The sequence below is a fragment of the Haliotis rubra genome, unplaced genomic scaffold, assembly GCF_003918875.1.
Source record: "Haliotis rubra isolate DU_JTF1 unplaced genomic scaffold, ASM391887v1 Scf114, whole genome shotgun sequence".
Taxonomy (NCBI): Eukaryota; Metazoa; Mollusca; class Gastropoda; order Lepetellida; family Haliotidae; genus Haliotis; species Haliotis rubra.
The window spans coordinates 263,878-387,319 of record NW_025765048.1 but is presented as its reverse complement, the minus strand read 5'-3'; the positions used below and the strand labels follow the sequence as shown (position 1 = coordinate 387,319).

General features: G+C 39.0%; 4 protein-coding genes across 9 annotated transcripts in view; 2 read left to right on the top strand and 2 right to left on the bottom strand.

The window, feature by feature from the left end:
• Positions 1-24,291: 24,291 nt before the first annotated feature.
• Positions 24,292-25,352, bottom strand: LOC124253149 (basic salivary proline-rich protein 2-like). Its single transcript, XM_046686871.1, has 2 exons — positions 24,759-25,352; positions 24,292-24,609 (listed from the first exon to the last, which is right to left on the bottom strand). The coding sequence occupies exons 1-2, from the start codon at positions 25,350-25,352 to the stop codon at positions 24,292-24,294; spliced, it is 912 nt and encodes a 303-aa protein (XP_046542827.1).
• A 5,569-nt stretch (positions 25,353-30,921) lies between these two features.
• On the top strand, positions 30,922-38,162 carry LOC124252806 (alpha-(1,3)-fucosyltransferase C-like). 2 transcript variants are annotated; one of them, XM_046686482.1, is made up of 3 exons: positions 30,922-31,009; positions 33,714-34,904; positions 36,318-38,162. In XM_046686482.1, the coding sequence occupies exons 2-3, from the start codon at positions 33,786-33,788 to the stop codon at positions 36,372-36,374; spliced, it is 1,176 nt and encodes a 391-aa protein (XP_046542438.1). In that variant the 5' UTR covers positions 30,922-31,009; positions 33,714-33,785; the 3' UTR covers positions 36,375-38,162. The 2 variants fall into 2 exon arrangements, with proteins under 2 accessions (XP_046542438.1, XP_046542445.1); XM_046686489.1 differs by having other exon boundaries at positions 30,925-31,009; positions 33,717-34,904.
• Positions 38,163-56,968: 18,806 nt separating this feature from the next.
• Positions 56,969-115,466, top strand: LOC124252779 (SH3 domain-binding protein 2-like). Of its 5 annotated transcripts, XM_046686456.1 has the most exons (16): positions 56,969-57,300; positions 73,352-73,429; positions 73,776-73,865; positions 78,262-78,355; positions 78,724-78,732; positions 96,823-96,940; positions 97,058-97,241; positions 97,719-97,805; positions 99,247-99,317; positions 99,938-99,961; positions 104,579-104,601; positions 105,106-105,169; positions 106,084-106,175; positions 107,219-107,279; positions 109,138-109,194; positions 111,490-115,466. In XM_046686456.1, the coding sequence occupies exons 2-16, from the start codon at positions 73,390-73,392 to the stop codon at positions 111,643-111,645; spliced, it is 1,170 nt and encodes a 389-aa protein (XP_046542412.1). In that variant the 5' UTR covers positions 56,969-57,300; positions 73,352-73,389; the 3' UTR covers positions 111,646-115,466. The 5 variants fall into 5 exon arrangements, with proteins under 5 accessions (XP_046542412.1, XP_046542403.1, XP_046542396.1 ...); XM_046686447.1 differs by lacking the exon at positions 78,724-78,732 and having other exon boundaries at positions 78,262-78,364; positions 99,247-99,314; positions 99,935-99,961; XM_046686440.1 differs by lacking the exon at positions 78,724-78,732 and having other exon boundaries at positions 78,262-78,364.
• Positions 115,467-123,168: 7,702 nt separating this feature from the next.
• LOC124253139 overlaps positions 123,169-123,442 on the bottom strand; it is a 1,649-nt gene continuing 1,375 nt past the window's right edge. The window contains exon 2 of the mRNA XM_046686860.1: positions 123,169-123,442. This exon is cut by the window's right edge and continues 888 nt beyond it. Coding sequence (XP_046542816.1) covers positions 123,169-123,442 — 274 coding nt within the window.

Genomic DNA, 123,442 nt, shown 5'->3' with positions numbered 1-123,442 from the left:
GAGGAATTGGACCGTAGCCTTTAGCGTGCACCTGAAGTCTTTAACAACTGTGCTACCCCTATGCCCGCACCTGAGAGTAATTGAATGAAAAATGACGAATTCATCAGAAAATACAGGTATAATGGACCCGGGAATATATGGTTCAGTGTGAGCTTAATCCACATCGTTGTACATGTGGATCTTCTCTTACCGGAAGCTTTGAATACTAATGGTGGTTGGTCGTGGTTTCGTTAATTACTTATCTGCTATGGCGAATTCCTTGAAGGGACCATACCTTCGAACAATAGTGTGCCTGGTCCTGGCTCTCTGCCATATAGCTGCCAAATTAGTGACCGTGATGAGTTCAATTCATATAATCAATTATGAAACTATGAGGTTCAGAAACCAGACTGTGTCTTTAATGGTAACGAGTGACACAGTGTACATATATGTCTCCCAGCCCACGACACCACCAATCCATGAATCAATACGTTTGCTTGATCAATTGCATTCAAATATTCTGTAATCTCAAACCGCACGAAACAATCACACATACAGCACGTTTCTATGAGAAAACATTGCCCTGTTTCCAAACCATCCAACGTTTAATGGACAGCTTTTCATATAATTTTCTAATTTCAATGGTTGCTAACAAAAGTCACGTAAACCAAATGTTAAATTCCATCGCTGTTGTTTATAGGGAGAGCGATATCCCAGGATATTAATTGTTTCGTTTCGGTTGTCAACATTTTTTATTTTATATGGTCGCTATGTAAACACTCCTGGCAGTAGAGTCGATACCTGCAAGAGTTTTAAATTATATATGGGCTATTGGCTAAGAATTATAATGTTTAAGAGGTTACAATACTACATTAACGTGACATTGGACTGAACACCAAGGCATCGAGATCAGTGTTGATAATGCATGTTCTTTTATATACTTAACCCGGGCGGTGGGGTAGCCTAGTGGTTAAAGCGTTGGCTCCTCACGCCGAAGACCCTGGTTCGATTCCCCACATGGGTACAGTTTGTGAAGCCCATTTCTGATGTCCCCCGCCGTGATATTGCTGGAATATTGCTAAAAGCGGCGTAAAACCCAAACTCACTCACTTATATACTTAACCAACGCCACTCTGGGCTGGGGTATAGTGTAAGTGAATGTCACCCCCAAACGGAGAGTCTTGTATTAGCGAGAGAGGTAGATAAATGGAAGATCACCATATTGACATAGATTAGCAATATAAAGATTGGGTAATGTACCTGCAATATATTGCCTGGAACCTAGAGACCTAGAGACAAACTATAGTGGTCGGCGCAATGCTTCACCAACACGTCATCGAAACACTTGGAATTGCTATCAGGTCCTCACGTACAATAGCTGATGGTTTGTGAATATTGTTACCTGTCGAGGTTGACACAATATCTTATTCCGACATCTGTAAAATAACCGGGTGTGAAACCAGCAAGAAACATACGACATAATATATATTATGTATTCTACAATTAACTAAGATTACAAGTTACAGCAAAGGAATACAATGGCACGTGGCGCTATATCGATTTGGCAATACTCGCACAGAGAGTTGAAGTAACTAGTGAACGTCTGTATCCGTATTTACGAGGGGCGTTCAAAAAGTTTTAAGCCCCACCTAGATAATTATACAAATGCTACATATTGTTTGTCAAACTCAAACTCAAACTGTTTCAGCTTGATCCCCATTGTGCTTGACATTTTATCATGGTCCAAACTAGATACTGAATGGTCACACAAGTATCAGCTCTCAATACATTGTAAACAGTGCCAGCTTGAATATCTGGACACAATGTTTTGAAGATTAAATGGGGGTGTCCTTAAAAAAACAGCCCCCATCTAAATATAAATCAAGCAATCCAAATATTTGAATGTTGATTTTGAGGGGTAGCCATCCAATACTACACTGAACATATTTCATATATTATCTGACTGACTGACTGAGTTTAGTTTTACGCCGCTTTTAGCAATATTCCAGCAATATCACGGCGGGGGACACCAGAAATGGGCTTAACACATTGTGCCCATGTGGGGAATCGAACCCGGGTCTTCGGCGTGAGGAGCCAACGCTTTAACCACTAGGCTACCCCACCGCCCCCATATATTAGAAATATTATACCCCAATGTGTTGTGATGACTAATATCTCGTTAACCACATTACCCAATATTTCAAGTCAAAACATTGATTACACAACAGTTTCGTTTCCTGCTGACTGGGTTTCGTCCTATTGCGCAACATTGAACAATAACCAGTCCAGAATTTTGAGACCAATTAATTCAAATGGATTCATAAATATTAATCAGTATTATTTGATACATCTAAGCATTTGTATATTGCAACACTACGCTCTTTTTTAATCCTTACAAACACGTCGTGCAACGTGCTCTGTCGTACAGCGTGCTCTAACAGACGGAAATTTAGAAGTTATGGACATCTCAAAACGAGGCTCTGCCGCTAGAAAAGTTTGGAGCTGGGGTACGGACTTGATATTATATCAATAACATTGTGCGTTACAAAACTACACTGAATAAGCGCAAAGAACACATGACAGGTGTAACCAGTTAGCCAGACGAATTGTGTATCATTTTACGACACTCATCAAACAGGGACAGTCTGTGACGTCTTAGTTAAGGTCATGCTGTCTAAACCTCACCATAAAATATAGAAATACGATGTAACTGAAGTTTAAAATTAAAATCAACCTGTAAATACCATTTTCTTATGAAACAAGGAATTGGAATTCAGTGTAACCATAGTTGTTTCTGGTGTCTCTTTTCACTTTCACACGAGAAAATTCGGATTGGCTGAAAAGTAGGTCATTGTCTGATTAGGTTAATGAGACTCATGTTTCGGTTTGAAATGGTGGATATGGCTTTGCTTACGGTCCCTTCTAAATATGATCGCCCCTCGTATACACATACCACTGCCAGCCTTTAACGCGCATCCTTAGAGTCCTTATATCCATAAAAAAGGGGCGGTGGCGTAGGCTAGTGGTTAAACCATCCGCTCATCACGCTGAAGACCCGGGTTCAATTCCGCACAGGCATACAATATGTGAAGCCCATACTGGTGTCCCCCGCTGGGATATTGCTGGAATATTGCTAAAAGCGGCGTGAAACCATACTCACTCATCACTGACTGACTCTTACAGCTCCAGCTCACACCAGGTTCAGCACCTGTTCAGCAGCCGGAGGAAGACCAACAGAACAACTGTGTCAGGGACTGGGAAAGGGCCGCTTCCTGATATTGATACACTGCAGTCCTTGAAAGATGTGTGTCGCAATGCCGTCTTTTTTATACCTGCACTTGCTGAGGAGGAAACTAAAGGTTCTGAAGAAGATGGAGGACACAAAAGTACCAGACACAAGTGCAGCTTTATCTGTATGGGCATGATCTGAGCTACTGCGATTGTGTCATCTTCAAACATAAGGACATGGCAATAGTCCGTGTGTCCAGGGATGAAATTTCTGTTCAACAACCATAGCAAAGTGTGACACGTTTTTCTTCAAGCACATTTTGTTGAAAACTGTTTCAAGGAAACTTGAAAAATAAACCTAGTTTGTCCAACGCTGTTGTAGAATTTTAAAATCAGTGAAACATATTCTGACAAGCTTAAAACTGCTATAAAATGGATAATTATGTTTAAGTTGAGTGTGCAAACGATTCATTGTATAAAATACATGTAGTATAAATAAAGTGAAAGTCGGTTAAATAAATGTGTACATAGGGAACTCAAAAACAGCTGATCGAAAGGTTTTCGAACTCCGTCTTATTATGACGTCATAAGATTGTTAGCGATACAGCTTCTCGGAGGAGAGTTTGGCGGTTACCGTGGCAGCGGGTAATATTGTTTCCAGTTGTCACCCTCCTGGGAGGGGTGACACGGAACGTTGTAAAAGCGTCATTGACCAATGAAATTAAAGTATTTTACATGAAGGTAAGAAAAAATTTCATATCAGAGTTACATTTCATTAAAATGATGGAGGTTTTTTTTAAATTTCACATTATCTTATACAGGGATATTTTCACATTATCTTATACAGGGATATTTTCACATTACCTCAACAGGGGTATTTTCACATTACCTCATACAGGGATATTTTCACATTATCTTATACAGGGATATTTTCACATTACCTTCTACAGGGATATTTTCTGTATCAATGAAAAGTTTTCAGAATTTTTTATGGTCCATACATGTACCCTACATCAGAAAATAAGAACTTTTTAAACAGTATTTTGATTTTGACTATGTTTATGTACTTTTGAGCTTAATAAAATATGTTAACTTGACCAAAGTAGAAAAAAATACTGATTTATGTAACATCGTGTTATTAGAAAATGTTATTATTTTCAAAATACTCAAGAAATAACTTTTATATTAGAATATTTGTTATATTCTACATGTCTGTCTTCAGTAGTTCATAACAGCATCAGTAAATAACATCAATTCATTTCATCAATGCATTTGACAAATGCATTGGTTTTATGTTTCAAAGCTGCATTGTTTTCTCTGTACACAAAATAAATACTATTTCAAATAGAAAAAAAATACTTAAAGTTGCAATAAAATCCAGTGTTTTTTATTGTTATTAATATAAACATTTGAAAGCCAAATGCTCATATCAATATGTTTGACTTGTATCTCATTTGTAATGCACACAATGAAATCTGACTAGTTATCATTGGGCTTTTTTTTTATTGACTGGTTTCCAGGACAGAAATAGATAACTTGAAAGTAGCAAATTGCATTTGCATCCATCTTACCCATGTAAACTTATACAAAGTATGTATTTTTATCATAACTACAGCACATTTGGATGGAGGTTTGACAGATGTTACGATTTAGAAATTACTGAGATGACAGGTTTGTGAGTCGACTTTAAACCAGCAAAATAAAACACAGACGAGTCTATAATATTCAATTGTATATTGAATAAACAAGCTTACAATGAATGACAGTACAGATTTCTAATACAATACTATGTAAAATATTGGGTCACAAATGTAGTGGCCATAACATTTCCGAGTCACGTGCTGGGATTCGAACCACGGACCTTCTAATCCGAAGTCGGACGCCTTGTCCACATGACCAAAGAGGTTAACCCCGACAGCAAGCTGACAAGGTAAGGATGTCATCTATGGGATGACTCCACGCCCTGCTACACAAATCTAAAACATTAACTCACCAAAGTACTGATATTCCCAGTAAAAAAAACAGATGTACTGATTGAAGATTGTTGACAGCTGTTAAAAGTACAATGTAGACCAGGCCTCTTGAAACGTCGATGTTAGCAGACAGATGAGCGTAAATCCAGCGTAGTTTCCCAATACATCTCAACATCCATCATAAAGCTGGCCCCCCGATGTGAACGTGTCAGCTTGCGCTGCTCACCCTTACTGTCAGGAGGTTAATAATAATAGATTGTGTCACAGTCCCTGAACTAATAATGATCATCAGAGCCGCTGCCGTAACCCATATACATGTACACCCACAGGGCTTGAAGCTCAATTTGTAACCACCTTGGGGAGTAGTCCCTACGTTCAGGTGCTAAGTTCTTGTGCTGTTTGTGTTTTCTTCTCGTTCTTGTTTTCTGCTCATTCGCCTATTTTCATTGACATCTTTGTTTAATTAAATTCTTAAGTTGACCTTACATGCCCGGACTCCGGCTGGCTCATGCAACCAAAAAATCAAACATAATTAAAACACAATTATCACTTATTCATGACATATAATATACATTGCTGGTTATGAAAAAACATATAAACAAAATTGTAAGCGTACAATCGCAAATCAAAAGTGCAATATTGTGTACTTGGGTTTACTTCCCAAGAAACGAAGCAGCCGGGATACCGAACCCAGTCAGAGCGGGTGGGTGTGCACTCAAGTGTAACGGCTGATTCATTTGCAGATGCCCTCACGGCTTATTGTGTGTGTATATATAGAGATGTTGGGTTTTGTAAATACATGCTCATTTTTTGTGTATAACATTTTGCAATCAGCAGACATCATAACATGTCATGTGTTCAAGTATCACCCCTGCCTGTCTGTGTAATTACATAATGTGACAGAGACCGAACGGGCCATAAATCAATGCATTTTGTTTATGGTGTATAGCCTGATTGGTGTTAAGTTTAAATTGCATGTGGTCAGTGATAGCAGCTGTGTATTGAATATTGTCATTAGCAGACAGGCAGGCAGACACACAGGTGTCAATAAAACAAGACATTGAGTTTTGTCTGTGAAAACGACATATCTACATGTATATCACAGTTAGAAATTCTGTCAACGCTGAATAATGATATTGCTTTTAAGTATCGAACTGAGAAGTGACTCGGTAAGAAGAACGTGTGGTGAAATAGACAAATGAAATTGTATAAACAGTTAATTTACTGTCATAACATATAAAAAGCTCGCGCCTGTGAGATATCAACATTAGAAAAATAGCTCACACCAAAGCCTTCACCGAGTATTCACCGGACAACCCGCTTCCAAGTTGCTCGAACCTATTTCACTGCGCACATGCTATGAGCGCAGCCCAGTTGTTGAAACCCGTTTTCCCCAGAAAAGTCTGGGGAAATTTAGTGAAACGTTTGAACTCCGATTTCGCGCGGTTTTTTTCATCGCATTATTTTTCAACTTTATAAGTTGAATTTGCATTTTTGACGATTTGTTTCGGTAAGTCCATACCGAAAGGTATCAGAATCTGCAAAGTTGTGTTTTACGTTGGATGTGACCTTTAACATTATCCGAGGAATATCTTATACCAAAGGTCTTCAAGATATAAAGCAAGCCTTTGTTAAAGAAACACCTGAAATATCCTTCGCCTCCGACTATTATGTGTACGACAGTGGAAATCTAACAGATTTCATCGACAAGTTCATTACTTTTATCAGACAGGACCTTTGTGCCAGATATGGCGACTACGGAGTCTACTGTAAGACAGGTTCAAAGACTAACACCTGTAAGACGACGACAAAACCCGTTCCACATCCATAAGAAATCTATGGTAAAAGCAGAGTCGATTGTACAATTGTCACTATATCATGAACATATATTTGTTTCAGCAGTATTACAGCTGTACGATGTTTGTCAACGATGCTAAAATGGTACCAGGCCACCTACATTCACTCACTATTGGGCTTACCCCGGGGTTACCACTATGTTTATGAATTCGTAAAGTGACGCAAGCCAACAGTGCGATACAGTGTTGATACATCGCATCATTTTTCTAGTAAATACTTTGTTTCCGTGTAATGAGCGACGCCTTAAACCTTTTTTTTGTGTTACCGTCGATGTATGTTATTTATTTCATTGCATCTCCTACTATGGATATTGTGTTCATTAATTTTCTATACCTTCTAAGTTATAAAATGTATTAAAAACTGTTTACTACATCAACAGGAAGCATCAAGCCGTTTTCAGAGCGGGTGACTACGTTTCAATACATTTCCCGCTCGATTACGATGACATGTGCCAACCAAGTCAGCGAGCCTGACCACCCGATCCCGTTAGTCGCCTCTCATGACAAGCATGGGTTGCTGAAGACCAATTCTAACCCGGATCTTCACGGGGTCTGATATTGATTATACGTGTTTCAGTTAAGTCTAATGCCATTTGGAACCGTATTTCACAAGTTTAGAGTGAAATTAATGTCCGAAGGGACCCAGTTCTCATACGTTTACCACTTGGTGAAATACACAACGAGCCATGAGATCGTTTTGTCAACTATGCAAGCATAACAAAGAGCGACAACGCCACCTTATCGCATGGCAACGTTTGGAATAACACCGTCAAAGATCGACCGTGCCAGAAATTTTTGGGTTTTTTACAAGTCAAAATATGTCTTGTCCCGGTATACCATCGTCCCTTCAAAACCTGTTAAAAAGGTGCAGCAGTTATAGATGTACGACAACGCGACCTGTTCTTTATGTCGTGTTGTACGTATTGGGTGTTGATGCTAGTCTGTCTTTACAAATGACCTGGATCGTTTTGTCAACTCCAATGATTCTAAAACAATAAAATCACCAGTGGCAATATGGTGAATATTTTCTGAAAATAAAACAAATCTTTGATAATTTATTGTAAAATTATTTTATGTATATTTATTGTATTTGTCGCCCTCGTTTAGATATGAGTCTGCATGAGAGTTTCCTAGTCACAGATCGGAATCTGTGAGTCATATACGGACTCACTGTTCTGAACGATGTTGTCTGACATCACCTAGTACAATAAGCCCGCCTTCTAGTACGTTCACATAAACAATTTGTTGGGGCTACATGTTGTTGACATTCATTTTAACATACAGGTAGACAACATTTTTAACACAGTGGACACACATTTTGGCTGACTCTAAATATCGTGTTGCCCCATAATCCGTACGTGAGCGAAACACGGTAACAATATAAACCTTTAAGAGAAACCATGAAATATGTCTTCAAGGCCTGACTAGGGCACAATAAAACTCTGGTAGCGTTCCAAATTATACTCAGTGCGGCATGAACTAGGTTGCCCAAACCCCTGGAATTATAAAGTAATATGAGACATTTATAACCTGTATTAAAAACATTATATTCACGGCCGTCTCTCTATCAAATAGCTTGACAGCGGGAAGCTGAACAATTTTTGACAGTCTGACAGGCTCAGTGCCCGGATGCTTCAACTAGGGGCGGATAACTGTGTCAACGGCGGGAAGCCGACGAGGTCACGAAGGTCACAGAGTTCACGGTTATCACAAATGTAGTACAAGAATTTTAACGAAAGTTCAAAAGCGAAGTTAAGATGCTGAAAATCTGGTGATGGAGTACATTTTTACGGATATTTAGTCATTTCGATAAATTATGAGCCATAATTGCTTCAACAGCGATCTAAGCCATCTTGAAGGAGCATGACATTGCTTGCTTATCCGATTTTGCTTGAATTAGACACATCAGGAATTTACATTACATTTAAAAGAACTTGAAATACTGTAAACAAAGCTCATGGTATCCAGAATAACTGCATCCGTATTTGTTTTGTGTCAATATTTGAAATACACTCATGTTGTTTGGAATGAGATATTTATACAGCGAAATATAGCATAAACAATGAAAAAGAGAGAGAGATAGCCAATATTGGGATATCAAAACAATGCAAGAATAAACCAAGAAAGTAAGGAGAAATAAGTTAATATTCGGAAAATGGAGTTATTACATATACATGTAATCAGTGTACAGAGTGTCCTGTTTCTTCGTGAGTAGCTCGTAAGTATCAGTTCCTGCTTGTATACTTCCGCATACATAAAAAACCCAATTATTTGATTTTTTTCTAACCATAACGCACAAACCTGTTTCGGCGTTATCTTCGTTTCTTGCTGGAATTGTTACAATAATAAATATACCTGACATACGATAGTCAGTGTGTACAAACTCCTGAATGGAATAGTCCCTCTGCTTGTTCTGTTTAGTCAATAGTGAGCTTCTGTCACTATCAGGTATCATTAATAATGAGTTGTAACTGAAATATCTCATCAATATGTTTACAAGCTTTGTATCTGTGAATATCTGACAGACGCGTGTACGATACGCGATTGTATGTACACACTATGAATGAATGAATCTTATTTTAGATAGACATATTATGTACTCACCCAAGTGGGTGGGTGTTTAATTGTTGGTTTTTATACAATAAATTCTTAATTCAATTTCTTATCTTATGTATAATTTATACTTTTTCAAAGATTCGTATGTAGATATATGCTGATGTTAATTGTATGCAAAAATGTTTCACACACAACGGTTTATTTCCTTAGCTTTGGATTCATTCATATTTTCTTTAAACAAAATAACTTCTAAGAGAAAGTGGAAGTCCTGTTGACAGGCTGGATGCAGTCTACTTAGCTGCAAATAAACACGATCAAATGAAGACGAAGATTGTGAAGAAGAAAAAGAAGCAGAAAATAACATAATAGTGTTTCTTCGTAGAGAGGCATTCACAAAATAAAATGTTATCTATAAATGTTTTAGTATTTAACATCATATTGTATTGTAAGTGTATTTCAATAGAATCTAGACTGCTGGTCCATAGCTCTTATGGCATTACATGTAATATTGATCTTTGTGTTGAATAAAGTCTTTTATCTTTTGAAATGGTTAGTTTTTAGACAAATTGTGATATCTTGTTACTGTTTTACTGTCCTTTGTGACGGATATTTCTTATAGTTAAACCAAGTTTTTCTCGTTACTATATGGCTGAAATATCGCCGATGTGACGTTACATTTTAACTCACTCACTCATGATGTAAGAGTCATTTGCCTTCCTTTTCTAATAATCTATCCTTTTCATTGTTGATTATCATCATTATGGAAATTATATTTAAAAAACATATTTACAAATTGTGGACAATTTTTTTAAAATGCCGCCGCTATAACAGTGATCGTCACCAATATTAGACTTATATATTGCCAATGACATGTGTAGCTGAAGGGGGCGTTGTCGGCACGGGTACTACAGATGTGTACCCCATGTACGTTTATGTATACAGAAATGTACCCTAGCCAAAATCAGAATACAGAAACGTACCCTTGGACAATTCCATTCTGCATTGTGGAGTTTCCTTGATCGGAACTGTCAACCTGTTGTATTAGATGCATTTGATATCGTTATATAAGAGCATACACAGTAACGAATAGTTCACGGTGCACAACGTACACCACTCGCAATCAGCTGAACGGGAACAACTACATACGGTTTCGGTTTTGGGTTGCGGAATATGGACTCGTCCGTCGTTTAGGGTACCGGGTACGTTTTTACAAGTTTGTCTTTGCTTAGGGTACATGTCTATATACAGAAACGTACCTGGGGTACATATCTGTAGTACCTGTGCCGACAACGACCCCTTCAGCATAAGTGTTTAGGTCAGTAAAAATACTTCTAAGTGTATTCCAATACATCACTGGGGAATCAAGTAACCTGTGGTCTCCTAATGTCAGTACCAGAATGGGATGAGTATGGGCTGATGGAGAAGGGGTGCACGACATGGTGGGGTTCTTATTGCATGTGTGAGGTTGCGAGTGAGCGAGAGACTCACATTTACATATGCTATGATAATACAGGCCTCAATCTATTTGACACCAACGACCGTTCACGTGTCACTATAATTTAAAGCATTAAAATGCAATCATTATAATCAACCACTGTCATGAAGAAATCGTATATGTGACCACAAAATTGGCGCAATTCTTTGCGGGATATATGCGAAAATGTCAACATCAGTGAATGGTATTTCTGTTCCCGACCCAAGCCCATACTGAATCAATTATCGTAGAATTACATTCAGCGGTTTTCGGGGGTGAGGGAGTGCAGGCGATCGAGGCACTGTTTCACTGCGATGCTATCGCGACCAACCACTCTTACTAGTCGTTGGGACTGACATTTTACACGCATATATTTCTGTGATTTATACCCATGGTGAAGCGAGAAGACAAAAACTATTTCATCTCACAGAAAAACACAACAAAAACCTAGCCATCTCTATTTCATTTGGAATGCGTCTTAGGCGAGAAGGCCTTTGGGTTGAAAATATCAGTTTTCAAACCCAACCGCTCACCGAGCACAACACGCTTGTATTTTGAACCAGTTCGTGAAGATCTTTCGGGAGATTGTAATATGGATGACTTTAAAGTGTGCCGCATATTTATTGGGCGTATTTTGTTAGCGCCGTGGTCAAGTATAGCCATTAGTTTGAAACAAAATCGGCTAAATGTGTCTGGTAATTTGTGAACAGAGCCTCAAGACTAATTTATTAACCGGAATGGGAGGATTAAACTAATCTACCTGTATTATATTTACAATATAAATGTCCAAATGCTGTCAGCTACCGTGTTATGACTCCTGTTGGGACAGTCTCTGGGTCACACGGGCCACAGTATGAACGCTCACAGTCTGCGATATTCAGACATTTTGGTTAGTACTGTGGAAACTATTTACACTGGTTGTTCGGGGAGGGTATAGAATACTAGGAGATCATCGTAACCCACAGTTCAGTTACGAAATAACTGTTGCATAAATAGCTTACGAAACATACGAACGTATTAACCTGACAACTACAAGTATATTTGTCACAGATTGCAAACACGAGAACACTGGATGTATTAAACTGTCAAAATGTGAACAAAATTTACACAAATGTTTAAACTCCTTTTATACAACCCGAGATGAACGTCAATAAAACTATTGTGACTTAACACTCCTGCATATCACTATGTATACACGTCATCAATCAACTTACAACCTGTATATGCCGTGTATAATGACTCTTGTATAATACCTCTTACATATATTTAGGTGAGTTTCATGTTTTATATCATTATATTTTCTTGGAGCTCTATATTCAACTAGTTTGTAGCATCCTTTGAGAGTGTTCCGTGTACTAGAGTTCGAGTTTCACAATTTTGACAATGTTCTCTTTGTGGATTTCCATTTCCATGGCATCAAACATAACTGTTTTCCATCCGTTGGGTCCTGGGTGATCAGATTACTGTGTAAGAGTTGCATGGACACTGGTTGGCGACTGCAGTATTGTCATTGTATTGCAATAATTATGTTTATTATTTAATATTTAATATTTGTGAAATTAAGCAAACGTTTGAAACAGGAATTAATCCGTCTAATAATACACCACCGCCAATAAAATGGTCTGTATCATTACAAAAACAATATCACTTTGACCTAAGCATATTCATTTCTTGGACAACAGTGAGAATTTTATAAACAATTCTATGTAATCGTAATTTCAGTCCAAAGTCTTTGGAGTTTTTATATTTATTTGGTGTGATTTATTAACTAGATTCCGCCATTTACCTCATATACTAGTATTCTGTTACCGTTTCAACCCGTCAGTTAAATATAATACAAATATATGTATCCAACCAGCATCTGCCATGCGAGGAGAGCTCATGACCTGTGATAATTCTACTGAAGACGGGGACGGGGGTACTAACGGGGTTTAACTGTAATAAATAAAAGCGGCAAAATCCTCTCCATATTCATAAGAAATCTGTGCTAAAAGTAGAGTTGAGAATAAAATTCCTGTTGCCGTACATAACTTACATCAGCCTCCGTGTACAAAAGAGTGCCGCCTACATCTGCCGGGGACATGGGTCCGTGTTTTAGGGACCCAATAATAACGACACAAATGCAACATGCTTAGTTTCGGCGACTACTGCGCCAGTATACCTCTTCCGTCATTGTTGAAACGGAACGATATATTGAGAGGCACATCAAGGTAGAAGCAATGTATCGTGCATATGTAGAGTGTCCATATATTTTTTTCATAAAATCTAAAATAAGTAACAATATGATCCCGTTAAAAAGATGCCAAAACTAAAGTATGTACGTTTCTACTTTGAATGTTATTGTTTCTCGTCATAAATAATAGTTCATGTTTATGCATTTAACCAGTTCATTACACACGCATATATTCATGTTTTGAGCTTTACTTAATATATAATTGCTATTTTAGTTTGTGCTTATTCAAGCTCGCGGCGACGATTAAACTTGTCCATGCATGGAGTTGTTTTATTTTCCTGAAATATTAAAAAGTTACCTGGAAAAATAACGTCATATCATGCTATTAACATATTGCGACAAATGCATATCTACAATCTAGACAATTGGGACTATTTATCATTTGCACTGAATCAAGAAATGACGATGGAGAATGGTTGCAAGTTGCATATCGCGGTCACTGAGTCCGCTCTACGAATACTCATGTAGCGTCGTGTTAGCGCAAAGCAGGCTGTAAAAAACGAATCTATTCATAATCACACACCACACGTATAAGAGTTGATACATTCTAACATATCCTTTTGAAACTATTTACCTATTTTTTTATTTCCAGGTCATAATGTGAAGATGTAATCGAAACTAATAAAAACGTTCGCGATGAAACTTGAATATATCAAACTAAGATATTAAACTTTATGTCCCTTTATGAAAGTTCCGTGAGGCCCTTATCGCAAAGGAACATAAGCGAATTTACATGGCATTTAAAATGAATGTGCCCATTGAGAAAAGACTTAGTAAGCCTGTATTAAAAACTAGGTCGGTGTGGAAAATATATTAGGCACCAGCACGGAGGCAATATAGGAACTGAGGAAACAAAAGAACTCCTGTGTGGGTTAATACAACTATTGAAGCCAGTGTTTTCCAACGTCCTATACATTTCATTATTTCACTTGACATTTAGTGAAAGTGGCCATATCTTTAGTAAAATGAGACTTACTTTAAAGTTCAAACACAGTGTGAATGTCGTGCTTCATAGTGTTATCATTCACTTAGACGTTGACCCGCACATGCACGAATTTGACTCTACATTGGAAATTCAGAACGCCAGTGTAAGGAATACAATGACATTAATAAACATAACCTGGACATAATGCATAACTCAAAAGCAGCGGGTGGTGTTGTGGTTAGGTGGTCCACAACCTGGACACAGGTTGGATGTACGGGATGGTTTAGTATTCCTGTTTGATATGTACTTGTGTTCAGTACATGTGTATTTATACACATATTTACACTTACTACAATACACGTCTCTTTCAATCTCTTATATTGGCTGCTAGACGCCATTCCATCCTGACAATGCCACAAGCAGTTCTGTGACGGTGTAATACTGTGGTCAGCCTCATACACAAAATTGAATCATTTTTATGACCCCGCCATATATGGCTGGGGCATATAGGGTTACCCTCGGTGTCCGTCCGTCCGTCCGTACGAAACAGGGAATGTATTCTATCCACTTCTCCACCATAACCGCTCTGTGGAATTCAATGAACTTATACATGGGCTTTCTTGGGACTCTAATGGTGTGCATCTCATATTTTGTTTTTTTATTTTATTGGTTTTTTTGTAAGTTTAGAGACATTTGAACTTAGGTACATTTTGCTGAATTTCTCTATGATGATAGTGTAATAGGGGATGAAGTCTATCCACTTCTCCACAAAAACTGCTCAAACAGAATTGAATGAACTTCTACATGTCTTTTGTAGGGACTCTAAAGGTGTGCATTTCATAATTTTGTATGCAATTTCTTAATTTTGTCACTTTTACAGATGTTTGAACTTAGTTGAATTTTGTTCTATTCAGCCAGTGTTCGTTCCATCCAACAGGGGGTGTACGTTATCCACTTCTCCTCAAAAACTACTTTATGGAATTCATTTAGATTACACATGTGCTTTATAGGGACTCTAAAGGCGTGCATCTCATATTTTGATTTTGTATTTTATTTATTTTTCCAATTTTAATGCCGTTTGAACTTAGATAAATTTTGTTGAATTTCTCTCTGAATATAGTGTTGTAGGGGGTGAAGTCTATCCACTTCTCCACAAAAGCTGCTCAACAGAATTGATTGAGCTTCTACGTGTGTTTCATTGGAACTCTAAAGGTGTGCATCTCATACCTTGTTCATCCAATTTCTTAATTTTGTCACTTCTACAGATGTTTGAACTTAGTTGAATTTGGTTCTATTCATCCAGTTCGTCCCATACAACAGGGGGTGTACTTTATCCACTTCTCCTAAAAAACACTGCACAAGACTCATTTAGCTTACATATGTCTTTTATAGAGACTCTAAAGGTGTGCATCTCATATTTTGTTTTTGTATTTTATAGTTTTTTGTATGTTTAGAGACATTTGAACTTAGATAAATTTTGTTGAATTTCTCTCTGATGATAGTGAAATAGGGGATTAAGTCTATCCACTTCTCCACAAAAACTGCTCAACAGAATTGATTAAGCTTATACATGTGTTTCATTGGGACTCGAAAGGTGTGCATCTCATAGTTGCATAGATGTTTATTGAACTTGTTCGTGAAGTTTGTTCAATTATTAATCTTTATATGTCTTATGAATGTCAGCGGGGGCATCCGTGTCCCTGGACACAATTTTTCCTTGTTACTTTTAAAGTTCACCTCTTATATAACTACCATTATTTTGTTTATATATTTTCAATCGCACTTTTTTGGGGAGACGGTTTCATGCAAATTTCCATTTGACAAGGACACATGTTGATTAAGATATCAAATATTTAACACAACTACGTATATTGCCTATACAGACGATTCGCACTCCCCACCCTTACCATAACAATTCACAAATGGAAATACAGATACAGGTGTCTGACTGCAACTAAAACTGCCTATTTTTAGTCTATCTGTTAATCCAGAAAGATTTTTATATGTTTATATAATTCATGAAACAATATTCTGCAAACAAGAACAACATATAAAGCTTTTACTATATAGTCAATATGACAGGGAATATTTCATAACAGCGGCATACAGGGAAGATTAAAGATTGTATGTAAAACTATTATTTATATTTCTGTTCCATTAGGAACAGCACGTCTATTGAACAGAAGAAACGTGGGCCGTAATGACTAACGGAATGACATGCATACTGAGCGTCGTTCCTACAGCTGCAGAGTGCATGTGCAGGTATTTACTTATTGCATACTAGACGCAGAGACTTACAGTTACCATCTTGTGACGTAGTATGCATGATATGCATTAGCTGCCATTATGCTGTAATTGCTATCTGTGAAGCACACCTGTGCAATTTGCAATATTGATAAAACTTTTCCTCATTATCACATCAAACATAGTTGTAGAATAAACATGTTGTACTCTCATGTGTTGACAGTTCCGTTCTTGTTGGCAGTTTGTAAAATGACCGTCGTATTTTTCATGCCATCTCTTAACATTCAATCCCGGATAAAAGCAAATTCGGATATGAAGAATATTCGGCTATAGCGAAACGAACTCTAGTCCACAGTGCAATAGTCGTTAGTGTGAATGCCTTAACGAACTGCCGTTATGACAAATCTGATTTCGTTTTATTTTCAATGTGTAAAATCATAATCGACCTCTGCCAACATGGTTAGGTTAATGTACAGTGGATGGCATAAACTTCATGTCCAGGCATACCAATTAATATATACCACAGGCCGATATCATTTACCACAGAGTGGGTGAGTGAGTATGGTTTTATTTCACTTTTAGCAATTTCCCAAACAATCTCACTGGGAGACACCAATAATAGGCTGCTTCAAATAACAAATTAAGAACATACAGATTGGTCAAACCATCTATAAAACTCGAGAATTATCTATTCCATTGTAAAAACAAAGCTCATAGATCACATTTCTCAATGAGTTCACATTACAGTGAAGTAATCATAAACTCAAAATTGAAACTGGAAGATATACAAAACCTGCAACCCCTTTAGAACAACGTCTCTGTGAAATGTGTAATGTCTTAGAAGATGAGCAACACCATGTAATATCCTGTACGAAGTATGGAAAACAAAGAGAATCACTTCTACAAATATTACTTAATCATGATCAATAATTTGTACACTTTATAAAAATTGAGAATTCTAAACAATTTTCACAAACAGATGTCCAGAAACAGTCTCCAAGATATGTCCTCATATTTTCAATTTTAAATAGATTCTGTGTATTACGACAGTCTCCTCACACCTCATATTGTTTCAATGTCATTATACTACATATGTTTTTCCAAGTGAAATTGTTGCAATGTATATCATTTATATTTGGAATGTATATGTGTATTTCTGCATCTTTGTACCTACTGAGAATATATTTGTAGTCAATAGAATATTTCCCCTGTTCTTTCGTTGAAACCTATGCAATAAATATCTTAAATATTAAAATATCTAGAGTTATCACAAGCAGGCGTATTTTCAAATACAATAACAAACTGACACCCTCATTCTCATATACCGATATATAAAACACCACTTCGTCATCAGTAGACGTGACCCCAGTCTACCAGCACCCTATCCCCTTCACACGAATAATGGATGTGACTGCAACACACGTCCTCATCCATCTTCAGACTGGGGGTTTACTATTGAGGCGCTGACTCCTACCATTAGGGATATTTGCGCATTGCCTGGGGCCATCATCAGTGTTTAGCGTGTTTACAGATTGAGAGAGATTACACTGCTTTGGATTGGTATACAGGTTGTCTCCAGCAACCCGATAACGCGGTGATGTAGCCAGCAGATGATGGTCTGACTGGATGATGGTGATGCTACTGCTTTCATATAACATCAAGAACAGTGAGTGAGTGAGTATTAACTCCGGTAATGGCAACAGTTCAGCAATAACACAAATAGCAAAGACACTTTGGGTTTAACGGGACATGTATACATTTGTACTGAACACGTATATGCAACAATACGAGAGTTTTATTCAACCTGACAGCGATACAGACTTTTTAAACAAACCTTTTTATCTTCAATTCTATTGGCTGAATTTGGCCCCGCCCAATTATCGTCATTAATTTGACTGGCTGGTGTTAATTTCGTCCGCCACTTTGTAATGTGATAGGCTGAAGGACATTCTTCTCAACTGAAAATCCTTGAATAGAGGTCCATGTATTTATTTGCAATGCATTTGTTACTTATTTTTGTAGCTTTTAGTTCTTTTAAGTTCCAAAGTTATGTCGCCTCGATATTTGTGGAATCCACTACAATATATCGTATGTTTCTCTGTTTTAAGCGCTTTCATCACCCCAGTCTCTTAAAAGTCGGACTGCGTAGTTCGTTATACATGTGCATAGTTTTCACTTATTGTCTACGTTCTCCTGACCAGCGTCCATTCGGAACCAAAGTTCCACGTTGAGATCGTCCCTAAAATAACACCAGTACCTCAGTCAAGTCCTACCATTAAGGCAGATTAACATAACAAATCCACAACCTGCTAGCAAGGAATTACAGTGACAATTTATCTGTAAATGATTTAAATTACGTTCTTTTTAAATTAAACTATTCAAAAATACATAACACTACGAACACATGTTCCATAGAAGAACGTTTGTTAACATGAATATACAATCTACAAAAATTGAGGGCGGAACCTCGTAAAACCGGACGGTACAAAATTTGTTATCAACAGAGGATCTCCCTTTACGAATCTACTCCTATAGACGGTGCCTGGGTTTCCCAAACACGGAGGTAGCAACATATGAACAGGTAGGATTCCCTTGAGTATTCTAAAGATAAAACGCGTACTGAAGGAACATTATACTTGTTTACGTATTTGCAAGAACATTTTACTTGTGTAGCTACTTGCAAGAACATTATACTTGTTCAAGTTTTGCGTAGGTATTTGCAAGGACATTATTCTTGTGTAAGTACTATGTGAATATGTGCCTGTGTAAATGTTTACAAGAACATTGTTCTTGTGCAGGTATTTACAAGAACATTTTATGACTATATAAAAGACATTATATTTTGATCAGTATTTAGGAGTGAGTGAGTGAGTTAAAATTTAACGTTACCTCGGCAATATCTCAGCCATATAGTGAGGTATTTATAGGAGCATCATAATTACCTGAGTATGTGCTAGAAGGCAAGAAGTTTGAAGGTTCCTGTCCACGTTATCGATAAACATAACGAGACGATTTTGTATAAAGTAGAGTCGACCTCTGACAAGCTTACAGAATTATGACTACACGCAAAGCGTTTAGCACTCTTCTAGCCTAATGCATTTCAACTATCTATTTCAAAGTTTTGAGCTTTGTACACACTTGTATGGGGGTTAGTTTCAAAGCGAAACAAAACGCTTACAAACCTTAATTGCTTTTTGTCATAGTGTATATAAAAACAACATGTTCCTCTTTTGAAACATGGCTTTGAGCAAAATACATATCATCTGTATACACACGAGTGCCGGGACTTCAAAGGTAGCACGGATATACCGGCTCACGGGGAAGACAGTGAGATAGTTATCTCTGCAGAACCAGTCATTGTGTCTGAAATGTTCTATAAACGACATGTCCATACATATTTCTGTTGTAATGTTCTATAAACGACATGTCCATACATATTTCTGTTGTAATGTTCTATAAACGACATGTCCATACATATTTCTGTTGTAGTGTTCTATAAACGACATGTCCATACATATTTCTGTTGTAATGTTCTATAAACGACATGTCCATACATATTTCTGTTGTAGTGTTCTATAAACGACATGTCCATACATATTTCTGTTGTAATGTTCTATAAACGACATGTCCATACATATTTCTGTTGTAATGTTCTATAAACGACATATCCATACATATTTCTGTTGTAATGTTCGATAAACGACATGTCCATACATATTTCTAACGACATGTCCATACATATTTCTCTTGTAATGTTCTATAAACGACATATCCATACATATTTCTGTTCTATGTTCTATAAACGACATGTCCATACATATTTCTGTTGTAATGTTCTATAACGACATATCCATACATATAATGTTCTATAAACGACATGTCCATACATATTTCTGTTGTAATGTTCTATAAACGATGTTCACATGTCCATACATATTTCTGTTGTAATGTTCTATAAACGACATGTCCATACATATTTCTGTTGTAATGTTCTATAAACGACATGTCCATACATATTTCTGTTGTAATGTTCTATAAACGACATGTCCATACATATTTCTCTTGTAATGTTCTATAAACGACATATCCATACATATTTCTGTTCTAATGTTCTATAAACGACATGTCCATACATATTTCTGTTGTAATGTTCTATAACGACATATCCATACATATTTCTGTTGTAATGTTCTATAAACGACATGTCCATACATATTTCTGTTGTAATGTTCTATAAACGACATGTCCATACATATTTCTGTTGTAATGTTCTATAAACGACATGTCCATACATATTTCTGTTCTAATGTTCTATAAACGACATGTCCATACATAGTAATGTTCTATAACGACATATCCATACATATTTCTGTTGTAGTGTTCTATAAACGACATGTCCATACATATTTCTGTTGTAGTGTTCTATAATCGACATGTCCATACATATTTCTCTTGTAATGTTCTATAATCGACATGTCCATACATATTTCTGTTGTTATGTTCTATAAACGACATATCCATACATATTTCTGTTCTAATGTTCTATAAACGACATGTCCATACATATTTCTCTTGAAATATTCTATAAACGACATATCCATACATATTTCTCTTGTAATGTTCTATAAACGACATGTCCATACATATTTCTCTTGTAATGTTCTATAAACGACATGTCCATACATATTTCTCTTGTAATGTTCTATATCGATGAAACGTGTGAGGATATGTTCACCTTTGTCAAGGAACAGTGTTCATAATCAGAAAAGTTCACATTTTTGTGATTGAGTAAATAACTGGATAAAGGAGTTGATGTTATTTCAAGTCGTCTAATGTTATGTAGACGCAGAATAGACTGTGAGTAGTTGTACAGCAGATGTTCATTATTTGTCTAGCAGATGTACAGTAGTAGTGATACAGAGACGTCACACACGCGCACATGCACACAAACGCGCTCGCGCACGGACGCACGCACACACACACACACTCACCACCACCATATAATCCCCTGTCATGCATATCTACTCACTCACCCACAACCACCCCGTCTGGCATCAGCTCCCTACCTAATACCCTCCCCACGCTCAGACACACACGCTCACACACACACCCTTCACACACCAAACACATTCCACCAATATACTTCCTATTATGTGAAAATACATTATGGATGCTTAGCGTTCCCAAATGTATATATGCTGGGTACTAAGTCATTGAAATAACGTGAATGGCAGCCATCATTGCTCCTACTGTCAATGTTGGTATATCGGGTTTGTTTGACTGTAATTAGTAAATATTCCTGTAATACCTTTCAGTGTATTTGCGATAGCACGTAATCTAGTAATGTTTCATCGTATATCACATACTCTCACGCCACGCATATGGTGCCTCGTGTAGAGGGCGCATGAAACATGAAACTCAGCTCACTCACTCACTTCACTCAACAGGACATTTGACTGGTTATGAGACTGACGAGCTTCCTACTGCGCTACCGAGTCTTAAAAGTACAGTGAAGCCGAAGAGTTATGTCCCCCTAGTCTGCCAAGGTGTTACAAGATGCATGGAAGTGAAAGTGCTGTATTTTCTTGCTTGAGTACCTGGCTGAGTTTAATGCTTTCCTCCGAGCATACGTCATGACATGCTTGCACATTCTGGGCTTAAAACCATCCGTTGTCGGGCTGCGGTAGTTGTCCATTTCGTTCATCCAAAGGAAAACAGCCTGAAATACTTAAAGGGAACAATTCAGCTCTCTTTTCACAAATGGCCTCCGTGTTGGCCCTGTATGATAAAAACACCGGTCGCTACAATTATAAGTACGTCGTTTTCTTTGTGACACGTTCCATCAAGATTCCTTACTAAGGGACCGTTCATAATTTATGGCAAGGGGGATGATGATGATTTTAATGCAGAAGCATGTACAATGTGAATGCCGACCCCCCTTTAAATTTACGTACAAAGTAAGTGACGCCCCCTTCATATCATACAAAATCAATGACCCCCTAGTACATGTGTGCAAAATTGCTCAACCCCATCCCCCCATCTCCCCAGAACAAAATGGGTTATCCATTACCTAGCCATAAATTATGAACGATCCCTAACGATGTGTGTAAACTGTATGATGACGTAATTAACTCTTGTAATGACTAGGTGATTATCTTCATGTCGAAATCTCGTTTTGTTATCATGATGAAAAGTACGATACTGTCGTACGATGTATCATTACAGAAACACTCATGTTTAACTCGCTATTTATACCACTCAAAACAAGTTAAGGACCACCCAGTTCTATATAACCACAGGTAATCAACCCGAGCATGGTGGTCTACCTATACCAATAGGGAGGAGTCTGGTGGTCACCAGTATAGCTAATAATGTAATATGTGAAGCCAATTTCTGGTGTTCCCCCGCTGTCTTATTTACTGGAATATTGCTAAAAGCGGCGTAATACCCAACACACTCACTTACTCTGTCATGACAGACTATCTGTAGTTACACGAGAGGATCTAGTGATCCTTAACGTTCTTTGAGTAGTATACGTCACCATTCTGTTTTCTTTTGATGGAGAGAGGCATGGAAGCGCTGAACTCCACCTGAACAGACATAGGTAATTGCGATCGCTAGGTAATTGCGATCGTGTTCTTGTAGAGCTCATTATACTTATATTGCCGCTTCATTCAACTCAGCAAACACTGAACAAATCATGACTCCTGGAGAATAATAGAAAGAACAAGTCTTTCAGTGTGGAGATCAAATGTCCATTTGCAATAAGGATGTCATTATTTGACATGTTTATCAGTTATTTTGAACACTGTAAATTACATAAAGATGAACAGAAATGATAAACACTGATGAAATACGTTTAATTAGATGACTAAAAGGCTTATATATATTATCATCAATTTATAAAATATGTTTGCTTTATGAATATTTCACACCTTCCGTAATCAATCCAGATTGTTATCACACGGTTCTGAATATATATTGCAACACCACATGAAGCAATATTTCCTGGGAGCGGGACTAGGACCGCGGCTAACGTTCTAGGGGAAGTAACTCTGTACTAAAGTGGGCTTCCTGTACGCCGTATTACGAGACAACGACCAGTCCTCCTTGTTGTTCTGTTGACAACGTTACGTTGGGTATTTGTACTTTGACAATAGATTACTTGTTTGTGGGAAGATCAACACTTCCATCACAGAAAGAAAGACTTGATAAATCAGGATCGTCTGTGCGACGTACGTCAGTAACGCTGTATTCAGCAATGCCTTAAGACTGACGCTTACTTCCAGGAATGAAGTTATTATTATCTTAAAATATATCGTTACACATTACAAAGAATTCTCCTGACAAATTCGGCTTTTTGTTCTGTAGACTTCGCATTCAAGTTCAGATGGATTTTTGTGCTTTGACAATACATACAGCTAGCTCACCCTGGTTCTACAAAGATAGGGGGCGGTGAGGTAGCTTAGTGGTTAAAGCGTCCGCTCGTCACCTCGAGACATGGGTACAATTCCGCACATGGGTACAGTGTGTGAAGCCCATTTCTGGTGTCCCTAGCCGTGATATTGCTGGATTACAGTTAAAAGCGGCGTAAAATTAAACTCACTCACTCTACAAAGACAAATAGTTCCCTTAAAGGAAGCCAATTCTTCTGATACTACTGTAAGAGAAAACGATATACTGGCTGTCACGAAACTCGAAACCGATACTGCAAAGTACTACAGCAGCAGTACAATACTAAAATACAAGAGACATCTTATGCCAGCAAAACCTAAATAACTACAACTAAACCCATTAGTCATTTTATAACTACAAAAGTTCCATTACTGCGGGGTGGAGTCCCTGACACTGCGAAGAGAGTCCAAGACCACTAATGAGGTGGGTCCCTGACACTGTGGGGACGGGTCCCTGACAGGGGTGGGTCCTGACACTTGTGGGGTGGGTCCCTGACACTGTGGGGGCAAACCAGTCAGGTGGAGTCCCTGTGTGAGGGGTGAGTCCCTGACACTGTGGGGTGGGTCTGGCTGACACAATGAGGTGGGCCCCAGACGCTGCAATATTGGTGGGTCCCCTGACACTGTGGGGTGGGTCCCTGACCAGCTGTGGGGTGGGTCCTTTGACACTGTGGGAGGTCCCTGGCACTGTGGGGTGGGTCACAACACTGTCGGGGTGAGTCCCTGACACTGTAGGGGTGGAGCCCCAGACTGTGGGGTGGGTGCTTGACCTTGCTGTGGGGTGGGCCCCAGACGCTGTGTAGTGGGTCCCTGACTTAGTGTGGGTGGGTCCCTACAGTGGGGCAGGTCTGACACTGTATGGAGTCCTGACACGCTACGGTGGGTCCCTGACACTGTCCCCTGGGGCGGGTCCCTGAGACTGTGGGGTGGGTCCCTGGGACACTGTGGGGTGGGTCCCTGACACTGTAGGGCGGGTCCCTGACACTGTGGGCTGGGTCCCTGACACTGTGGGGTGGGTCCCTGACACTGTGGGGTGGGTCCCTGACACTGTGGGGTGGGTCCCTGACACTGTGTGGGCGGGTCCCTGACACTGTGGGTGGGTCCCTGACACTGTGGGAGCGGGTCCCTGACACTGTGGGTGGGTCCCTGACACTGTGGGGTGGGTCCCTGACACTGTGGGTGGGTCCCTGACACTGTGGGGTGGGTCCCTGACACTGTGGGGCGGGTCCCTGACACTGTGGGTGGGTCCCTGAGACTGTGACACTGTGGGTGGGTCCCTGTGTAGGGTGGGGACACTGTGGGGTGGGTCCCTGACACTGTGGGGTGGGTCCCGGACACTGTTGGGCGGGTCCCTGACACTGTGGGTGGGTCTCTGACACCGTGGGGGTGTCTGACAAATGAGAACCCCACTCTCCTACCCAGAGTTCCATGCGGCCAGCCAGCATACTACAAACAAGAGAAAAAGTCCGGTCACGTGATATTCAAATTAGCTTGTGACGTTATGCTAAGTCATCGCTGCGCCAGAGTGTGTGAGAACCCACAAAGAACTGACCAACCGGAAGATGTGAAACTGTCACGTGTCACTGACGGTGAAACATTAGAACAGGTCGCCGTTCCACTGACGACTACTGACGTTGCGCTGTGACATTTGGTTTTTTTTTCATTTATTCTCATGTATATACTTATTTTTGCAACAGTGCATCTGAGGTTTATTAGGGTGCTAAAGCATATATTTGTCTTTGTATTTGATGAATACTGTAATCTATTATATGGTCTCAGGACCAATACATATGTAGTATGTCGTTAATCCCCGTCTCAGGCCCATACATATGTAGCATGTCGTTAATCCCCGTCTCAGACATATACATATGTAGTATGTCGTTAATTCCCGTCTCAGACCCATACATATGTAGCATGTCGTTAATCCCCGTCTCAGACCCATACATATGTAGCATGTCGTTAATCCCCGTCTCAGACCCATACATATGTAGTATGTCGTTAATTCCCGTCTCAGACACATACATATGTAGCATGTCGTTAATCCCCGTCTCAGGCCCATACATATGTAGCATGTCGTTAATCCCCGTCTCAGACATATACATATGTAGTATGTCGTTAATTCCCGTCTCAGACCCATACATATGTAGCATGTCGTTAATTCCCGTCTCAGACCCATACATATGTAGCATGTCGTTAATCCCCGTCTCAGACATATACATATGTAGTATGTCGTTAATTCCCGTCTCAGACCCATACATATGTAGCATGTCGTTAATTCCTGTCTCAGACCCATACATATGTAGTATGTCGTTAATCCCTGTCTCAGACATATACATATGTAGCATGTCGTTAATTCCCGTCTCAGACCCATACATATGTAGTATGTCGTTAATCCCCGTCTCAGACCCATACATATGTAGCATGTCGTTAATCCCCGTCTCAGACCCATACATATGTAAAAGGTCGTTAATCCCTGTCTCAGACCCATACATATGTAGCATGTCGTTAATCCCTGTCTCAGGATCATACATATGTAGTATGTCGTTAATCCCCGTCTCAGGCCCATACATATGTAGTATGTCGTTAATTCCTGTCTCAGACCCATACATATGTAGCATGTCGTTAATCCCCGTCTCAGACATATACATATGTAGTATGTCGTTAATTCCTGTCTCAGACCCATACATATGTAGTATGTCGTTAATTCCCGTCTCAGACCCATACATATGTAGCATGTCGTTAATCCCCGTCTCAGACATATACATATGTAGTATGTCGTTAATTCCCGTCTCAGACCCATACATATGTAGCATGTCGTTAATTCCCGTCTCAGACCAATACATATGTAGCATGTCGTTAATCCCCGTCTCAGACATATACATATGTAGCATGTCGTTAATTCCCGTCTCAGACCCATACATATGTAGTATGTCGTTAATCCCCGTCTCAGACCCATACATATGTAGCATGTCGTTAATCCCCGTCTCAGACCCATACATATGTAAAAGGTCGTTAATCCCTGTCTCAGACCCATACATGTGAAGCATGTCGTTAATCCCTGTCTCAGGATCATACATATGTAGTATGTCGTTAATCCCCGTCTCAGGCCCATACATATGTAGTATGTCGTTAATCCCCGTCTCAGGCCCATACATATGTAGCATGTCGTTAATCCCCGTCTCAGGCCCATACATATGTAGCATGTCGTTAATCCCCGTCTCAGACCCATGCATATGTAGCATGTCGTTAATCCCTGTCTCAGGATCATACATATGTAGCATGTCGTTAATCCCCGTCTCAGACATATACATATGTAGCATGTCGTTAATCCCCGTCTCAGACCTATGCATGTGTAGCATGTCGTTAATCCCCGTCTCAGACCCATACATATGTAGCATGTCGTTAATCCCCGTCTCAGACCCATACATATGTAGCATGTCGTTAATCCCTGTCTCATACATAACATATGTAGTATGTCGTTAATTCCCGTCTCAGACCCATACATATGTAGCATGTCGTTAATCCCCGTCTCAGACCCATACATATGTAGTATGTCGTTAATCCCCGTCTCAGACCCATACATATGTATGTCGTTAATCCCTGTCTCACACCTATACATATGTAGTATGTCGTTAATCCCTGTCTCAGACCTATACATATGTAGTATGTCGTTAATCCCTGTCTCAGGCCCATACATATGTAGTATGTCGTTTATGCCTTCCTCAGGCCCATACAAATGTAGTATGTCGTTAATCCCTGTCTCAGGTCCATGCATTTGTTTTATATCAATCAGTGTCTCAGAGCCATACATATATAGTGTGTCGTTAATCCCCGTCTCAGATCTATACATATATAGTGTGTCGTTAATCTCTGTCTCAGATCTATACATATGTAGTGTGTCTTTAATCCTTGTCTCAGACCTATACACATGTAGTGTGTCGTTAATCTTTGGATCAGAGCCATACATAGATAGCTACAAGTCCTGTCTCAGATCTATACATAATGTAGTAAGTCTACAATCCCTGTCTCAGATCTATACATATGATTTATGTCTGCAAGCCCTGTCTCAGATCTATACATATTTAGTAAGTCTACAATCCCTGTCTCAGATCTATACATATGTAGTATGTCTACAAGTCCTGTCTCAGATCTATACATATGCAGTAAGTCTACAATCCCTGTCTCAGATCTATACATATGATGAATGTGTACAAGCCCTGTTTCAGATCTATACATATGTTGTATGTCTACAAGCCCTGTCTCAGATCTATACATATGTAGTAAGTCTACAAGCCCTGTCTCAGATCTATACATATGTAGTATGTCTACAAGTCCTGTCTCAGATCTATACATATGTAGTAAGTCTACAATCCCTGTCTCAGATCTATACATATGATGAATGTGTACAAGTCCTGTTTCAGATCTATACATATGTTGTATGTCTACAAGCCCTGTCTCAGATCTATACATATGGTGGATTTCGTTAATGCCTGTCTCAGATTTATACACATGTAGTATGTCTACAAGCCCTGTCTCAGATCTATACATATGTAGTATGTCTACAAGCCCTGTATCAGATCTACACATATGTAGTAAGTCTACAAGCCCTGTCTCAGATCCATACATATTATGTATTTCGTTAATGCCTGTCTCAGATCTATACATATGATGTATTTAGTTAATGCCTGTCTCAGATCTATACATATGTAGTATGTCTACAAGTCCTGTCTCCGATCTATACATATGATGTATGTCGTTAATGCCTGTCTCAGATCTATACATATGTAGTAAGTCTACAAGTCCTGTCTCAGATCTATACATCTGTAGTATGTCTACAATCACTGTCTCAGATCTATACATATGATGTATGTCGTTAATGCCTGTCTCAGATCTATACATATGTAGTAAGTCTACAAGTCCTGTCACAGATCTATACATATGTAGTATGTCTACAAGCCCTGTCTCAGATCTATACATATGTAGTATGTCTACAAGCCCTGTATCAGATCTACACATATGTAGTAAGTCTACAATCCCTGTCTCAGATCCATACATATTATGTATTTCGTTAATGCCTGTCTCAGATCTATACATATGTAGTAAGTCTACAAGCCCTGTCTCAGATGTATACATATGATGTATTTCGTTAATGCCTGTCTCAGATCTATACACATGTAGTATGTCTACAAGCCCTGTCTCAGATCTATACATATGATGTATTTAGTTATTGCCTGTCTCAGATCTATACATATGTAGTAAGTCTACAAGCCCTGTCTCAGATCTATACATATGTAGTATGTCTACAAGTCCTGTCTCCGATCTATACATATGATGTATGTCGTTAATGCCTGTCTCAGATCTATACATATGTAGTAAGTCTACAAGCCCTGTCTCAGATCTATACATATGTAGTAAGTCTACAAGTCCTGTCTCAGATCTATACATATGTAGTATGTCTACAAGCCCTGTCTCAGATCTATACATATGATGTATTTAGTTATTGCCTGTCTCAGATCTATACATATGTAGTATGTCTACAAGTCCTGTCTCAGATCTAAACATATGATGTATGTCGTTAATGCCTGTCTCAGATCTATACATATGTAGTAAGTCTACAAGCCCTGTCTCAGATCTATACATATGTAGTATGTCTACAAGTCCTGTCTCCGATCTATACATATGATGTATGTCGTTAATGCCTGTCTCAGATCTATACATATGTAGTATGTCTACAAGTCCTGTCTCAGATCTATACATATGATGTATGTCGTACAATGCCTGTCTCAGATCTATACATATGTAGTAAGTCTACAAGTCCTGTCTCAGATCTATACATATATAGTATGTGTACAAGTCCTGTCTCAGATCTATACATATGCAGTAAGTCTACAAGTCCTGCCTCAGATCTATACATATGTAGTAAGTCGTTAAGTCCTGTCTCAGATCTATACATATGTAGTAAGTCTACAAGTCCTGTCTCAGATCTATACATATGTAGTAAGTCTACACCCTGTCTCAAGAGCTATTGTTTTTAATCCCCTTCATTTACATTCCAGCACATGGCAGATAGCACAAATGCGCTGACACCGAGTAGATCAAGCACACATAAAATATATGATAATGAAGCGTTCGTAAAATATTACTCGTGCTCCTGTTCTTTCTCTTTACCGACGACGTATGAAGACGTCGTAGACCAATCATATCACCAGTCAGTCGTTTATATTCATGGACGACAACGTTATATCTCACCGTTCTCGAGAAGTCATCGCCCATTTGCGAAACAACGCCATCGCCACATTATCATGGCCCGCAGGGAGCCCCGATATGAATCCCATTGATCTTCTAATTCAGACTATCTTGGACGAAAAGATTGAGCTCTAGCTCAAAATCTGCAGAATTTGTCGAAGTCCATGAGGAATGGCAGATGATACCGATGTTGAGAATTCGACGCTTGATTGTCAGTATGAGAAGGGGACTGTTATATTATCCGTGGAGGGGTGGATACACCGGGTACTGATGTGGTCACCAGTGGTGCTTCATACAATCACAACAATCATTATTTAGAAGTGTGTGACAATCGAATTACGTCATGTGGACCATACTTTCACTCATTGCTGATATCCACGTGTTTGTGTATTTCTTTCACATTGAAGTAAATTGTTAGCAAAATTCAGTTTCGATTTTGTTTTTGTATTTATGAGACTAAAATGTGTTACAGTTAGAATTTAAATACGCTGAATTTTGTTTTCAAAGCATATGAAACAGCTTGTAGTATTTTACTAGTAATGCAACAAAGATCCACCCACCCCACCCCACCCCACCCCACCCCCAAGCTATAAATTATGAACGGTCCCTTATATATATTTGCAATGTAGACGGCATAACGATTTTGTGCATAAACCTGGGAGTTCATACAACTAGATTTAGCAATGTTGTGCGCTGCTCTTATCAGTGGCAATACAACTGATATATAAAAGGGGAGAGGTATTTTTAGAATGAGTTCCGGCAGCCACCAACGCCGCATGTTGACTGTATCGACTCGCCGTCTGTTTCACGTAGTGTGGCGCAGCAACAGTTGTGCTGTCAGGTAAGTGTTGCTGCAGGCTTGTAACGTAAAACACTGGCATCAAGGACTATACTGCATGGCTCTACATTTACTCAGTGAAGGTAGTGTAACAAGTATCCTTTAGACAGATAAGGAAGAGGCAGGTCACGTATCACAGAAACGAGATAGTGTCTGTATATTCAGAGACTAACCATTACTCTAGGTCCGACTGGATAGCTGACCTATTTCAGTGAAATAGGTCAGCTATCCAGTCGGACCTAGAGTAATGGTTAGTCTCTGAATATATATAATTTTGATGGTAACAAACAAGCCCATTAAAATTGAAAAGGGGCCCTAGGGAGAACAGAGATTCAGAACCTGAGGAAATCTAGACTTGCTTTATTTAGGGCTTTAGCACTGCACAGAGGGCATGGCAGTGGGAAAATAATGTGGTTCAGGGACTGTGAGACAGACTAAGCCTGACCCTGTGGTCTCCCTTTGAATCGGACGGGAGCTAAATACCTAGCCTTGCTCCATAGCTGTACTTAATGCTAAGCCCACGGATGTAAAGTAATTCTATCCTTTAAAGAGGAAAGTCTAGATAAGCGGGCAGTACAGGAGGCCAGTCTGTTATTTATATGTTTTAGAAATGTACATTTAAACTATTAATTATTACATCAGAGACTTGTGCAAGTCCACGGAGTCCCTTCTTTCATTATCATCCTAGAAGTTGGGGAGACGAAGAAAGAGGACAATGTTCATGGATGTATCAATATCCTCTGTCCTCTTAGGCAAACACTATTATGAATAATCAGAAATTATAATAGAAGACTAAGCCCCAACGTGAATCTCTCATGTGCACCTGAGTTCAACCTATAACATTCTATAATAAAAAACTATCCACTGAAGAAAATGTGTGTATGTACAATTCTCTGCTTTAGTATATAGAAATACGCATGTGTACATAATTAGTTTTGCAACAATAATATTTACTTTTCAACTCAAAACAGCAACAATGCATATTTGTAAACAACTATATTGCATGTTATTTATAGTAAAATCAGATTATTTGTCGTCATTCACTTATGCGCGGTTACATCTTTTATTAAAGTGATAATTAGTGGTAGCACAGCTTCCATGATAAATGTGGTGAATGTATTGCAAATTGCATGTAATCTTATGTGCTCGTGGCATTGAAGGAAGAGAGGAGTGATCTGTTGTGTTACAAGGAAACCATTGATAGAAAACTGACCGATAAAATTAATTCCACATGAAACTGAAACATTGTCAGAGTTGACAGGGAATGTTAACATCTGTATCGTAATATAATTATGTAATAGTATAATTAATATATATGAGAAATTGGCTGTGTAATCAATTCCATATGAAACTGAATCATTGTTAGAATTGACAGGGACGGTTAACATTTGTATTGTAATATAATTATGTAATAGTATAATGAATATCATATGAGAAATTGTCTATGTAATTAATTCCATATGAAACTGAATCATTGTCAGAGTTGACAGGGAATGTTAACATCTCTATCGTAATATAATTATGTAATAGTATAATGAATATCATATGAGAAATTGTCTGTGTAATTAATTCCACATGAATCTGAAACATTGTTAGAATTGACAGGGACGGTTAACATTTGTATCGTAATATAATTATGTTATAGTATAATGAATATCATATGAGAAATTGTCTGTGTAAATTAAACATTGTCTCTGTGTAATAAATATCCTGGGAACTTGAAACAATGGCCTAGTAATTAGTGAGTGAGTGAGTGAGTTTAGTTTTACGCCGCACTCAGCAATATTCCAGCTTTGTGGCGGCGGTCTGTAAATAATCGAATCTGGACCAGACAATCCAGTGATCAACAGTATGAGCATCGATCTGCGCAATTGGGAACCGATGACATGTGTCAATCAAACCAGCCTTGCCTTACCACCCGATCCTGTTAGTCGCCTCTTACGACAAACATGGGAGTGAGTGAGTGAGTTGGGTTTACGTAGCAATATTCCAGCAATATCACGGCAGGTAAACACCAGAAATTGGCTCAGCACGCTGTATCCACGTAGGGAATGGAACCTTTGCCTTCGGCGTGACGTGCGAACACTGTAACCACTGGGTTACACACACACACAAACACAAACACACACACACACACACACACACACACACACACACACACACACACCAGTAATTAGTACCTCGTGAAGCTGAAACATTGTCTGTGTAACTTGTGCCATGTAGAGCTGAAATTTAACATTGTAAGTGTTGACTCAGTGTGTGATATAGTTTCCCCATTTTGCTACCCAGTCGGGCTAGCTATGCGTGAAAGTTACTAGCCCAAACAATTATTCACTAGCCCGAAAAGTAAACAAAAGTAAAAGATTACAAAAAGGTAAAATACCATCAAAAACAAAATTAAGAAAACACATGTATGAAATATTTTGTTTATGCTCAAAGAAGTCATCATTAAGCTGCTAATATGATGAACATTTTTATCAGGCCATAATATTGCATGATTTAAAGTGTATTATAACTTAACAAGTCGGAGAGAGTGATATACATGTATTTACAAAATGACCCCATGACAATTCACTAGCCAGTCGGGCCAGTGACTGTGGAGATTTACTGACCCGACTGGATTTTTAATAGCCACGGGCTGACGGGTCAGTGACTATTTCGAACACTGATTGTTGACTACCCTTTATACCTGTGTTATCTGTTCAAGAAGATGCTGAAGGTGTGACACAGCATCAGAGTTGTCTTTAACAACAATCTACGTCTCCATGCTTACAAGAAAATGACAATACGATGGTATCCAAAATGCAAATTAACACTGAAGCATGCTTTCATCTATATGAATGTATTTTGTGTAACTTGCATCCTATACTTTATGATGAGCACAGGACCGATAAAGGAACGGAAGCCCTTTCTCAAATTTCATCCAAGAGAATTTTCAAACTCCTCCCGCAAAACCATACTTCTTTGGACGTCATTTTTCGGGGCAAGGAACTGGAATGTGAACAATTTTAATTTACCTAAATGTAAAAAATATTCGCCAAAAGCATGTGATCTGACAAGAGATCGATCTCGTCTTGGGACAAGTGCGGCTGTTCTATTTCATTTAGGGAACCTGGCTTCAGTTCCTTCGATTAGAAGAACGGAACAAATCTGGGTTCTCTTCAATATGGAGCCACTTCCAAAAATTCGCCGAGATCTAAAACAGTACAATGGTGTTTTCAATTGGACAAGCTGGTACAGGAGGGATTCAACAGTGCCTATGTATTACGGATGGGTTGAAACAAAACTTAATCAAAGTGGGCTAATACACAAAGATATATTCGCGGAAAAAACAAAACTGGCCATCTGGGTAGCCAGCAACTGCAAAGACGATGCCCAGCGATACAGAATAGTGAAGAAGCTGCAACAATATTTGCCCGTAGATACCTACGGGGAATGTGGTGATCTGTCCTGTGACAAAAGGGACAATTGTGATGAAAAATTTAAAAAATATAAATTTGTGCTTTCGTTTGAGAACAGCCACTGTGAAGATTATATTACTGAGAAATACTGGCTGGGGCTACAAAGGAATCAGATCCCTGTTGTGTATGGTGGAGGTGATTATGAAGCGATGGTGCCCCCGCGTTCTTTCATCAATGTCAGGGATTTCCCAACCATCTCAGCACTAGCGACCTACATGCTCAAAGTGGCTCATAACAGGACTTTATATAACAGCTATTTTGATTGGAAGAGAAAATATTACCTCCCGCCATGTCTGGAAACCATGAATTGTTTTGACTTAGAGAACTATTTCTGTTCGCTGTGCGGAGCTCTGCACGACCGGGGCATACCTGGCCAAACGTACGCCAATCTCCATGAGTGGGCGACGGATGACAACCCGCAGTGCAAAGAGTACTCGGTAAGTGATATTGCCGTCTCTGTGTGTTAATGTGAAGCCCATTTCTGGTGTCGCCCGAAGTGATATTGCTGAAATATGGCGTAAAACCCAACTCACTCACTCACTCAGTGTATTAATATTCGTATCAAGAACACCCCCAAAATGAAAATTATTCTTTCAAGAAACTACACTCGTAATAACGTTAAATCACTGTGATGACACCATGTGTTTGGGGGACGGTTGACACCTTCTTAACGTGACCCACTCGTGTTATTCTGGGACATGTCAAATAGCAGTTTACGGAAAGGGGCGAGTGGTTATGAATGAATTATTCCTACAAATCCTAGGTACCTCACCCATGTCTCCTTCCAGGAATCACTGTCAGACAGTGATGATAGCAGGTATTCGTGAAAAGGTAATCGTATCCGGCCAAACTGGTGGCAGCCGGCAATTGTTCACCAAGTTCAACACACGAATATAGGGTACATTCAGAGACTTACAACATTTTGTCACTTAGTCGCATTTGATATTTCCTTCACAAGTCTACTTTAAGCTCTCTGAAATCTTTACATGGGTCGTGACTGTTATGACCTTGATCAAACAGATTTTGAGTAAGAGTCGCGCGCATGACGCTGTTTGACTAAAATCTTGATAACATGAGCATGTTTGATTGTACCTCAGAAGGTGTGAACTAAAGGGAAGGTTGGCTTGTGGAAAGTCACCCCCCTTGGCATACAGTCATGTGAACCGTTTGTTGTCAGTCCAAGTCTTTATGATTTAAATATGAAGCCGACGAGACGATCACGTCAGGCACCAGATGCCTTTGTTCCGAGTTCAGGGACAATCAGTCAATGGGAACGTTCATTTGGCCGTTATTGGACCATTTCAGATCATCCTGAAACTTAAACTCAACGTCTTGGCTAAGATATCCTCTCTTCATTATGCCAATCCGCATAAAAATTCCAATTTATGTTCAGGAAAAATCCAGTAGATCACAATAGGTGTCCACTGGAATTCCAGCTTCATGTCTAAATGCCCTTACCCTACCACTTCCCTTGATGATGAGGTTATAATTAGTCTTCATGAACCCATGCTTGTCGTAAGAGGCGACTAATAGGATCAGTATAGTATCCCAATTGCATAGATCGATGCTCATGCTGTTCATCACATGATTGTCTGGTCCAGATTCGATTAATTACAGACAGCTGTCATAAAGCTGGAGTATTGCTGAATGTGGCGTTAAACAACGAACAAACAAAGAAAAACGTGGCCATCCGATCCTCTCACTACAAGTACTCTGTCAAATATCCTACCCCGAAATGTAAATATATCTTATATATATAAACCTGATGACCAGTGTGACACTATTCAAGCGCGGTGATTCTGATCATAATTGCTACTTTGCCCAGACTAAAGCAAATGACGTGTGTTTAGCGTTTCAGATCTTGGTGGAACAGCTTATCGAGGATCATGTTCCAGATCGGACTCTGAGTGAGGAGTGAATGTGTGGTTTGCCCGTCTAGCCCATGTTTCTGACGCTCAATCAGTCATGTGACCACTCACAGGCGATCCCTTGGAAGCCCAGCCAAAGACAATCCTTTGTCCTTTCTGAAAAGATCTGCTTGAATGGCATTTTAGAAGTAGGCGAGTAACAGTGAAGGCAGGATACATTCCTGGGTGACAGCTTCGTATTCTATTATGATACGAACTTCTGTGCAGGTCCTTATTTAAACGTCACTCATGCTTGACGACGGTATAAGGATAATAATGGAATAAGAAGTTGTCATTCAAGAAGGTACCCTGTACATGTAGCAGGAGCGGAACCAGGATTTTGGAGAAGGGTGGGGGGTGCGCATAAATCATGAAGCCCAAAGGTCAGGAGTAAATGCGCGCACCCCTGCATCACACACACACACGCACGCACGCACGCACGCACGCACGCACGCACGCGGATCCGCCCCAGTATGGAGAAGCTATAAAGTTTTCTATCAGGGAATGAATCACCAGGCTACCACGCAACGATCTGCGTGACAGGAATTCGTCACACCGTACCATCCCGCAGGAACAGCGCAAATACTTCCAACTGATGGGTCACGTACAATAAGCACATCATCGTGTACATGTAAACTTACCTATGGACAACTACAGTTTGACCAGTCGGTCAGTCAGATGTATGACAGTAACAGGCCATCATACCAAAATACATCCAGGATAATTCGTTTCCTTGGGCAAAATATTCTGTAACTTAATATATTTCTAACATGATGTAGGTATGTGGCAACAGACCTGGATTCAAGATACCAAGGTAAAAGTGGAGTATGGTATGTATTTGGAATGAGTTTAAGATATGGTTTGTACTATGACTGCAAAATGACCTATGCATCTTAAACGTACAGCTCACTCACGCACATGAATGACTTTGTAAAGAGTGTGTGTGCGCGCGTGCGTGTGTGTGTGTGTGTGTGAGAGAGAGAGAGAGAGAGAGAGAGAGAGAGAGAGAGAGAGAGAGAGAGTCCTATTTTCTACATTATGAGTCCATAAACATATACGTTATGGTTCTGATGACAGCAATCTCGAACTTAGGTTGCATAGTCAGGGCTTCTATTTTATTTTCTACAGTTTATAGTACTATATAGTATGTCGTTTTGCCATTGGATAACTAAGGAAAATATGTGTTGTGAATGAAAGTATGAGTAGATTTTAATTTAAACCATAAAGATAATCACAGACACATGTATGTTCTTTACCCAATATACCGGTTCTCAGAAATAGATATGGCAATACGTATCGTTTGAAAAGCGTATTGTGATATACTGGTAATACCCGGCAGTCCTATACATGAGTGGTTTTCTTATTTTGTATTTTAGGAATAGACTATGTTGAGTAATGTTTGCTGATGTACAAGATACACTGTGGGGCAAGAATAAAGTATTCATCCATGTTTGGTCAATGAATTCGTATTTGAATCTCGTATCCTAGTTGTACTCAGGACCATAATTCTGCAATGATTCTGAGACTGTTTTCAGCCTGTTATTATGACGAAACGCCCACTCGTTTTATTTAGTTTATTTCATGTACTATTCAATTTATTTCATGTACTATTCAGTTTATTTCATGTACCATCCAGTTTATTTCATGTACTTTTCAGTTTATTTCATGTACCATCCAGTTTATTTCATGTACTATTCAGTTTATTTCATGTACTATTCAGTTTATTTCATGTACTATTCAGTTTATTTCATGTACCATCCAGTTTATTTCATGTACCATCCAGTTTATTTCATGTACGATTCAATTTATTTCATATACTATTCAGTTTATTTCATGTACCATCCAGTTTATTTCATGTACTATTCAATTTATTTCATGTGCTATTCAGTTTATTTCATGTACTATTCAGTTTATTTCATGTTCTATTCAATTTATTTCATGTACCATCCAGTTTATTTCATGTACTATTCAATTTATTTCATGTACTATTCAGTTTATTTCATATACTATTCAATTTATTTCATGTACTATTCAGTTTATTTCATGTACCATTCAGTTTATTTCATGTACTATTCGTTGTTTTTCTTTTACTATTCAATTTATTGCATGTACTATTCAGTTTACCTCAGTTACTTTTCATTGTATTTCATTTACTATTCATGATTGCATTTCATTTACTGTTTGCCCCAATCATTCACTGTTCGTTGTATTGTACCTGACCATATTCTACAACTGAAATGTTTACAAATTCCATTATTGCTGATGATAATAAATGAATCCACTCGGCACCAAACAGCGTCAAGCTTGTCAATTCCACAATGAGGTGGCGACGTTCTGTTTATGTTATAACTAAAAACACACCATTCGGCTCATCCTGTTACACGAATGGTCACGAAAATAACTTGAAACAAACGATTTGTTGAGAACCTGTTAGACACGAATACAACAGTAATGGCTGCACACCAAGAAGCTTTTCTTTTCCCACCAAACGGTTAACCCTCTCATCAGACAATATAACTCCTTTGCGTACTTGCAAATTCGTAACAAGTACGCTCGTTTTGTCTTGCGTCCTCTGTTAAAAACGTAACCCCCTTTAGCGGCATAGTATAGATTAGAAACGTGTGAAACTCATGCAGTATGGAAATATGCAGAGAGTGTACATTAAGAATCATGACCTATAATTTATACTGCAACAATCAATGAAACCATGGCGAATTCCCAGTTCTCTACCGAAAAGAGTTGTGAATGAACGTGATTTTACACCGCGGTCAGTGATGGGAACACAACCAGCAGGGCCAGTGACCAATGGATCCCTTTTAAGTGGCTAATGCGACAGATACTCTCTATCCATGGTATGTACAGTATGTACAAGTGCCTGACATTGCTTTAAATGCTCGTACATTGACACAGTAAATCATATGATCTTTATTTATGATTTATATATTTCACTGCATGGAAAGTGGTCAATGGATTTTGAAAAAACCCGTCATGGATTAAAGTCGTAAGTCGTCATATGTATTCTCTACAAGTAAATATTCACAAAGAACTTAATTAAGCACCCCGTGTATTTTTGCAATAATAGGTTTTCAACACGTGCATAAAACTTCTCGTGGTGACCACGATGGAAAACATGAGTTTTCCTGACCAGCGTGATCCTTTGACTCATTAAAAATGACAAAGTGTTTTGAATCCATGTTGATTTTATAATGATAATTGCGCATATTTAAAAAATAAACCACTGATTTTCATCAGTGTACATGACCCCGGAATGTTGAATGTTGAATTTATGGGTGAATGTGAACATTCAAATTGTCATTTTGCGTGTCTTACGGACTTACACCATTCAAGGTCAAATCCGACTGTATGACAGCCATCGTTCTCCCCCTCATACCCCTGTCAGCCTCCTGATCCTCTGAAAGGGCAGTCTACGCCATTCCTCATGTAAAGCAGCTTCCAATTGGACCAGGTTCTGTACAAGAGGATCCCTTTGTTGCACAAGACGACCACTCATGTCCCAGATATGCTCCAAAGGGTTAATATCGGGGCTCATTCAATTGTGAAATATTTCAGGATGTGGTTAACTAAGTTCTCTGTGTCACCTGTAACCATTTTACATTTTATACCACACGATAGGGGCGCATATCAGATCACTAACTTTATATCATCACCTTGCCAAACATCCGTCAAAGGATTCCGTGGCGCAATAGCCTCATACATGATCCAGTGTCTGTCCGTTGTCATGACAACACGCCGACATGGCTTGTACATGCGACAAGTCGAGACACCAGTGTAATCTGAAAGGGTCACCGATGGTACAGTCGCCGTAGGTGCCGCACTTTCCCTTGCTTAGAAAACATATTATTGTAGGTTCGAATTCCAGAATATGTCAGAACTATATGTCTTGGTTTGTCTGCACCACGGTTTCATCAAACTACTAAATGCCAAAGACCACCACCACCTCGGGATTTGCTGGAACATCCCATGTAGGTTTCTGTCAAGGCGATGACACTGCGATAATCTTAACAACTAACTAAATCTTCATGTATACTGAAGTAAGTGCCGATGTTCAGATAACAGTTTCAAATCACCTGTAAATAACGCGAATAAATAACTTAATTTTGTTTTAGCGACAATGTTGAACCTCATTATTGCTGTAACCGAAGTAGTTTGGTATATACCACAAAGGCAAATAGTTTCTGTAGATGTCAGTTTAATGGCAATAATAACTGAAGGCCCTGTGGAAACAAATATATCACATCAAAATATGCAACAATACTTCATGGGGCTTACCAATAAATAATACAATATATATAATCAATACAATCATTACTGATTAATCAGGTCACAGAGTAGACATGTGTGTATATATGTATATAATGTTTATATTTCAAGATACACGTGTAGCTTCATACAAGTACATAACATAATTATCTACAATAAAATATGAAAGAACCCTCTCTAAGTGTATGGCACTGTGCCCGTTACCGACACAAACGTCAGGAACTATGTTTGCCACACCTGAACATAAACATATACAAATCCAGTAATCCAGTATATAACGTTCTACATCTGTACATTATCACTCTACTGTACATAAAATATCTGTTCCAATAACTCATCTCATCATACATACATTCATTCATTCATACATGCAAAGTTAGGTGCATTAGTTTATAGAAGTAGATGTACACATTATGTTTACCTACACAATAAGCTAGATAACATCCTCACGGGAATGCTATCAAAGATTACCTGTAGTACACTTACATTTATAAAGTATTGCTAAGGCCTAGTTATGCTGCATGTAACAGATAGTTAATTTGATTTATATTTACCACACATAACATGATACATGCTTTAAAGGAAGCTAAGAAATAATATATACACACTAAACATGAAGACATAAAATATACAATCCAAATATATTCTAACCTGTTAGAAACTGTTGTGAACAATGTCCAGTGACATACTTGAAGTGAAAATGGAAGCTGACCCATAAAACACCCTGCTATTGAAACTAAGGGGCCTGGGGCTGGGGCAAGACAATAGAGACAATAGACAACGTAAGCGCAAGGGTGACAGTGCTATTGTGAAGGTGAAGCAGGTTAGATTGAGTGGTTAAGCTAGGGCTAGACTTAGTGATTAAAATACAAATTAAAATACACTTGCTTATATATACATAATTACATACTCCTGTATACACTTGCTTAATATATACATAATTACATACTCCTGTATACACTTGCTTATATATACATAATTACATACTCCTGTATACACTTGCTTATATATACATAATTACATACTCCTGTATACACTTGCTTATATATACATAATTACATACTCCTGTATACACTTGCTAATATATACATAATTACATACTCCTGTATACACTTGCTAATATATACATAATTACATACTCCTGTATACACTTGCTAATATATACATAATTACATACTCCTGTATACACTTGCTTATATATACATAATTACATACTCCTGTATACACTTGCTAATATATACATAATTACATACTCCTGTATACACTTGCTTATATATACATAATTACATACTCCTGTATACACTTGCTAATATATACATAATTACATACTCCTGTATACACTTGCTTATATATACATAATTACATAATCCTGTATACACTTGCTTATATATACATAATTACATACTCCTGTATACACTTGCTTATATATACATAATTACATACTCCTGTATACACTTGCTTATATATACATAATTACATACTCCTGTATACACTTGCTTATATATACATAATTACATACTCCTGTATACACTTGCTTATATATACATAATTACATACTCCTGTATACACTTGCTAATATATACATAATTACATACTCCTGTATACACTTGCTTATATATACATAATTACATACTCCTGTATACACTTGCTAATATATATACATAATTACATACTCCTGTATACACTTGCTTATATATATATAATTACATACTCCTGTATACACTTGCTAATATATACATAATTACATACTCCTGTATACACTTGCTAATATATACATAATTACATACTCCTGTATACACTTGCTATATATATACATAATTACATACTCCTGTATACACTTGCTTATATATACATAATTACATACTCCTGTATACACTTGCTTATATATACATAATTACATACTCCTGTATACACTTGCTTATATATACATAATTACATACTCCTGTATACACTTGCTAATATATACATAATTACATACCCCTGTATACACTTGCTAATATATACATAATTACATACTCCTGTATACACTTGCTAATATATACATAATTACATACTCCTGTATACATAATTCTCCTGGCGTATACACTTGCTTATATATACATAATTACATACTCCTGTATACACTTGCTTATATATACATAATTACATACTCCTGTATATACACTTGCTTATATATACATAATTACATACTCCTGTATACACTTGCTAATATATACATAATTACATACTCCTGTATACACTTGCTTATATATACATAATTACATACTCCTGTATACACTTGCTTATATATACATAATTACATACTCCTGTATACACTTGCTATATATACATAATTACATACTCCTGTATACACTTGCTAATATATACATAATTACATACTCCTGTATACACTTGCTAATATATACATAATTACATACTCCTGTATACACTTGCTTATATATACATAATTACATACTCCTGTATACACTTGCTAATATATACATAATTACATACTCCTGTATACACTTGCTTATATAATTACATACACCTGTATACACTTGCTTATATATACATAATTACATACTCCTGTATACACTTGCTTATATATACATAATTACATACTCCTGTATACACTTGCTAATATATACATAATTACATACTCCTGTATACACTTGCTTATATATACATAATTACATACTCCTGTATACACTTGCTTATATATACATAATTACATACTCCTGTATACACTTGCTTATATATACATAATTACATACTCCTGTATACACTTGCTAATATATACATAATTACATACTCCTGTATACACTTGCTTATATATACATACATACTGTATACACTTGCTTATATATACATAATTACATACCCCTGTATACACTTGCTTATATATACATAATTACATACTCCTGTATACACTTGCTAATATATACATAATTACATACTCCTGTATACACTTGCTAATATATACATAATTACATACTTGTATACATACATAATTACTTATATATACATAATTACATACCCATACCCTGTATACACTTGCTTAATATATACATAATTACATACTCCTGTATACACTTGCTTATATATACATAATTACATACTCCTGTATACACTTGCTTATATATACATAATTACATACTCCTGTATACACTTGCTTATATATACATAATTACATACCCTGTATACACTTGCTTATATATACATAATTACATACTCCTGTATACACTTGCTTATATATACATAATTACATACTCCTGTATACACTTGCTTATATATACATAATTACATACTCCTGTATACACTTGCTAATATATACATAATTACATACTCCTGTATACACTTGCTTATATATACATAATTACATACTCCTGTATACACTTGCTTATATATACATAATTACATACTCCTGTGTACACTTGCTTATATATACATAATTACATACTCCTGTATACACTTGCTTATATATACATAATTACATACTCCTGTATACACTTGCTTATATATACATAATTACATACTCCTGTATACACTTGCTTATATATACATAATTACATACCCCTGTATACACTTGCTTATATATACATAATTACATACTCCTGTATACACTTGCTTAATATATACATAATTACATACTCCTGTATACACTTGCTAATATATACATAATTACATACTCCTGTATACACTTGCTTATATATACATAATTACATACTCCTGTATACACTTGCTTATATATACATAATTACATACTCCTGTATACACTTGCTTATATATACATAATTACATATACACATAATCTGTATACACTTATATATATTACATACTCCTGTATACACTTGCTTAATATATACATAATTACATACCCTGTATACACTTGCTAATATATACATAATTACATACCCTGTATACACTTGCTTATATATACATAATTACATACTCCCTGTATACACTTGCTTTATATATACATAATTACATACATACACTTGCTGTATACACTTGCTACATAATTACATATATACATAATATACATAATTACATACTCCTGTATACACTTGCTTATATATACATAATTACATACTCCTGTATACACTTGCTTATATATACATAATTACATACTCCTGTATACACTTGCTAATATATACATAATTACATACTCCTGTATACACTTGCTTATATATACATAATTACATACTCCTGTATACACTTGCTTATATATACATAATTACATACCCCTGTATACACTTGCTTATATATACATAATTACATACTCCTGTATACACTTGCTTATATATACATAATTACATACTCCTGTATACACTTGCTTATATATACATAATTACATACTCCTGTATACACTTGCTTATATATAATTACATACTCCTGTATACACTTGCTTATATATACATAATTACATACTCCTGTATACACTTGCTAATATATACATAATTACATACTCCTGTATACACTTGCTAATATATACATAATTACATACTCCTGTATACACTTGCTTATATATACATAATTACATACTCCTGTATACACTTGCTTATATATACATAATTACATAATTACATACTGTATACACACTTGCTTATATATACATATACACTTACATACTTACATACCTGTATACACTTGCTTATATATACATAATTACATACTCCTGTATACACTTGCTTATATATACATAATTACATACTCCTGTATACACTTGCTTAATATATACATAATTACATACTCCTGTATACACTTGCTTATATATACATAATTACATACTCCTGTATACACTTGCTTATATATACATAATTACATACTCCTGTATACACTTGCTTTATATATACATAATTACATACTCCTGTATACACTTGCTTATATATACATAATTACATACTCCTGTATACACTTGCTTAATATATATACATAATTACATAATTACTGTGTATACACTTGCTTATATATACATAATTACATACTCCTGTATACACTTGCTTATATATATACATAATTACATACCCTGTATACACTTGCTTATATATACATAATTACATACTCCTGTATACACTTGCTTATATACATATACATAATTACATACCACTGTATACACTTGCTAATATATACATAATTACATACTCCTGTATACACTTGCTAATATATACATAATTACATACTCCTGTATACACTTGCTTATATATACATAATTACATACTCCTGTATACACTTGCTTATATATACATAATTACATACTCCTGTATACACTTGCTAATATATACATAATTACATACACCTGTATACACTTGCTTATATATACATAATTACATACTCCTGTATACACTTGCTTATATATACATAATTACATACTCCTGTATACACTTGCTATATATACATAATTACATACTCCTGTATACACTTGCTTATATATACATAATTACATACTCCTGTATACACTTGCTAATATATACATAATTACATACTCCTGTATACACTTGCTTATATATACATAATTACATACTCCTGTATACACTTGCTTATATATACATAATTACATACTTCTGTATACACTTGCTTATATATACATAATTACATACTCCTGTATACACTTGCTTATATATACATAATTACATACTCCTGTATACACTTGCTTATATATACATAATTACATACTACTGTATACACTTGCTTATATATACATAATTACATACTCCTGTATACACTTGCTTATATATACATAATTACATACTCCTGTATACACTTGCTTATATATACATAATTACATACTCCTGTATACACTTGCTTATATATACATAATTACATACTCCTGTATACACTTGCTTATATATACATAATTACATACTCCTGTATACACTTGCTAATATATACATAATTACATACTCCTGTATACACTTGCTAATATATACATAATTACATACTCCTGTATACACTTGCTAATATATACATAATTACATACTCCTGTATACACTTGCTTATATATACATAATTACATACTCCTGTATACACTTGCTTATATATACATAATACATACTCCTGTATACACTTGCTTATATATACATAATTACATACTCCTGTATACACTTGCTTATATATACATAATTACATACTCCTGTATACACTTGCTTATATATACATAATTACATACTCCTGTATACACTTGCTATATACATATATATACATAATTACATACTCCTGTATACACTTGCTTATATATACATAATTACATACTCCTGTATACACTTGCTTATATATACATAATTACATACTCCTGTATACACTTGCTAATATATACATAATTACATACTCCTGTATACACTTGCTTATATATACATAATTACATACTCCTGTATACACTTGCTTATATATACATAATTACATACTCCTGTATACACTTGCTTATATATACATAATTACATACCCCTGTATACACTTGCTTATATATACATAATTACATACTCCTGTATACACTTGCTTATATATACATAATTACATACTCCTGTATACACTTGCTTATATATACATAATTACATACTCCTGTATACACTTGCTTATATATACATAATTACATACTCCTGTATACACTTGCTTATATATACATAATTACATACTCCTGTATACACTTGCTAATATATACATAATTACATACCCCTGTATACACTTGCTTAATATATACATAATTACATACTCCTGTATACACTTGCTTATATATACATAATTACATACTCCTGTATACACTTGCTTATATATACATAATTACATACTCCTGTATACACTTGCTTATATATACATAATTACATACTCCTGTATACACTTGCTTATATATACATAATTACATACTCCTGTATACACTTGCTTATATATACATAATTACATACTCCTGTATACACTTGCTTATATATACATAATTACATACTCCTGTATACACTTGCTTATATATATATATAATTACATACTCCTGTATACACTTGCTTATATATACATAATTACATACTCCTGTATACACTTGCTAATATATACATAATTACATACCCCTGTATACACTTGCTTATATATACATAATTACATACTCCTGTATACACTTGCTTATATATACATAATTACATACTCCTGTATACACTTGCTTATATATACATAATTACATACTCCTGTATACACTTGCTTATATATACATAATTACATACTCCTGTATACACTTGCTTATATATACATAATTACATACTCCTGTATACACTTGCTTATATATTTACATACTCCTGTATACACTTGCTTGCTATATATACATAATTACATACTCCTGTATACACTTGCTTATATATACATAATTACATACATACACTTGTTATATATACATAATTACATACTCCTGTATACACTTGCTTATATATACATAATTACATACTCCTGTATACACTTGCTTATATATACATAATTACATACTCCTGTATACACTTGCTAATATACATAATTACATACTCCTGTATACACTTGCTAATATATACATAATTACATACTCCTGTATACACTTGCTAATATATACATAATTACATACTCCTGTATACACTTGCTAATATATACATAATTACATACTCCTGTATACACTTGCTAATATATACATAATTACATACTCCTGTATACACTTGCTTATATATACATAATTACATACCCTGTGTATACACTTGCTTATATATACATAATTACATACCCTGTGTATACACTTGTTTATATATACATAATTACATACCCTGTATACACTTGCTTATATACATAATTACATACTCCTGTATACACTTGCTAATATATACATAATTACATACTCCTGTATACACTTGCTAATATATACATAATTACATACTCCTGTATACACTTGCTTATATATACATAATTACATACTCCTGTATACACTTGCTTATATATACATAATTACATACTCCTGTATACACTTGCTTATATACATAATTACATACTCCTGTATACACTTGCTTATATATACATAATTACATACTCCTGTATACACTTGCTTATATATACATAATTACATACTCCTGTGTACACTTGCTTATATATACATAATTACATACTCCTGTATACACTTGCTTATATATACATAATTACATACTCCTGTATACACTTGCTTATATATACATAATTACATACTCCTGTATACACTTGCTTATATATACATAATTACATACTCCTGTATACACTTGCTTATATATACATAATTACATACATACCCTGTATACACTTGCTTATATATATATAATTACATACTCCTGTATACACTTGCTTATATATACATAATTACATACTCCTGTATACACTTGCTTATATATACATAATTACATACTCCTGTATACACTTGCTTATATATACATAATTACATACTCCTGTATACACTTGCTAATATATATAATTACATACTCCTGTATACACTTGCTTATATATACATAATTACATACTCCTGTATACACTTGCTTATATATACATAATTACATACTCCTGTATACACTTGCTTATATATACATAATTACATACTCCTGTATACACTTGCTTATATATACATAATTACATACTCCTGTATACACTTGCTTATATATACATAATTACATACTCCTGTATACACTTGCTTATATATACATAATTACATACTCCTGTATACACTTGCTAATATATACATAATTACATACTCCTGTATACACTTGCTTATATATACATAATTACATACCCCTGTATACACTTGCTTATATATACATAATTACATACTCCTGTATACACTTGCTTATATATACATAATTACATACTCCTGTATACACTTGCTTATATATACATAATTACATACTCCTGTATACACTTGCTTATATATACATAATTACATACTCCTGTATACACTTGCTTATATATACATAATTACATACCCCTGTATACACTTGCTTATATATACATAATTACATACTCCTGTATACACTTGCTTATATATACATAATTACATACTCCTGTATACACTTGCTTATATATACATAATTACATACTCCTGTATACACTTGCTTATATATACATAATTACATACTCCTGTATACACTTGCTTATATATACATAATTACATACTCCTGTATACACTTGCTTATATATACATAATTACATACTCCTGTATACACTTGCTTATATATACATAATTACATACTTCTGTATACACTTGCTTATATACATAATTACATACTCCTGTATACACTTGCTTATATATACATAATTACATACTCCTGTATACACTTGCTTATATATACATAATTACATACTCCTGTATACACTTGCTTATATATACATAATTACATACCCTGTATACACTTGCTAATATATACATAATTACATACTCCTGTATACACTTGCTAATATATACATAATTACATACTCCTGTATACACTTGCTTATATATACATAATTACATACTCCTGTATACACTTGCTTATATATACATAATTACATACTCCTGTATACACTTGCTAATATATACATAATTACATACTCCTGTATACACTTGCTTATATATACATAATTACATACTCCTGTATACACTTGCTTATATATACATAATTACATACTCCTGTATACACTTGCTAATATATACATAATTACATACTCCTGTATACACTTGCTTATATATACATAATTACATACTCCTGTATACACTTGCTTATATATACATAATTACATACTCCTGTATACACTTGCTTATATATACATAATTACATACTCCTGTATACACTTGCTTATATATACATAATTACATACTCCTGTATACACTTGCTAATATATACATAATTACATACTCCTGTATACACTTGCTTATATATACATAATTACATACTCCTGTATACACTTGCTAATATATACATAATTACATACTCCTGTATACACTTGCTTATATATACATAATTACATTACTAGCTGTATACACTTGCTGTGATATACATAATTACATACTCCTGTATACACTTGCTAATATATACATAATTGACCTTCGTGGAACAACTTCGACTCCATATATACCTAATTAGAGTCATCTGCGGTACCACACGAGGTCCAGATACATCATTATTTGCTCCTGTTTCTTCATCCTCAGGAATGATATCATCTCTGTGTAGATCTATGTGACCGTCGTCACCAGAGATATGTTCCGCTGCTACCTCAGCCTCATGATCGTCACCACTCGCCTGAGTAGCAGTATCCGTATGTGCAGAAACATCCCGTTTGGTATCTGTAGGAATACCAGAAGCTGCAGCACCTCTACCTTTGTGGATCTCTACAATGATGTCTTCCTGGCTGGTGTTATCAACTGGTAGTCCATTATCTGACTTTGGTTGTGGTCTAGGTCGGCTTGGCCTTGGTACGGGTTTGGGTCTGGATGATGGAGACTCTGCTTCAGGTGATGACTCAGCGTTATCAAAGCCATGAAGAGTGCCGATGGGCAAAAGAAAATTCCTATGCAAAGTCTTCTGTCGACCTTCACCAATCTCTTTCTGCACTACAACGACGGGAACATCTTGATTAGGCTTGGACAGAATAATGTAAGGATCCTCCTCCCACTTGTCCGAAAGCTTATGTTTACCATCAAATGCCAATATCTTTAGTAGCACGCGATCTCCAGTCTGCAGTGTGGCTCCCCTCACCCTTATGTCATATCCTTTCTTCTGCCTGTCACGAGATGTTTAGCTGAAGCCAGAGCTCGTTCATATGAGTCCTTCAATCGTTTTCTGAGTGATCTGGTATACGCAGTGAGTGACGTCTCTGTCATGCCAAGTTCTAACCTAAAGGCAAGATCTAAAGGAAGACATGGCTTTCTACCAAACATTAAGAAGAATGGTGATTGTCCAGTTCAATCATGCCGTGTGCAATTATTATGTACGAGAGGCCAAATGTGAGATTTCCAATCGCTTTTCTTGTCAGTTCCTAACATGTCACATAATGTACGATTAAACCTCTCGCACATGCCGTTACCCATGGGATGATATGGTGTTGTTCTGGATTTCTTCATGCCGGTTAATAAACACAATTCCTTTATAAGATTTCCATCAAAGTTGGCACCTTGGTGAGAGTGTATGCGCTGTGGAATCCCATAATGCACAATGAGGTTGTCAAAGAAAGCTTTAGCTGTGGCTTTGGCTGTCATGTTGTTGGTGACATATGCCTGTGCATATCTGGTGAAGTGATCCGTGACAACTAACACACAGTGCTCCCCTCCTTTGCATGGTTCAAGGTCCAAGAAATCCATAGATACTAACTCTAGTGGCTGAGTTGTTTCAATTCGTATGAGTGGAGCTCTCTGGCTGGTTGGTGTCTTCCGACAGATGCATCTCCTGCAATTTGTAATCCATTCGTCAACGTCAACGCATTTTTTAGTAAAAGTAAGCAAACCACATATTCTGGGGTAGCTTTTCGTATTGAATACGAATCTGTTGTTTGATAAGCTCACAAATGCCTAATTAGGTCACAAATCGGGGTCAAATGTCAATGAGCGCAAAATTCAAATCTTTGAGAAATTGTTTTATTTATCATTTTCTATCGATACAATGAACACATTTTACAATATATTGATTAATAATGTTACCACAGGATTTCAAAATGCTGGATTTCAAGGAAATGATGAAGGAAAAAAATTGTACTTTTGCAAATATCTCCCTTACTTTTATTTTTTGCGTGATGAGATACATTTTACATGCAATTTTGCTCAAAAATGCAAAGCAAGGCTGAATATTTTCCTTTCGTTGATAGAATTATATTCCAAGCAAACTGTTCAGATCACAAAATTTGCATATTAAGTGCATAATTACTTCAAGGCCAATGCGTGCGACAGGATGCGATAGGCTTTTTTACATGTATGCCACACGAATGTTTTATACTGCTTCACACAAATGTGAAATGTAACTGCTTTCATTCATGCTGTGAGTTTGATTAATTATTTTAGCAACATAATTACCCACCCAGGTAGGAACCCTATACGATAATGTGTTGAATAGATAATATGAAGATGAGTGAGTGAGTTAGTGAGTGAGTGAGTTATATTTTACATTACATCGGCAATATTACAGCCATATAGCGATGAAAACAAGGTAAGCAATTTAAAATATCTGTCGACAAAGGACAGTAAAAACAGCTAGACTATCACAGATATATATTTGGGGACTTACAGTACATTTGCTACCTGCATGGACCCTAGTTGGATTTACACCTACGCAGATGAAGGCGAAAGCGGAAAATAAATGCATACAAGCCATGTGCCAAGACTGAAGGATCGAGGGTGTAATAAAACACTTTGCTATCACATGTTTGGTTTTAGGAATCTTTGTGCCACAGGATTTTGTTAGTTGATGCACTGCTTGTACTTTTTTATTCAAAAGGTGCAGCATGTGTGTACTAGGAGAGGTGGTCATCAGTGGCAGTATATACGTAGCACTGGAGTAATACATATCAGTATATATATATATATAGTCAAAGCCAGGAACTCAAGACGATGTGCAGAATATTTCTTCTCAGCTTTGTTAAGTCCTCTGCTGGCATACGCAATACCTCGCTTCTTTCCATCCTGCTCTTGATAGAGAACAGCGCCCAGTCCATGTGTACTAGCATCTGTATGGAGCTCAAATGGTAGGCTAGAGTAGGAGGCGAAACCAGAAGCTGTTTTAAGTGATGAAATGCCTTCTCTTGCTCAGATCCCCATACACACGGCTGTTGACAACTTTCTTCCGTGTTCTCTTTGTCTGACAGGGGCTTGGTGATTGCAGCAAAGTTCTTCACAAATCTCCGGTAATACCCTGCAAATTCAGCAAACTGTCTAACCTCTGCTGGATTCTTTGGTTGGGGCCATGTCTTTATCTTTTCAACTTTAGCCGGATCTGGTTCAATGCCTTGTCCTGATACAATATGTCCAAAGAACTTGATCTTGTCTTTGAAGGATAAGGAAGTGCCTTGTCAATGTAGCCTGTGATAGTGACTTCTGAATTGGTTGGGATGACAACCTTCTTCACTCCTGCACACTTGACTAGTCCGAGCTTAATGCACGTCGAAGAAGATCCCGTTCCTGCAGTAACATACACCTACAAGCTAAATACCAAGGTGTATGAAGGTTGGCATCTTGCAGAAACTTCTCCCCATGTTGTTGTCTACAGGTTCCTAAGTAAACCGATTAAGTATTCGTCCCAAGTAAAACCGGTACCTTGTGATTATAGTTGCTTGTAGGAACAACAAGCAGAAGACATGGCTGGCGTTCAGCATCAATCCCATTAACCTCTAAGTCCAGCTGAATGTAACCTGAGTATGGCAGGGGCTGTCCATCTTGATTCCTTGAATACAGACTTCAACTTCATTGCCATTTCCTATCTCAGAGTACCCATCTGTCGTCTGTTGAGACCTATGGACCACCCTTCGCCTAGGTCGTCTCCCGTTTAAATACTGGCGACTGTGATCCATCCTGACTCTACATCCTGAGGCTATATGCCCAAACTGTCCACAACGAAAACACTGTACATCCCTCTCAAAAGGTCGTCCTCTAGATCTTCCTCTGTATGATGGATGATCATACTGATGTTTCTGGAAAGAAGGTTGAGAATAATATCCAGTGTTGCCCTTGTCAGTTTGATTATAAGTCCTGGATTGAACGTTATCTTGTTCTCCGGTAGGCTGTTGATAGTGATACAGAGGAGGCTGCTGCTGTTGTTTCTTTAGAGATGCGACCTCAGAAGTAAGGCTCTTGATAATTCCTCGAAGTTCCTTCATCTCTGTTTGAGTGGGTGTTTCAGAAACAGCAGACATACTTGTGGCAGACAGTTTCCCTTTAGTTCTACCTTCCCCTCTACGTTGAGTGTGCTCGCGCTCAATCTGTCGAAGTTATCGTCGCAAAACGTCAAAATCCGAGCACAGATCGAACTTGTGTCCGCTGACATCTTTGATTGATGGCTTAAGTGGAATGAAGGAGCTTGTTGGTGTCTGCAGAGCTAACCTCACCAGCCTCTACTGCTTTACTTAATAAATCTTCTAGACGACAACAACAAGTGTTAACAATTTCATCTTCCCGCTGTCGTGCTGTGTAGAAGGCTGCCAGTACGTTTTCAGGAGTATCACTTTTGTGTCAAAAACACACTTCAGTTTATCCAAGAGGGCAGAAAGAGAAGCAGTGGAACCTAGTCGCATGGCAACCCTAACTGCTTCCCCTCTCAAAGATTTCCTAATCGCATGTTCGATTGTTGCCCTTGTATGTGCTTTGTCCTTCAACATACAATCCACTTCATATCTCCACAGATCATAAGACACGTTACTTTTAGTTTCATCTCCAGAAGAGCAAGGTAAACTTGGAGGGTGAGATACAGTAACCACCTGAGCTGCTGATGGGGGACCACGATACTGAGGTTCAGGGACATGTGAAACACTTTCTGTTTTCACAGAGCCCGCTGAATAATCAGCCATCCATTTTAACGAACTTTCTGGGGAATCAGCCTTGGGTTTTACTTTAAGCTGCTTGAATGTTGCAACAAGTTGCGCAACTTCCTCTTCTGACATATGTTCCGACATACCTGTTAATGGTACTAACAGCGAGCAATGTGAGAAATGTTGGGGAGGGGAAACAACACTAACTGTAAAGTATGGCACAGTTAGCATAGACGAAATATGAATGCAGTGGATCACCACAGCGCAGAAAATTGTTCAAAGTGATGCCCTACCCAGAATGAAAACCTAACCTTCAACATGGTACTGAGTATCCTATACTGATGCAATGGTTAGTCATGATGTGCAGGTGTAAGCTTGGCGACCGCTGCAGATAAACACAAGAGGAAGAAAAAGACAAGATATCCAAGATGAGAAACCAAGAACTAAACCCTGAAGTGCCAAAAAAACCACACACACCGTATGTCCAACTGACACCGTATGACCAGCAAACACAAATAATACTTACCTATTTATGGATTGAATATAATCTGATTTAAGTACTTTATTGTGGAACTACATTAGGTGCAAGTACTACAAGTAGGTGCTAATCAGGCATACATCTTTCGCACAAAAGCAAATGTATTATCCCGACAAACAGATGTAGAATGTAGAACATCAACTAAATGCAATGTACCAATAGAATACTTACAATATCACAAATAGCTAATCTCAAACTAACTAATTAACTAACTAAGCTAATTTAACCAGTAATGACTAACTACAGGACTGGGTGAGCTGGGTATATTGCCGCTGTGAACAATATTTCAGTTATATCACGGCATGTCAGCTTGATGTGTGAGGGAAACCCTTAGTGATGCAGGGTCAGACGTTTACCACTCAGTGAAAACCACCAGCATAGTTACATTGCTGACAAATATAGAAACATCAGTGGAACAACTGGGATTAAAACCCACGACCACTGGAGATAGAGTGCCTGAGGACGCTGTCAGTACAGTAGAGTTCTGACACGTTATGTGTCTGATCCGCCTGTGCCCCCAACTCAGGGACTGTTTAGTTTATGCCCTAACTGCTAACTACCTACTGACACAGACAATATGTCTACTGATGATCTAATGGGAGAACGAACAAATAACTTAATTAATCACTGTCTACTGACAAGACTAATAAATAGTCTAACTAATGACTATATACTGACAAAACTAAGATGCTGTGACTAATGACCGGCCGGTATGATCAACACTATAAACAAAGACCAGAAAGCAAATACATCACAGGCAATTCTGAATTATTGCATACAAGAATAATAGTCCCAAATATATTTTGGTTAGCTTGTTCACAGCAGAGTTATCCTCTTCTCTTAATACAAATACAAATTAAAATACACTCGCATAATTACATACTCCGACACAGCCGAAGCGTACGTAAAATGCAAGACTCAGACACGTGCTGGTGTATAAGAACCAGTGTACATGTTGACTGGTTAACAATAAGTTTTATATGCGTAATAGCGTATAAACATGTACTTGGAAACTATGTGTACACACAACTGTGCGTCTTAGGTCTGCACAAGTTTAAAGTCTCTTATCCCATTGCTTTAAAATGATTAATTGGATTGGTTGGATCAGAGACATCTATTATATGGTCTCTGGTTGGATTATGTGTCGAAATTTATACAATCTATTTTTATTTCCCAACTGATCAATCCCAAGTTTATTCAGTGCCTATAGATATGTAAATTCAGCTAAACACATGCCCTGTTTGAGTTTCACTCATTAATGTTTATATATATATGATATACAACGAGTATTTGAGTTAACTCCCTTTGGCAATGAAACGCGACCATTCTCGACTTTGAACTTCCCGTTTCTCAGGCGCGCGTTCATTGGTCGTGACGTAGCAGGGCTACATCAATACTGTTACCACTGATACGAATTTAACCGGAACCCTGGTATTACTGAGAAGCTTACTGGATACGAGTGACATTGGCACATATTAATTAACAAGTTGTTGAAATGACTGGGTTTTTACTTTTGACCTTCATCAGACAATCACTTGCGTAGTTTTCCGAAATCACATTGCTGCGTCCACTTGAGCGAAACTGCCTTTGGACTACAGGTACGACAGGTGCCCGATCTGTCAAAAGTGTACAAGAAATGTTGGCATGACATTTCCCAGGTGTCATTAAAGTTTCATCAACAGGCAGTGGGTATGTATTACAATACATTTTAGCGCTTAAATATTTATTTTAGAATTTATTTCTTAACCGGGAAGTAAGTTTTTAAGAGTTGACTAAATATACTTCCCTTACAACTGATTAAGTTACAGTTAGAGAAGATGTAAGCGTCTGTTGAAAAAAACTATTAGTCAGTTCTAGAAACATTTGAATTATGTAATACAATCTGAAATAAGCTGACTTGAGCTGCGGTGTCCCTGCTTAACAAACACCTGTAGATTCATCGTGACATAGATCTATATCAGATATTATCGCATAATTGGAATATATTTCAAGAAATGAATATATTGTTTACAATCTGTTCTTGTGCTTGGAAACAGCTGATCAATCATTCAAGAAAGAAATTGTTATGACAGTGGCCACTGATAGACAACTATTACTTCGACAGAGGCAGGATTTTGTTCAGTGCTATCATGTGGATACAGTGAAGAAATTTTTGCATCACTTTGGCGATGTTGCTGTCAGGGAGTCTTTGTGTGGGGAGAGTCCATAAAGATTACATAAACATCAGCTCAATATCTGATAAACATCAGTCAGTATTCTCAAACTGACTTTATGAAATATGTTTTAGAATGTTTCTGCTTTCCGTCTGAGAGTGAAACAAATACGTCAGTTTAAATCATTAAGGTGTGTTAGTGTCCCAGTTACAACATGGCATGTCAACCTACTGTGATGCAGGACTCAGATGTTCACCACTGTGGCAGCACTGATGAGCACTGTATGGTAGTGACAAATCTAAGGCCAAGAAGAAATATATGTCCGCTTCCTTAGGGGTGGAAATAACCCATTGCCCGACGCCCCAGTCCAGTGTTTTTTTTCTGTCGGGCAAGCAAATTTGTATATCACACTGTACCGGTGTCCAGTTGGCTTTCCAATGATAATTATGTCGTTTATTTAAAAAATCAATAGGAAAATCAGCCAGTATAGTGGAAAAATTATCAGGGCAAGTGATTTTACATATGCCACTGTACCGGAGTACACTAACAATTTTAAAGTTATTTCCACCCCTGTTCTTATTACATAATTTTTAAAAATAGGGTCGGTGGGTCGGTTTTATTATTTTATTTTATTTCATAGTGGCACCAGGTGGGCACCTGAGGTCTTCAAGAGTACCATATCATGTAGTGACAATGCCTTGTGATGAAACATTGAAAGATTTCTTTATCAAATCATTATTTATTATCCCCCGCAACGTTTTTTGCGGGGGTATTAAAATGGACTCACGTATTAAAATCGTCGACTCCGTCCGTCCGTGCACATTTGTCCTTTTCCGGAGCAGAACTCTAAAACCGTTCAATATTTCTTCACCAAACTTGGCACATACATGGATCTGGTGGTGTACTGGTGCCTTTTGGTAGTTTTTGGAATTCTGAATTAAATATTTTTGAAGCGTTTACTGAAATTAGTGGTAGTGCTCTTTTCCGGAGCAGAACTCTAGAACCGTTCAATATTTCTTCACCAAAGTTGGCACATAGATAGATCTGGTGGTGTACTGGTGCCTTTTAGTAGTTTTGGAATTCTGAATAAAATATTTTTGGCGTTTCCATGGCAACAAGTTTGACTTAGCCTGAAATTGTGGTAGTGCTCTTTTCCGGAGCTGAACTCTAAAACCATTCACTATTTCTTCACCAAACTTGACACATAGATAGATCTGGTGGTGTACTGGTGCCTTTTGGTAGTTTTGGAATTCTGAATAAAATATTTTTGGCGTTTCCATAGCAACAAGTTTGACTTAGCCTGAAATTGTGATAGTGCTCCTTTCTGGAGCAGAACTTTAAAAACCTTTCAATACTCTCCTTCCACTTTTCTGTATACACACCTAAATATTTGACATAATCATTCCTCGTAGACATAATCATGAAGAGTATTTTGCCATTGCGGGGGATATCGATGACTTTGTCTTCTTGTGTTATTTATTTGCAGATTTGGTCCGTGTGGACCCATTATGCTAATTCAATGCAATCCATTTTGGCCCTACGTACACTGAAAAACATGAAAATATCATACTCAATTTGGATGAAAATGATGAGTTGAAATGCGCTCCAGTCATGATATTAGGATAGGGTCGGTCGGGTTACCGTAAACAGACATTGAGGGGGAGAGGTGGGGGCTTAGAGCTTAATCCTAGTGAAAACATAAAGTTTGAACCCACAGACATAGGTTTCTGGTAAGGCCAAGGGACACAACTCCGCAGATTCGTGGCGCCTCAGACAACTCGGCCACCCATGAATTCAAACCATTTCAAAGACCAATATGAAACATAAGAGGTAATAACCTTTATAAAGTCTATATCATGAACACATACTCAGGGAAAGGAATAGGGAACATATGAAAGTACAAGTGTTCCTTTATTCTTTTACAGGTTTCTTCACAACGCTTTTACTTTTGTGTGTTCCCTTATTCATTTGTCAGAGTATATGATGGTCAAGTGTCCAAGGATTTCATGAAGAAATGGTTTCCTGTTAAGTGGCCATTATGTTGGAAAGCTATCATTGTCTCTGACCCGTCAGATACATGATTTGACATCACCATGGTTACATGAAAAATATGTTGCAGTTCTCTCACCACTTTTAAGAAGAATATTGCTTTATGCTGTGTAGTACGGTATACTGGCAATTAAATCCTACTGCAATTAGGGATGCCATGATACATCGATACGTCGATGCATCGATACGTCGATGCATCGATGCATCGACGTTTTCTAAGACGATACAATTATCGATACATTCAAAACTGTATTAATATTTAGTTTTGAAAGTATTGGTTTCAATATGTTTATGTATTGTTTACATTTTGCAAATGTATCATGTTGTTTGATGTTTTGAGAGTTAGAAATGATTATATTTCATGCACAAAGATGGGAAATTAGAACTTTTTAATCTCTGAGAATAAAAAATGTTGATCTTTTCATGGACAGACTGTCAGTTATAAAATATGAAATATTAATGTTCAAAATGTAACTAACCTTATGCAATAATGCCGCAAAAATAGGTATCGTGATACGTATCGATTCATGAAACTTATGTATCGTGACATCCCAAACTGAAATATATAGCAATTCAGGTATTGCAACCTGTATTACTATACATGGTGTGATATATTGGGATCTAAACAATTTGACAGTATGCAATTTTCTACATACTAAGGCCCTAAAAAAATTAATGTTATAGTTCTGATAAGGGGCAAGCTCAAAATTAGGTTGGATTGTTAGTGAGTCTGTTTTCATTTCATGCAATTGATAGTATGTAAAGAATGCTGTTTTCTCAATTACAACAGGAAGCATCAGTTGGTATATGTAAATCTGTGCAGATTAAACCATTAAAATCCTTAAGATAGTCACAAAACTTTATATAATGTTTTATTCAGTATACCTGTTCTCAGAAAAAGTATTGCAATATGTATCATTTCAGTAGCATATTGTGGTATACTGGTATCCTGGTAGCCCTGCAGTGTAAAGCAAACTTACTATAATCACGAATTGTCATTTGTATTCAAGAGCATTATTGAAATATAGTAAGGACCAACTACATCACACATCAAATGTGAAGGTTGGAATATTGGTGCCATGACAGAATAATAGGTCCGACCAATCCAAATCAGCTACCTTGTTGGTAGCCATTTTCTTCTTCATGTGTAAGGTCAAGGTCAGAGTCAGAGTCAGCGAAGTTGGGTTATTAACCCATTCAACACCGCAGGCCGCTTTAGCGGCCACAACGTTATGAGTCCCCAGACACCGGAGGCCGATTAAGCGGCCAGGCAGTAGTCACGTCAAAATGAGACATAATTTTAGGAACCTACCTGACTTATGAATTCATATATTAAATCTATCACATTTCACAATGTCTGAAAACACTTATTAAATTTCAATTTATCATATATTATCAGCAGAATTAAAATTATAAACTATTTTTGGCAATGTTACTGAAAACAACGATTCTCGGACACATGCTTCGCAGCGGGTCCACAATAACATTGTCAAAGAGCAAAGTAACGATGTTTCGAGGAAATCATTAAATAAATTGAATAAACTAATGAATAAAATCAACAACAACATTCATGAAAGTTGTCAAACGTACACATAAAATTACTATTTCCATCTTTTTGTGCGATCATGTAATGTAAGTCAAGTCATTGACAAGTGACATCTCGCTCGCCACCAATTTTCACGCCGGACACGATGTTTAATGCGAAAAATATATGCATGAGGCATTTTTGTCACAGGTCATAACCTAGCACGATATATCGTCCAATAAGTTCCATAATTTACGATAGGTAGCGCATTTCTTGCTTAATATGTTCAAAATAGCATTATATTACCCAAACCTTTCGTCTAAATCTAAAAGTTTTTCGCTCACGAGGACGGTATCCATTGCCGTAATATGATTGGCTGCCTTTAGGTCACGTGGTCTGATTTTGACCAATCACGACTCTTATAGCAGACTGTAGCTAAAAGCTGCCATTAGAAACCAATTTTATCCAATAAAATCGCTTCTTGCTAACTGTGAAAATACTTTCCGCAAGGGTTCAGTGATGTTGTTGATGATCAGAGCTTTCGAACGATACCCGACATCAAACGATTCGCCTCCCATGTTATTCATACGAAGCTTCGAAAATGGAGGTATTTTCCGTTGTTATGTCATGTTACCGAGCGGAAAGCCACAGATATCGGGAAATAGGCGACCATACATATTATTTAAGAAATCTTTTTATAAAATTTTCTGATGACGTAAAAATGAAAATATAAAAGAAAAAGGCACGGGGATGTTATGACATGTCACAAATGGAAAACAATCGCCATAGTTTTTGCTTCTTTCGTGGTTTATCTGGACGTTATAAATGTAAGCTTGCATTTTAAATTATTTTATTTAAGTTGTAGTTGTATTATTTGAATAATATTAAAAATAAACTTCATATTTATCAACAGTAGGATTAGATCTTTTAAATGGTGTATGGGATGTAGTAGCAATAACGTTTTACAAGCTTATAATTTCCTTCATAAACATAGGCTTCATCTATGACCTCAGAGTCTGTGGGAACTCGGTGTCATGGCAGTAAATGCCTCTGGTTGACTGGTGTTGAAAGAGTTAATCGTGTCACCATCGTGAAGAAATGATATTACTGCAAACGAGACTGTGACATAAATTGTTGTTGAAACAGGGGTTATGGGGAAGCCTAGTGGGTTTATTTATTATTCCCACATGGGTACAGCTATTTGTGGTGCCCCTATTGGTTGAATATGGCTTTGGGTTCCACCTAGCTGAAGTTACAATATCTCTGCACTGCTACCAGTAAATATGGTAAACAATTTTTGTTATTATTCTTTGTGTGGCTTCACTGAGCTATGAACTTTTCCAAAGTATTTTTCTAGTACCTTGAACTCTGTGTAGTGTCAGAAAATAGTCACAACTGGTCACAACAGCTACTTGACAAAACATGCTCTACCGGACAAGCTTTGCATGTTATCAACATATTTACGGTATCACTATTGAATATGAGCAGTGGTATTTAGGACAAGAAGAGTTTCACTTCCATATCGTATAACAAGCTTGTGTGGATTACACTACTAGTTTTCAAGTGACCCTCTAGAAGGTGGCAACGCCTATTAAACCATAGTTGGATTTTAGTTACCTTTGCATTCGGTTTGTCTGTTTGTTTATAGCTGCTGTGGTTTTGAGGAAGTTTACGTGCTCTTTTCAAACAGGTGAGACTGATCAGAACAGCTTCAGGTGGACTTTCAAGATGGGTCCATTAAACACAGAAACCTATTACCTGTGAAATTGGTAGTGAAAATAGTATTTAAGGCAACATGCAAATCATCACAATCTATTTAAAGTTTGAATCATAGAAACCAATTGAGGATTGATTATCACAATAAAGTAACCCATTGTACAGCTTGAGAGGGGAAGTGACAGAGGAAGGCAGAAATGTTTATTAATGTATGCATTTGTTTGCTGTGTAACATATCACTGATTGTGAGTTGAAAATTACAGCATTGAAAGAGAGACAATAAGACGTGGGACACACTGGTTGTATTACATCAACAGTGTCAAAATAATTTGAAGGACAATGTAAATCCATATCATAAGTTTCAATATCAGTACATCCTTCCTTGCGCTGGACTGATCGGTTGATAATATTCAGGTCCTGCTTGTTATCTTCACTCTCTGCTGGTAGACATCCACGTTATGTACTTCACATTCTGTGAATTTAGCAGGGAACGGAACAGATTCTTAATTCTGTCTTTCTTGGAAAAAAAGTAGTTTGGGTTCTCCGTTTCAGAAATGATATGATTAAATTAAGGTGTACAAGATTGGATTTTATAACTGATAGCATCCATTTTGTTTACATATAATCCTGAAATAGCTGCAAGTGCAATTCAACTGAGAAAATGACTCGATACTGCTGAGGATGACAACTTGTTTATGTCGCGAATTCTTTCTTTAAGTCATACGTTATATTTGATCCATGTGTAACTTATTTTCTCACTCACAAATTTAAGAAGAAATATACTTTGTTCGGCTTGAAGAAATTGGTACTAAAATATGGAAATATTAATCTTCATCAATATTTCACAGAAAAAAAGTGAAACTTAAGGCATTTGATTCTGAATAAAATATACTCACCGCCAAAAAAACATGAATTGTGTGAAATGATGATACTGACAATGAGTGAAACCATGGTGTTTTTTCTACTATTAAACCTTACTTATTTTAACAAAAGACAACGATAGTTTGAAAGAAAGCATTTAGTGTGTGTTTTCTCCACATGACATGAAAATCCAATAAATCAATATGGAAACCACATAATGCATGACTTTAGGAGTTGTCCTTTATAGGGAAACGTTAATGCCAATAACGGGTGTGACCTCCTTTGGCATCAGCAACAGCTGCACATCTCCTCCCCATGCAGTTGAAGAGGTGTCGAAGGAACCTCCTGGGAATGTCGTGGTAAGCGTCAACAACACTCCGTTGCAGTTGTTGCAAGTCAACACATGCTGTTGGTGACGTACTTGCTGTTGGTGAATTAGTCGTTCCATCTCATCCCAGAGGTGTTCGATGGGATTCAGATCCGGGCCAATCCATGGTCTGGATGTTGTTGTTCTGGAGGAATGTCTGTGTCAGTCTTGCTGAAAAACAAGATGACGCTTTTGAGCAAAAAATGGACGAATTACTGGTCTCAGCACTTCGTTCATGTAGCGCTGAGCAGTAACACGCCTACCACAACCTTGCCCATTGTTCTGAAAGATTACATGTTGAACATGACCTCCCCAGCTTATGGCACCCCAAAACATAAGGGAAGGCCCTCCCCAACGATCTCTCTCCAAAACACAGGGTTCTGAGGATCTTTCACCTTGACAACACCATATCCTCACTCTGCCATCTGCAGTATCCATACAAAAGCGACTTTCACCTGAGAAGACAGTGTTCTGCCACTGTCCATTGTGCCAGCTGCGATGGACTTCTGCCCAGTTCAGTGGAGCATGTCTATGTCGTGGCGTCAAACGTGTACCAAAGTATGGTCGACGGCAATGTAAACCAGCCTGAGTGAGACGGCGACGTACAGTGTTGTTGCTGATGGGTCTGTTGTGTCTTCCTATGGTGTTATGAGGTGTTGTGGTAGTTGGTATGAAGCGATTTCACAAATGAGAGGTCACAATGTAGCGGTCTTGCCGGTATGACGTTACACGTGGACGTCCGCTATGAGGTTGGTCAGCGACGGTGTTTGTCTGCTGATACCGGTCCAGCAGTCTGTAGATGGTTGAACTGATGTGTTCCATAATGCCTGGTGATGCGTTGGATGCTCCAATCTGCCTCAATATTCCCTATTGCTCTCTGCCGTTCGTTTGCACTTAAACGTGGCATGCTCACTGTTGCATGAGAATGCAAATGCAGACTTTTAGCAGTATCTGTTCCTTAAGTAGCATCGTAAGAGCAAGAACATCATGCAAAGAATGCAATTCTAACTTCACGACCTATCTCTGCACGGACAAAATGAAAACCATTGAGTTCACATATTAGTGATGTGTGACGTCATGTATGCTGAGTTATTGGTAAACATTTTTCTTTTGCCGTGAAAAACAGTATTCACGGAATCAAATACATATCAGAAACCTCTTCAACATTGTGGATTTACGTAACTGTAGATATTGATGAATTTCACGTTTTTTTGGCGATGAGTCAAATCCGAAAACATATGAGGTTTACGTTCTTTGTACCATATGCAAAGTAAAGTGTTTCCATGCATATTTACTTGAAGAATGATCTCGTCATATTAATGTATTAAACATAAAAAAGAGCCATAATGTTTCTTGAACAATCATAAAGGAGATTACTCGTCATGGCTTAGTTTATGACAAAAATATCAAATTCGAAGTTTTGATAAACGACAAGCGATATACAGAAACATTTTTTGTTGTTGATATTGTTGTTCACACAAACAAATAAAAAATATGGTAACAATTCTATTACTCTGTTTATACTCATAATTGTATTCGCTAACTCTATAATTTCGAAGTGATCAGCCGTTTGGCAGCAACATTCCATCCAATGTAGTGTGTCACGTGACGCAAATACGCCTACATGGTTTTGTATGCTTCAGCTACTGACCAATCAGAATATGACAAATTTATCTTTAAAGGATAACAAATTTTGTTACAGGAGAGAAAACTTTGCCATCGTGTAAATATCACTGGTATCCTCATTGAGGCCATTAAAGGCGCTTTTGTACTTCCTGTATGACATGGCTGTTGAACAGCTATTCAAAAACTAAATTGTTCATGTACTTTTAATGTAGGATATCTCTGTTTGCAGTTTATGTACCAAGACAAATTTTTATTTAAATGTTGTTTGAAATATATTTCTCGACAGATGTCATATGTGCTTATATGCCTGTCGTAATTTTCTTTTTAAGGGGGGAAACAAATTCAATTTTATTTCATTTGCTGAAATTTCACAATTTCATTCTCAAGGAGGTTAAACTTTGATTGGAAATCACCTTCATCAGGTTTAGAATAAGGACAAACACCAATATAGCGAGCTGTGTTCACTGTGAATTGAAGCAGTGAATATTACAAGCAGAACATCTTCATGCAAGTGTATTACTTATTTTAAAATGTAACAAGTAAAATTAATAGAAAAATGTAGTGATTCTATGTCTTCCCATCTACTGTTTTTGTCTGGTAGCTTGTGATCCAGTTCATTTATTTACCTCAGTGAGTCAGTTCATATTGACCACATGGGCACAATGTGTGAAGCTGATTTCTGGTGTCCCCCGCCATGATATTGCTGGAATATTGCTAAAAGCGGCGTAAAACTAAACTCAGTAATTCAGTCAGTCAGTCAGTCAGTTCATATTGAACACTGGTAGCTTTGTGATCCAGTTCATTTAGTTACCTCAGTGAGTCAGTTCATATTGAACGCTGGTAGCTTTGTGATCCAGTTCATTTAGTTACCTCAGTGAGTCAGTTCATATTGAACGCTGGTAGTTTTGTGATCCAGTTCATTTAGTTACCTCAGTGAGTCAGTTCATATTGAACGCTGGTAGCTTGTGATCCAGTTCATTTAGTTACCTCAGTGAGTCAGTTCATATTGAACACTGGTAGCTTTGTGATCCAGTTCATTTAGTTACCTCAGTGAGTCAGTTCATATTGAACGCTGGTAGCTTTGTGATCCAGTTCATTTAGTTACCTCAGTGAGTCAGTTCATATTGAACGCTGGTAGCTTTGTGATCCAGTTCATTTAGTTACCTCAGTGAGTCAGTTCATATTGAACGCTGGTAGCTTTGTGATCCAGTTCATTTAGTTACCTCAGTGAGTCAGTTCATATTGAACACTGGTAGCTTTGTGATCCAGTTCATTTAGTTACCTCAGTGAGTCAGTTCATATTGAACGCTGGTAGCTTTGTGATCCAGTTCATTTAGTTACCTCAGTGAGTCAGTTCATATTGAACGCTGGTAGCTTTGTGATCCAGTTCATTTAGTTACCTCAGTGAGTCAGTTCATATTGAACACTGGTAGCTTTGTGATCCAGTTCATTTAGTTACCTCAGTGAGTCAGTTCATATTGAACGCTGGTAGCTTTGTGATCCAGTTCATTTAGTTACCTCAGTGAGTCAGTTCATGTTGAATGCTAGTAGCTTTGTGATCCAGTTCATTTAGTTACCTCAGTGAGTCAGTTCATATTGAACGCTGGTAGCTTTGTGATCCAGTTCATTTAGTTACCTCAGTGAGTCAGTTCATATTGAACGCTGGTAGCTTTGTGATCCAGTTCATTTAGTTACCTCAGTGAGTCAGTTCATATTGAACGCTGGTAGCTTTAGTGATCCAGTTCATTTAGTTACCTCAGTGAGTCAGTTCATATTGAACGCTGGTAGCTTTGTGATCCAGTTCATTTAGTTACCTCAGTGAGTCAGTTCATATTGAACGCTGGTAGTTTTGTGATCCAGTTCATTTAGTTACCTCAGTGAGTCAGTTCATATTGAACGCTGGTAGCTTTGTGATCCAGTTCATTTAGTTACCTCAGTGAGTCAGTTCATATTGAACGCTGGTAGCTTTGTGATCCAGTTCATTTAGTTACCTCAGTGTGTCAGTTCATATTGAGCGCTGGTAGCTTTGTGATCCAGTTCATTTAGTTACCTCAGTGAGTCAGTTCATATTGAACGCTGGTAGTTTTGTGATCCAGTTCATTTAGTTACCTCAGTGAGTCAGTTCATATTGAACGCTGGTAGTTTTGTGATCCAGTTCATTTAGTTACCTCAGTGAGTCAGTTCATATTGAACGCTGGTAGCTTTGTGATCCAGTTCATTTAGTTACCTCAGTGAGTCAGTTCATATTGAACGTTCATTTAGTTAGCTGGTAGTTTTGTTCGTAATTTTAGTTGGTAACTTTGTGATTTATACAGTGAATTAGTAAGCTTATTGTTATTTACCACCAACACAGGAAGTGCAACACAAGTGTGCCTTGATGTCCAAGGATGTTGGCCTGATGAAATATTTCCTGCTCAAACAGCATATGAAAGAAAAAAATTAACGACAAGTCATAGTGATGTACCGGATTAGATGTTCATTTCACAGGAACCAGAGGAAGACAACATGACATTTTTTACTGTGGCATTGAGTGAATGTATGGTGTTATTGGGTGATGGTCATCATGCCTAAACAGTGCTTCCTGATACTCACTCACTCACTAACTCACTCTAAACCAAAGTCAATTGTCCTTTACTATCCTCCCTTGTATATGGGATGACATGGTGTAAAGGGCATTGATGCCTTCTGTGGTTTTCTAATCTTGTGACCTCTAAGTCTTTATCTTATAAGATGTGAGTTAAAACAAGGAACCAATCACTTTGTTGCTGACTTTGACAACAGAAAGAGTGCTAGTTAACACAGATGTCCTAGATTGACAGGTCTAGTGTTATGGCCATTGGATCAGGAAGTATTCTTTATGAATATCATCAACCTGATCCGAAGTGGGACAGGATTGTTGTGAGATGGCTCACATTATGAAGATTAAGTGTATTATGTTCTGTATATCTCTCAAGAGTGAGTGAGTGAATTTAGGTTAGCACTGCACCAACAGCGTTTCAGTTTGCTGTAATAAACACAACTAGAGCTTAGAATAGGACCAAGTATCCTGTGCATCTTAAGAAAGGTGATGTAATAGGGTCGGTGGTCAGTAGGCTTTGTCTTGCAATTGTCAGGATCTCTGGATCGCCTGGTCCGAACTCTTCTATAGACACACCTCCATCATACATGTGGTTGCTCAGTGTCAAGTGCAAGGAAACACAAACTTAAAAGCAAAATTTAGGCATGTCAGTTAAGAGGAGTTAAAGCATTATCCGTTTTCCATCTATAAGTCTTTAACTTTTTATCCATGACAAAATAGAACATTTATGTCTTAGTTATTCATGACATATAATATACAACTGTGCTAAAAAACATATAAACAAAATTATCAAGCTTTAATGCAGCACACAAAATTGCGTACTTCGGTACTTCAAAAAAGCGAAGCAGCCGGGATGTGAACCCAGTCAAGTGAGTGTGTAGCTCAAGGACCAGATTCATGCATCCACGGCTCTGTTGAAACATATAGAGATGTTGGGTTTGTAAATACATATTTTTGTGTATCAATCTCAACAGACATCATGAATGTGTGGGTATCACACCTGCCTGTCTGTGCATATAATGTGAGAGACCTAATCTGTTGCCAAACAATGGGTTTTGTTTATGGTGTATAGCCGATCATCTGTTGTTCAAATTGCATGTGGTCAGTGATTTGTGGTATTGAATATTGTCAGATCAATCACACAGGTGTTGAAAACAAGACATTGAGTTTTGTTTGTGACAGTAGATCATATCTGTTGAAATTCTGGGTTTAAATAATGACATATGCTTTTAAGCATCGAACTGAATGACTGTTGAAGTGTGGGTTTTGTGAAATAGACAAATAAATTATATAAACAGTTAATTTACTGTCATAAATATAAAGTGGGCTTTGTGAGATATCAACAAAACATTAGAAAAATAGCTCATCAAAGCCTTCACCGAAGTATTCACCCGACAACCCGCGCTTCAAAACCTATTTCACTGGCGTGCTATTTTGTGGCATATTGTCGATCAATCTGTTGAAGTGTGGGGAAAATTTTTTGAACTCGATTTAGCATTTTTAATTTATAAGATTTGCATTTTGACGACGTTTCGAAGTCCAAACCGAAGGTATCAGAATCTGAAAAGTTGTGTTTTGTGCTGCATACGTGACTTTTAGATCCAATCTGTTGGGACATGTTGTCATCTTTAATGCAGCACACTTCGATACTTCAGCAGTATGTGATTAAGTGAGTCTGGACCAGATCATGCATCAATCTGTTAAAACATGGGTTTTGTGGCATATTGTAGATCAATCTGTTAAAACATGGGTTTTGTGGCATATTGTAGATCAATCTGTTGAAGTGTGGGTTTTGTGGCATATTGTAGATCAATCTGTTGAAACATGGGTTTTGTGGCATATTGTAGATCAATCTGTTGAAGTGTGGGTTTTGTGGCATATTGTAGATCAATCTGTTGAAACATGGGTTTTGTGGCATATTGTCGATCAATCTGTTAAAACATGGGTTTTGTGGCATATTGTAGATCAATCTGTTAAAACATGGGTTTTGTGGCATATTGTAGATCAATCTGTTAAAACATGGGTTTTGTGGCATATTGTAGATCAATCTGTTGAAACATGGATTTTGGGTTTTGTGGCATATTGTAGATCAATCTGTTGAAACATGGGTTTTGTGGCATATTGTAGATCAATCTGTTGAAGTGTGGGTTTTGTGGCATATTGTAGATCAATCTGTTGAAACATGGGTTTTGTGGCATATTGTCGATCAATCTGTTGAAGTGTGGGTTTTGTGGCATATTGTCGATCAATCTGTTGAAGTGTGGGTTTTGTGGCATGTTGTAGATCAATCTGTTGAAGTGTGGGTTTTGTGGCATATTGTCGATCAATCTGTTGAAGTGTGGGTTTTGTGGCATATTGTCGATCAATCTGTTGAAACATGGGTTTTGTGGCATATTGTCGATCAATCTGTTGAAGTGTGGGTTTTGTGGCATATTGTCGATCAATCTGTTGAAGTGTGGGCTTTGTGGCATATTGTCGATTAATCTGTTGAAGTGTGGGTTTTGTGGCATATTGTAGATCAATCTGTTGAAGTGTGGGCTTTGTGGCATATTGTAGATCAATCTGTTGAAGTGTGGGTTTTGAGGCATGCATGCAGTACTGGAAACATCCTAAAAACCAACCCACTGATTCTAATGCCCGTGTCCTACACAGTGTCTCTTCGCAGAGTTAGTTTCTCCAGGATCAACGGTTCCGGTAACAAGTTGTTCAGGGAAGTACGATGAGCAGAGGGTGTTTGGATACATGATGGGTGTACAATACCTTGAAGCATGTGTACTTCCGTCAAGTTCGACTTGACACACTATATTCCAACAGGCATTCAGATGTTGCCTCAGTGTTTGTGTGTAATCACACTGATGTAGGTCATTCATGAGGTACAGTTTGTTTGATGCAAACAATTTGTAACTTGTTTCAATAAAATAAGGAAGGTGTTTTTGAAAATCACCCATTGGCAAACAAGAGGCAAACATATGAAATATGAAAAAACAGACGTGTTGATAGAAGCAGACAACCTCAGACACTTTGTCGTGCTGACCCATGTCACATTTACATATGTCCCGTATTTGTCCTTAACAGAGCTACAGATAACATGTTGGGTTACTGAGTTATGTACTCGCTTGTGTTCATCTCAGTTGGGTATCCTAAGTTTCCAAATGAATTGTACCCATCTCACTCAAACTCAATTGGGTATTTTGCCATTTTCCATTAATTGTAAAACATAATAAGGCCAGACCAATTTTATTTCTTGTTTTACGGATCCCCCGGTCGTATTTATTCAAGAATAAGAAAAAAAATAAAACTTAATTTTCTCCGCTCAAAAAATAAAATCCTTATGTTTTTATTGGCAAAAATGTAAACTTGCAAGAAAAATTGTTTTTTAGTTGCTTTTTGACCCATATACACTGCATAAATTGCCAGAAGAAAAATACTTTTAATATTTAGAAGGAATGTTACTTTGACTGGTGATTTTATTTTTATATTTTTTCCCCTCCTGCATTTAGGTTTTTTGAGGACAACAATCCGTAAAACAAGAAATAAAATTGGTCTAGCCTAAAGTTTAAATGTTATTTATATTGGATCTGTAATATGAGAAACAATAAGAAAGACTGCAAGTTGCCAAGTTCATGTTGAAATGGACTTCTCAGTCTCACTACACCTCAGTTATCTCGGCACCGGTACGCAAGCTAAGATTTGACATTTGTGTGTGTACACATGTAAGATTAAATTTATTGAGTATTTACAAAAATTCAAGCGTATGCCAACTGTTGTAACGGTAGGTAGGGTACTCTCGAGGCTTGGAAATGCACTATATGTTGAATTGGGTAGTGATGACATGAAACCCCCTGTCAGACATACTTGCATGTTAATAATGTTGCATCCTTTCGGTAACAGTGGGAGATGCTGTAGGGATTTCTAATGTCCAGTTGATAGGGAAGTGTTGTCGATAATAAATTTAAATGATGAAAATATTACATTACATTTCAAATTGATTATCTGAAGCACTCTTCCTTTCAGTTTTAAGAGGTCTAGGGGTAGCCTAGTGGTTAAAACGTTCGCCAAACATCTGGGTTCGATTCCCCCCATGGGTACAATGTGTGAAGCCCGTTTCTGGTGTCCCCTGCCATGATATTGCTGGAATACTGCTAAAGGCCATAAAAAACTAAAGTCACTCACTCTCACACTTTCAGTTTTAACCTGAGATCTATTACCATATAGTTTCAGAAACAGAGATGTGATTATTGGAGCATAAGTTATGACCTTGGGTTGGTTTGTTTTTTCAAGATTCCAACCAGAAAGTCCAAGTTTCATATACTGTATTTCCTCTATCGGATACCCACCTCAGTCCGTCGCCACTGATATTGGGTCCTGCATCTGCCCTGAACTAGAAGCATGGTCTCTAATAGAGGCTGAGTCCACCTTTGTTGAAAATATTTATTCACTTTGAATTAACCTGGAACAGGTAAAGATTACATTCTTGACTTAATAGTGACCATTATCTTCAGGTGTACCCTTTTTATGACTGTAAAACCGGGGCACAGTCAGAGATAAGTTGCCTCTGTACCTGTTGTTGAATGGGATCAGGGTCAACCAGGCGTGGGGTCAACACCTAAGTATAACAGTGTCTGACAACAGAAATATGGTAGGCATGGGTTTATAGTTTTGCAAACTTTGATATGTCATGGCGATACTTGAACCCATGCTTGTCTCATGATTTTCAACATTTCCAATAATTCATCTGAAACTGAACTACCAAGATGATGATGGATAAGTCACGTAATGTTTATTCTCATGTAACGCAATGTTTCTGTAAATTTTCACACCAGGAAGGACGCAGGAAGTGACTGAACAAGGTGCATTTGTTTCAGGGAAATGATTGACATGTGTTCATCCAGCGTTCCACAAGATGGCTAGCATGGGGATCCCCAGCCCAAAGGAACAAATAGGTACGTGTTATTTACTGTGTTGAAGATGGTTGCAATGCTACAGTGTCAAAACTATTACACTTACATACTGACAGGAATATTTGTTGGGAGTTGAGGAAGGGGTTTCGAGGGGAGGGCAGTCAGAGATATCTCAGCTGTATGTTTATAACCAGGAAATACATGAGTCTTGACCAGATAATCTAGTGATAAATAATGTACACAGGAATCCACACCATTGTACGGCACGATGCCATCAAACGTCGCAAGGGTGTCCACCGATTCCATCAGCAAGTCATCTGTGTAGGATATCGCCACGAGTTTCAAAAGAGTCTTGGCTCTGTTCTAATTGTAAGTGTTTTCCTTGCAGCCTGCCAGCTCCTGCTGAAGCAGCCGGAGTGCAGACACAGCTCCTGGCTACGTAAACAGAGCTTCAGAAATAAGGTGCAACTTTTCCGATGTGAGTAGCGTCACCATTGTCCTGTTGGTCTGGGAGTTGTTTAAAATAACTAATCTGTCAAGGTCTAGAAAAAATCGGTAACTGGTGTGGTGACATGCATCTGGCAGCTGTGGCTTTGTTGGTCTGTTGGTGTTGTTGAAGACTTCTTTCATTTTGATGTTAGTAAGAGTCCTTGTTTCAGCATGAAAAAATATTTTATCCTTAAAATTTTAAAAGAAAATGTAGAAAACATCCATGTGCAGATAAAAAACATTGGCCTAGATTTTCGAAGCTCTCTTAGCGCTAAGATAGTCGTAAGTGCCATACATTAACCTTAATTTACGACTATCTTAGCGCTAAGAGAGTTTCGAAAATCTAGGCCATTGTCTTTAAGTAGACTAGTCTCTAAAGATGAGAATTTTGAAAGCAACAAACAATTCCATTTTAAACTGAAATGTAAACCACTGGAGATTCAGAACCTGTGGAAATCTATCTGTAGCACCACAGGGGAAGTACAATGGTTCTGGGACCGTGAGATAGACAAGACTTGAATAAGTGACTGAAAGAAAGAGTCTGTTTAAAACAAAAATCCCAACCTTAAGCCACCTATCCATCCACTACCCCTCATATCCCCCCACAACCCTGCCCAGCCCCAGTTCAATGCAGTAATGTTGATCTATATTAGATCACCTTCAAATGTCGATTGGTCTTGTTATCACTCAAATACAAGTCACATCTATAACATGAAAACATGTGTTGTAGCTAAATTAGCATGAACAGGAAATTTTTCCACCCGAGTGGGCAACTTTGGCCAACATTTCCTACAGACTTGAGGCTGAATATATCGTTTTGATAACTTCCTGAAAGATATCAACCACTGCGATAGTCTAATAGATCCCTGATTGAATATCAACCTGTGCACTGGTCATTATGAATCGCTGAGTCTATGTTAGTCTCTGTGTTAGTCTTGTTCTTAGTCTGTCTCACAGTCCCTGAACCACATTATTTCCCTAATGCCTAGCCCTCCCTGCAATGCTTAAGCCCTAAATGAAGCAAGTCTAGATTTCCTCAGGTTCTGTATCTCTGGTCTCCCTGGGGCCTCTTTTCAATTTAAATGGGTTTATTTGTTACAATCAAAATTATTTATATATTCAGAGACTAAGCGTTAGTCTAGTCTTGATCCCTATATGAATACCAGCCACAGGGATAGTGTTGAAATATCCCAAATGGATATGTAAATGAGATTCTGTGGTCAGCCATGTTTTGTGTGATCTGAAAAATATGTAAGCAGTATCATTCATGTGTTTGGAAAGTGATGTTGATCTGAATTATCTAAAAAGTCTGGCATGTTATCAGTCTGAGTGCAGCCCACTGTAACTTGACGATGCCCTCGCCTGTCTTTACAAACATGGTGTCTGACTGTATCAGAACACCTGTCTACTGGGCCGACTCCATTGTATCAAATAGCATAATCTCAGCAGGTGATATGGGTCAATGAAATGATTTAAACAGTATTTCATTTCCATTAATGTTTACATTTTTCACAATACATGACATAACAAAATGGAAATAGGATTAGCAAACAGGCCATATGGCCTATGTCAATGCTTCTCCGCATATAGTTCATTATTACCTTGACATAATTCTATGGAGCAGACATTAGGACATTAATGAATGAATCAAAACAAAATAAAAATAAAGAAAAGAAAATAAAGAAGAAGATACCAAGTGCATTTTATGAACAGATACTAAAGTAGTCATTTTATGTTCTACTCAGTATAGTAGGGTAGCGAATTCTGAGGCTATTTGAATTCTGGGTTCTTATTTGAATTCGGTTAGTTTCGGTTAGTTATATATATAATTCTGTCACGGATTTTATAAGGTTTTCATTGTCTAAAGGAGATAAATCGTCATTGCCATGAAGTATAGTATATATGCTGAGGTGGTTAAGGACAAAGTATTTGTCGAGTCTAAACTGGGCATAGCGGGGACATGACAGAAAAAAATGGATAGCATCTTCTCTGTTGTGGCCACATGAACAAGTGGGATCATCAATCAGGAATCTGTCAAATAAGTGTGCTTTTAAATCACTACAACCTAGCCTAATTCTGGATAGGATCACTTGGTATTGTCGCTGGCCATAACTGGCAATGTATATAAAATTTGAAGAAATCTGAATGTCTGTTGAAATCAATTGTTTAAACCTAGATAGGGAATCTACATTTCTGATATTGATATCAAGTGCATTCCATGCTTTAACAACAGAAGGCAGGAAAGATCGGTTATACTGGGATAAGCCCTGCATTTGTCTGAAAGTCGTTGGAGTTACGAAGGTTGTATCCTGTTATGCTGGAGATACTAGGTGGGAACCATAATGATAGGTATTTAGGAGTCAGCCCATTGACCATTTTGTAATATATACATAATTTATGATAATGTCGTCTGTCAGACAATGAGCAATAACCCGTTTCCCTGTAAAGCTTTTCGTGACTAGTTCCTCGTACTGCTCCACATATTGTTCGAAGAGCATCCAAGTGTAGGTTTTCTAGCATTTTTACTTGTTCTTTGTTACAATTATCCCAAATGTTATCGCAGTAGTCAAATATGGGTAAGATAAAAGATTTGTACATAATTTCAAGCGTTCTTCGATTTCACCTGTATTTTAGACTACGCAAGCAATTAATTAGTGGCTCACTTTACGGACAAGATAATCAATATGTTTGTGCCATTTTCCATCTTCCTGAAGGTGTTTATGATCACTTACTTCAGGTATAAGAACATCATTCATTCGAAGAGGTAATTTAGGACTAGAATTAATTTTAGTCGAAAATAGCATGGCTTCAGTTTTGGTAGGACTAAATTTCACTTGCCATTTATCAGCCAAGTCTGTTATACGTTCTAAGTCACTGTTATGAAATACATATATTCATAAGAAAACAGAAGGATGGTAAACACCTGATTTATTGCAGATTGAGGTTAAAGCCAACACTCAGCTAGGTACAGTTTAGACAGTATTCTCCCCAGGGAGTTGAGATTGATAATACAATGTGCCGTTTGAGTTTGACATCCAATGATAAAGGGAAAATCAAAGCACCTTTGAGCAGCTGAGCTGGATGTTGGCTCTATACAAATGTTGCTATAATATTAAAAAATAAAAAAATATTCTGACAGGTGCCAATCATTTGGGCATCAGTTATGAGTAATATCAGTGAAGTAATATTCAGTTTGCTTACAGAACTGTTACCTCCGAGATTGTGATTCTGTGATTGTTTGCTTTCTGTGTTAAAGGTCACATGCAACGTAAAACACAACTTTGCAGATTCATCAAAACAAATCATCAAAAATGCAAATTCAGCTTATAAAGTTGAACAATAACGCAATGAAAATAACCGCGCGAAATCAGAGTTCAAACGATTCACTAATTTTCCCCCAGCACTTGGGGAAAAAGTGGTTTCAACAGCTGGGCTGCGCTGCGCTCATAGCACATGCGCAGTGAAATAGGTTCGCGCAGCTTGGAAGCGGGTTGTCCGGTAAATACTCGGTGAAGGCTTTGGTGTGAGCTATTTTTCTAATGTTTTGTTGATATTTCACAGGCACGAGCTTATTATATGTTATGACAGTAGATTACCGATTTAACTGTTTATATACTTTCATTTGTCTATTTCACCACACGTTCTTCTTACCGAGTCACTTTCTCAGTTCGATACTTAAAAGCAATGTCATTATTTAGCTTTGACAGAATTTCTAACTGTGATATAGATATGTCGTTGTCACAGACAAAACTCAATGTCTGTTTTATTGACACCTATGTGTCTGCCTGCCTGTCTGCTAATGACAATATTCAATACACAACCGCGATCACTGACCACATGCTATCAGGCTATACACCATAAACAAAACGCATTGATTTATGGCCGGAGTTCTGTCCCTGTCACATTATGTAATTACACTGACGGGCAGGTGTGATACTTTTACACATGACATGTTATGATGTCTGTTATACACAAAAAATGAGCATGTATTTATAAAACCCAACATCTCCATATAAACACACACAATGAGCCGTGAGGGCATCTGCAAATGAACCAGCCATTACACTTGAGTGCACTCCCACCCACTCTGACTGGGTTCGCTATCCCGGCTGCTTCGTTTCTAGGGAAGTAAACCCAAGTACAAAATATTGCACTTTTGATTTGCGATTGTATGCTTATAATTTTGTTTATATGTTTTTTCATAATCAGCAATGTATATTATATGTCATGAATACGTGATAATTGTGTTGTAATTATGTATGATTTTTTGGTTTCGTGTGACCTTTAATGAAAGAACCCACATGTTTCTGACATAATGTGATATTGCTGGATAACTAGAACCAAGCATTAAACCCAAGTCCCTCATTCACTGAAGCTTGTTCCAGGGCCCCAGGTGTTTGTTGTGCTGAGTGGGGGCTGTCTGTACTACTACCGGAATGAGACGGCCAAGACCCCGGCAGGATCCTTCTCCTTATATGGGTACAATAGGTAGGTGTCAACCAGTGTAAGGACAGCCCTTATATGGGTACAATAGGTTGGTGTCGACCAGTGTAAGGACAGCCTTTATATGGGTACAATAGGTAGGTGTCGACCAGTGTAAGGACAGCCTTTATATGGGTACAATAGGTAGGTGTCGACCAGTGTAAGGGCAGCCCTTATATGGGTACAATAGGTAGGTGTCAACCAGTGTGAGGGCAGCCTTTATATGGGTACAATAGGTAGGTGTCGACCAGTGTAAGGACAGCCTTTATATGGGTACAATAGGTAGGTGTCGACCAGTGTAAGGGCAGCCCTCATATGGGTACAATAGGTAGGTGTCAACCAGTGTAAGGGCAGCCTTTATATGGGTACAATAGTTAGGTGTCCACCAGTAACCAGTGTAAGGACAGCCCTTATATGGGTACAATAGGTAGGTGTCGACCAGTGTAAGGGCAGCCTTTATATGGGTAGGTGTCAACCAGTGTAAGGGCCCCCTATATGGGTACAACAGGTAGGTGTCGTGTAAGGGCAGCCTTTATATGGGTACAATAGGTAGGTGTCAACCAGTGTAAGGGCAGCCTTTATATGGGTACAATAGGTAGGTGTAAGGGCAGCCTTTATATGGGTACAATAGGTAGGTGTCGACCAGTGTAAGGACAGCCTTTATATGGGTAAAATAGGTAGGTGTCGACCAGTGTAAGGGCAGCCCTTATATGGGTACAATAGTTAGGTGTCGACCAGTGTACGGCAGCCTTTATATGGGTACAATAGGTAGGTGTCGACCAGTGTAAGGGCAGCCTTTATATGGGTACAATAGGTAGGTGTCGACCAGTGTAAGGGCAGCCCTTATTTTGGTACAATAGTTAGGTGTCAACCAGTGTAAGGACAGCCCTTATATGGGTAGAACAGGTAGGTGTCAACCAGTGTAAGGACAGCCTTTATATGGGTACAACATGTAGGTGTCAACCAGTGTAAGGGCAGCCTTTATATGGGTACAATAGGTAGGTGTCAACCAGTGTAAGGGCAGCCTTTATATGGGTACAACAGGTAGGTGTCAACCAGTGTAAGGGCAGCCTTTATATGGGTACAATAGGTAGGTGTCAACCAGTGTAAGGGCAGCCTTTATATGGGTACAACAGGTAGGTGTCGCCAGTGTACCAGTGTAAGGGCAGCCTTTATATGGGTACAACAGGTAGGTGTCAACCAGTGTAAGGGCAGCCTTTATATGGGTACAACAGGTAGGTGTCAACCAGTGTAAGGGCAGCCTTTATATGGGTACAACAGGTAGGTGTCGACCAGTGTAAGGGCAGCCCTTATATGGGTACAATAGTTAGGTGTCGACCAGTGTAAGGACAGCCCTTATATGGGTACAACAGGTAGGTGTCGACCAGTGTAAGGGCAGCCTTTATATGGGTACAATAGGTAGGTGTCGACCAGTGTAAGGACAGCCTTTATATGGGTACAACAGGTTGGTGCCAACCAGTGTAAGGGCAGCCTTTATATGGGTACAATAGGTAGGTGTCGACCAGTGTAAGGGCAGCCCTTATATGGGTACAATAGTTAGGTGTCAACCAGTGTAAGGACAGCCCTTATATGGGTAGAACAGGTAGGTGTCAACCAGTGTAAGGACAGCTTTTATATGGGTACAACAGGTAGGTGTCGACCAGTGTAAGGGCAGCCTTTATATGGGTACAACAGGTAGGTGTCAACCAGTGTAAGGACAGCCCTTATATGGGTACAACAGGTAGGTGTCAACCAGTGTAAGGGCACCCCTTATATAGGTACAGTAGGTAGGTGTCGACCAGTGTAAGGACAGTGTGCTACAAGGTGTAGCTAAGGGCAGTGTGTTACAAGGTGTAGCTGATAAAAACGAAACAGTGTAGCATGGCCCCATGTCGGATCATAACATTAGTTTGTTAATCCTTGATTACATTTATTAAGGATCTTTGAAATTTATTTATTAATCATGAGGAATTTTTTATGTTAGTACTGATCTAATGTTAGAAAACTGAACAATTTGGCGAAGTTATTTTACTGACAATGACCTTGTATGTTGCATCATCAAAATTGATCTTTCTTGTTATAGTATAGGCAGCTTTGGGGAAAAAGTGCTTATTTAAGGCGCTGAAGGCAAATCGTGTTAATTTTTGGCATACAAGCTTTTAAGGGGTATTGAGGGGTCCTGAATCCAAATATGCTGTATGCCAAGCTCAAAAATGCCCCATAATGCCTCAAAATGCAGAAATCCAAGATGGCCGCCAACACCAGACTGAAACGTGAAAACTAACATATCACTTTCATTAATCAAGTTAGAAAGTTGAAAAATGCTTATTTGAATGTTTTCACATATGGGGAATGCAATGCAATACTCAGTTTTGTGATTAAATTGGAAGAAAATGATTGATTTGCATACCTACTGCAAAATTTACCTTTTGGAACAATGAACAATGAATGAATTTTGAATATTCAGATGGTCAAAAACCTCGTCCTTCTCCATCCCATTTGATTTAATTCCCCTTTGTTTAAACATGTCAAAGCCAAGGGCGACATATTATGAATGCAATATGAATTTTCACTCAGTATAACAGGGCACTTACAACTAACAATGACACAACTCAAGTGTTTTAAGAACAATATGTCTATTTGTGGAATCACGGCAATGGAAAGAATGCAAATTGTTTAATGCTGTCTGCTGTCTTAGCAGTATACACAGTAAAAGTTGTAACCATTCGCATATTCCCATACATATCTAGTGTTCTGGTAGTTGTTGTTAAGTTTGCTGCGGTTGCAAGCCTTGATGCATTCCTGCAGCTGCAGCGTTGACTGAGGCATCCTTTCATACAAGTGCATGATGTGATCTCCCTGCAAGCTTTTGGGATAGGTGGCAGAGAGAGTAGCCGTGGCACTAAATGACCGTCTTGGTGAACCCACCCCATGTCAGCCACTGGAGGAAGATCTGGATATAGGCTGTGTGCTTGGTTCCAGATACTTGCTTGGTAGTGGGAAAGCATGATGTGGAACCTTGCTGTGTCAGAGGTTGGTGGCAGAGTCTCTTGTACACTGCCACGACAAAACAATTTAACTTGTGCTTTGTTGCATGTATCGACCTCAGGCACGCCATATATTTTACAGTTGAACTTCTCTGTTGATCTAGCTAGGTTTTCAGTGAAAGGGCCCTTTCCAAGTCCAGTGAGATCAGTATGGTGTTGCTGGAACACCTTCCATGCTGTTTTCTTAGTGTGGCCACTGATCTGAGACACACTATCACACCCAGTGATGGCATGGAAAGCAAGTAGTGTATCAACCTGATCTGAAGACAGTTGCCTGTGGATTTCTTGTACTGGGAGATACTTTGGAGCTTTCGATGTCCCAGCTTTCATGTAGAGTTGAGTGCATCTCATTTTGTCATAGTGTGCCAGAAGTAGGAGAAGCACGTCTGTGTCACGCACTGACGTAACAATCGTCTTCATCTGACTATGGATGCAATGCAAAATCAGTGGTGTGTCCGCTTCTTCATAATCAGCTCTCAGAGATGAGACTTCAAGCATCAAGCTCTGGATCAGACCACTTGACTGTAGTCGCCTCAGTTACCCCCCCCCTGCTAGTACAGGTTTGTCTGTTGGGCTGTGTTGAACAAGATGGTTTATCTTCCTCAAGTGCAGCACATCTAGACCAGTCTGATGGGAGATGAACTGACCCACACACTATTTGACGACGTATCTGTCATAGGCGCTGCTTGCGTTTTATTTGGAATCAACATGGTACCTGTCAAATACTATGTCAATTCTCCCATCTTGAACATGGTGTTTGCAAAGGTTCTGGAGTAGTCACCAAATGTTCTTTCCGAGTGCCATCACTAGGGCTTGGCCATCAATGAGCAGGCAGCTGGACTCATCAAGTGTGACATTAGCAGATGTTTGAACTTCTTGCGTCAGTATACTGGCTAACACAGACTTGTTAGTGGAATGTAGGGTACCACTAGTTGTGGCCAATGATAGTGGGGCGGTCATGAGGTCATGCTGTAGGATGTTTTCCAGCTTTACCTCACACCCTGCTCTATAGGCTGCCATGAGCCTTTGTAGAATATTCTGGTCCACTTTGATAGTGCTTTGCTTTCCCTTGGAAGTTTGCATTACGTCATACAAAGAGGAAAATGTCTTGACCTTATTCTTCTGAATAGATGATTTCAGATCCAGGTGCTGGTCACTATCAACAGGCTCACACAGACGTTTGTCCACGAAGACTTCCATTTGCTCCTGTACAAGGTGTTCTGCCCTAAGCAGAGATTGTTGGATCAGTGATGTGGCCACATCCTTGTTGATGATGTTTATCAAGGTGTCACCACCAGTTTGAAACACACCATGTTGTTTCAAAGATACAACTAGTTTGCTTTCGTCAGATTCGTCTTTCTTCATCGTAGTTGTTGCGCTCTCATTGTGTGTGTACTCATCGTCTTCGTCGTCCTTCGTCATTTTCAGCATTTCCTTTGTCTGAGAAGCTATGACTGTTGTGAGATTAAAGACAACGTCCATCTGCTAAGGGCTGATGGTATTCTTGTGATGCCTACTAAGCCTCCACTCCTCTTCCCTGTAGCGTTCAGCCACTCAATACTTTGGTCTGCTGAAACATAATTGAAGCGTCGATCAGTGCGTTTGACTACAAGTTTGTCCATTCTGGAACTCACGGAGCACTTCTGCAGGCAGACATGACTTTTCAGCCAGATATACAGTACCCCATCAGGCAGAGTTCACATGATTGTACCTGAAGACGAATGGCAGCATACGTTTGAAAGCATACAAGTGGACATCCCATAACTCATCACCTGGTGCTCTTGTGAAGCAAAGTAGTAAGATGACCATAGTCATGTAGTCCCACCAGGAGGCAGCATTAGGGTCATCAGCTGCAACACCTGCACTGACCATAGTCATGTAGTCCCACCAGAAGGCAGCATTAGGGTCATCAGCTGCAACACCTGCACTGACCATAGTCATGTAGTCCCACCAGAAGGCAGCATTAGGGTCATCAGCTGCAACACCTGCACTGACCATAGTCATGTAGTCCCACCAGAAGGCAGCATTAGGGTCATCAGCTGCAACACCTGCACTGACCATTCATGTAGTCCCACCAGGAGGCAGCATTAGGGTCATCAGCTGCAACACCTGCACTGACCATAGTCATGTAGTCCCACCAGGAGGCAGCATTAGGGTCATCAGCTGCAACACCTGCACTGACCATAGTCATGTAGTCCCACCAGGAGGCAGCATTAGGGTCATCAGCTGCAACACCTGCACTGACCATAGTCATGTAGTCCCACAAGGAGGCAGCATTAGGGTCATCAGCTGCAACACCTGCCCTGACCACAGTCATGTAGTCCCACCAGGAGGCAGCATTAGGGTCATCAGCTGCAAGACCTGCACTGACCATAGTCATGTAGTCCCACCAGGAGGCAGCATTAGGGTCATCAGCTGCAACACCTGCACTGACCATAGTCATGTAGTCCCACCAGGAGGCAGCATTAGGGTCATCAGCTGCAACACCTGCACTGACCATAGTCATGTAGTCCCACCAGGAGGCAGCATTAGGGTCATCAGCTGCAACACCTGCACTGACCATAGTCATGTAGTCCCACCAGGAGGCAGCATTAGGGTCATCAGCTGCAACACCTGCACTGACCATAGTCATGTAGTCCCACCAGGAGGCAGCATTAGGGTCATCAGCTGCAAGACCTGCACTGACCATAGTCATGTAGTCCCACCAGGAGGCAGAATTAGGGTCATCAGCTGCAACACCTGCACTGACCATAGTCATGTAGTCCCACCAGGAGGCAGCATTAGGGTCATCAGCTGCAACACCTGCACTGACCATAGTCATGTAGTCCCACCAGGAGGCAGCATTAGGGTCATCAGCTGCAACACCTGCACTGACCATAGTCATGTAGTCCCACCAGGAGGCAGCATTAGGGTCATCAGCTGCAACACCTGCACTGACCATAGTCATGTAGTCCCACCAGGAGGCAGCATTAGGGTCATCAGCTGCAAGACCTGCACTGACCATAGTCATGTAGTCCCACCAGGAGGCAGCATTAGGGTCATCAGCTGCAACACCTGCACTGACCATAGTCATGTAGTCCCACCAGGAGGCAGCATTAGGGTCATCAGCTGCAAGACCTGCACTGACCATAGTCATGTAGTCCCACCAGGAGGCAGCATTAGGGTCATCAGCTGCAACACCTGCACTGACCACAGTCATGTAGTCCCACCAGGAGGCAGCATTAGGGTCATCAGCTGCAAGACCTGCACTGAATTCTTTCAATGGCTGCTGCAATCTGTCAGTAGTCAGTTTGTCAACCATATCAGCGATATGACTTGTATCTATGGACGTTGACAGATCCGTGAGCTCAGTTGTTAGAGCTGCGTCCACCTCGTCCATGTAGGCGTGGAGTCGTGGGAGGAGTATTGCCTAAGAGCTTGAAAAGTAAGTTTATGCATTCGCATTGCACGTGCATATCCCTTTCCTCCCATGGCATGCTTGGCAGCTGTGGTTCCCAATACATCACATTCTACCCATAGCTCGGCATGCTGCACCGACTCATACGTCGTCCAATTATACTGAGAAGGTCCATGGCAATGTGAAGGAATGAGCACATTCTTATACTCTTCTACAGACCACTTCAGTTCCAACAGCTTCAGATAAAGGGCCTCGTCCACAGTCAGAACAACATGCTGCTGTCCCATAGACTTGGCTACATGGATCACTTGCTTAACATCTGTGTTCAAGGTATTCAGTTCAGATACAGGAGCCTGTATGATAGGTAGGTAGCCCACTGTAGTTTTCTCTGGGTTGACGCTCTCTATCCTTCTGCTGGGTGCAGGTATGGTGTCAGTTATCACTTCAGGTATATCGAAGGTTCCTGTCTTAGAAATGTCAATGCCACTGAGGAGATCTTCTTCGGGGTGGACTACGTTGCCAGGCAACTACCTGAGTGGCATGGAATGTTCCTTTACCGTCCAAAGTGTACTCATTAATGTCGACGTTGTCTGTTGAGAAATGGACAAAGCGGTCCTTTGCTAGGTTTTGTGGCATAACAGCCCCAGTGTCATCCATGGTCTCTAATGTCTTGGCTAGTGCAGTGTCAAGTTTGATGACATGACCTTCCTGGTGAAACATGTTCACTAGCTCTCACAATCGTTGCTTGGTGAAGGGCACTGGCCAATCCTATTTGTTTTGGGGTCAAGAACCTGTCTCCATTAGCAGTGTACATAAGATCTTGTGCAACACTGGTGATTCTAGCCTCTCATCGGTTCCAGGTCGTGTTCCTCTAGGAGACGCTGACCACCTAGTAACAAGTTGAGAAACATGTACAAACTATCGGGCATGCTCTCTAATACTCTGTCTTCGCTGATGTCTGTTCCTTTTGGTTTGGGATGAGATACCATGTCACCACGAATCTGCAGGTCCACATGGACCATGGTCAGAAATGTATCCTGGTCCTCATGTATGAATGATTGAATGACTTTGTTAATATCTTTGGTAGCAACTTTTGTCACCATTTCAGAAAATGGAATATGCCGGAATTTGAATGGTACCAAAACAGTATAAGGTTCGTTTAGACACGATCGTACAATACAACAATATTATATATGCCCACAAGACAGCTAGCTAGTTTGTCTTTGAAGGTGTTCCTCCGGGTCATAAATGAAGATGGTATATATATGTGGACATTGTTAGCTATTGTGCAGTACCTGTTCCATACATCTACGAGATCAAGGATATCAGCATGTTTTGCTGATTGCTCAAGTTCTTGACAATCCAGAATAAGATCATATTTGTGATTTGTGGTGACACATCTCCCATCAGCTTGGTGTTACGTTCAAACAGGAAAAGACAAGTCCGGTGATATGCTCCATCTGCAGCTCTAAGATTATTTACACGAGCCAGTTGAACTCTTAATCATTGGTCATGCTTAGTTGCTTCCAGTATTCTGGAGCTGACTTTGGATTCTTGTATGGGATAAAGTGATTCTTTATTGTCTTTTTGACAAAAGATAACTTCTTCCAGTCAATCGCAGATGTTTTGCTTCGAAGGACAACACTTGGGGAGGTTCCAGACGAACTTTTGCTGTTACCTTCTCTCAATGCAGCATTCTCTAGTCTTTTGACTTTTGATTTACTCATTTAACTAGATCGACAGTCCTTATGCCATAAGATTGGCTGAGGTGAGTCCATTTGGAGTATTTCAGTGAGTCGATCAGTTACTTCTCGGAAATTGTGAATTTTTAAACTTATCCTATCTCACAACTTGCACCTCTCTCTCTTCATTCGACCATGAGTGGAAACGAATTAAAACTTTGCTCCAGGCGTACCTTGTCCCACTCCCGTAGTGTGCGTGCCTTCCTGTCTCAGTCGTGCTCACTAGTCCATGACAGCACAAGGCATGCGCAGTCCTCACCCATGTGATCACCTCACATACTCATTCTCTTTCTTGTCGCTCCACTGAGTGGACGTGAAAATGTTTTCGTCTGAGAATTGCTCAAAATGGTTAAGCCTGTTCAGGCCAGTAAACGGAAGTTTTGCGCCCGTTGTAATAAAGTATTTTCAGCATGGGACCCACACACATCGTGTGTTGATTGTGTGAGTTTTTGTGACTGGGACACACGCTGTCCTAAGTGTTAAGGTCTGTCTAATGAGGCGTTTAAATCTTACAAACGTGCTTGTGCCAGATGTTTGGCAGATAGGGCTAGGACTAATTCTGCGGGGTCTGGTTCATCTCCCACTAAGAAACAATGCTTAGATCGCCCCACCCTCACTGCTCACCGTTCTAAATCGCCCGTCTCTCCTGACGAAGATTTTATGGACGCTTCGTCGGACTCCTATTTATCTGAGAACGTTAGAAGGCTTTTAGGGGAGCTTCCCTCACCCAGTTTAAGTTCTCATGAGCGTACCAGGGTGGTAATGACCGATATTTCTTCTACGCCAGACCTGCGATCTACATTATCTCGTAGGTCTGTTTCTTCGGAACGATCACAGACTTCGAGACCTTCTAAGCATTCATCGTCGAAGCGGGGATCGGCGCGGTTGGAACGTACCCGCTCTCCTATTTCCACGGTTTCATCTCACCGGAACAATTCAACCACACGAGTTGAGTCACCATCTGGTGCGAAGGTTCGAATGCGTTCTTCCACGGCTGGGAGGAGTCGTTCTAGGTCTCGTTCAGGCTCGAACTCTTGTCGGCCTTCTAACATACCAGTTCCAATTGCTTCATGTAATCGAATGGGTTCACCAGGACGAATCAGTTCACTTTCGCGAGCCGGCTCACCCTGCCGAGCCGACTCACCCTGCCGAACCGGCTCACACGGCCGAACCAGCTCACACGGCCGAGCCGGCTCACCATGCCGAACCGGCTCACACGGCCGAACCGGCTCACACGACCGAGCCGGCTCACCAGAACATCCTCGAATGAGTTCAGTTGATCGAACTGATTCACGTAGTCAAATGGGTTCCTCTGGACGTACTGTTTCAAGTACTCAAATAGGTTCACCAGGACCAACCGGGTCACATTCCCGACTCAACTCACCTCAACATGTGCTTCAGTTCGACTCACCACAGCGTTTTGATTCCCGTAGTCGTTCAGTCTCACCTAGTCGAAGTGGTTCGCCATTTCCATCCGGTTCACCTAACCGCTTGGTGTCTTTGCGTCAGAGGGATAATAGAAGTCGGTCTCATTCACCTCAGGTGAATCAGAATATCCCCTCTAGCCAGCCTAGTGCTAGTGACGTCTTACAGTCAGTGCCTTTACATGATAGTACACATCAGCAACGCCGTTCTGTGAGGGTGGTTTCACCTGCTAGGCAGCGTTCCGCTTCAGTGGATCAGCGTTCACCTTCACGCCATTCCACTTCTACATTGCCGTGTTCACAGATTATTGCTGAGTCTTGGAATCCTGCTATTGATTCCTCTCCAGCGCCGGATTTAGATATCATGCTTCGTGCCGTTACGTCGGCTTGGAATCAGTGTCGCTCGTCCTCACATGTTCAACAATCGTCTGGCGTATTTAGCGCTAATCGTTCTGTGGATTTGAGGGATCGGACTCGATCTCAGACTACTTTCCCTTCACCTGGGCAGTCAGACATCTCCACTCCTGATGGCAGTTTTGATGTTGTTGAACCGGCTCACGTGCTAGCCTGGATAGTTGAAAAACTTCAGCTACCTCTTAGTAAATCTCCAGATGATTTGGCCACGTCTTATGCCATGACTAATAGAGATGTTCCCAGTATCACACTCCCTTTGCGTCCATGTCTTCAACAATTGCCTTCTTCTCTTGACGCGGCTTTTCAACAAGCTTAGAAGGACGAAGGATGGTTTGTCTGCTCCAAGGTTCTGACCATCGACGGCACATTCTCATGGTGTGAAGCTTTGGTCAGCGGCACCTTCAGTCGATGATGACATTTCCATGGTCTGTGGCAAGCGTTCCATTTCGCCGTATTTGGTGGAAGACAGGGAATTGGCTCACTTAGATACTACCGTTCGCCATGCTATCCCTGCCATTAGCTGCATTATTTCAGCTGTTGACGCTGTGGCGGAGGCTATCAATCATGCATATACGGTCCTAGGACGCATACATCAGGGGTAGTATGACTCTGATTTTAGACCAATTCCAGGTGGTCTTCGAGCAATTGTCTCATTTTTTGGCTATTTACTTGCAATACGGCGACGGGGTCTGTTGAATTTCTCCTCATGGGAAGATAGATTCAAGGCTGAATTATTTCGTCAACCATGGTCAGTGGGGCTATTGCAGAAGTCGCATCCAAGGTGGACCGTCTTAACCAATTTCAAGTATCTGTCGATCTCTTGGAATTGCAAAAAATTCAGCTCCAAGATTCTATGAGGCATCGCTGAACCGCACAATTTACCCCTTCCAACCGAGACCTCCGGGACTGTATGAAAGGCACGGCGCCTTCTCAAGCACTTGGCAGAGGCCGGAAGCCATTTCGTGGTTCCGCATCACGTCGCCCCTATCGACCCGACACTGGAACTGGACGTAGACAATCCAAACAGTGACTCACGGAAGTCAGAGCTCGGATTGGTTCTGCCGGATCCGGTGGTTCCAGTGTTCGATTCCCCTGTAGGAGGGAGGTTAGGTCTGTTTGCTCCCAACTGGGAGTTTCTGGGAGATCCATTTGTCACAATGACTCTCATTCACGGCTATCGACTGCCTGTGGTCGGGGATCCCCCACTCACCATTCAACCTTTGCAGCAAAAATATCCTCTGGATCGGGCTGCAGTCCTTTCGGCTACAATCTCAACTCTCCTGGAGAAACATGCGATAGAACACCTCAATGCGGTGAACATAACTCCCTGATTTTTCTGGTGCCAAAGAAAATTCCAGCAAGTTGCGTCTCATCTTCAATATGAAGACATTCAACGCTCGATTCCTACAACAACCACCTCATTTTCGAATGATATCAGTCAGTCTTCTCCGCTCAATTTTGAAGAAAGGGGATTTCCTCATTTCCCTCGATCTTCAAGACGCATACCCCCACCTTCCGATTCACCCAGATCATCGGAAGTATCTGAGGTTCACATTCGCGGGCCATCACTTCCAATGGAAAGTCCTTCCATTTGGAATCTCTACGGCCCCGTGGCTTTTCACTCGGGTGACCAAACCCATCAGCAGTTTCCTGCATTCTCGGGGAGTAACTTTCAAAAGCTATATCGACGATTGTATTCAGGCACAACAGGATCTAATCGTTCTTCAAATCCATCGGGAGTTCACCATCAGGCTGCTCAAACAGTTAGGGTGGCTCCTCAATTACGAGAAGTCGGAGTTAACACCGACTCGCAGACTTCAGTTCAAAGGAGCAGTTTTCGATACAGAACAAGCCAGGTTGTTTGTTCCCCAGGACAGGTGGACCAAAATTCAGCGTCTGGTACCACTAGCCTTGGATCACCCCAGAACTCTACGACAGTGGCAGGAGTTGCTGGGAGTCTTAACGTCAGCTCAGGCTCTGACTTACAGAGGTCAGCTGCAGCTTCGTCCGCTTCAGGTGTTTCTGCGACCTCATCTTCAAACCAACAACCCTCAGGAGTTGATTCGGTTACCCAGGGATCTACGTCCAATTCTGCATTGGTGGCTCCACGTACAGAATGTCTGCGCCGGCGTCTCTTTGGTGCCCTTCAGTCCAACCCATCAGTTGATTGTGGACGCTTCTCTAGAAGGTTGGGGCGCCCACTTCCTTCAACATCAAGTGGCAGGGCGGTGGTCGTCCGACGACAAGTCACTCCACATAAACATTCTGGAGTTCAAGGCAGTATTACTGGCAATTCAGCACTGGGCGGTTCTACTCAAGAGGTCTCATCTGCTGATACAGTCCGACAACTCGACGGTAGTGTGGTACATCAATCACCTAGGGTCGACGGGTTCGGCAGCACTCCTACAGTGGACGTTTCGATTCTATCTTCTGATAGATTCTCTCAACATTGTCGCAAGAGCCAGGCACATTCCCGGAACAAAGAACGTGATTGCCGACGCTCTGTCTCGTTCCAGTCGCCCGTCGCCCGTCGCCCACAGAGTGGCAACTCCTGCCCAAGATTTTTCGGACGATAATTTACCCGCTCTCTCGACCGAGTGTCGACCTGTTTGCCACTCGGTTCAACTCCCAACTGCCGAGATTCGTGTCTCCAATTCCAGATCCACTAGCGTGGGATCACGACGCCTTGGCCATTCCCTGGGAAGGTCTCAACGCTTATGCGTTTCCGCCTCCGGCTCTACTTCACAAGGTCATTCAGAAAGTTCTGTTAACCAACAAAGTACAACTGCTTTTGGTAGCGCCATTTTGGCTGGCGAGAAGTTGGTTCGCCGGGCCTAAAAGCCCTAGTCAGTCGAAGCAGCATTCCTCTTCCCGTGCGGGACGACCTACTAGTTCATCCGCACTCAGGCGTGTATCACGAGTCACCACAGACGTTCAATCTTCACGTATGGCACATTTGCAGAAATCACTAATAGCCAAAGGTTATTCTCACAGAGTGGCCTCAGCTATCACTGCAGCTCATCGTACATCCACACGTTCTTTGTATGACGATAAGTGGAAGAAATTTGAATGTTATTGTCGGGTCAGAGGGATCGCTTCCCTACTACTGCTTCGCCCCAGGTTGTTGCGGAATATTTACAACATTTGCGGGCTACAAGGAAACTCAAGGGTTCCACTTTAGCCACCTACTTGGCGGCTCTTAATTCGGTCCTAGCCACGACTTCTGGTACGAAGGTTTCGACAGTCCCGGAACTGCAGTACTTGCTTCGTTTTTTTAAGCTAGCCGACCAATCCAGGAAATTTCGTCCACCAGCTTGGGACTTATCTGTGGTCCTGCGCCACTTAGTGTCCAAGCATTATGAACCCTTACAGGACAAGGAATTTGAACAGGTTTCGTTGAAGACCTTTTTTCTTATTGCCTTGGTCACGGCGGCACGTATATCAGAACTGCATGCTCTAGATGTCAACCGTGTCCGTTTTGAACGGAGTAGACATGGCAAGGTATTTTTGGGATTGCGCATGGATTTTCTCGCAAAAAAACAGTCGCCGGGTCAACCTGATCGTCTTTTTACAATCCCGCCTTTGTCTACCATATTGGGTCCAGCAGATGTCGAAGATCTGTCTCTTTGTCCAGTCAGAGCACTTCGCATTTACCTTAAAGCATCGCAAGAGCGCCGCCGTCTGCGTAAGAGACTGTTTATACCTTTGTCTACTGCTTCCAAGGCGGAAGTTTCTCGCACAACACTCTCATACTGGCTACGAGCTACAATACTACGAGCCTACACTTTTGCCGGTTTGCCACCACCTACGGCAGTCAACCCTCATGAAACCAGGGCATTGGCTTCTACTATGGCGTTGCATAGCAACTGCTCGTTAACCGCCATAATGGAGGGCTGTTTTTGGCGATCTGACACGGTATTTTCGTCTCATTACTTCAGAGATGTGTCGGTGACGGATATTCAAGGCCTTCATCAGTTTGGACCACTCGTCTTTGCCCAGCAGTTATCAGCGGCACACCATTGCAGATAATGAATTTCCTTGGGCTACGATGCTATATGGATCCCACTGTGCAGTTGATCCCAAGTCACGATCGTTTTCTGCTTGTGTACAATCTGAATAAATCTGAAAACAAAATTTTCTGGTTTACGTCTTTGTTTCTTCCGGGATTTAGATTTCTCCTCTCATTTGTTTGAGACTACAGAGAGTCGCCACCTCACTTACTGTCCTCTGCTCCACGGAGTAATTAAGTCAGTGAAGTGAGTCCTTCCCGAAGTGTTACACTTCGTAGCGTTCGTGCTCCTAAGTGCCTATACACATCTATGTGATCTTACTGTGGTAAGTAGTGGAAGTCATAAGATGATGTTGTGGTACTGAACGTTAAAATTGTGAGTTTTTACCGATTCAATTACCCTTTCACCCTCCTCGTGACGGTGTCTGTGGGGGTTGTTTCGAAGCAGGGGCTGGCCCGATACTAGTCGTTCGACTTTTATTACGGGGGTACCTTGGAAATCGTGGCGATGCGACTGATTACACTCGCTAAGCTACGTCCTTTCACTTTGTGAAGGTAGTGACTGAACACCACATTGCTCGGGAATCTCGGTCCCTGGGAGCAATTGTGCTTAGTAAGTCAAGGGGTTCGCACTAACCCTTGCACGTAGTAACTTGGTAGTTATTGTCCTACCTTGTAGTTGCTTCCTACGGTTGTTTGGGCATAACGCTTAGCTGTTATCGCTTGAACTTCGGGTAATCTATGACCCACCTTCCTACCGTGGGATAAGTGCAAGTCGTGAGATAGGATAAGTTTAAAAATTTGGAAATTTTAACTATAAATTGTATATTTATATACTTATCCTATCTCACGCGATAAAGTCCCTCCCTACCTCCCCACTACATAGATTACCACCGTTTCGGTTTTGTCCTTTTATGGCTCCAAGATCGAGAATGAGTATGTGAGGTGATCACGTGGGTGAGGACTGCGCATGCCTCGTGCTGTCATGGACTAGTGAGCACGACTGAGACAGGAAGGCACGCACAGCACGGGAGAGGGACAAGGTAGGCCTGGAGCAAAGTTTTAATTCGTTTCCACTCATGGTCGAATGAAGAGAGAGAGGTGCAAGTCGTGAGATAGGATAAGTATATAAATATACAATTTATAGTTAAATTTTCCAATATTGTAATTAAGAACGAAGTTGTCTAATAGTATTGACTGACCGAAGACCATCATATATCTATGTGCAGTGACAAACAATAGGGGTGAAACGGTACGTTCTTACCACGGTACGGTACATATTGTGGTACAAGGCCTTCGGTTCGGTCCGTTTCGGTTCGGTATATGAGCTATGATCATAATGCAAAAAATTGACAACAAGAGCCAAACCTTACATTGTTTAATAACATGGAAATAATAACCATAATCTTTGTTAGTTTGAATGAACAAAACTGTCATTTCATGACTAGATAGAAGGAGTAAGGTATCACTGGAACCTAGGAGCTCACAGCTGTGTGACTAAATAGCAATTAGCCAAGTATGATTAAAAGTCAGTAACATCACATCAACATTTACTGCAATGAAATCACCACTATGTCCCAGAAATGTTGATGTTTTAAAAACATGATACACAAATCAGATCTTGTTGAATGTGACTCTGTTGATGACATATCACCGATAAATAAATGAAAGAAATTAACACAACACAGTTGTCATAAGACAGTTACAGTCTGTGTGACAGATCATTGTCCTTTCTCTAAATCATTGTCTATCTCTTGTTTCAGTCTGTTAAACATTTAGAGACTTTCCACCGTCCCTGGGAAGTACTGATACACAATCTTGGCACATTCCAGAATTTTAATTTGTTCAGTTTTCATTCAAAATATCTTTGAAAGTTCACTTAGAAATGTAATTCTCCTTTTTGAAACAGGTACGTTTTGGCTGCTTTCTCTTGTTACACACATAAGGCTTAGAACTGTGATGGGAAAGCCACCAGATCCATACCCATAATTGCAGTCATCCCTCGCCTCCCTCGTTATGCATAACACAGAATAAAGTAAAAATCGTATTTTCCATACTGTACTGTACTGTAGACATAACAGAACTGATATTTCGTGTGTATTGTGCCTTGTCAAAACTACATCGTATCGTTGTAGGTGAAGAAAAACTTCGCAAATGAAAATAGATATGTGTATAGGAAACCTGCAATCAAACATCACAACACATGGTAATTCAGTTTTCCTTCCCGTTATGCTACCTGTTATTCAACTAAGCCGGAAATAGCAATTAGCTGTGTACAAATGTTTTGCTCCAATCTACCGGTGATTCAGTTAAAAACGAACTGAAAATATGACATCAAAGAATTTAGTCCATTAATAATAATGTGTCTATTTATATAGCGCCAAACTCCACACTAGGTATGCTCATAGCGCTAACAATCAAGGCCATTTATTACCCCGGATAACCCAAGCTGCCTGTTAGGCGCTAGAAGGTTATAGTCATATGACTTTTTTCCACCGGGTACCCATTTTTCCTGCTGGTGAGCAGAGACAATTTTGAACAAACTCACTTGCCTAAGGTGAGACCACATGTGTCACATGTGCTTCGTTGTGGGGCAGGACTCAAGTCCTAGAAACTCTCCGGAGTCAAGCTGCCAAACACGGTCACCCATCCAAGGACTCTCCGAGCTCGACGCTGCTTAACTTCACCGATTTGTGACCTGAGCTTTAAGCACAGGACCACGCGCCACCAGGAGAATTTATAAAAACATATATATTTCAAGATTTTAATATAACAGAGTTAATATATATTGCTGTCGTATGAGTATTATGCATGTTTTCTACGAACATATTTAAAATAATAATTAACATAGGCTCAGCACTTGCGTGGCTGGATACATTTTATGTATGAGACAGTTCGACAAGTCACCGTTGACTTCCAATGGAGCATGCCACTTTGATTGTAAAGACAAAATTGTTGGCAATTAATTGTGAAACATGACTTCAATGAGTCATTAACGCAGGTCTAGGGGTAGATGGATGATGAGGCGGTGATCAGTTCGTGATTGCTGAGAATAATGTGAAATTGGTGCTATCACGGTAGTCTCGAAAAGCGGACCCTCATAAACATGGTAAGTGGAAGTGGTATGCGCATAGAATGAGGTGATGCCATTTCACACACACATTTTCTCCGATGTTACCGTAAATAGTGTTTTTGTGAATGAAAATGGGATTAAATTTAATCAAATAACATAAGATCGAGGAAGATAGTTTTATTATGAGTTTTTTTCGATGGCATGTTTACTCGCTCTATAAAACGCGGTGTGTTGCATCAGAGCAAACATGGTGAGTACTCGGCTGATGGCGTGTCTTTATGATAAAGTTGTCTTTTCTAAGTTATTACGATGTTCCGCTGTTCGTCTGATTTGAAATAACTGAAAAAGAAACAGAACCCAGCTACTGATCTGGTATCAGCATTTGCTATCTTGCAGACTTTGTAAGTAGACAACTTGAGGCGATCTCGAACTTACTTCCGGGAAAATAGCGGTCGTCCATCAATGAAATGCATAGATTTTGATGAAATGATTCAGTTTTAAGAAAAGGTTTAAAAGGTGAATAAAATGACGGTACAAAAACCGAAAATACCGAATTTTTGGATTGCATTACGGTGCACCGAACCGAAGGCAGAATACTGCGGTTCAACTAATACCGCGGTATACTGTTTCACCCCTAACAAACAAACCTGCACACATTTTGTACATCATTGCAGGACATATCAAATTAACCTTCTTAAGGATGATTTTATAAGTTGAACGACAAATTTATTGTTAAAATGACATTTTTTGCAAAAGATGTATAATTCAAGAATTTTGTACAGTTTTAATCATGAAGTTGAGTATTGCATTGCATTCCCCATATGTGAAAACATAAGAAAGCATATTTTTTCAACTTTCTACCTTGATAAATGAAAGAGATATGCTAGTTTTCATTTTCAATATGGCGTTGGCGGCCATCTTGGAATTCTTCATTTTGAGGCATTATTGGGCATTTTGAGCTTGGCATATGGCAAATATGGATTCAGCAACCCTATATACCTAAAAGCTTGAATGCTGAAATTAACACGATTTGCCTTCAGGGTTAACAATTTGAGTAATTTGTCCTAGTCTATTATCAATATTGAATCCATTGGCCAGAAAACAACGTGTGTCTGTGTATGCCAGTACATGTTTCACTGATCTTGCAGCAGAGTCCAAAAGGTAAAGTTGACCATTAAATGAAAGAAGTTATAGCAAACAGCTGAGTACTTTTGCTTAGTTCATTTTGCGGTAACAGATTCAACCTGATCGGTTCTTTTGTTCCCTGCGTAGAGTAATTACATCTCTGGCCTTAAGCAGTGAAATGTCGACTCTTGAAACCACCACCACCTTTAACGATGACTGTTTCTCTTTGCCAGTGTTGTAAGGGCGTCAGATATCCCACCCTCCGAAGCGCCATGGGCCCTCAGGGTGATCCATACACACCAGGAGTACAAAACTTACCTCTTCTCTGCCTCCTCTGAGATCGAAATGAAGGTATGTATCCTTGTCTTAGAGAGAGAGAAGGAAAAGAGTGAGAGAGAGAGAGAGATTAGTTACTTGTTTCATGACACATGTCAGAAATCGCAAAATCATCATCGTCATGTTATTCAGGACTGGATGAAGAAGATAAAGAAGGAAATGAAGATGGCCAACAACCAGAACATTCGCTCAGCCGCAGATGGACAGGACGATGACAACAGCTCGGAGACCTACCAGGATATCGAGACAAAGATATACGAAGATCCACACTCGTTTGTGATCCCTACAAACTATAGTAATCGGAAGAAGGATGATTGTGAGAATCTCTCCTTCTGTGTTTTGTTTCAATATGTCATTTATTGCATTTTTTAAACATGAGGAAATCAATTATTTCCGTTGCTAATGAAATGATGAGCCGCACATGCTAGTCAGTGATATCTTGGTATGGTCTGAGTTATTTAGTAACTAAATGTGAACCACTTTCTGATAAACTGCAATTATAAGACTACCCATGAAAACTATTCACATGACAGGAAAACGTTTCATTGTTTTCAAATATAAATCTATGGTCCCTGCAAGACTATGTGTTGTGTGTCTGTTACATGTACGACTTGGCAAGTCTCCCTACGGTAGCTCATTTGCCCTCCGTGTTCGCAGGGACTGATTTGTTGCAAGACCCTGCAAGACTATGTGTTGTGTGCCTGTTACATGTACGACTTGGAGAGTCTCCCTACGGTAGCTCATTTGGCCTCCGTGTTCGCAGGGACTGATTTGTTGCAATTTTTATTGTCAGTTACTGATGATGATGATCTCTACCGACTACGAGAACCAGCAGCGCCCCCTGTACCCCCGAGAGAGGGAGCCAGGACAAAGAAGGCAGGTAAGGCACTCTGGAACCTATATACTATCTGTATGACAAATACTTTTGGTGAGACCAAGTTGATGTAAAGCCTGTATGTTTGTCTGACAATGGTGCAGGTTTGATTCTTCATGCAAGTTTATCTGCCAAATTTTACATCTGGATTTCGAAGTTGATGGTTAACTGGAAGTCAGTTTGTAAAGGAATTTGGTGTGATACATACATGTTGTACAGTAAACAATTGTATTCTTAAATACAAATCAGTACAAGTAACAATGGCAGTAAAAACTGACTGGCAGTACATATGCAAATAACACATTGGTTAGTTGATGCCACACTCAGCAATATTCCAGCTATATGGCGGCAGTCTGTAAATAATTGAGTCTGGACCAGACAATCCAGTGATCATCAGCATGCACATCGATCTACTAAATTGCGATACTATGACATGTGTCAACCAAGTCAGTGAGCCTGATCCCATTAGTCGCCTCTTACGACAAGCATGGGTTGCTGAAGACCAATTCTAATCCAGATCTTCACAGGACATAACACATAATATGAAAGCAGTCAATACAGCAATACAAGACAGTCATACTCACTTCTCGACAGCAATGCACAAACTTCCAAAGTAGGCCTTAGTTGAGAATGCTAGAAAACTGATTTTCACAGCAGCTGGTCTTCGTGGAACATGATATAAGATGAGAGATGAGCAAGACAAGAACTTACCCCTTTGTATATACATATAAAAAATGTTTTCAGAAGTTTCTCTTACTTTCTGTAACTCACTAGGTCAGACTATTCCGGAATATCCACAATACTCTAGATCCTAGCAGCCAGCTCACACACTGCCTTGTACTGAATCTGGATTGGGTGGTCATGTTTGCTTATTTGGTTGATGCATGCTGTGTGCATCCTAAGTGCATAGATAGATGATCTTGATGTTTTAAGGGACCGTTCATAATTTATGGCTATGGGGTGATGATGATTTTGAGTGGGGGTGGGTGGGGGTTCACCCATTTTGTTCTGGGGAGCTAGGGGGTCATCAATTTTGTACACGCAGTACTTGGGGGCTCAGCAATTTTGTACATAAAGTATGTTTAAAATTATGCTTAGAAATTATGGGAAGGGAAGGGGGGTAATTGATTTTGTACATGGCATGTAGGGGGGTCACTTATTTTGTATATAAATTTATGGGGGGTGTCATTCACATTTTTACATGCTTCTCCATATAAATCATCATACCCCCTAACCATAAATTATGAACGGTCCCTAAGCAGTTTTTTCAAGTTGCCATTGGAGGCAACTCCAGGGAGGATCCTTTGAGTGCCATTTTAGAATCTGTTTTAACATTGAGAGCGGAGCTGACTTAATGATTTCTGCTTCTTTTGCATGGCCTTTGTGGTAACATGTTGACTGAGTTGCTAGACTATGTCACACTTAATACATTTGCTATTAATTTCAGAAATGCACACTACAAAAACAGTACAGGATTTATCTAAAGAATTGCATTCAAAGTTGGATCTAACTAAAATGGTAAGTTCATTAGCCTGTCGCCATGGGAACCCTTTATGTCCTGTTGTAAGAAGCTCATGTTTTGGGGCATGTCAAGAAATAACAATAAATTTTCATCACAGAGCTTTGTAGGATTTGCAATTTGTTTGTCTTATCTGTGTAAGGGACCGTTCATTATTTATGGGAGGGAATGATTTTTTTTATGGAGAAGCATGTACAATGTGAATGACCCACCCTAAAATTTATGCACAAAGTAAGAGAGACCCCCCACCACTGCTTGTACAAAATCAATGACCCCCCATCCCCTTCCCATCAACTTTCAATAGTTTTATGCACAAAATTGCTGACCCCCAGAGCACATGTATACAAAATTGATGACCCCAACCACCTCCCCAGAACAAAATGGGTGACAACCCCCACTGCCCACCCCTAAAATCATCATCACACCCTGTAGCCATGAATTATGAATGGTCCCTAATGCACGCTTTGACGTTGATGTGTATGTGAATGTACAGTTGTTTTCTGTCCATTCTCTTGTGTGTAGCATGGAAGCACCCGGTACAGACACAATGTCATGAATGTAATGGATGCATCTTGTGCAAACTTGTGCATATGTTTAGAAAGAGCTCCCTTTGTTTCAGCGGTCAAGAGGAGGGTATATAAAGGTATTTAAACCAACCTTTTTTCTGCAAATCTGTCCTCTGTGTTGATGTTGATATATTCAACTGACAGACATTCAGAATCCTTCACGACAATGTCATATCGCTGAAAAACAATGAGGTTGTTCTCACCGTTGATATACTCCTGGAAACGAATAAGGCAGGGCTCGATATAAAATATGTTAACTTATTGCACTGGGTGCAACCTAAGATAAAACACTAGTTGCACCAGCCAAATTCCAGTTGCACTGCCTTTATTGGAATATGTAATGAAAGAAATATGCTATTGAATTATTTAGATGTTTAATTAAGAGGTTTACCCACTCAAAAATTTAGTTGCACCTGGTGCAAGTTAGAATAATAACTAGGTTGCACTTTGTAATATTGGGTTGCACCAGTGCAAGTAACAAAGCACTAAATCGAGCCCTGTAAGGGGACAAATGAAAGTACAAGTGTTCCTTTATTCTTTTCCATAGTATATATATTTTTTGTTAATCGCTTTATACCCAGAGCCAGCTTGTTGGTACAGAAGCAGGGATCAACATGCCTAGCCAGTACATCTTCTGTCAAATATGTCTTGTCATCTTGAAATATCACCTGAGTATATAATTTGTACTCGATTTGACCTATTAAGATTTGATTTCACCTTCCTCAAGTGTCATCTCTTGGTGTGGTTATTGAGTTAAATATGGCCTGTTGTTTGTGTTCTTCCTGCTGCCCTCCTTCCTCCTTCCTATACATAGTCGAATCTTGTCACACATCGTCATGGGAACCATATATCTCAACGTATCGTCATAGGAAAATATAAATGAACACATTGTCATGCGAAAATATATATCACCCTGTCCGCCCATCATTATGGGAACATATATATCAGCACATCGTCATGGGAACCATGTATATCGCCTTGTCAATACATTGTCATGGGAACCATATATCCCTGTTTAAGCATGATCAAGCAAGTGTTTCGTACTTGGCAAAATGGGTTTAGGAGGGGTATAAAAGCAACACATTTTTCCATAATTGTAAGAAATATGATCTGAAAGCAGAGGCCATTGTAAGTAAGTGTTTATTCCAGATATTTGGAAACAGGTCATAAAATACATTTGTAGATTGTAGCCATTGTGTTCGTAAAGTTCCTGTTAAAATCATAAAGGTACAATGATAAAATGTAACATTTGATAAAATGTTGTAAACTTAAAGTGTATGAGTTTTTTTCCAAAATTACATGTTACTTAACGTGCAGCACAAGTGGCCGAGTGGTGCCAGATACTATAGTTATTATCCAGTAATGTCACTGTATCACAATTGTGTAGATCGATGCTCATGCTGTTGATCACTGGATTGTCTGGTCCAGACTCGATTATTTACAGACCGCCACCATATAGCTGGAATATTGCTGAGTACTGCACGAAACACAAATGAAACAAATATAACAAATATTATCCAGTAGATTTGCATGGTGTTTATGGGTTTGAATCCCATATTTACTCTTGTCATGATCTGTGGTGCGTCAGCACCAATATGTTGAACAAGGTTACCTGACGTGATTACACAATGCCATTTAGAAAGTGGTCAAATGCAATGTATGTTATATTTGGGATTACACTTTCTTAGTAAAGTACAGATTCTAGTACTTTTTGGGTTGAGTCCCATCCGGTATTCGAACCCGCACCCTCAGAGTCAGGCACCAAATTGCCAGCACACAAAGTTAGCCGCCTAACCTGTTCAGCCACCGCAATTAGGTGCCTCACTCTGAGGGTGTGGGTTCGAATCCCGAATGGGACTCAACCCAAAAAGTACTAGAATTTGTACTTTACTAAGAAAGTGTAATCCCAAATATAACATATGTTGCGTTACCTGACATGTATAATCTGGACATCTCACCTCCCGTAATGAGGTGATTCAGCCCTCACTCACTCAGTCTGTCACTCTGTATGTTATTGTGTGTAGTTCTAGCAGCACGATCACCTAGTTGTAATCCTGGTACATAGCACTGTCTCCAGGCGACCGTAATGCTGGGTTAATATTAACATGATGAAGTAAGTTTCTAATACTGGACAGTGCTATGACGTTAATTGTCCCTTGTTTGTTCTGCATGCTGACTCCCAGTAGGTTTGAATATATTTATCATAATGTCACTGATATTGTATGTACAACAATGTGTCTGATATATACTAGGCACATAAAGAAACTGTGCATACAAAAATTTAAAATCTAAATTTATCAAACCTGTGTAGACACATAAGGATTTAAACTCAGAGATTAGTGACATGTATCCAACATGCATGCACGTGCCACGCTCCGTGACTTCAGTGGGTTCGTCCTTCAGACGTGCAATATGTTGTTGCACGTGCATTCCGGGAAAGAGAAACAGAGCAAATGAATGCCACACAATACTGTCACTTTGGAAAGCTCACCCTTGCCCTTGCGATCGTTCAAAAAATTAAACAGCTATTGAAATGCATAGCATGCCAAGGCTCACGTCTGCACAACGTCATGAGGCCATTGGGATGGTCCGTGGGGGGAATGTCTCAACGACAAGTTGCTGCACATTTCCACTGCCACCGGAACACCATTTCTGCACTGGTGAGACGCTACCAGAACACAAATGACGTCATCGATCGTCTACGTTCTGGACGTCCACGTGTAACAACGCCAAGACAGGACAGATGGATAAGGGTGACCCACAGTTTTCAGACTGCAGTGATGACTGCCCGAACCATCCCAGGACTTTGCCGTATCCACCCCAACACAGTTCAACAGACCACGACGTCTCGCCATACGGCCGATCCTGACACAACATCATCGACAAGCTCACCGAATGTGGTGCTGAAATCATGTCCACAGACCCTTGTTTTGGTGGAGAAATGTTGTTTTTACAGATGAGTCCCGGTTTCACATTTCCCATAGTGATGGACGTCAACGTGCCTATAGACGGTGGGAGAACGTTATGCACAGGCCTGTGTCTTTGAGAGGAATCGCTTTGGTGGTAGTACCGTGATGATTTGGGGTGGAGTAACAGCACGCCAAAGAACTCCTTTGGTGATTGTTCAGGGCAACTTAACTGGTGTGGGCTACAGGGATCAGATTCTTCGACCTGTGGCAATTCCTTTGCTGCAACGTCATGGCCCTGGGTTAACATTCCAACAGGACAATGCCCGCCCTCATACGGCAAGGGTTGCTATGGATTTCTTGCAACACCACAACGTTGACTTACTGCCTTGGCATGTTTGGGACTAGATGGATCGACGTCTACGCCGTCTTCCTCATCCGCCAGATAACGGCCATGACCTTGCAACAGAACTTGAGAGAATCTGGCGTGCCATCCCACAAGCCTTCCTTGCACGTTTGATAGGCTCTTTGCGTCGTCGATGCACTGCTGTTGTCAATGCCGTTGGTGGACATACCCGTTATTGAGCTTGTGACATGGTCGTTTGACCCCTGTCCCGTTTATGGACTCATGACGTCATTGTGATTGACTTTTCAGTTGAAATTCTCCCGACTTGTTATGGTCCCTCCATTAAAGTTTATATGTACCTTTGACATTGTTATCGTACTTATCAACTGGGATAATATTTTGACAATGCACAGTTTCTTTATGTGGGTAGTATATGTACAACAATGTGTCTGATATATATATGCAACAATGTGTCTGGTATTATATGTGCAACAATGTGTCTGATATTACATGTACAGCAATGTGTCTGATACTGATATTGTATGTACAACAATGTGTCTGATATATATATGCAACAATGTGTCTGATATATATATGCAACAATGTGTCTGATATTACATGTACAGCAATGTGTCTGATATTACATGTACAGCAATGTGTCTGATATTACATGTACAGCAATGTGTCTGATACTGATATTGAAAGTACAACAATGTGTCCTTCTATGGAGGTGGCCTTAAAGGTAATTAATTGTGTCTTGGGTAAAAGTCAAGATGTGATTTTATTGAAAAGTCTTTCACTGCCCTTGACCGGGACCTTCATGTTGTGGCTGTGTGCATATGGAGCTGTTGTTTTATGCTTCTCTAGAACCAGGAATCCATCTGTCCGAGAACTAGTGGTGCAACCAACACACAACCAAGAAATGGGCTGTATTTAGCAATTGTATTCTAAAATTGACTAAACCTACAAATCAATACGAATCACTATAAAGGTATAGATATGGCAGTACAAGAAGATAGCATGATACAAATTGAAAAGTATAATCACATAGTGATTTAGCAATGAAGACAATGATGATGATATTCACTTCTCAGTAACAGCTATCTAAATTCTGAAATTCGGTCCAGACAAGATTATCTCAGGGTAAAGAGTGACAACACGTACAGAATGTGGCTTGAGATGGAATTTCGAGATAAGAGGCAATTGCCAGCTCCCAGTAAATACACAAGAACAAGGCGCTAGAAAATTCTACACTTAGGCAGATGATTCCGGAACAAGCTCTCCAAGTCTAAATATAATATACCACTACCCCTTACTGAATGTACAGATACGATGTATAACAGTTGAAACAATGTTGCACAAGATGCACATAACACATAGCCACAGTATGATAATATTACTGCACATCAAGCAGTCATTATATATTTATACTTATTTTCCAGGGCACAGCAGGAGAGACAAAAAGGTATGTATACTCTGCCCTGCTATTGGTTGGAAAAACAACTTACCATCATTCAAGGAATAATTATTGACAATATGATTGTTTGCGTTTTAAACGTGGCCTGTATTCATGATTTTCTGTTCCCAATACTCTTGTTTAGGATTTGCATATTGACTCACCATTTCAAGACTTGGCACAATGACTTACCATTGCAAGACTTGGCACAGTGACTTACCATTCCAAGACTTGCCCCAATGACCTACCATGTCAAGAACCTGACTTAATTTTATTCTTTTAATCTTAATACATGATTTACAATAAAATCACAATATTCTGGACATCTTGATTATTGAATAAATGCTGTAGAGTTTTCTCCTATGTGTGTGTGCATTTCTAAGCGTAATCATCCAAGAAAACTCACTTGGTCCGATATTTTATCAACATTAATTCAAAATACAAATGATAAAGACATCTTATGGGTTGTGCAAATTGGCTTTGACTTTGATGAATTTGACAATAATCTTTCAGACCAAAGAGGGGAAGCCCAGAAGGAGCCAGTATTAAACAAAAGACTACCGAAGTGGCACATGGAGTGAGTTGCCAGGAACCATGACAGTCCCGAACACTCCTTATAGTAACATCACACACACAGAAATCCTAACACTATAGTAACATCACACACAGAAGTCCCTCCCTCATAGTAACACATCATCACACACAGAAGTCCCTCTCCTCATAGTAACATCACACACATAGAAGTCCCTCTCCTCATAGTAACATCACACACACAGAAGTCCCTCTCCTCATAGTAACATCACACACATAGAAGTCCCTCTCCTCATAGTAACATCACACACACAGAAGTCCCTCTCCTCATAGTAACATCACACATAGAAGTCCCTCTCCTCATAGTAACATCACACACAGAAGTCCCTCTCCTCATAGTAACATCACACACAGAAGTCCCTCTCCTCATAGTAACATCACACAGACAGAAGTCCCTCTCCTCATAGTAACATCACACAGACAGAAGTCCCTCATAGTAACATCACACACAGAAGTCCCTCTCCTCATAGTAACATCACACACAGAAGTCCCTCTACTCATCATAGTCCCTCTCCTCATAACATCACACACAGAAGTCCCTCTCCTCATAGTAACATAACATCCCTCTCCACAGACAGAAGTCCCTCTCCTCATAGTAACATCACACAGACAGAAGTCCCTCTACTCCTCATAGTAACATCACACAGACAGAAGTCCCTCTCCTCACAGAAGTCCCTCTCTCTCATAGTAACATCACACACAGAAGTCCCTCTCCTCATAGTAACATCACACAGACAGAAGTCCCTCTACTCATAGTAACATCACACAGACAGAAGTCCCTCTACTCATAGTAACATCACACACACAGAAGTCCCTCTACTCATAGTATCATCACACAGACAGACGTAGCATGCGAATGAGGAGGAAAGAAACCAAAAATATTGTATGATTTTGTTTCAGGCAATAGAAGATGAGGAAGAGGAAGAATACACCCCGGAGAAGTATTGGTCAGCTATCCACTTCGTGGGCACAGAAAAAGAAAAAGCTAGCGAGTATGTGACTCAAGATGCTAACTTCATTTATGTGTTTTTATGCCCCCGCCATATATGGCAGGGGGCATGTTGGGTTACCCTCCGTGTCTGTCTGTACGAAACAGGGAATGTATTCTATCCACTTCTCCCAAAAAACTCTCTGTGGAATTCAATGAACTTATACATGGGCTTTCTTGGGACTCTAATGGTGTGCATCTCATATTTTGTTTTTGTATTTTATTGTTTTTTGTAAGTTTAGAGACATTTGAACTTAGGTACATTTTGCTGGATTTCTCTATGATGATAGTGTAATAGGGGATGAAGTCTATCCACTTCTCCACAAAAACTGCTCAACAGAATTGATTAAGCTTATACATGTATGTTTCATTGGGACTCGAAAGGTGTGCATCTCATAGTTGCATAGATGTTTATTGAACTTGTTAGTGAATTTTGTTCAATTATTGATCTTTATATGTCTTATGAATGTCAGCGGGGGCATCCGTGTCCCTGGACACAATTTTTTCTTGTTCAGAATTGTTTCTCATCAGTAGTTTCCGCAACCTATTTTCATATAGTCAGCAATATTTCCAAACAAAGTATAAAACTAATCAAGTCTGGCAATCACCTGACGGAAGGAATGAGCATCAATCTGTATCATCAATCTGTATCATCTGAGCACAATGCACCCCATGAAGCAGATGACAGCACAACCAAGTCCCACCCGGGGTTCCCTCAGTAAGGCATGTAGTCACCGCACACAATGTCAGCGATCTAACTGACTTGGTCGCTGTGACTGCCACAAATATATCACTTCTTGGTTTCAGCCATGGGAACCGTGCCAATAGACACTTGTCAGAGGTACACAAAGTCTAGACTACCAGCTGTGAGACTTTTTTGTTGTTGTAGAAACCCATGTGGCTGAAATTGCAAGTATTGTGCACTGGCGATAAGGTGTCTTACTCAGACGATCCCAGATGGAACTCAACTGATAACAGCGTTCTCACAATTATGACATATGTTGCATTTAAACACTTTCTAAATGGCATTGTGTGTTCAATTTTCAGTATCATCCGACAATTAGGTGAAGATGGAGTATATTTAATCCGGGATGGAGCTGAAGGAGGTGTAAGTCTCTTTAATGCATATTTTACATGAATTAGGCTGCTGCTTATGTCCTTTGAGTGGCATTTTAGAAGTGGAAAAGTACTATAGACACACTTTATGGATAACAACTTATCAATGAATTAAAAGAAGTTGTTATCCATAAAGTTTGTCTTTATTGCCTATGTACTGTCACAGAAGAGAAGAGCAGATAGTCCTGCTGTATTGACAGTGTTCATCACTGACTCAGTAATCTCCATGTCGATCACAGTTGGGGCGGTGGGGTAGCCTAGTGGTTAAAGCGTTGGCTCGTCACGCCGAGGACCCGGGTTCGATTCCCCACATGGGCACAATGTGTTAAGCCCATTTCTGGTGTCCCCCGCCGTGATATTGCTGGAATATTGCTAAAAGCGCAGGTTATGAAAACTCAACTCAGTCAGTCAGTCAATCAGGTTATGATGTACACAGTTAAACTGTAACTCCACCAAGTTCCTAAGTTTAGGTTATGATGTACCTCTCTAAGTGCAGGTTATGATGTACCTCTCTAAGTGCAGGTTATGATGTACCTCTCTAAGTGCAGGTTATGATGTACCTCTCTAAGGTGCAGGTTGATGTACCTCTCTAAGTGCAGGTTATGATGCAGGTTATGATGTACCTCTCTAAGTGCAGGTTATGATGTACCTCTCTAAGTGCAGGTTATGATGTACCTCTCTAAGTGCAGGTTATGATGTACCTCTCTAAGTGCAGGTTATGATGTACCTCTCTAAGTGCAGGTTATGATGTACCTCTCTAAGGTGCACCTCCCTAAGTGCAGGTTATGATGTACCTCTCTAAGTGCAGGTTATGATGTACCTCTCTAAGTGCAGGTTATGATGTACCTCTCTCTAAGTGTGCAGGTTATGATGTACCTCTCTAAGTGCAGGTTATGATGTACCTCTCTAAGTGCAGGTTATGATGTACCTCTCTAAGTGCAGGTTATGATGTACCTCTCTAAGTGCAGGTTATGATGTACCTCTCTAAGTGCAGGTTATGATGTACCTCTCTAAGTGCAGGTTATGATGTACCTCTCTAAGTGCAGGTTATGATGTACCTCTCTAAGTGCAGGTTATGATGTACCTCTCTAAGTGCAGGTTATGATGTACCTCTCAAAATTGCTTTAGGAAGACTTTTCTTTTTTGAAAATTTGAAGAATATTTAGTTGTATAACTGGATGCTTGTAGAGTTGTGTCCCTTACCTGTCATGTGACACCGGTGTGATGACAAGGTGCTCTTTTCCCTGTCTGATGTCAGTCAGTTAAGAAATTGGTAAAAGTCTACTTGCATCACTTTGTTTGAATTAAACTGTTGAATCAGCCCCAGATCTATTTCCTGAATGGTTACAGTTGTGCCCCATATCATGATGTTGCTGGAAAAATGACATGAAAGCTCACTCACTCACTCACTCACTCACCATAGGCGGATCCAGTGGGGGGTGCACACACCCCTTTTGTCCAGAAAGTTTGTTAAATGACCATTGAAACTGGGGTGGAAATGAAGTGTGCGCACACACACACACACACACACACACACACACACACACACACACACACACACACACACACACACACACACACACACACACACACACCCATAGTGTGTTTTCCCCCCCTTTCTCAAAAAGCTGTATCCGCCCCTGCTCACTCACTCACTCACTCACTCACTCACTCACTCACTCACTCACCAGTCTGCCACTTAGTCACCCACCCAGTCACTCCCCACTCAGTGACCAGAGCATTTTGGAGCAAAATTGGTTCTCGGGGTAAAAATTTGCAATATTTTTACGGTATCATTGTCTTTCAAACATTTTGGTAACTTGTGTTGACTGTGAGTTTTCTCATTTCAGAAAGTCTTGGTTGTTTTTGCGGGTGATATTCCAAGAAAATTCAAGATAGAATACCAGGTAGGTTCAGTGCATGGTGTAGTTTTATTCAGTTATGCCAACCTACGTTTACTGTTTAGTCTTCGTCCATGATTTCTTTCCAAATCTTAAAGTTTTTTGTCTGTTACGCTTATAGTGACAAAGTAATATCTTGTTGCCAGGACATGTGCCCAGTTTTGTCCCAGTACTACAGGCTTGAAATACCTAATATTAAGTGTGTATGTGTAGAGTGTTGTCCCAGTACTACAGGCTTGTAAACCTAATATTAAGTGTGTATGTGTAGAGTGTTGTCCCAGTACTACAGGCTTGAAATACCTAATATTAAGTGTGTATGTGTAGAGTGTTGTCCCAGTACTACAGGCTTGAAATACCTAATATTAAGTGTGTATGTGTAAAGTGTTGTGCCAGCACAATGTACTTGGCCTACTTGGGCTAGAATTGATCTTCAGTAACCCATGCTTGTCGTAAGAGGTGACAAACGGGATTGGGTGGTCAGGCTCGCTGACTTGGTTGACACATGTCATCGGTTCCCAGTTGCACAGATTGATGCTCATGCTGTTGATCACTGGATTGTCTGGTCCAGACTCGATTATTTACAGACCGCCGCCATATAGCTGGAATATTGCTGAGTGCGACGTCACTCATCATATGCTAATGTTTATTCACTTGAATTTCCATCCCCAACAGAGTAATGGCCGAGCTGTTGGTCTCATAAGTACTTAGTACCATAGACTCAGAAAACTGTGTCACCTTCTCTGCTATAGTTGATTACCTACACTATATACTTGCTGTATGGCCATGCATACTACTTCTTGTCAGTGAAATCCTCTTATATATAATATACACAAATGTTATTGAATGTCTTCAAGCTCACCGATGTGAAAGTCAAGTCAGGTGATGGCTGGTTTGTGTCTGTGAACATCATCTCTGAAATCGCTTGAACAAATGTGCTGATACTTATTTTTTACTTAATTTTTCACCATTTGTATCTTCCAATATGGCCACCAAGGCAGCCATTTTGAACGACCTATTTATGGCCATTGTTTTTCGTTGTTGTTGAAAACCTACTGTTATAGTCTTATATTCTTTGACAATGCATCATTTATTCTCCTTAGAAGGATTTGAGTTGAAACCGTTGTTCATTATGTACATAACAAAAGTGTACAATAAATTCATTTTTCATGAGGGTATTGTTGAAATTTCATTGCATTATTTTGTATTCCTTATTTCTTTTGTTATCATTGATTATGCAGAAATCTGAATAGCAATGCTAGTTTTGCTAATTGATGACTACATATCCAGGTGTGGCACTGTTTTGTAACAGCTGTATTCAAGAAACAGGAAAATGTTTTATTGTGGCCTGACAGAAACTAATGTAATAAAGGTTTCTAATTAATTCCACAACAATATTCCATTTACAAATTACAAATCACAAGTGGGGGGACGGCTTTTGGTTAAATGTTCACTTGTCTCAATCACTCTCACACTTCCTCACTCACTTGCTCTCTCACTCACTACCCTCTCACTCTCTTACACGCTCACTCACTCATACTCTCTCATTCTTGCTCACTTGTTCTCACTCACACTCTCAATCACTCATTGATACACTCATACTCTCACTCATTTGCTCTCATTCACACTCACACTCTCTATCACTCATTGATACACTTATACACTCACTCATACTCTCTCATTCTTGCTCACTTGTTCTGTAGACCGCCTCCGTGGTGTAGTGGTTAGAGCGTCCGCCCAGAGAGCGGAAGGTCGCGGGTTCGATCCCAGACCGCGTCATACCAAAAGACGTTAAAATATGGTACTTGTTGGTCCCTGCCTGGCGCTTGGCATTAATGGTTACAACAAGGACTGGTCGGCTCGGAGTCAATATAATGTGTCTAAGTGGGGTATTCATGCTTTACTGCGGCATGGTATCTCAGTGGGCTAGCACTATAAAACCAGCTTAAGTCTGGGCTAGTACAAGCAGCTGCACATACACATACACACGCATGCACGTCGTCATATGAGCGAAATATTCTCAAGCACGACGTAAAACCCATTTTCACCTCACCTCACTTGTTCTCACTCACTCTCAATCACTCATTGATACACTCATACACTCACTCATTTTCTATCATTTACATTCACTCACGCTCTCAATCACTCATTGATACACTCATACTCTCACTCATTTGCTCTCATTCACACTCACACTCTCAATCACTAAGTGAAACACTCACTCACTCACTCATTTTCTCTCATTCACACTCACTCACACTCTCTCATACACTGACTCACTCATTCTTTTTTCTTTGATTTCAGAGCAGCTACTACTTTCTAAACAGCAAGAAAGACGTGTACTTTCAGACTTTAGAGGAACTTATGCGCCACTACTATGATGAAAACTTACCTGGCTACAAGGTTACCTTATCAACTCCATTCCAGCTCCATCCAAAGTTTAAACCACACATGATGTAGCCTGCTGTCCGTCAAGGTACACTCAAAGTTGATTTGTTTTAAACGCAGAGGATTCTTTTGAGGAGAGTGATTGTTTGGAAATACTCACAAGTGTGATTCTCAAATGGAAGACTCCTTTGCTGGAAGATCAGTCTGGCATCTGTGCTGGAAAGTAAATTCATTCGAAGACAGATGATTTCCAGGGGACATGACTCTCTTGCCAGTTTTGTCTCATGAATTAATTCTCTTTCATTGCTGAGCAAAACAAGAAAACTGTTAATTTATATTGTTTGAGCAAACCCAGCACAAAGACACCCTTTTCTTCCACCTGAAGTGTGTTTAGAGTTGTCTGCCCTTGTTTGTGGTTTCAAGGGTCGCCTCATCAGGATTGACAATGGAAAGGCTTCCAGACCAACAGGGCGTATAACGTAGATATATCAAGATGACTTCCCTGTTTTGTACAACATTGTATATGCCCAAAGCTGCGTAATCCAGTTGTGGATAGAATTCCATTGTTGATAGATACGGTTGGTGATTTAGAACCATCATGGTCTCAACATAGACATATTATTTGCAAAGATTTACATTTTGGTTTTATATTTTAGTTTCATATTTGCGTTACTTTTGTATCTTTTAGCAGAGTCAGTATGCATGTTGGTAATCATCAATGGCAACTTGCCTTGTCTGAGCTAGACATCATGTACAAGGAGTGACTAGTTTATCGTTACAATATTGGTATAAAAAACAAACTGCAAAAACTAATATGAACAGTTTTTTGGTACTTTCTAAATTAACCGGTTAAAATAATATTTTGTAAACTGATGTTTCCAGCATAATAATGTACCAGGAGCAGTGTTGTTTGTGAATTTTCATATACATTATGTGTTTCACAACTATTACTAATCATCCTATATTCAGAAATCCTAAATTAGAAAACCTATTTTATAAACAAAATACAAATGGTGAGGCAGATACATATTTTGGTGACATTTATCTAAATCATTGGAGTCATTTAGGCTCTGAACACTGTATTATTGCCTCCTTTATGTAGGAAAACTAATCTTGTTATTGCTACATGAGATGCATCAGAGCTTTGTGCCTGTGATATTACCTGTGAATGTATCAGAGACGTATCGTGGTGAGTGTTCTTCATATTGCTGCCGTGTAAGTTTCATAAACACCAGGTCTCTTGACAGTATATGTGTCAAGATCTGCGGAGGTTCCTTCAGGTCATCCTAGTGGTGCAGCAATGTGGCAGTACAGCTCATGCTACAGTACATCAGTTTACAACCCCTGTATTGTGCTACATCCTGTACATTACATGACAGGTAATGCTGATGACAATACCAGATTAAGCTCAGAGACTGTTGAACATGTTCAAGGACCAGCTTGTCCCCCGCCGTGATGTTGCTGGAATATTGCTAAAAGCAGCGTAAAACCAAAGTCAGTCAGTCAGTCAGTCAGTCAAGGACCAGCTTATGCAGATTCTCTAGTGTTTCCAGTTAATATGGAATTTTTGTTATTTTTTGTGTTAAGAATTTTGATATCTGATATCTGTCTTTGCTCTTGCAGTCTTACATTTCTTAAACGTTTAGTAAAGATAGTAAAGAGGTCCCAAAACATGATCTTATATTGCATGTGCCCAGTGGAAGAAGGGTGACACACAGCAAGTAACTCTGGACCTTATTGTTGTATGAATGCCCAGCTGTCAGTTGTGTGATACACTATGTGTACTGATACAGTGACAATCAGGATCTCTATGATGTTGAATCATCTGTGCTGCAAATCAAATCATATGTCCAGTCCTATGTTAAACAGTGTTTGCGTTAAATAGCTTTCACAAGTTCTGTTTGGCAACTGGTATGTCTACAGTACCGGTATATATCCACACAGGACATCTCATGTTTCTGGATGGCGATTAAACGTTGTATTTAATGAGCCCTTATGGAGAGTAATCACATGTCCACACAGCAACGAGTCGTAATAAGGTAACTGTTTGGACATGTCCTAGGCAATCAGAGTGTCTTGTACTGAGGAAAGTCTCCATGCTGCTAAGGTCACCAAGCACAAGGATGGAAACTGATCCTGATCTGATCTCAGAATAAAGATTATCCAGATAAGTTTGCCCAAATCCCTAATGGCTATATCTGGCCAGATCTATGAGGTGATGCCATGTCATTTTGTAAATGCTGAAAACAGCGTCTACCTGATCTTCACATTCGCATAATTGTCCAAAGGTGATTCCTGTGGCTACCGTTTTTATCTGTTGCCTTATTTTGCTGATAAAAGCTTGACATTATTGTTATAAATATTGATACATGTATACAACTGAATGGTGCAACATCATGGTCAGTAGTCAGTGGTTGTTTCAGTGTAACCCTTGTTATATGCCAAACAGTGATTAACATTGTATATTTACCGGCTGCTTGAAGAAATACTTACTAGTGGTTGATCCAGAGCTTTTGTTTTCTTGTTTTACAGAATGTGTTGGTCAGTGATATACTAGTGGAGGCGAAGAACTATTATGTCAGGCATAGAAAGAATTGTGCAAGAAAAATGAAAACTTTCAATAAGAGATGCCATTCCATGAAACAAGGAAACTTTTGCGCTTGCCTCCTGCCTTACCTTATGACTTGTGAATGAAATGTTGTATAGAAGAATATGAAATGCACTCTCGGAACTGTTCAACACTTGCTACCTAGTAAATGTTTGTCATAACTTCAGAAGGCTTCATAGATGAAATTCTTTCATTATGAAAATGGTAGAATTATTTCTTGTGCAGTCACAAGTTCAAAATGTGTTAAAATGTTTAGTTGAGACAACAAGACTGAAAGAACATTCAGTCCATCAAGATGAGAAACACAATTTATTTTCTAGTAGGTCTTGATTATTTTTCAAATCTTCAGACATGCTAATAAACTATAAGCCTTTTTTTTCCAAAGATGTGTTTGTCACTATAGATGAAAGATTCATTTATGACAAGGAGAGCTGCACCCAGAAAGAATGTACATGGGAATTGTATGGATGTGTTTGCAAGTTCTATTTCCTGCTACTTACTGCTAGTCAAACTATTTGCCTTATAAAGTACACTGCATTTTGAAGCTATCGTATACAAAAGTAGTTACCCTGTGCCTATGGTCAGTATAGACTGAATGTGCATCACGTGTTGTAATTATGTCACCAGCAGGAAGTCCACCAACACAGAGGCCATTACTGGTGTTTTACTGTGATACTGTGTAAGATTATGGCACTGTGGATATTGTACACTAAGCTTCTAGTTTAATCCATACCAATAGTCAGATTGTTTTGTTCATTCTTTACTTCAAGTGGATTACTCCCCCTTGGTCTATCAGCGCTATATCCTGGCTGATGGAATGTTACCATAGTGATAAATGTCTGTATCGCACCGCATGTCATTGTTGAGATCCGATTGGTTCATGTGATCTTGTTGAAATATCTCACCTGGGAGGGAAATAAATGTCGGGTTTGTAGAATATATCTGTTATACCCTGTGACAAAGAAATCAGGCATGCTTATTCAGCACTTCCAGTTTTTGAGCTTGGTGTCTTCTGTTTATATGTCCAGGTGATGAGTGGATGTATTGTCATGTATTGTCAAGAGTTAGTTATTGTCCAAGTTAGATCATCAAATCCTGAAGCATGCTTTGCTATGTTATTGATGATACATCCAATAGCAAATATTTTGGGGGGGCTTTTCATTTTGAGTACAAAGTTAGTTTCCGACATTTTTGCAGCGTCAATAATGAAAGTACACCCTAGGTAGGAATTTTATAGCTATTACTGAATGATATATGTCTTGAAACTATTACTTATGCTGACAAAGGGAAATTGGCAGCCATGTACTGGCAACAGGTGGCTGTGTGGAGTGCCCATTTTCTGCAGGGTTTGAATCCCAAATTCTCTGTGATTCTGTCACACCCTTATGCCTTTCACTGAAGTGTTATGGGTATAATGTGTGAAGCCCATTTCTGGTGTCCCCTGCCGTGATGTTGCTGGAATATTGCTAAAAGCGGCGTTAAACCATACTCAGTCAGTCAGTCAGTCACTGAAGTGTTAAATGTCGGACACCCTCATCACTTCAGACATGTCTCCCACTGTAAGCGGGTCCACTTGGATGACATACAGCTGATCCACTGAAGCAACTCACTAACTGATATAGTCAAATTGATGCTTCAACAGAGGAAGTAAACAAAATGAAAAATCTGAAATGTTTCTAGCAAAAATATTGCTATATATATGTGATATTTCTGTGTGTGTAAAATCATACATATAATATAATATATAGTAATATACTTTATCAAGGACAAATAAGAGCACACATTTTAGTTGGGGAAAATCTTTATTCAAAGATAGGATACATAGTATCCTTTTGCTGAATATATTGTTGAGGAAATCCCTTTGTTTGATGTAATGTCTAACTATTACCAACTGACAAACCTAGACGCTCTAAGGATTCACAATATGATATAGAAAAAAATATGTAGGATATATATTACCGTCTCCTACCGTCTCCATATTACGGTTTCCTATTCTCGTAAACATGTTTTCTGCTGATATTGCCGATGCGATATACGCTGAGGGGGCTGTTAACCTTGCCAACAGGTAACTAGGAAGTGGCCCAAGTCTGCGAGTGATCAAAATCTTTCAATTTCACGAATATTGGTAAGTTTATACCAACTTGGACATGTCGTAATTTTTCCACGCCCTTTCCGGCAGGATTGCTCTTCCATACACTCCATAATGTTACTTCCTCGTTATACCGCGAGAATAGGATAAGCCTCATTTCAACAATGGCGGATGGCATTGTTTATCACCGGGCTCACGATTGGTAATTCACCTGATGGATCTATCAGCTGATAGATGTAGGTGTTTGGGGAGAAGACCCTTCATTTGAAAACAACTAGTATTCATATGATAATAATTGTTTGTGTTATTTTTTCAGCCGATCCGTAAGTACCACGAGAATAGGAAACGCCTCATAATTGTAGAGGAACCAATTGTGAGTGTATGTGCTGAAGTCTGAATGGTTGAAAAATGCTGTAAATGTGATTGGAAGTCCTGAAATAACCACTACTTTTTCACAGCTTTTGAATGCTTCTCATGATCAAAAGTTTATTTTGACTAGGATAGGATATCATTTTGATACCACTGTTTCAACTTACAAGTTTTGGCACTGGATACCCAAGAACAGTGGTGAGTCTGAAAGTAATGTCTTTGTATCATATTCCAGTTATATTGATGTGATAAGTTCCTTGTGTTTTACCTCAGTGAAGGAGGAATGCTGCTTGTATTGTATACAAACATGTTGATTTACTGTAATGTCTGTCAAATACTGCAGATATTTCCACTGTAAACATATTGTTTTCATATACAAATTACTCCACATTCCAAGGAATATTCTGTTTTATTCTTTCATATCACTATTTACCGCAGATTCTGTCATCATGCTCTGTGCCTTAGAACAACTGAAATCAGCAAGAAATAAAATAGCATATACTGATGGAAGAAAATAAGGGAACACCTTGTAAAATTGCAGTCCTATATTCATACAGTATTCATTAAAATGGTTTCATGCGAATCAAGTAAGTAAATGAGTAAGTAATGTAGTTTTTGGTGATTTTAGTAACTTAGTATATAGTGTCCTGTAAGAACACACATTGGTGGCACAATATGTCACCACAACGTTTATGTGAATGGTCCTTCCATGTCAGTTTGCTGTGATTATTGCATCTCTAGGTCTCACTGCCCTGCACCTGCATCACGACTGATACTGCTCAACCAATAAGCTGACAGGTCATGATATAACATATATATCATTACAAGTAGTGTTATAACGACTGCACCCACTCGTTCCATTACTTCTTTCCTTCAGTATATGTTTATGTGTCAGAACAAAGGTTTTTTTCAGTTTCATATTACCTAGTTGATCCTACTTGAACCCTGTTATGGTTCATAAGTCACACTTTTTACTGCCTACTAGCACTTCTGTTACACAATTGTGGTGATTATTGAAATAAAGTGAGGAGGCACAAAAGTACTTCTGAAATAGTTTCAGTTTTTGTTGATTTTCTGTTTAATTGACTTTGGTGGACAGCTTCGTGTCATTTATGAGGACATTATATGCTTGGCCAGACACAATGTACATTATTGAACAAAGCGTTATGGATAACAACTTTTTGACAACAGTACATTGTACTCATGAAATAAAAGTTGTTATCCATTAAGTTTGTTCAATGTTGTACTTCCCAACTTATAAAAGTGCCACTCAAGGAAGACACGATGTACATGTCAGTGAATAGGGAGTCATTACAGAAGACAAAGGTCAGTACATATGCACTTATCAGTAATAAGTTGAATAGTGGTTGTGGTAGAAGGGATGATAATATAATTATACCACCTTCCTCTTGTGGATAGAACAGAAGGTCTGACCATGAGTGGAAGATGGATGGTTCTGAAACCAGAGGTGGCTGCTTGTTGTTTCTAGTGACTCCCAGGTATCTTGGCTTGTGTACTTGCAACGGATTAGAGATTGCAAATTGCTTTTACACTGAGCCACAGAGGAGAGTAAACATGTCCAGCATCATGTATGGTTTAGAGTTCAGAATTAGGGCATATTAAGATGACCAGTATTCTGTTCTGCTGGACCAACTTTCCAACAGACATGCCAAGCTATTACTGATAATGTATGCTTATATCCTACAGACAATTTGCACAGAATTTCTGTTACAATTACCCATCTTTTTACATTTTTATAAAGTTTTTTAATTTGTTGCATTCTATACATTTCCTGTTGCTGTTCATTTTGACAAACATCTAGAACCCTTGATAATTTCATGTTATGACACCTTCCTGAACACAGCGACGATACATTATGTCAACACGTTTCCTGTTAACACTAGTCTCACTTGTCTCTTCCAGTTAGACTCTACCAAGTGGTAGAATTTACCTCAACAACCCACACTGGCCATGTGCCCACTGAGTCGATTGGGTGGCACAGTAAACTGTTTGATTGGGCGTCATCATTATGAGCTGCTCAAACAGCAATCACGGCATTTTAAAGCCCAGACTACACACTTTATGTAACAATATAGGATGGGGATAGTTTTATGGATATACAACTTAATTATATCTATACATGCTTACAGTGTGCGATATAGTTTTCAAATATTGCTTTCCAGTTTGGCTAGCCATGCCTGAAAGTTACTAGCCCACAAAATAATTCACTTGCCCGAAATTTGAATGTAGAAATTGGTTTCATCAGTACGCTGCTAACATGATGAACATTATATCAGGCCATAATCTTGCATGATTTAAAAGTGTATTATTACTTAACAAGTCGGAGAGAGTGTTATATTTACAAAATGACCCCATGAAAATTCACTAGCCAGTCGGGCCAGTGGCTGGAGATTTATTGGCCCGACTGGATTTTTACTAGCCATGGGCTAGCGGGCCAGTGCCTATTTCGCACACTTTATGTTATAGAAATTGTATACCCATAGAATATAGACCTTTCCAATAAGTTCTTATCTCCCCCTGCTTTATTATACCCCCTAGAGAACTCTTTCGCAAGAGATAGAACGGCGCTTGAGGTTCACTTCCGGAGATGTTTTTTTGAAAATGAACGGAACGAACACGAAACAGCGACATTACTGCACCGTCTGCTCCAACTATGGAGGAAAGGAGATAGAAGGACGGGTAGTGACACTACATAGATTTCCAGCAAATGAATTATTGAAGAAAGCTTGGATTCGGTGGCTCAAATTGGTGAAAAAAATTACAAACACAAGACCACCCAACGCCTTTTGTTCTGAGCACTTCAGGGATGGACATTTCAGACGGAACTTAATACCATCCATTTTCGAGAAAGACGCTTTAACACATACCAGGTAAAGTCAACATAAACATTACACACACGTTCTCAATTTTCGTGTTTTTGGACACTTGAGAAACATTCATTTCTCTATATTTTTTTGGTACACTTACAGAATACCGGATACCTACCAGCCATATTGTTTAGTGTGACGTTGGCCCTAAACCCTAAACCTTACCCTAATCCTTAACCCTAACCCTTACCCTAACCCTAAACCTTACCCTAACCCCTACCCTAACCCTAAACTTTACCCTAACCCTAACCAAAAGTAAACTCGCGTGCTTTCAAAGATGGCGGAAGGTATCCGGTATTCTAACCCTAAACCTTACCCTAACCCTAACCCTAACCAAAAGTAAACTCAACATGCTTTCAAAGATGGCGAAGGTATCCGGTATTCTGTAATCTTACCATTTTTTATATAATGTTTAGTGTCAACCTTCGGACAGAGAATATAACTACATGTATTTGGCAATGATCATGACTGATCTGAAAGGAGATTCATCACAATTTTCGAAAGAGTTCCGCCCGCACCCCCACCCCCATGAAAAACCAAATTACAAACTAACAGGCATACCTCACCCTAAATATAAATTCAGTGAACTAGAACAGGTATAAAACAGTCAGTGAACTTATTTCAGTGTTGGAATAATACACCGTGGAAGGACTCCTGGAGCAAATATGTACTAGGTAAAAAGTGGGGTACATGCGGAACACTTTCCCAATTTTTGGGCTAGTCATGGGAATGGACACCATTCAATGAAGGATGTGTGGCTCAGTCATTGTGAACTTTTTATTTATGAAATTTTCAGTTTGAACACGGCTCTGATGAGAGTACCATACCAAGGAGGCAGCCAAACCAACAGGTGACTGTGGAAACGGGAATGAGCATTCTGTGTCAGACCATCAGCAGATTAATTTGAAGTCCTCGGATCAAGGGTGGAAGCTTCAGTCGTCATGCATGACTATTGTGGACAGATTGAAGATCATATCACAAGTCAGCTTGTAAACAAGTGTGAACAGACTGATTTTCATCCTGTAGGTATTGATGCATCCACTCAGACAGATATCTTGGATAGTTTCTATATGACTGTTTCAACACAAACATTGAATGATGCTATCGAAATTCCGATATCAAAGCCCAAAATGGTTAGTGTGGAAATTCAGTGTAACAAGCCTGTGCTAACATATGAAGATGTCTCCTGCAGTGAAAAATTCTCATTTTACACAGGAATCCCTAACCCAGGAGTGTTTAAAGCCTTATTTGATGAGATGGATGATGCCATAGAGCATACAACTAGAAGTAAGTATTCAAGTGAATCGAATTAGGTCGCCCACGCACCTTAAGATTAGTGGATGAGTTTTTCTTAGTTCTCATGAGGCTTAGACTGGGACTATTACTGGAGGATTTGGCAGATAGATTTTGCATTTCAAAATCAACATGCAGTATCATTTTGACAAGTGGATAGACTATTTAAGTATAAACTGTCTTCTTTGACAGTATGGTCAGCGTCAAAACTGTCATTAAGAAAACAATGCCAAAAAATTTAGAAAATACCCTGATACCCGAAAGTTATCATTGACTGTACAGAAATATTTACCGAAACACCACAGTCCCTGACAAATAGGACCCTCCTTTACTCCAATTATAAGTCGCATATGACTTACAAATCGCTGATTGGTATTAGTCCTGCTGGGGTAATAACGCTTGTATCTGACCTTGGTGTGGCAGTACCAGTGATAAACAGATTACCAAATTGTGTGGTTTGCTACATCTGTGTGAACCTGGGGATTCCATAATGGCTGATAAAGGATTTCCCATTTCTGATCTGACTACTCCCTTAGGAGTGAAATTACACATCCCACCTTTTAAGACAAAAAGGTTTTTACTTAAGAGAAGTGGAAGAAACAAGACGCATTGCAAATTTAAGAATTTACGTTGAAATGGCAATTAAACGTGTGAAGAATTTCAGGATTGTACAGGGGGTCATTCCAATTACTTTGGCAAAGAAAGTCACAAAAATTTGGAAAGTGTGTGTTCACTTGACAAACCTTCAGCCTCCACTTGTTGGCAAGAAGTAATAATACTGAGAAATTTGCACTGTTGAGCTGTGTGCTTTGTATTTCCAAATCCAGCGCAAGGTAGTGTGGTCCTGTGTATATAACTGAGGTCACAAATCAGTTGAAGTTAATCAAGGTTAAGTGCAGAGTCCTTGGATGAATGATGGTGTTTGGAAGTTGAGTCCTGAGAGTTTCTATGACATTAGTCCTTCCCCACAAAGAAGCACCTGTGGCACATGTGGTCTCACCTTATGGAAGTGAGTTTGTTCAAAACTGCCTCTGTTAACCCAGCAAAAATGGGTACCGGTGGTGAGATAAGTCATGTGACTATTAACCTTCTAGCTCCTCACAGGCAGCTTGGGTTATCTGGGGCAATGTAATAAGCAGATTCACATTACAGCTTCCAGTGAGCAACTAGTGAGATGGATACTAGGTGCTATGTAAATGAGTTATTATTATTATTATTATTAAGGTATATCACCCAAACTCAACCATCAGCTGTCTGATTCAGACCATAACATGTGGTCCAAAGGAATTCTAATTTAAACACTGGAATATTAGTTTGCATCTATAATCATGATTATGTAACTAGTCCGTTCATGTTATTCTTACCAATGTCTCCTGGTTAAACTATTCAATCATACTATGTGATTCATGTATTGGTGCAAATAAAACTGACTTTTACATTTTTCAACAGCATTTCAGTTATCTCTGATTTGACATTTACGACAGGACACACCTGGTACTATGTGAAAATTGAGAGCTCTGGCTTATACCGATGAATTATGGGCTGCTTTTAGCATTGCACCCTTCCCTCACTTACTTACTGTATTAGGACAGAACTTTTCTGTTGTAAACATTTCATGCACCCATAGGTCTTGTGTGTGCCTTCTGCTTTTATCAGGTCGGACTTCCATCTAATTAATAATAGTAATAATAGCTCAGTCAGTCACTGAGACACTTGAACATACATATATAACTCACTCACACACTGACCTAAGACACATTAAGCTTACTTAGGAAACAAGTTATTTCTTCATCACTTTCAGTGCCAGCATCTGGGAAACAGCATGTACACTGAAGTAACAACCCTTAATTGATTAGGCTTTCCAAGCCAGGGATTGAACAGTTGAATTCTACAACTGTCAATAACTAAAATTAACAGTTGGTAATAGAAATGAAACACAGACTCACTTATAACAGATACATTTTAATGTCATAAAGCCCTTACTTCAACATTTGTAATGGTAATCATTTCACTGAGTGACATTGCAAGTAATGATATGAAGTATTTCACAAACAAAGACCTGGGGGAAAAGACAGGAAAATGTTTACATTATTATTGAAATGTGAAATAGCTTAAGAACTAAAATTCACATAAGTAGTAAAATTTACATAAAACCACTCAGTGAACGAAACTTTGAATAGTATGTGTTATCAATTCATACATTTTGTCAAGCTTGAATGAAAATGTTTGAAGTGAATAGTCACTATACATGTAGTTTTAAGGAAAGAATCTAAACCAACCACAGTACTCTGGTTTTAACATGATATAATGGACATAGTGTATGTGTACATTTAAAGTCGTTCATGTCCTTACACAGGATGCAAACGCTTTCCTCGTTTCACACGAGTTGTGAAAAGCTCTGGCAGAATGGCTTTAATATAAAAGTCATTGAGTAGAGAGAGGCAGCCCTCCCAGAATCTTGAATCAAAGTGTATTCTTTCCACATGACAATCCTTCAGAGTCCATATGAAAAAATCACACCAGTTCATTTGGGATAGAGCCATTTGTCCTTGTATTTGGTAATAGTATGTGTGGCCAACTTTCAATTTAATTTCTCCTTCCTTGAGCGAAGAACAGAATTGA

What these genes read in the sequence shown, in the direction of transcription:
- LOC124253149 (XM_046686871.1), bottom strand. Translation starts at nt 25,352, where the DNA reads ATGGAACTCTGGGTAGGAGAGTGGGGTTCTCATTTGTCAGACACCCCC. An exon ending in AGTGTCAGACCTGCCCCACT is followed by an intron (nt 24,610 to 24,758) that starts GTAGGGACCCAC and finishes CCCACCCCACAG; the next exon opens with TGCCAGGGACCTCCCACAGT.
- LOC124252806 (XM_046686482.1), top strand. Translation starts at nt 33,786, where the DNA reads ATGACAATACGATGGTATCCAAAATGCAAATTAACACTGAAGCATGCT. An exon ending in CGCAGTGCAAAGAGTACTCG is followed by an intron (nt 34,905 to 36,317) that starts GTAAGTGATATT and finishes ACGTGTGTTTAG; the next exon opens with CGTTTCAGATCTTGGTGGAA.
- LOC124252779 (XM_046686456.1), top strand. Translation starts at nt 73,390, where the DNA reads ATGGCTAGCATGGGGATCCCCAGCCCAAAGGAACAAATAG. An exon ending in AGTTGGATCTAACTAAAATG is followed by an intron (nt 99,318 to 99,937) that starts GTAAGTTCATTA and finishes CCTTTGTTTCAG; the next exon opens with CGGTCAAGAGGAGGGTATAT. An exon ending in CAAGAGGAGGGTATATAAAG is followed by an intron (nt 99,962 to 104,578) that starts GTATTTAAACCA and finishes CTTATTTTCCAG; the next exon opens with GGCACAGCAGGAGAGACAAA.